Below are 117,879 nucleotides of genomic sequence, written 5' to 3' on the forward strand. Positions count from 1 at the left end.
GTTAGTGTGTGATGCTGCATGCCGCCTCCCCCCCCCCACAACCGCACGTTGGGGGAACAGACCCAACGGGTCTGCACTTGGTCTAGTTAAATATATAATCCAGGTGCGGCAGAGGTTCACCTGCACCTCCTCTAACCTCATCTATTGCATCCGCTGCTCTAGGTGTCAGCTGCTCTACATCGGTGAGACCAAGCGTAGGCTCAGCAATCGCTTCGCCCAACACCTCCGCTCGGTTCGCATTAACCAACCTGATCTCCCGGTGGCTCAGCACTTCAACTCCCCCACCCATTCGAATCCGACCTTTCTGTCCTGGGCCACCTCCATGGCCAGAGCGAGGCCCACCGCAAATTGAAGGAGCAGCACCTCATATTTTGCTTGGGTAGTTTACACCCCAGCGGTATGAACATTGACTTCTCCAATTTCAGGTAGGCCCTGCTTTCCCCCTCTTCCCCTCCCCTTCCCAGTTCTCCCACGGCCGACTGTCTCCGCCTCTTCCTTTCTTCTTCCCGCACCCCCCCCCCCCCACATCAGTCTGAAGAAGGGCCTCGACCCGAAACATCGCCTATTTCCTTCGCTCCATAGATGCTGCCTCACCCACTGAGTTTCTCCAGCACATTTGTCTACCTTCGAATAAAAATTCAGTATGTCGACGAATAATTCCTTGAACGTCTACAGGTGTAGAGAGCATATTAACCGGTTGCATCACGGCCTGGTTCGGCAACTCGAACGCCCAGGAATGAAGTAGATATCAAAAAGTGGTGAACACTGCCCGGTCCATCACAGGTTCTGACCTCCCCACCATCAAAGGGATCTACAGAAGTCGCTGCCTCAAAAAGGCAGCCAGTATCATCAGAGACCCACACACTCGCTCCTGCCATTGGGAGGAAGGCACAGGAGCCTGAAAACTGTAATGTCCAGGAACCCAAAAAGCCAAGGATTACTGGTCTTAATGACTACAGGCCTGTCGCACTGACCTCTGTAATCATGAAAACCCTTGAGAGACTTGGGTTTGCCCCTCCTGAAAAATATCACACGCCCCCTCTGCAGTTTGCATACCGGGCCATTAGATCTGTGGATGACGCAGTCAACTTGGGCCTGCACTTCATCCTCCAGCATCTAGACCGCCAGGGGACCTATGCGAGGATTTTGTTTGTTGATTTTAACACTACATTCAGCACCAATGTGTCAGAGCTACTACACTCCAAACTTTCCGAGTTGACTGTGCCTGAACCCCTCTGTCGGTGGCTCACCAACTTCCTGACAGACAGGAAGCAGCATGTGCGGCTGGGAAAGCACATCTCGGACCCGCAGACCCGCAGAATAGGAGCACCGCAAGGATGCGTACTCTCCCCTCTTCTCTACTCTCTCTACACCAATGACTGCACCTCCACAGACACCTCTGTCAGGCTTCTCAAGTTTGCGGACGACACAACCCTGATTGGACAGATCCAGGATGGGGAGGAATCTGCCTACAGACAGGAAGTGTCACAGCTGGCGTCCTGGTGCTGTTGCAACAACCTGGAGCTCAATGCTCTTAAGACAGTGGAATTGATTGTGGACTTTAGGAGAGCTCCCCCTCCCCACCCCACTCACCATCAACAACACCACAGTCACGTCTGTGGAGTCTTTTAAGTTCCTAGGAACCATCATCTCCAAGGACCTTAAGTGGGGGGGGGCCACCATCGACTCCACAATCAAAAAGGCACAACAGAGGATGTACTTCCTGCGGCAACTGAGGAAGCACAATCTGCCACAGGCAATGATGGTCCAATTCTACACGGCCATCGTAGAGCCTGTCCTCACCTTCTCCATCATGGTCTGGTTTGGCTCAGCCACCGAGCACGACACCTGGAGGCTGCAGCGAATCGTCCGATCAGCTGAGAAGGTTGTTGGCTGCAACCTTCCCTCCATTGATGAACTGTACACTGCAAGGGCCAGGAAGCAAGCGGGCAGGATCATCTCTGACCCCTCTCACCCTGGCCACAAACTCTTTGGATCACTTCCCTCTGGAAGGCGACTCCGGACTGTCAAAGCTGCCAACAGCCCGACATAAAAACAGCTTTTATCCACGAGTAGTAGGAGCTCTATTGAATAACCAAAAATCTGTAGCCTCCTTTTGCTCTGGTATTTTATTTCATTCGTCACATGTTTAAATTATAATGTTTCATTCTTAATTGTTTATTGTGTTGTTATCCTTGCGAGCAAAGCACCAAAGGCAAATTCCTTGTATGTATCGGCTAATAAAATGTATTCAATTCAAGGAACAGCTTCTTCCTTACCACCATCAAATTGAACCAATCTATCAACAACTAGAGGGCGATCTTGAGCTATTATCTGCCTTCGGACTATCTTTAACCAGACTTTATCTTGCACTAAACGTTATTCCCTTTATCGTGTATCTGTACAGTGTGGATGGTCCTATTGTAATCATGTACGGCATGGCCGTCCGAAGGGGGGGTGTGCGATGGGTGCGGTCGCACCCCCCCCCCCCCCTTTTTTTCCCAGAGTAAAAAAAAATATTTAAAAATTGGGGCGCGATATTTTTTTATTTGGTACCCCCAACAAGTAACTACTAGTTATCCGAGATGTGTAAGCAGGTGGAGGTAAGTGTCGAGAAAATATCTCTTAACACAACTATCTCAGAACGCCTAATGTGGACGGGGAATGTGTATAAACTTCCAGTAAACTATCCGTGGAGAGGGAGTTAATCTAGGAGCATGGTGTACCCGTTGATCTAGTGTAAAACCGGATTGGTCGGAGGGATGGCATATCTTATAGATTTGGCTATTGTTCTTGGGGGGGGGGGGGGGGGGGGGGGGGAGGAGGGAAGTTATTGTGCAGTATGTATTTTGCATTTTAATGAATAAATATATCAGCCCATGAAATGGAAGGTGATGATCATGGAATCGGTTTTGTACAGCTTGCAAGGCGCTAAAGGAACCCTAATGGATTTGCGGTCTGGTTTGTTGGGCTCTTTGTTCCCCGATTCACCGCCACTCCACCTCCCCACTTAGCTGTTTATTTTCAAGTGTAAGAGTGTAAGTGGTGCTGTCTGAAGAAGGGTCTCCACCCGAAATGTCACCTATTCCTTCTCTCCGGAGATGCTGTCTGACCCGCCGAGTTACTCCAGCACTTTGTGTCTATCCTCTGCAGAATACCGTCCTCTCCATACGCCGATACAATTCTGACCTCAAAGGTTATCCCAGAGCTTCTGTGGCCCGAGGACGAGATCAAATTATATTAAACTCAGTGTGTAGAAAGGAACCGCAGATGCTAGTTTACATACCGAAGATAGACGCAGAGTAACTCGGCGGGTCAGGCAGCATCTTTGGAGAAAAAGGACGGATGACGTTTCGGGTCTGGTCTGAAGAAGGGTCCCGACCAGAAACAACGCCTATTCTTTATCTCCAGCGATGCTGCCTGACCCGCCGAGTTACTCCAGCACTTTGTGCCAATCTTTTACATCAAACTAATGACTTACCCCCCCACCCCCACCACGCAATTATATTGAAACATAACTTTGCTGTGCTTCCCTGAACGACTCGGGCTGTAGTGTTCTCTTGAGTTTAGACTCTCTGTTACCTGCTGCGAGAGGCAAGAAGAGTGTTTCATTGTATATGCACCTAAAAACGCTACAATTAAATAATTACTTGCAGCAGCATAACAAGTCTGCAAGCAGAGTACTCATAGATAACACAATATCTATTCATATAACCATTATCTATTCATAGATAACACAATAAACAAAAAAAAACAGTAATACGTTAATAAACATTATTTGGAGCGGCACAGTGGCGCAGTGGTAGAGTTGCTGCCTCACAGCCCGGGTTCGATCCTGAATGCGGGTGCTGTCTGTGTGGAGTTTGTACGTTGTCCCTGGGACTGCGTGGATTTTCTCCTGGTGCTCCGGTTTCCTCCCACACTCCAAAGACTTGTATGTTAATTGTCTTCGGTAAGTTGTAAAATTGTCCCCAGTAAGTAGGATAGTGCTAGTGCACGGGGTGATCTCTGGTCGGCGCGGACACGGTGGGCCGAAGGGCCTGTTTCCGCGCTGTATCTCGAAAGTATAAAAAGCCCCAAAGTCCTTAATGCAACCAAGAGGGTTCGTAGTTCTTAGTTTAGTTAGTGTTTGTAGTGTTCAAGAGGTTGATGGCTGTTGGGTAGGAGCTGAAGAAGGGTCTCGACCCGAAACGTCATCCATTCCTTCTCTCCAATACAATACAATACAATACGGTTTATTTGTCACATTGCACATAAGTGCAAGTGAAATGAATATGTCAGCAGCGGTACAATTATAAAGAACACACACAAAAACACAATAAAAATTTAACACAAACATCCACCACAGCATTCATCACTGTGGTGGAAGGCACACAATTTGGCCAGTCCTCCTCCATTTTCCCCCGTGGTCGGGACCTCAACCCTCCGCAGCCGTTGCTGCGGGCGTCCAGATGGTAAAAGGACAAGGTACAAGTCCAGGTAAGTCCAGAGTCGGCTCTTCCCCACCGGAGACCGCGGCTTTAAGTTGGTGTAGGCCTCAGGCCGGCGGTCGAAGATTTAAAGTTTAAAGTTCCCGCCGCGCCGCAGCCAGAAGCACCGCAGACCGCAGGGCCGGCGGTCGAAGCTCCCCTCCAGGGGTGATGGTAAGTCGCCACCGCGCCCGCGGTAGAAGTTGGCCGTGGGCTGGCAGTGATGGCTTCTTCTTCCCCCGGGTCCCCCATGAGGGATCCCGGGCTGTAGACGCCGCGCCAGCTGGAGCTCTGCAGACCGCGGCTTCAGGCAGCCGGCTGGCCCGGGCCAGCGAAACGGAGCGCTCCCCTCCAGCGAGGGATCGCCCGCTCCACGCCGAGAGTCCACGCTGCGCCCGCCGCTGAAGCCCCAGGCGCGTCTCCGGGAAAGGCCGCGCCGATCCTTGCTGTTAGGCCACGGGGGAGGCAACCTGGAGAAAGTCGCCTCTCCATGGAGGAGGCGGCCGAAACGGTTTCCCCCTCACCCCCCCACAAAACACACAAAGAAACATTAAAAACATACTTTAAAACATACTAAAAAAAAAAAAATTTGAAAAAACTAACGCGCTGCTGACAGGGCTGCCGCCATTGCAGCGCCCCCACCGGTGCTGCCTGTCCCGCTGAGTTACTCCAGTAATTTGTGTCTCCCTTAGAGTTAAAAAACCCCCCAGCATCTGTAGTTCTTTCCAACAGAGCTTATTTAGTTCAGTTTAAAGATACAACGAGGAATCAGGCCCTTCGGCCCACCAAGTCCGCGCCGACCAGCGACCCCTGCACACGACACTATCCCACACACTCCAGGGATAATTTACAATTATACCAAGCCAATTAACCTATGCCTTTGGAGTGTGCGAGGAGACTGGAGCACCCGGAGAAAACCCTCACGGGTCACGGGGGGGCATACAAACTCCGTACAGACAGCACCCGTAGCCAGGTTGACGGGGTCTGAAGGTGAATGGGACAGCGGGTAGTAGTTGGGGGTGGTTAAGATGACTCGTTAATTTTCGTGCAAATCACAGTGGTGTCGATATAAAGTCATTATTTTGTGATTGCAGAAATATATACATGTCAGGAGGGATTGGTGTAAGCAAGCACAGCGGTACAGCGTTAACACAGGAATGCTTTGAGCTGGTGAATGGGTTAACCGTGGTTGATGGTTGGGACTGCATTAATATCATTGGCATTGCATATCGTAAGTGTGTAAAAGCTTATGGTTGATGAAAGAATTTGTATGCGAGAGCTGACAGCATACAACGCACCGAACAAAGTCTTCATCGCTAACTGTGACAAAATGCAATCTGCTGATAAATGGCAATATACATTGAGGAGCACCTGAATGATTTTGCAGCATATTGCCAACATGCTGAGTGCTGAGTGACAGTGAACTAAGAACTCATTCCAGTCATGCCAGTCAGCAATAGTAACACTGAGTGATCTTTTTAAATTGTACTTCCCATGCTACTCACCTTTATGTGACATTTACCGGGAGCACCTGAATGATTATGCAGCATCATGCCAGCATGTTTGATTGTTTGGTAAACTATATGATGAATTGTGAATTTTATATGTTATGATGTTATATATTTTCATGTTATCGGCTTGTACTCGCTAGAATTTAGAAGATTGAGGGGGGATCTTATAGAAACTTACAAAATTCTTAAGGGGTTGGACAGGCTAGATGCAGGAAGATTGTTCTGGGGATGTTGGGGAAGTCCAGAACAAGGGGGTCACAGTTTAAGGATAAAGGGGAAATCTTTTAGGACTGAGATGAGAAAAACATTTTTTACACAGAGAGTGGTGAATCTCTGGAATTCTCTGCCACAGAATGTAGTTGTGGCTATATTTAAGAGGGAGTTAGATGTGGCCCTTGTGGCTAAAGGGATATGGAGAGAAAGCAGGTACAGGATACTGAGTTGGATGATCAGCCATGATCATATTGAATGGCGGTGCAGGCTCGAAGGGCCGAATGGCCTACTCCTGCACCTTTTTTCTATGTTTAGAAACATAGAAACATAGAAATTAGGTGCAGGAGTAGGCCATTCGGCCCTTCGAGCCTGCACCGCCATTCAATATGATCATGGCTGATCATCCAACTCAGTATCCCGTACCTGCCTTCTCTCCATACCCTCTGATCCCCTTAGCCACAAGGGCCACATCTAACTCCCTCTTAAATATAGCCAATGAACTGGCCTCGACTACCCTCTGTGGCAGGGAGTTCCAGAGATTCACCACTCTCTGTGTGAAAAAAGTTCTTCTCATCTCGGTTTTAAAGGATTTCCCCCTTATCCGTTTCTATGTTATTGAATCAAAATCAAGAATTATAAATTCACATTTCAAAAATGTTTTCACAATTCAGTAGCACTGATTTTCAGTATTCCATACTGATATTTGAGAATACATGAGGTTGCATGGAAAATACTGATTTTCAAAAATCCAGTTTCTGTGTAGTACGTTCTATTGCATTTATGTGAGAAATACCGGTAACGGTATAGTCTTTTCGCTGACTGGATAGCACGCAACAAAAGCTTCTCATTGTACCTCGGTACACGTGACAATAAATGAAACTCAACACAACGCTGAGCTCAAATATCCCCTTCCCCTCTTCCTCAGCTCAATAGTGCTAAGAATTCAAGGGCGTTCCTGTAGGAAGGATACGAGGAGGAATTTCTTTAGTCAGAGGGTGGTGAATCTGTGGAATTCATTACCACAGAAAGCTGTGGAGGCCAAGTCAATGGATATTTTTAAGGCGGAGATTGACAGATTCTTAATTAGTACGGGTGTCGGGGGTTATGGGGCGAAGGCAGAAAATGGGATTAGGAGGCAGAGATCAGCTGTGATTGAATGGCGGAGTAGACTTGTTGGGCTGAACGGCCTAATTCTGCTCCTATCACTTATGAACTTATACTAAGGTGGGGTCTCTCTGGACCTGTCACAAGTTCTCAAGTTACAGGAGTAGGTAGTTGACGCCGGTACTATCGCAACGTTTAAAAAACATTTAGACAGGTACATGGATAGGAAAGGTTTAGAGGAATATGGACCAAGCGCAGGCAGGTAGGACTAGTGTAGATGGGACATCATAAGATCATAAGCAATAGGAGCAGAATTAGGCCATTCGGCCCATCAAGTCTACTCCGCCATTCAATCATGGCTGATCTATCTCTCCCTCCTAACCCCATTCTCCTGCCACTTCTCCATAACCTCTGATACCCGTGCTAATCAAGAATTTATCTATCAGATGGCACAATGGGTTAAGTGTTCGGCTGGCAACCGGAAGGTAGCTGGTTCGAATCCCGCTTGGAGTGCATACTGTCGTTGTGTCCTTGGGCAAGACACTTCACCCGCCTTTGCCTGTGTGTGTTCTTGGGCAAGACACTTCACCCACCTTTGCCTGTGGATGTAATTATGTGAAGCACTTTGGGGTCAATGCAAGTTGACTAAAAATGTGCTATATAAATAAAGAAATTTAATTTAATTTTTTTAATTTAAAAATATCCACTGACTTTTGTGACAAAGAATTCCACAGATTCATAGAAAATAGGTGCAGGAGGAGGCCATTCTGCCCTTCGAACCATTCATCACCCTCTGATTAAAGAAATACCTAATCTCCTTCCTAAAAGAACGTCCTTTAACACTGAGGCTATGGCCTCTAGACCTAGACTCTCCCACTAGTGAAAATATCCTCCCCACATCCACTCTATCCAAACCTTTCATTATTCTGTACATTTCAATGAGGTCCTCCCTCATTCTTCTAAACTCCAGCGAGTACAGGCCCAGTGCCGTCAAACGGTCATCATATGTTAACCTAATCACTCCTGGGATCATTCTTGTAAACATCCTCTGGACCCTCTCCAGAGCCAGCACATCCTTCCTTCGATATGGTGCCCAAAATTGCTCACAACATTCCAAATACGGCCTGACCAGCGCCTTATAGAGCCTCAGCATTACCTCCCTGTTTTTCTATACAAGCCCTCTCAAAGTTTGCTTTCATTACTACTGATTCGAGTTGCAGATTACCTTTTTGGGAAATCTGCACCATCACGGGCCACATGTTGGTCGGTGTGGGAAAATTGGGCCGAAAGGCCTGTTTCCACGCTGTAGAACTCTATGGACAGAGAAGTTCATGAAAAACTGGACAACTGTGTTAAAAATTACACTACAAAATTACAAGCAGTGAAAAGCATACAAAACAGGGACTTGGTGTGGTACAGTGTACACAGGAACTGCAGTTGCTGGTACCTTCACCGGTCTGAAGAAGGGTCTTTATCCGAAACGTCACTCATTCCTTCACTCCAGAGATGCTGCCTGTCCCACTGAGTTACTCCAACTTTTTGTGTCTGTCTTTGGTGTGGTTTATATTCACATACATATACCTTAATTGCAGTGGGATACAAAGAATTGCAGATATTGGAGCCTTGAGCAAATCACAAAGTGCTGGAGATGGAGCAACTCAGCGGGTCAGGCAGCATTTGTGGAGGGAATGGATGCAGACAACTTTTCAGCTTGGAACCTTTTTCAAGACTGATTAGGATGGGGGAAAAAGAGAGGAGAGTGTGGGATAAAGTCTGGCAAATGATAGGTGGATACAGGTGAAGGAAGACTGGTTGAGTTGGTAGATGGGTGGAGTAAGTGACAAAAGCTAGAGATGAAAAGAGGAGAGGAACATAAAGCGAGAGGGAGAGATATGGGTGACAGAAAGGAGAGGAAAAAGGCGGGATGAAAGGATTATGAGGGACTTGGGGATGGGAGACGAGGAGAGGCAAGGAGCAGGGTGGGCAGAAGTGGTTTATGAGAATAATCCAGGGGATGATTGGATTAATGTACAATGAGCGTTTGACGGCACTGGGCCTGTACTCGCTGGAGTTTAGAAGAATGAGGGGGAACCCTCATGTGGATGTGGAGAGGATGTTTCCATTGGTGGGAGAGCCCAGGACCAGAGGTCATCGCCTCAGGATTAAAGGATGTTTCTTTAGGAAGGGAGATGAGGAGGAATTTCTTTAGTCTGAGGGTCTGAGTCTGTGGACTCTGACTATCTTTACTTGGACATTACTGGACTTTATCTTGCGCCAAACGTTATTCCCTTTATCATGTATCTGTACATCGTGGACGGCTCAATTGTAATCATGTATTGTCTTTCTGCTGACTGGTTAGCGGGCCATAATAGCTTTCCACTGTACCTCAGTACACGTGACAATAAACTAAACTAAACTTTAAATTAAGGATAGACACAAAAATGCTGGAGTAACTCAGCGTGTCAGGCAACGTCTCTGGAGAACATGCTTCCCCTCCTCCTTCACACTATCCCGTGACGTCACGCACCGCCCCGAGCCCGCCCACGGCTTTCGATGACGCAGCCGCTCCACTTCCAACCCTCCGCCAATGAACGACCTTGCTGGTCCCGTCGTCCCCACGACGCCACTCCCTAACGACCGCCCGCCAATGAGCGGGCGAGCTCCGGCCCGTCTGGCCCGCCCGTCTGATGACGCCATCCTTCCTCTCCGCCAATGGGAGGCCCGTCGTCCCTCTGACGCCACTCCCTGACAACCCTCCGCCAATGAGCGGCCGAGTTTGATGACTTGATGACGCCGCAGTCCCCAGCTCCGCCAATGGGAGGCCCGTCGTCCCTCTGACGCCCCTCCCTGACAACCCTCCGCCCCTCGGGGCAGCCGAGCATATGGCCGTCCAACCGCCCCATCTGGTGATGCATCTCCCCTTCCACAAACCATCTCCGCCAAAGAACGTTCCGAGCTCCGGCCCGTCCTCCCATTGACAGCACTCCCTAACGACCCTCCAGCATTGAACGGCCAAGCTAGCGCCCGTCCTCCCGCCCACCCTCTCGTTCACATCACCGCCTAACAACCCCCCCTCCCCCACCCGCCATGCTGACATCACCCCCTCCCTCCACCAATAGGCGGTCGCACTGTGGCTCGTTCCCCCATATGACGTCACTCCCTGACAACCCTCCGCCAATGAGCGGCCGAGCATGTGACCGTCCACCCGCCCACATGATGACGCCGCAGTCTCTTCTCCGCCAATGGAAGCCTCGTCTGCCCCATGACGACACTCCACAGCAACCCTCCGCCTCGTTCCGCTCCGCCCCCTTCCCCGCCAATGGGGGGCCCGTCGTCCCTATGACGACACTGCCTAACGACCCTCCGCCAATAGGCAGCCGAGCCGCCGCCACGCCGCCCCCTCCCCTCCCCTCCCTCCCCACAGCCACTGACGTCAGGGACGCGGCGACGTCATCGCGCAGGGCTGGAGCCCGTCAAACACAAAGATCAACAGACGGCGGGCGACAACACGGAGAAGATGGCGAGTGCGGTGATGCTGGGCGCCGGTGGCGGAGATGGAGAAGAGGGCGCGGACCGGGACAGGGACCCCCAGGGAGGGGAGGCCGTGCTCCCGGACCATGACGGTGTAGCGGAGCCCCCTCAGGCCCGGCCGTCCTTGTGGCGGCCGCTCCTCAGCTGCATGGAGACGGCCTGGAGCTGGCGGCGACCCGGCCTCAGCGCCGCCCTCTTCCTCGGCTCCAACGCCGTGTTCTGGTAAGGCCAGGCCCGCAGCGCCGACAACACCACTCCCCTCCAGCAATAACAAACCTACACATTGCCTTGGCCACAGCGGCGTTGCCAGGGCTGCTGGACAGAGAGGTTGACAGGGGATATCATTGATTATTACGGGTGTCAGAGGTTATGGGGAGAAGGCAGGAGAATAGGGTTAGGAGGGAGAGATAGATCGGGCATGGTAGAATAGACTTGATGGGCCGAATGGCCCAATTCTGCTCCTAGACCTTATAAACTATCTTCACTCAAAGGGTGGCGAGTGATCACAACGTTTAAGATTCATTTGGACTGGTACATGGATCGGAAATGTTTCGATGCAGGTCGGTGGGAATCTTGGTCGGTGGGGGAAAGTTGTGTCAAAAAGGCTGGTTTATTATACCAAAGATAAACACAAAGATGGAGTAACAGCGGGTCAGGCAGCATCTCTGGAGAACATGGATAGGTGATGTTTCACAGAGTGCTGGAGTAACTCAGTGGATCAGGCAGCATCTTTGGAGAAAAAGTATGGTGGGGTTTCTGGTCCAGTCCTGAAATGTCACCCATGCTTTTTCTCCAGAGATGCTACCTGCCCAGCTGTGTTCCATCGGTTTTGTGTCTATCTTTGGCTAAAGGTAGGACATTGTTAAGCTGTGCAGAGAAGTTATCTTTGGCTAAAGGTAGGACATTGTTAAGCTGTGCAGAGAAGATTTATGAGATGTTGCCAGGACCTGTGGATTGTACTATAGCGAGAGGTTGGGGAGGCTAGGACATTATTCCTTGGAGTGCAGGAGGATGAGGGGTGATCTTACAGAGACGTATAATAAGATCGTGAGAGGATTAAATCGGGTGGACGCACAGGCTCTTGCCCTGAACCGGGGAATCAAGAACCAGAGAATGATTTAAGGTAAGAGGCGAATGATTTAATAGGAACCTGATGGACAACTATTTCACAGAGGGTGGTGGATATATGGAACAAGCTGCCAGAAGGGGTAATTAAGTCATGGTACAAATAACATTTAAAATACACTTGCACAGGTACACAGATAGGAAATGTTTATAAGGATTTCATAGCAAAAGGATTTGAGTATAAGAGCAGGGAGGTTCTACTGCAGTTGTACAGGGTCTTGGTGAGACCACACCTGGAGCATTGCGTACAGTTTTGGTCTCCTAATCTGAGGAAAGACATTCTTGCCATAGAGGGAGTACAGAGAAGGTTCACCAGACTGATTCCTGGGATGGCAGGACTTTCATATGAAGAAAGACTGGATAGACTTGGCTTGTACACGCTGGAATTCAGAAGATTGAGGGGGGATCTTATAGAAGCTTACAAAATTCTTAAGGGATTGGACAGGCTAGATGCAGGAGGATTATTCCCGATGTTGGGGAAGTCACAGTCTAAGGATAAGAGGGAAGTCTTTTAGCACTGAGATGAGAAAATCATTTTTTACACAGAGAGTGGTGAATCTGTGGAATTCTCTGCCACAGAAGGTAGTTGAGGCCAGTTCATTGGCTATATTTAAGAGGGAGTTAGATGTGGCCCTTGTAGCTAAAGGGATCAGGGGGTATAGAGAGAAGGCAGGGATAGGATACTGAGTTGGATGATCAGCCATGATCATATCGAATGGCGGTGCAGGCTTGAAGGGCTGAATGGCCTACTCCTGCACCTATTTTCTATGTTTCTATGATATTGGCGAGTGCAAGCACAGCAGGCAGTAAAGAATGTGAATGGCATGTTGGCCTTTATAACAAGAGGAGTTGAGTATATGAGCAAAGAGGTCCTTCTGCAGTTGTACAGGGCCCTAGTGAGACCACAACTGGAGTATTGTTTTGGTCCCCTAATTTGAGGAAGGACCTTTTTGCTATTGAGGGAGTGCAGCATAGGTTTACAAGGTTAATTCCCGGGATGGCAGAACTGTCATAAGTTGAGAGAATGAAGCGGCTGGGCTTGTATACTCTGGAATTTAGAAGGATGAGAGGGCATCTTATTGAAACATTTAAGATTATTAAGGGTTTGGACACACTAGAGGCAGGAAACATGTTCCCAATGGTGGGGGTAGTCCAGAACCAGGGGCCACAGTTTAAGAATAAGGGGTAAGCCATTTAGAACGGAGATGAGGAAACACTTTTTCACACACAATAGTGAGTCTGTGGAATTCTCTGCCTCAGAGGGCGGTGGAGGCCAGTTCTCTGGATACTTTCAAGAGAGAGCTAGATCGGGCTCTGAAAGATAGCGGAGTCTGAGGATATGGGGAGAAGGCAGGAATGAGGTACTGATTGTGGATGATCAGCCATGATCACATTGAATGGTGGTGCTGGGCCGAATGGCCTACTCCTGTACCTATTGTCTATTGTCTATATGTGGAATTGAGCTACATGGAAAGTTAGGGGAGGCAGGACTTAATTCCTTGGAGGGCAGGAGACTAGGAATGATCTCATAGAGTTCATAGTGATTTAATAGGAAGCTGAGAGGAAATGTTTTCACACAGAGGGTGGTGGGCACGTAGAATGAGTTGCTATAGGAGGTACTGAAGTCTGAAGAAGGGTTTCGGCCCGAAACGTTGCCTATTTCCTTCGCTCCATAGATGCTGCTGCACCCGCTGAGTTTCTCCAGATTTTTTGTGTACCTTCGATTTTCCATCATCTGCAGTTCCTTCTTGAATGCTAGAGGAGGTAGTTGAGGCAGGTATTTTAAAGTCATGGATAAGAATGGTTTTGAGGGATTTGCGGCGAAGCAGGCAAGATTAGCTTAGATGAGGCATCTTAGTTGACATGGGCGTGTTTGGCCGTAGGACTTGTTTCCACAGCTCTTTATAAAAATAAAAAAAATAAACAAAAACCGTGCAAAATTCAGTCTTACACTTAACGTATACTTTGTACATTCAACAATAGTCATATGCATTGGTGTCAGCACCTCTCTGATTTTGTTACATGGAGCACCATTGTCACTCGGATGCCTTCCCTGGCGTATGATCCCTTCCCTAATTTGAAAGTTTCCCCCACTGGATTCATCCCCTCCCCGAACGATGGCTGTTCTGAGCTTCTGACCTCTGCCACCTTTAACCACTGTTGACAAGCTCCTGTGGACCTGTACCGTGTTCCTGGTGCTCGTGTCAGCCACCCCTTATTGTGGTGGTGTGCAAATGATTTTAAACATTTCCACTCCCTTTGTAGAAAGAGGTGGCAGAGTGGCGCAGCGGTAGAGTTGCTGCCTCACAGCGCCAGAGACTCGGGTTCGATCCTGACTATGGGTGCTGTCTGTATGGATTTTGTACGTTCTCCCCATGATCGTGTAGGTTTTCTCAGGTTTCCTCCCACATCCCAAAGATGTGCAGGTTTGTAGGTAAATTGGGTTTTGTAAATTGTCTGTAGCGTGTAGGATAGAACTAGTGTACGGCGTGATAGCTGGTTGGCACGGACTCTGGGTCGAAGGGCCTGTTTCTAGGCTGTATCTCTAACCTAAATTAAACTAATCCATGCTAATAACAACCATTCACGTTAGGTGATGTATCACGCATGAGATTGTTGACTCAGCTATTAGGTACAGAAGAGAGAAGCTGTTATGAGTTGCCAAAACTTCCATAATCGGGTGTAGGTCTGGAATCATTTATGGATGGTGAATGTAGCCCATTTATGTGCTGTGTATATCTGCATTTGCAGTGGCCATACTAGACATCGCAGGATGATTATATATACACTAGGTGGGGTGGCCTAGTAGCGCAGCAGTAGAGTTGTGACTAAGTTTTTTAGATTTCTCCCATATCTAAAAAAATTACAGGTTAGTGGGTAAAATTGTTCCATGATCTGGTCGGTGTGGACTTGGTGGGCTAAAAGGTCTGTTTCCGTGCTGCATTTCAAAACTAAACTTGATATTGAAACACTAAAGCTCTCTTGACTATTGTCCTCTTAAATACAAATAAACAGCTGATTTGAAGCGATGATGGCTGAGTTTTTAAACCTCCCGGTTTCTCTGTGTTTTCCCAGGTTCCTTGCTTTAACACCGTGGAGGCTGTATTCCCTCGTAGCTTTGTCCTTCCTCTTGCTGGTGACGATTGAAAATATAAAGGCTTTAACTCTGTACCTCATAAAAGGTAAGGATGTCGGGATAACAAGTGTCAGCAACAGCCGTGTTTAATTGCAGTGCCTGGAGTTAGGAATACAGGGAGCTTTCACCTGCACCTCCTCCAACCTTATCTATTGCATCCACTGCTCTAGGTGTCAGCTGCTCTACATCGGTGCGACCAAGCGCAGGCTTGACGATCGCTTCGCCCAACACCTCTGCTTGGTCTGCAATAACCAACCTGATCTCCCGGTGGCTCAGTACTTCAACTCCCCCTCCCATTCCCAATCTGACCTCTCTGTCCTGGGCCTCCATGGCCAGAGTGAGGCCGACCGTAAATTGGAGGAGCAGCACCTCATATTTCACTTGGGTAGTTTACACCCCAGTAGTATGAACATTGACTTTTCCAATTTCAGGTAGTACCTGCTTTCTCCCTCTTTCCCCTCCCCTTCCCAGCTCTCCCACAGCCCACTGTGTCCGCCTCTTCCTTTCTTCTTCCCGCCCCCCCCCCCGCCCCCTCACATCAGTCTGAAGAAGGGTCTCGACCCGAAACATCACCTATTTCCTTTGCTCCATCGATGCTGCCTAACCCGCTGAGTTTCTCCAGCATTTTTGTCTATCTGGGAGTTTTTCAATATCAACAACCCATGGGCCTGAGTTTAAAAGCCATAACCAGAAGCCGAATATTAATATTAGGCCCAGTAATAACATCACCACATTCAACATATATCACTAAAAGATCATGAAGGGAACTGGTAGGGTAAATGCAGAGTGTCTTTTACCCAGAGCGGGGGATTCAAGAATCAGCGGGCATAGGTTTAAGGTGAGAGGGGAAAGATTTAATAGGAACCTAAGGGGCACCTTTCTCACTCAGAGGGTGGTGGTATACGAATCAAGCTGCCAAGGGAGGTAGTTGAGGCAGGTACTATCATAACATTTAAAGCACATTTCGACAGGTACAAGTATAGGTCGGGTTTAGAGGTTTATGGGACATTGATGCTTTTTCTTTGTAGTCATAAAAGTACCAATACGAATGCAATAGTTTGTACATCAATCTAGATTTTAACATTTTAGTGGTTTGCCACAGTGACACAGTGGTAGACTATTTAAAAGACATTTGGACAGGTACATGGATAGGAAAGGGGTGGGAAAGGTATTTGATTATACTTTCGCAAGGCAACTTGAAGTGTAGATGGAGTTCTGGTCTTTGTGATGGACTGGGCTACATCTACAATTCTCTGCAATTTCTTGCGGTTTTGGGCAGAGCTGTCTGACTTGTTGGATTTAGTTTAGAGATACAGCGTGCAAACAGGCCCTCGGCCCACCAAGTCCACACCGACCAGCAATCCCTGCACATTAACACTATCCTACACACACTAGGGAGAACTTATAATTATACCAAGCCAATCAACCTACAAACTTGTACATCTTTGGCGAGTGGGAGGAAATCGGAGATCCCGGGGGAAACCCACGCAGGTCACGGGGAGAACGTGCAAACTCCATACAAACAGCACCCGTAGTCAGGATCGAACCCGGGTCTCTGACGCTGTGAGGCAGCAGCTCTGTGACTTTGTGTTTTACTTGGAAAAACATCGACATGATATGAATCTATTCCGCTAAAGTTACACTCAAAATTGCTTCACCTTTGAGGTTTTGCACATGACTGGTTAAGAATATGTGGTGATACTCCAGCCTGATCTTATATTTGTATCAAATATTTCAGCTGAACTGGAAGTGTTTTTTTGAAGATAGAATCAAAATGCTGGAGTAACTCTGAAGGTCTCGATACGAAACATCACCCATTCCTTCTCTCCAGAGATGCTGCCTGTTCCGCTGAGTTACTCCAGCATTTTGTGTCTATCTTCGGTGGAAACCAGCATCTGCAGTTCCTTCCTACACTGGAAGTGTTTTTTGTCTGCCTGAAACTTGATCACACAATGACATATTGTAAGCAGAACAAAAACAAACAGAAAGATGAATCATTTTAATGGTTGCAACAGCCACCAATAGAATTACATTTGTTTACATTTAGTTCCTCGTTGGTGCAAGAATCATATGTGTTCGATGTATTTCCTTATTGCCAGTTTTCTGTAAACTAGTCTGATTATACGGTCTGTACAGCTGGGCTTGTACACTCTGGAGTTTAGAAGGATGAGAGGGTATCTCATTGGAACATATAAGATTGTTTAGGGCTTGGACACACAAGAGGCAGGAAACATGTTCCCGATGTTGGGGGAGTCCAGAACCAGGGGCAACAGTTTAAGAATAAGGAGTAAGCCATTTAGAACGGAGACGAGGAAACACTTTTTCTCACAGAGAGTGGAGAGTCTGTGGAATTCTCTGCCTCAGAGGGCGGTGGAGGCAGGTTCTCTGGATGCTTTCAAGAGAGAGCTAGATAGAGCTCTTAAAGATAGCGGAGTCAGGGGATATGGGGAGAAGGCAGCAACGGGGTACTGATTGGGGATGAACCATTCGGCCCTTCGAGCCAGCACCGCCATTCAATTTGATCATGGCTGATCATCCCCAATCAGTACCCCGTTCCTGCCTTCTCCCCATATCCCCTGACTGCTATTTTTAAGAGCCCTATCTAGCTCTCTATTGAAAGCATCCAGAGAACCCGCCTCCACCGCCCCCCGAGGCAGAGAATTCCACACTCCCAACTCTCTGTGAGAAAAAGTGTTTCTTCGTCTCCGTTCTAAATGGCTTATTCTTAAACTTTGGCCCCTGGTTCTAGACTCCCCTAACATCGGGAACATGTTTCTATTCTTCTCATGATTTTGTATACTTCTATAAGATCATCCCTCATCCTCCTGCGCTCCGACGAATAGAGTCCTACCTTGCTCAACCGCTCCCTAGAGCTCAGGCACTCGAGTCGTGGTAACATCCGCGTAAATCTTCTCTGCACCCTTTCCAGCTTGACAACATTGTTCATGTGACATGGTGACCAAAACTGAACACAATATGTAGCCTCAGCAACGTCTTGTATAACTGCAACATGACACCCCAACCTCCATACTAGATAGTGACCTTAAATACACCAAGCAGCTTATCCTAGGACCATTATTTAATAATATCTGAGTATGCATTTCGAGCAAGGACCTGTGTAGGAAGGAACTGTAGATGCTGTTTTACACTGAGGATAGACACAAAATGCTGGAGTAACTCAGCGAGACGGGGAACATCTCTAGAGAGAAGAAATGGGTGACGTTTCAGGTCAAGACCCTACTTCAGACTCTATTCTTCAATCTGAAGAAGGGTCTCAACCCCAAACGTCATCCATTCCTTCTCTCCGGAGATGCTGCCTGTCCCGCTGAGTTACTCCAGCATTTTGTGTCTATTCTACACTCAGTATGCTGACTGATGAAGGCCAAAATGGTGAACGCCTTGTTGACCACTCTATCTGCGTGTGACGGACGCCACTTTCAAGATCCCACTGCCCTACAACACTCCACAGAGCCCTGCCAAGATGTGGGAGATGTGGGAGCGCAATAACCTGGCCCTCAACACCAGCAAAACCAAGAAACTGATTGTGGACTTTGGAAGGAGTAGGAGGGGGACCCACAGCCCCATTTATATCAACGGGTCGATGGTTGAAAGGGTCAAGAACTTCAAATTCTTGGGCGTGCACATCTCTGAAGATCTTTCCTGGTCCGAGAACACTAACGCAATTATCAAAAAAGCTCATCAGCGCCTCTACTTCCTGAGAAGAATACGGAGAGTCGGTTTGTCAAGGAAGACTCTCTCTAACTTCTACAGGTGCACAGTAGAGAGCATGCTGACTGCTTGCATCGTGGCTTGGTTCGGCAATTTGAGCGCCTTGGAGAGGAAAAGACTACAAAAAGTAGTAAACACTGCCCAGTCCATCATCGGCTCTGACCTTCCTTCCATCGAGGGGATTTATCGCAGTCGCTGCCTCAAAAAGGCTGGCAGTATCATCAAAGACCCACACCATCCTGGCCACACACTCATCTCCCTGCTACCTTCAGGTAGAAGGTACAGGAGCCTGAAGACTGCAACAACCAGGTTCAGGAATAGCTACTTCCCCACAGCCATCAGGCTATTAAACCTGGCTCGGACAAAACTCTGATTATTAATAACCACTTTCTGCTATTTGCACTTTATCAGTTTATTTATTCATGTGTGTATATATTTATATCATGGTATATGGACACATTTATCTGTTTTGTAGTAAATGCCTACTATTTTCTGTGTGCTTAAGCAAAGCAAGAATTTCATTGTCCTATACAGGGACACATGACAATAAACTCACTTGAACTTGAGATTGGGACTGAAAGCTGGCATAGCCTGATGGACCAAATGGCACCCCCCCCCCCCCCCCCCCCCGTTTAAAAATTCACCCCCGAAAAATACCAGTTAATTGGAATACAAAAGAGTACCATCCCATTTGTGAAGGACAATGTTATTTGGTTATTCATGTTGACATTGTGTGTTAGCACTATGACTCAAAGTCTCCAGCGACTGGCCTGCTGCCCAGAATCGTTAGTCACATGCCCATTAAAGTTAATCCTACCTTATAGAAACCAGGAACTGCTGATGCTGGTTTACATTGGTGTTATTCTTGCCTTCAGGTCCAGTTCCTCGATGAAGTCAGGTCCAACTTGTTTCACAAGGCTTCATACTTAGAAGCTTTGACGGCATGAATACATGTCCTAAGGCTAAATCAACCTGTCTGTCTAGTTTAGTTTAGTTTAGAGATATAGCGTCGAAACAGGCCCTTCGGCTCACCGAGTCCGCACCAACCCGGCGATCACCCATTCACTAGCACGATCCAACACACTAGGGGCAACTTACAGAAGCGAATGAACCTACAAACCTGCACATCTTTGGAATGTGGGAGGAAACCGGAGCACCTGGAGAAGTCCCACGTGGTCACAGGGAGAACGTGTAAACTCCGAAAGGACAGCACCCGTAGCCAGGATCGAAGCCGGATCTCTGGCGCTGTAAACCGAACATTTTGCTCGCCTAATTATAGGAAGGATGTCAACAAAATAGAGAGAGTACAGAGGAGATTTACTAGAATGTTGCCTGGGTTTCAGCAACTAAGTTACAGAGAAAGGTTGAACAAGTTAGGTCTTTATTCTTTGGAGCGCAGAAGGTTAAGGGGGGACTTGCTAGAGGTCTATAAAATGATGGGAGGGATAGACAGAGTTGACGTGGATAAGCTTTTCCCACTGAGAGTAGGGAAGATTCAAACAAGGGGACATGACTTGAGAATTAAGGGACTGAAGTTTAGGGGTAACATGAGGGGGAACTTTTTTACTCAGAGTGGTAGCTGTGTGGAATGAGCTTCCAGTGGAAGTGGTGGAGGCAGGTTCGATTTTATCATTTAAAAATAAATTGGATAGTTATATGGACGGGAAAGGAATGGAGGGTTATGGTCTGAGCGCAGGTATATGGGACTAGGGGAGAATACGTGTTCGGCACGGACTAGAAGGGCCGAGATGGCCTGTTTCCGTGCTGTAATTGTTATATGGTTATAAAGCAGCAACTCTACCACTGCAACACTGCTCTGCCCGCTGTCAAAGATGAAGAAGTCTGAAGAATGGTCCCGACCCAAAATGTCACCTATCCTTTTTCTCCAGAGATGTTGCCTGACCTGCTATGTTACCCCAGCACTTTGGTATAAACCGACATCTACAGTTCTTTGTTTCCATATGTCAACGGATTTGAATGTTTTTGTTTGAGTTTGATAACTAGTTTGGCTCAGAGATACAGCATGGAAACAGGCCCTTCGGCCCTTCGGCCCACCAAATCCACACTGACCATCAATCGCCCGTTCATACCAGTTCTTTAGTCTAGAGATAGAGCATGGAAACAGGTTCTTCGGCCCACCAAGTCTACGCTGACCATCGGTCACTGAGCACACTAGTTCTATGTCATTCCTACTTTCTCATCCATTCCCACAACATTAAGGGCAGTTTACAGAGGGCCAATTAACCCACAAACCCGCACGTCTTTGGGATGTTGGAGGAAAACAGACCACACTCAGGAAACCCACATGGTCACAGGGCGAACATACAAACTCCACAAAGACAGCACCCGAGCTCAGGATCAAACCTGGGTCTCTGGTGCTGTGAGGCTCAGCCAGCTGCACCACTGTGCCCATTTAAAATCATTTAAAAAACGAAAATTTGAAAGAAAAGTTGAATTGATGTAAAGATACAGCATGGAAACAGGCCCTTTGTCCCACCAAATCCGCGGCAACTATCAATGACCTGTTCACACTACAGGTGCTCCCCGATATACGATGCTTCGACCTGCTATATTTCTTAAGATCGGCAAACGCCGGGCAACGGCAACGAACCAACATCACTTCCAGTCACGTGATCGCAATGTATTAAATTCAGCTTGTGATATTTTCGGTTTACGATGGCTTTATCGGGACGTAACCCCATCGTAGGCCGAGGTGCCCCTGTAGTTCTATGTGTAGGAAAGAACTGCAGATGCTGGTTTAAATCGAAGGTAGACACATTTTTTGTCTACCCACTCTGGTTCTATGTTACCTACCCCATTTTAACTGCACGTTAAGGGCAGTTCACCGAGGGCCAATTAACCTACAAACCAGCGGGTCTTTAGGATGTGGGAGGAAACCGGAGCACCTGGAGGAAATCCACACAGCACAGGGAGAATGTATAAACTGCACACAGATAGCACCCGAGGTCAGGATCAAACCCGGGTCTCTGATGCTGTGAGGCAGCGGGTCTACCAGCTGCATCACTGTGCTGCCTATCATTTATATATATATTTAGTTGTCCATTTTGAAGTCCCGTCATATTTCCAGATATTTGTGCGTGCTTAATTATGGCCAGAACTGAAATGATTGCGTAATTTTATAGTTTCCTCAAACCTTGTTTAAATATTTAACAACTCTATTCCAGTTTATGCTGGTGATAAGTGCATTTAGATAACTTGATTAGAACAAGTAAATCCACATTGCTGGGTTAGTTTAATTTAATGTCGCGTGTACCGAGGTGGAGTGAAAAGCTTTTGTTACGTGCTATCCAGTCAGCGGAAAGACTATACATGATTATGTGTAGGAAATAACTACAGATGCGGGTTTAAATCAAAGGTGGACACAAAATGCTGGAGTAACTCAGCGGGACGGGCAGCATCTCTGGAGAGAAGGAATGTGCGACGTTTCGGGTGGAGACCCTTCTTCAGACTGATGTCGGGGAAGATGTTCCCTGACATCAGTCTACCTTCTGTACATGATTATAATCGGGCCGTCCACAGTGTACAGATACATGATTAGGCAATTATAATTCCTTTGTATTGACTGCTTTCATAACCCAACAGCACAATGCCATCTGAAGAGTGTCCGTTTACACATCTACTAGTCTGCAGAGAATAATCCCAGAAATGATTGGGTTAACATATGATGAGCGTTTGTCGGCACTGGGCCTGTACCCGCTGGAGTTCAGAAGGATGAGGGGACCCCTCATTGAAACTTACCGAATAGTGAAAGGCCTGAATAGAGTGGATGTGGAGAGGATGTTTCCACTAGTGGGAGAGTCTAGGACCTAAAGTCATAGCCTCAGAATAAAAGGACGTACCTTTAGAAAGGAAATGAGGAGGAATTTCTTTAGCCATGGATGATCCATCTCTACCTCCGAACCCCATTCTCCCACCTTCTCCCCATAACCTCTGACACCCATACTAATCAAGAATCTGTCTTCCTGTGCCTTAAAAATATCCACTGACGGCCTCTACAGCCTTCTGTGGCAAAGACTTCCACAGATTCACCACCCTCTGATTAAATAAATTTCTCCTCATCTCCTTCCTAAAAGAACGTCCTTTAATTCTGAGGCTATGACCTCTAGTTCTAGACTCTTTCACTAATGGAAACATCCTCTCCACATCCTCTCTATCCAAGCCTTTCACTATTCTGTATGCTTGAATAAGGTGTGTGTGTCCCCCCCCCCCCCACCATTCTTCTAAACTCCAGTGAGTACAGGACCAGTGCTGACAAACACTCATCATAGGTTGACCCACTCATTCCTAGGATTATTCTTGTAAACCTCCTCTGGACCCTCTCCAGAGCCAGCACATCCTTCCTCAGATATTGTTGCCAAAATCGCTCACAATATTCCAAATGCGGCCTGACCTGCGCCTTAAGAACCTCAGCATTACATCCCTGATTTTGTATACAAGCCCTCTCTAAATAAATGCTAGCATTGAGTTTGCTTTCTTTACTACTGATTTGACTTGCAGATGAACTGTTTGGGAATCCTGCACCAGCACTCCCAAGTCCCTTTGCACCTCCGATTTCTGGATTCTCACCCTATTTAGAAAATAGTCTACGCCTTTATTCCTACCATCAAAATACATGACTCTACACTTTGCTACACTGTATTCCATCTGCCACTTCTCTGCCCACTCTCCCAACCTGTCCAAGTCCTTCTGCAGAGTCCCTGCTTTCTCTACACTACTTGCCCCTCCACCTATTTGCGTATCATCCGCAAACTTGGCCACAAAGCCTTCAATCCCCTCGACCAAATCATTAATGTACATTATTGATGTGCAATAATTTTTAAATCAGTCAACACTTGAAGGCATGTTTAGTTATGCAAGGTCTATTGAGGGAGTGCAACGTAAGTTCACCAGGTTAATTCCTGGGATGGCGGGACTGAAGTATGATGAAAGAATGGGTTGACTGGGCTTGTATTCGCTGGAATTTAGATGGATGAGAGGGGATCTTATAGAAACATATAACATTCTTAGATAAGGATTGGACAAGGTAGATGCAGGAAACATGTTCCCGATGTTGGGGGAGTCCAGAACCAAGGATCACAGTTTAAGAATAATGGGTAGGCCATTTAGGACTGAGATGAGGAAAAACATTTTCACCCAGAGAGTTGTGAATCTGTAGAATTGTCTGCCTCAGAAGGCAGTGGAGGCCAATTCACTGGATCTTTTCAAGAGGGAGTTAGGGAAAGCCAGAACATGGTACTGATTTTGGATGATCAGCACCGCCATTCAATGTGATCATGGCTGATCATCCACTACCCTGTTCCTGCCCCGTATCCCGTTCAAAGAAAAAAGGGTTGATCTTGTCAAAAGCAATTGTATTCAACGGGAAACACATGTTTCGTAAATCAGTGTACTGCTCGTGGTCCCCAGCTAGTTGGAATATTCAATGTCAATTGGGTCCTTGCATTTGGGTGTGAACTAGTTTTGTGGAAACTGTGTTTAAACTAAAGTCATTGCAAAATCCCTCTTTTAGGAACAATTGTACTTTGAAGGAGTTGAGGCTTGCCTCTTGTACTAGTTCGTGACGGGCAATATAGGGTTTCGGTGGCAAAGGTGGCTTGATCTTGAGTCAGTCTCGGGCAGCACGGTGGCGCAGCCTCACAGCGCCAGAGACCCGGGTTTGATCCCGACTACGGGTGCTGTCTGTACGGAGTTAGTACGTTCTCCACATGACCTGCACGGGTTTTCTCCGGGTGCTTCGGTTTCCTCCCACACTCCAAATATGTCCACGTTTGTAGGTTAATTGGCTTGGTAAAAATTGTAAATTGTCCCTAGTGTGTGCAGGATAGTGTTAGTGTCCGGGGATCGCTGGTCGGCGTGGACCCGGTGGGTCGAAGGGCCTGTTTCCATGCTCTAAGCTAAACTAAATAGCGGTGCTGGCTCAAATGTCCTACTCCTGCAGCTATTTTCTATGTTTCTATGTCTACAAAAGTTACAGTGTACACAAATCAGTCATAATATCCTGGTCGCCAGCGTTTTAACAAAGACTGGGTGGTTTTGTAATTATAATCTGAGTGCAGTATGTAAATATAATTTACATAAACCAGCACAGCACAGGAACGGGCCCTTCGTTCCACATTGTTTGTGCTTAATGAACGGATCTCATCTGCCCTCCATTGTTGGACATTTTCACCCTATGGAGAAAGGTTCTGACTGTCTATGTGTACAGCAGGTGCTGGTTTACACTGAAAATAGGAATAACTCAGCAGATCAGGGTACATCTCTGGGAGAAAAGGAATGGGTGACGTTTCGGGTCGGGACCCTTCTTCAGGCTGTCTCTCTCCTATCTATGCCTCGTAATTTTATATATTTCTATCAAGTCTTCCCTCAACCTCTGACGTTCCAGAGAATACAATCCAAGTCTACCCGTCCTCTCCCTATAGTTGAAACCTTCTGTTCCAGGCAGCATTCCAGTAAACCACCTCTGCACCCTTTCCAAAGCTTCCACATCTTTCCTGTAATGGAGGTGACCAGAACTGCACGCAATACTCCAAACGCGACCTAACCAAAGTCCTACAGAGCAGGGGTTTCCCAACCTTTTCCGTCCCGTTCACCCCAGGCAACTTTAATAGCACACAACAATGTTATTGCACTTATTTATGAACAACTAATGGAAAGGAAGGACATTAGTTTGCAGGATGTGGAATCGGTATGGGTAGGGCTGCGAAACACTAAGGGGCAGAAAACGCTAGTGGGTGTTGTGTACAGGCCACCTAACAGTAGTAGTGAAGTTGGAGATGGTATCAAACAGGAAATTAGAAATGCGTGCGACAAAGGCAAAACCGTTATAATGGGTGACTTCAATCTACATATAGATTGGGTGAATCAAATTGGCAGGGGTGCTGAGGAAGAGGATTTTTTGGAATGTATGCGGGATAGTTATCTAAATCAACATGTAGAGGAACCAACGAGAGAGCAGGCTATTTTAGACTGGGTATTGAGTAATGAGGAAGGGTTAGTTAGCAGTCTTGTTGTACGTGCCCCCTTGGGCAAGAGTGACCATAATATGGTTGAGTTCTTCATTAGGATGGAGAGTGACATTGTTAATTCAGAAACAATGGTTCTGAACTTAAAGAAAGGTAACTTTGAGGGTATGAGACGTGAATTGGCCAAGATTGACTGGCAATTAATTCTAAAAGGGTTGACGGTGGATATGCAATGGAAGACATTTAAAGACTGCATGGATGAACTACAAAAATTGTTCATCCCAGTTTGGCAAAAGAATAAATCAGGGAAGGTAGTGCATCCGTGGATAACAAGGGAAATCAGGGATAGTATCAAAGCGAAGGATGATGCGTACAAATTAGCCAGAAAAAGCAGCATACCGGAGGACTGGGAGAAATTCAGAGACCAGTAGAGGAGGACAAAGGGCTTAATTAGGAAAGGAAAAATAGATTATGAAAGAAAACTGGCAGGGAACATAAAAACTGACTGCAAAAGTTTTTATAGATATGTGAAAAGAAAGAGATTAGTTAAAACAAATGTAGGTCCCTTGCAGTCAGAAACGGGTGAGTTGATCATGGGGAACAAGGATATGGCGGACCAATTGAATAACTACTTTGGTTCCGTCTTCACTAAGGAAGACATAAATAATCTGCCGGAGATAGCAGGGGACCGCGGGTCAAAGGAGTTGGAGGAATTGAGTGAAATCCAGGTTAGCCGGGAAGTGGTGTTGGGTAAATTAAATGGATTAAAGGCCGATAAATCCCCAGGGCCAGATAGGCTGCATCCCAGAGTACTTAAGGAAGTAGCTCCAGAAATAGTGGATGCATTAGTAATAATCTTTCAAAACTCTTTAGATTCTGGAGTAGTTCCTGAGGATTGGCGGGTAGCAAACGTAACCCACTTTTTAAGAAGGGAGGGAGAGAGAAAACGGGGAATTACAGACCAGTTAGTCTAACATCGGTAGTGGGGAAACTGCTAGAGTCAGTTATTAAAGATGGGATAGCAGCACATTTGGAAAGTGGTGAAATCATTGGACAAAGTCAGCATGGATTTACAAAAGGTAAATCATGTCTGACGAATCTTATAGAATTTTTCGAGGATGTAACTAGTAGCGTGGATAGGGGAGAACCAGTGGATGTGGTGTATCTGGACTTCCAGAAGGCTTTCGACAAGGTCCCACATAAGAGATTAGTTTAGAAACTTAAAGCACACGGCATTGGGGGTTCAGTATTGATGTGGATAGAGAACTGGCTGGCAAACAGGAAGCAAAGAGTAGGAGTAAACGGGTCCTTTTCACAATGGCAGGCAGTGACTAGTGGGGTACCGCAAGGCTCAGTGCTGGGACCCCAGCTATTTACAATATATATTAATGATCTGGATGAGGGAATTGAAGGCAATATCTCCAAGTTTGCGGATGACACGAAGCTGGGGGGCAGTGTTAGCTGTGAGGAGGATGCTAGGAGACTGCAAGGTGACTTGGATAGGCTGGGTGAGTGGGCAAATGTTTGGCAGATGCAGTATAATGTGGATAAATGTGAGGTTATCCATTTTGGTGGCAAAAACAGGAAAGCAGACTATTATCTAAATGGTGGCCGACTAGGAAAAGGGGAGATGCAGCGAGACCTGGGTGTCATGGTACACCAGTCATTGAAAGTGGGCATGCAGGTGCAGCAGGCAGTGAAGAAAGCGAATGGTATGTTAGCTTTCATAGCAAAAGGATTTGAGTATAGGAGCAGGGAGGTTCTACTGCAGTTGTACAGGGTCTTGGTGAGACCACACCTGGAGTATTGCGTACAGTTTTGGTCTCCAAATCTGAGGAAGGACATTATTGCCATAGAGGGAGTGCAGAGAAGGTTCACCAGACTGATTCCTGGGATGTCAGGACTGTCTTATGAAGAAAGACTGGATAGACTTGGTTTATACTCTCTAGAATTTAGGAGATTGAGAGGGGATCTTATAGAAACTTACAAAATTCTTAAGGGGTTGGACAGGCTAGATGCAGGAAGATTGCTCCCGATGTTGGGGAAGTCCAGGACAAGGGGTCACAGCTTAAGGATAAGGGGGAAATCCTTTAAAACCGAGATGAGAAGAACTTTTTTCACACAGAGAGTGGTGAATCTCTGGAACTCCCTGCCACAGAGGGTAGTCGAGGCCAGTTCATTGGCTATATTTAAGAGGGAGTTAGATGTGGCCCTTGTGGCTAAGGGGATCAGAGGGTATGGAGAGAAGGCAGGTACGGGATACTGAGTTGGATGATCAGCCATGATCATATTGAATGGCGGTGCAGGCTCGAAGGGCCGAATGGCCTACTCCTGCACCTAATTTCTATGTTTCTATGAACAGATACCGGTATACCAGAACCAAACACACTCAGTCAGTCAATGAGAAAAAAAATGTACAAATCCAGAATGAACATATTTACCCCCTGGGTAGCTAAATTTACCCCAGGTTGGGAACACTTGCTATAGAGCTTCATCAACATTTCTTGACTCTTGTATTCAATGCCCCTTGACAAGAAGTCAAGCATATGTATGCCTTCTTTACCACCCTATCGACTTTTAGTCGGCTATGAACTTGGACATCAATACCATTAAGGGTCTTGCCATTAACTGTAAGCACTCTCTTTACATTCAACCTCCAAAACATAGAAAATAGGTGCAGGAGTACGCCATTCGGCCCTTCGAGCCTGCACCGCCATTCGATATGATCATGGCTGATCATCCAACTCAGTATCCCATCCCTGCCTTCTCTCCATACCCCCTGATCCCTTTAGCCACAAGGGCCACATCTAACTCCCTCTTAAATATAGCCAATGAACTGGCCTCAACTACCTTCTGTGTCAGAAAAATTCCACAGATTCACCACTCTCTGTGTAAAAAATGATTTTCTCATCTCGGTCCTAAAAGACTTCCCTCTTATCCTTAAACTGTGACCCCTAGTTCTGGACTTCCCCAACATCGGGAATATTCTTCCTGCATCTAGCCTGTCCAACCCCTTAAGAAAGTGCAACACCTTACACTTACTCCGTCTGCCATTTCTGCAGCTGATCCCCCCCCCCCCCCCCCCGCTCTATCTTCTGGCAGCGTTACTCACTGTCTGCAATTCCTCCAATTCTACTCACTAGCCGAGCTACGTTTACATTTTAGTAAATTATATATATCGGAAACAGCAGAGGTCCAGCACGGAACCCGACGGAATTCCACTGGTCACAGATTTCCAGCCAGAATTTAGAAGGATGATCATGAGAGGGGATCTTATAGAAACATATAAAATTATTAAGGGATTGGACACACAAGTTGCAGGAAACATGTTCCCCGATGTTGGGGGAAGTCCAGAATCAGGGGCCACAGTTTAAGAATAAGCGGTAGGACATTTAGAACTGAGATGAGGAAACACTTTTTCACCCAAAGAGTTGTCTTCTTCTTCTTCTTCTTGCGAATGAAACATAAACCAAAGGAATAGTTAGATCTCAAGCCGGGTGTTGAGCAGCTAGGTTGTTGTCAGAGAGTTGTGAATCTGTGGAATTCTCTGCCACAGAAGGCAGTGGAGGCCGACTCACTGGATGCTTTCAAGAGAGAGTTAGATAGAGCTCTTGGGGCTAACGGAACCAAGGGATATGGGGAGAAAGCAGGAATGGGGGTACTGATTGTGTTTGATCAGCCATGATCATATTTACATAGAAACATAGAAAATAGGTGCAGGAGGAGGCTATTCGGCCCTTCAAGCCAGCACAGCCATTCATTGTGATCATGGCTGATCGTCCCCTATCAATAACCCGTGTCTGCCTTCTCCCCATATCCCTTGATTCCATTAGCCTCAAGAGCTCTATCTAATTCTCTCTTAAATCCATCCCGTGACTTGGCCTCCACTGCCCTCTGTGGCAGGGAATTCCATAAATTCACAGCTCTCTGGGTGAAAAAGTTTTTTCTCACCTCAGTCTTAAATGACCTCCCCTTTATTCTAAGACTATTGATTGGCGGTGCTGGCTCGAAGGGCCTAACGGCCTCCTGCACCTATCATCTATGAGATCACGTGGGGCAGGGGACGGTCAGCTGACGTCACGAGGGGGAAGGAGGTCACGTGGTTTTGTGGCAGAGGATAGAGCTCTTGGGGTTGGTGGGGTTATGGGGAGAAAGCAGGAACGGGGTACTGATTGTGGATGATCAGCCATGATCACATTGAATGGCAGTGCTGGCTCGAACTGCCGAATGGCCTACTCCACCTTATTCTATGTAAGAATAACTATCTTCCATCACAACCCTTTGAATAAGCCATTTATGAATCTATACGTCCAGGTCACAGTTTAAGAATGAGGGGTCGGCCGTTTAGGACTGAGATGAGGAAAAATCTTTTCACCCAGAGAGTCGTGAATCTGGGATTCTCTGCTGCAGCAGGCAGTGGAGGCCAATTCACTGGATGTTTTCTCGAGCGAGTTAGATTTAGCTCTGAAGGCTAAAGGAATCTAGGGATATGGGGGGGAAAAAGCAGGAATGGGGTACTGATTTTAGATGATCAGCCATGATCATATTGAATGGCGGTGCTGGCCCGAAGGGCTGAATGACCTACTCCTGCACCTATTTTTCTGTTTCTAAGTCATCATGAATCTGTCACATCGTAATCTTCTGGATCAGCCTACAATGAGGGACCCTATCAAAAGCCTTACTAAAATCTATGTATACAACATCCACTGTCCTACTTTTCATCAATCTCTTTTGTCACTTCCTCAAGAAACTCAAATCAAGTTAGTGAGACGTGATCTGTTGCGTACAAACTGATGCTGGCTATCCCTAAATAGCCTATTCTCTTCCAAATGGGAGTAAATAGTTTCCTTACCACTGACGTGAGGCTTGCTGGCCTATAGTTCCCTGGAATCTCTAAATTAAATTCTCATAAGGGTGTTGAGCCGAAACATCACCCATTTATTTATTTTTCTCTCCAGAGATGCTGCCTGTCCCGCTGAGTTACTCAAGCATTTTTGTGTCTATCTTCTGTGTAAACCAGCATTTGCCGTTCTTTCCTACACTGGAAGTGTTTTTTGTTTGCATGAAACTTGATCACACAATGACATTTTGTAAGCAGATCTAAAACAAACGGAAAGATGAATCACTGACACTCTCTACTTTGTTTAAGAAGGAACTGCAGATGCTGGGAAATGGAAGGTGGATAAAAATGCTGGAGAAACTCAGCGGGTGAGGCAGCATCTATGGAGCGAAGGAAATAGGCGATGTTTCGGGTCGAGACCCTCAGGGTCGCGACCCGAAACGTCGCCTATTTCCTTCGCTCCATAGATGCTGCCTCACCCGCTGAGTTTCTCCAGCATTTTTGTCTACTCTCCTTTACTTTTGTCCCCGGCAAGGCCAGCAGCATAATCAAGGACCAGTCTCGCCCCGTTCACTCAATCTTCTCCACTCGCCCAACAGGCAAGAGATACTGAAGTGTGAAAATGCACACCTCCAGATTCAGAGACAGTATCACCGACACTAGAGAGCGGTCCTGATGACCCCACCCCATTTACCTCATTGGAGATCTTTAATGGACTTTATTGGACTTCACCTTGCACTAAACATTGTTCCCTTTATTCTGTATCTGTACACTGTGGTAAGCACCATAGTAATCATGTCTAGTCTTCCCGTTGACTGGATAGCATGCAACAAGAACACTCCACTGTACATGTGACAATAGGTGCAGGAGTAGGCCATTCGGCCCTTCGAGCCAGCACCGCCAATCAATGTGATCAAATGCTGATTAAAACAATATATACAAATGAGGATATATTGATCTAGTACATAGGCAAATAAATATAGACAGATAAAAGACACGATGTGTTCGCACGACTGTACCGAGTGAAAAGTACTGAAACTAGTAACCAGAATACTACTAAATTGCGAAAACTGTAGAGACGCAGAGCCTCGCGTTGTGCTCACGACGCCACCTTGATCCTTATATGTTTCAATAAGATTCCCTCTCATCCTTCTAAACTCTGTGACAATAATGAACTAAACAAAACCTTGTGTCTTTACATACCTAATGTAAGGTAACATTGATGCAACATTAATGAAATATGATTTATTTATGGCTTTGCTTCTACTGTTATTTTTCAACAGGTTGGAAGAAAAGCAAGAACCTCAATGAAAGGTAAGTGCAGTGAGAAAATCTTTGTGCTCTTTGCAATGGATATTTTTTGAATTTCCATCATTTCTCAAGCTAGGAATCTTTGGGTGGCCTTGTTCATGGTGATGTTATCACACAATGGCTTCACGGAAGGAAGCAGAGAGTGATGGTGGAAGGTTGCTTTTCAGACTGGAGACCTGTGACTAGTGGTGTGCCTCGTGTTGGGCCCATCGCTGTTTGCCGTCTATATCTATGAGCTGGATGAGCATCTACATGGCGTGACTAGCAAGTTTGCAGATGACACTATAGTGGGTGGTGTTGTCAATAGTGAAGATGATTGTCAAAAATTGCAGCGGGATCTTGATCGGTCGGGCAGGTGGGCTAAGGAATGGTTGATTGGTGTTGTATGTTGGAAGGACTAACCAGAATAGGTCCACTGGGCTTGTATTCACTGCAATTTAGAAGGATGAGAGGGATTCTTATAGAAACAAATAAAATTCTTCAAGGATTGGACTGGCTAGATGCAGGAGAAATGTTCCTGATGTTGGGGGACGTCCAGAACCAGGGTTCACAGTTTAAGAATAAGGGGGTAGGCCATTTAGGACTGAGATGAGGAAAAACGTTTTCACCCAGGGAGTTGTGAATCCGTGGAATTCTCTGTCACAGAAGGCAGTGGAGGCCAATTCACTGGATGTTTTCAGGAGAGAGTTAGATTTAGTTCTTAGGGCTAAAGGAATCTAGGGATATGTGGAAAAAGCAGGAGCGGGGTACTGATTTTGGATGATCAGCCATGATCATATTGAATGGCGGTGCTGGCTCGAATGGCCTATTCCTGCACCTATTTTTCTATGACATGGTAGGACTACACAGTGAATGGTACGGCTCTGGGGAGCGTTGTAGAGCAGAGGGATATAGGAGTACAGGTGCACAGGTAGATAAGGTGGCCAAAAAGGCTTTTGGCACATTGGCCTTCATCAGTCGAGTATTGAGTATAGAGGTTGGGAGGTCATCGTGCAGTTGTATAAAAGATGTTGGCGAGGCCGTATTTAGAGTATTGTGTTCAGTTTTGGTCACCGTGTTATAGGAAAGATGTTGTCAAGCTGGAAAGGGAGACATAGATCGGGTAAATGCACAGAGCCTTTTGTCCATAGTTGGGAAGTCGAGGACATAGGTTTAAGGTGAGGGGGGAAATATTTAATAGGATCCTGAGGGGTAACCTTTTTTACACAAAGTGTGGTAGGAGTATGGAACGAACTGTCGCAGGAGGTAGTTGAGGCAGGGACTATCACAATGCTCAAGAAGCATTTAGACAGTTGTTATCTTTCCTGAACTCCCCAGCCTCAACACCGAGACTGGCGTTTATGTATTTTGTTTAAAATGTCTTGAAAAACAAAGTGCATCTGAAATGGTGAAATATGACATAATAAAGATTTAGAGATACAGCATGGAAACAGGCCCTTCGGCCCACCGAGTCCTGTGCTGTACTGTTGTACGTTCTCCGATTAGAGGAGCGGGGGTGGGGGGAGGGGTTTAAGCTGTGTAGGTGCTCTGCTTATTGTGGCAGGTTGAGTAGATGAGGCACAGTGTGTAGGCACTCGTGGACTAGTGGGGCAGAATGAACATAGAACAGTTGCAGCAGAGGAACAGACACTGTGTGTCGACCATGATGCAGACTAACTCTTGTCTACCTGCACATGATCCACATTCCTCTATTTCCTCTGTGTTTAGTTTAGAGATAGCGCGGAAACAGGCCCTTTGGCCCACCGGGTCCGTGCCGACCAGCGATCCCCACATATTAATACTATCCCACACCCACTAGGGACAATTTTTACATTTACACCAAACCAATTAACCTACAAACCTGTGCGTCGTTGGAGTATGGAAGGAAACCGAAGATCTCAGAGAAAACCCACGCAGGTCACGGGGAGAACGGGCAAACTCCGTACAAACAGCACCAATAGTCGTGATTGAACCCGGGTCTCCGGCGCTGCATTTAGACGTGAGAAACTTTAGCAGGCCCATCGGCCCGCCGAGTCTGTGCTGAACACCTCACACACTAACACTATCCTGCACACTTGCGACAATTTTACATCTTACCGCACCGACCAACGGACATCGTACACTAGCACGATCCTACACTCTTGGAACAATTTTACAATCAACTATAAACCTGTACGTCTTTGGAGTGTGGGAGGAAACCGGAGCACCCGGAGAAAACCCACACGGTCACAGGGAGAATGTACGAACTCCGTACAGACAGCACCCGTAGTCACGATGGAACCCGGGTCTCTGTTTAGTTTAGTTTTAGTTGAATTTAGTTCCTTGTCACATGTACTGTGGTACAGTGAAAAGCTTTTGTTGTCTGCTAACCAGCGTAAAGACGACAGATGATTACAATCGAGCCATTTAAAGTGTCCAGATACATGATGCGGGAATAACATTTAGTGCAAGGTAAAGCCAGTAAAGTCTGATCAAAGATAGTGTGAGGATCCCTGATGAGGAAGATAGTAGTTCAACGCTGCTCTCTGGTTGTGGTAGGATGGTTCGGTTGCCTGATAACAGCTGGGTAGAAACTGTCCTTGAATCTGGAGGTGTGCCTTTTCACACTTCTGTACCTTTTGCCCGATGCAAGAGGGGAGAAGAGAGAGTGGCCAGGATGCAACTCGTCCTTGATTATGCTGCTTGCCTTGTCGAGGCAGCGTGAGGTATAAATGGAGTCATACAATGGAAGGGAAGTTGGTTTATGTGATAGTCTGGGCTGTGTCCACAATTCGCTGCGATTTCTTGCGGTCATGGATGGAGCTGTTCCCAAACCAAGTTGTGATGCATCCCGATGAAATTATTTCCACGGCGCATCTGTGGATGTTGGTGAGAGTTGTAGGGGACATGCTGAACTTCCTGAGCCTTCTAAGGACGTAGAGCCGTTGGTGTGCTTTCTTGGTCGTTGTTTCAATATGGGTGGTCCAGGAAAAGTCGTTGGTGATATTGACTCCTTGGAATTTGAAGTTTTCAACCATCTCTATTTTGATGCTGTCAATGCATCCTCAAGTCGATCGCTACCTCCTTTAGTCGATCGCTACCTCCTTTAGTCGATCGCTATCTCCTTGATAGGACAGGTTTGATTTAGAGGGATATGGACCAAATGCAGGCAGGTGGGACTAGTGTAGCTGGGTCATGTTGGCCAGTGTGGACAAGTTGGGCTGAAGGGCCTATTTCCACGCTGTATGACATATGATCCGCTGAGTCCATCCAGCTCTTCGTGTTTTGGAGCGAGGGAAGTAAGGCTCTCAAAGCAGAAATGTTGCAATGATCAGCCAATCTGTTTCAGTATTGCAAACTAAAGACTAAATATTTTCCCATGTTCATAAGTGATAGAAGCAGAATTAGGCTATTCGGCCCATCGAGTAGACGTTTGGCCAAATGGCCTAATTTTGTTCCTATCACATATAACCTATGACCTTAAGTCTACTCCGCCATTCAATCACGGCTGATCTATCTCTTCCTCTCAACCTCATTCTCCTGCCTTCTCCCCATAACCTCTGACACCCGTCCTAATCAAGAATCTATCCATCTCTGCCTTAAAAATATCCATTGACTTGGCCTCCGCAGCCGTCTGTGGCAATGAATTCCAGCGAAGCACTGCTACGGTACTGCACTGGAGTATCAGCCCCGGAGACCGTGTTCGATTTGTAAGGAGGTTATGACACAGTTAGAGCGCTGTGAAAAGTTTCAGATTGTTTGATTTGTATTTCGGTCCACCACCGATATTCCGGCACCCTTGGCTCCAGAGCCTTTCTGGATTATCCGTTTTGCCGGACCGACAGAGGTCACGGCCTCCAAGAGGAATCCAACGATAGTTTAGTTTTGCTGGTCAGTGCGGACTCGGTGGGACGAAGGGCCTGTTTCCACGCTGTATCTCTAAACTAACCTACGAACGTGAGGAAGGGTTTCGGCCCGAAACGTTACCTAGTTCCTTCGCTCCATAGATGTTGCCGCTCCCTACCAACATCTACCAAACTTTGCATAGCACTCCAACTGTGCCATAAATTCCTTACAAATCGAACACTGACTCCATTGTGCGCAAACTAACACTATCCTACACACACTAGGGACAATTTACATTGATACCAAGCCAATTAACCTGCAAACCTACACGTCTTTGGAACGCGAGAGGTAACCGACGATCTCAAAGAAAAACTACGCAGGTCGCGGAGAGAACGTACAAACTCCACATAGACAGCACCCGTAGTCTGGATCAAACACGGGTCTCTGGTGCTGTGAAGCAGCAACTCTACCGTTGCGCCACCGTGCCTCCCAGGAAGGATACGGGAATGGTCCGCCTAGATAGACTTGATGGGCTGAATGGCCTAATTCTGCTGCTATAACTTATGAATTTCTGAAGTTTAAAGGAGACGAGGGGAATAATTATTTTGTTCCAGCCCTTGCAGCTTGAAATGATTGATGCTCCCAAAATTCCAAGCAAAAGCTCTAAGGGCCTGTCCCACTTACGCAATTCTTTTCAGCGACCCGTCATCGCCGCAGCAGGTTGCTGAAAATGTTGAAAATCGAGCGGCGACGAGAAAGACTCTTTGGGCGACTGCTCACGACCATAAAGGGCGTCACCCCGCGACACATCAACACGTGACGCCTGCATGGACGTGAGTAGTCGCCCAAAGAGTCGCACCTTTTTCTGGTCGCCGCTGGATTTTTAACACGTTGATAAATTTCTGGCAACCTGCTGTGACGATGACGGGTGCCGGCAAGTCACCGAAAAAATCGCGTAAGTGCGACAGACCCTTAGAATAGAAATGCTTTCTCAGAAAGTGATTATTTACATAGAACCAAACTGTAAAGCACAGGAACAGGCCCTGCGGCCCTTATTATCTGCGCTGAACATCATGCCTAATTCAACTGGAGGTAGATAAAAATGCTGGAGAAACTCAGCGGGTGAGGCAGCATCTATGGAGCGAAGTCTGAAGAAGGGTCCCGAGCTGTTCGTCACCTATTCTTTCACTCCATATCAATCTTTGAACGCCTGGTGAAACCTCACATTACTGCCAGCCTCCCCTCATCGTTAGACCCCCTCCAGTTTGCCTATCGCCCCAACCGTTCTACAGAAGATGCCATCCCTACCACGCTGCACACAATACTCACTCATCTGGAAAACAAAAACACCTACGCCAGAATCCTGTACATTGACTTCAGCTCAGCTTTTAACACCATCATCCCACAGAGACTTGTGGAGAAACTAACCCTGCTGGGCCTCAACACCACCCTGTGTCACTGGATCTTGGACTTTCTGACAGAGAGACCGCAGTCAGTCCGTGTTGGCAAGAACACCTCAGGCTCGATCACGCTAAGCACTGGCTCCCCTCAAGGCTGCGTGCTCAGCCCGCTGTAGTTCACACTGCTCACACATGACTGTGCTGCCAGATTCAGGGACAATAAGATCATAAAATTTGCAGATGACACAACAGTGGTGGGACTCATCAGCGGAGATGACGAATCAATGTACAGGGAGGAAGTAAAACAACTAGTGGACTGGTGCGGCAACAACAATTTAGCATTAAATGTCGACAAAACAAAGGAGATGATTGTCGACTTCAGGAGGTCGCAGCCAAAACACACACCCCTCAACATCAGTGGCACCACGGTGGAGAGAGTGGAGAGCATAAAGTTCCTCGGAGTGCAGATTACAGACAGTCTCACCTGGTCCAGGAACAACACTGGGATTGTCAAACGGGCCGATCAGCGACTGCACTTCCTGAGGAAACTCAAACAGGCCTCACTCCCCACCAACATCCTCAGGACTTTCTACAGGGGTACGGTGGAGTCTGTACTCACGTACTGCATGAACACGTGGTACTCCAACTGTAACTGCTCAGACAGGAAGGCTCTGCAGAGGGTAGTGAGGAGAGCAGAGAGGATCATTGGCTTCTCCCTACCCTCGGTACAAGAACTGTTCCAGAGCCGCTGTCTGAAAAAAGCTCCGAGAATAGCTAAGGACAAACTGCACCCCCTCCACACACACCTGGATCTCCTGCAATCAGGCAAGAGATACCGTAGCATCAAAGCCCGGACTACCAGACTGTTAAACAGCTTCCTGCCACAGGCTGTGAGGCTGCAAAACAGTCACTCTGTACTCACAGTCACCTGATTCTGTGGCTTTGCACTGACATTTTAATAACTCTGGCACTGGCCACTCAAATCAGCTGCCCTGGACATTTTAATGATTGTTTCTACTGTATTTTAATGTTGCTGTTTTACCTGCTTTTAACTATTTATACTGTTTCATCAGGGACTGGATTGTTTTTACTGTTATGTGTGAAATGTTTTAAGTTTCATGTGCGATGCTCCGGTATTCCCTGGGAAACGTCTTCTCATTTTGCACTGTACAACTGTTGCTTTGCAAGATGACAATAAAGGTTGATTGATTGATCGATCAATCAATCAGTTTTATTCATCACACACACATATAATTGCAGTGAAATGAAATTGACATCAGTGGTGCAAACAAAAAAGAACACACAATACACAATAAGATTTAACACAAACATCCACCACAGCATTCTTCACTGTGGTGGAAGCCAGTCCTCCTCCTCCTAGTTCACCCGTGTTCGGGGCCATAAACCTCCGCAGTCGCCGCTACGGACGGCCGGATGTGCAGGCCCTCTCGTCGGGATGGTCGAACACACTCCGTGGCTTGAGGTCCCGAATCGGCACTTTCCTACCAGAGACCGCAGCTTCAGGATGTTGTAGGCCGCAGGCCGGCGGTCGGAGCTCTTCATGGCTGATCTATCTCTCCCTCCTAACCCCATTCTCCTGCCTTCTCCACTTAACCCTTGACACCCGTACTAATCAAGAACCTGCCAATCCCTGCCTTGAAAGTACCGATTGACTTGACCTCCACAGCCTTCTATGGCAATGAATTCCACAGATTCACCACCCTCTAACTAAAGAAATTCCTCCTCATCTCCTTTCTAAATGTAGTTTAATTCTGAGGCTGTGCCCTCTGGGCCTAAACTCTCCCACTGGTGGAAACATCCTCTCCACATCCACTCTATCCAGGCCTTTCACGATTCGGTTTCAAGGAGGTCCCCCAACTCATTCGTCTAAACTCCAGTGACTACAGCCCCAGTGCTGTCAAACGCTCATCATACGTTAACCCAATCATTCCCGGGATCATTCTCGTAAATCTCCTCCGGACGCTCTCCAGCGAGTTCCAGATTCAAGAGTGTTTTATTGTCATATGTCCCGTACGGGACAATGAAATTCTTACTTGCTGCAGCACAACACAATATGTGAATATGTAAACATTGTATATAACGGGGAAAAAAAGAAAAAGTTCAATAAATAACAAATATAGTACAAATAACAAATAATAATATAGTCTTTTGCAGTACAGAGCTCAGAGCTTATTCAATGTTGTGTTTAATAACCTGATGGCTGTGGGGAAGTAGCTGTTCCTGAAACTGGACGTTACAGTCTTCAGGCTCCTGTACCTTCTTCCTGATGGCAATGGTGAGATAAGTGTGTGGCCAGGATGGTGTGGGTCCTTGATGATTTTGGCTGCCTTTTTGAGGCAGCGACTGCGATAGATCCCTTCGACGGTGGGGAGGTCAGAGCCGGTGATGGACCGGGCAGTGGTCACAACTTTTTGTAGTCTTTTCCGCTCCTGGATGTTCAAGTTGCCGAACCAGGCCACGATGCAACCAGTCAGAATGCTCTCTACCGTGCACCTGTAGAAGTTTAGGAGAATCCTCTTCAACTTGCCGAATCTCCGTAATCGTCTCAGGAAGTAGAGTCGTCTTCTTTACAATTGCATCAGTGTGCTGGCTCCAGGAAAGATCTTCTGATATATGCACGCCCAGGAATTTGAAGTTCTTGACCCTCTCCACCAGGGTCCCGTCGATATGAACAGGATTGTGGGTCCGCATCCTTCCCCTACTAAAGTCCACAATCAGTTCCTTGGTCTTACTGATGTTGAGAGCCAGGTTGTTTTGCTGGCACCATTTGGTCAGTCGGTCGATCTCACTTCTATACTCTGACTCGTCCCCCATCAGTGATTCGTCCCACAACAGTGGTGTCGTCGGCAAACTTGATGCAGCAAGTTCGCACTATGACCGGCTACGCCGTCATGGGTATAGAGCGAGTAAAGCAGGGGGCTGAGCACGCAGCCTTGAGGTGCTCCCGTACTAATTGTTACTGAAGATGAAGTGGTTCCTCCAATTCGAACAGACGGTGGTCTGTGGATGAGGAAGTCGTGGATCCAATTGCAGAGATGAGCTTGGTAACCAGCTTGGAAGGGATGATGGTATTAAATGCCGAGCTGTAGTCAATAAACAACAGCCTGACATAGGTGTTTTTATTGTCCAAGTGGAGAGCCAGTGAAATTTCATCTACCATTGACCTGTTGTGGCGGTATGCGAACTGTAGTCGGTCGAGGTTCTTGTCGAGATAGGAGTTGATGTGCACCATAACAAACCTCTCAAAGCACTTCATCACCACAGACGTTAGTACCACTGGTCGATAGTCATTGAGGCACGTCACCTTGCTCATCTTGGGTACCTGTATTATTGATGCCCGCTTAAAGCAGGTGGGAACCTCGGACCTCAGAAGTGAGAGATTGAAAATGTCCATAAAAACTCCAGCCAGTTAGTCTGCACAGGTTTTTAGAACACGGCCGGTATACCATCAGGTCAAGGCACTTTCCGAGGGTTCACCCCTCTGAAGGATCTTCTGACATTGGCCTCTGTGACTATGACTAACACCGTCAGGGTGAATAGGGGCTTGGGAAGGTAAATCAGTGTTCTCCCTATCGAACTGTGTGTAGAATGAATTGGCTCGTCATGGAGTGATGCTTCGCTGTCGTTTGAGCCGCCTCCTGATTTCGCCTTGTAGGAGGTGATGGCATTCAAGCACTGCCACAGTTGCCGAACATCCGTCTCATCCTCCAGCTTGGAGCAGAAGTCCCTTTTGGCCTTTTTGATGGCCTTACCAAGGTCGTATCTGGACTTCATATAGATCTCTGCATCGCCAGACCTGAATGCCTGGGATCTTGCCTTCAGAAGAATGCGGATCTCTTGGTTCATCCTGGTTAGGAAACACTCGGAAGGTTTTTGTTGGAAAGCATTCCTCCACACATTTCCTTATGAAGTGGCGTGATTACAATGCACACAAACATTGCTCAGTGCTTCTCGTGCTCCCACGCACAGGCAGTTAGCACAATTATATATTTTTCCTATTAGTAACACTCCTACCAAGTCTGAATATGGCATGACTGAAGGATTCTGTAGCCTTTCAGAATATAAGAAAGCTGGGTTCAAATCGAGCTCATCCAATAAGTTATTACTTATACTTATTTTTTTTTAAATCTTGGCTTCTTTATGGCCTTGAAGAAGCACATGTTATTACTGCAGGATTCCATCTGAATTTATTTACTAAAAAGACAACCTGTCCTCTATACTGTGTTCAATATAATTTACAAAAGTCATTCAGACTTGGCACCGAGCCATTCTTTTGTTCTACTAGTCTATGCTTTTGTAGAAGAATGACTCCATTTTAGATTTGAGCCTCTGCGCCCCCCTCATGTTGGCTTTGTTGAAATCCCCGGCTATGGTGGTAAATGCCTCTGGGTAAGACGTCTGGTGTTTGTTGCAGCTCCTCCAGTGCCAGACGGACGTCTGCCAGGGGTGGGATGTAGACCGCGGTCAGGATGATGGAGGTGAATTCCCTCGGTCGGTAGAAGGGACGGCACTTCACCGCCAGACGTTCGAGGTGTGGAGAGCAGGAGTTGGATAGGACTGCCACGTCTGAGCACCACGCAGAGTTGACCATGAGGCAGACGACCCCTCCTCTCCCTTTCCCAGATGCCTGCGTACGTCCATGCGGTGGATGGAGAACCCTTCAGGCTGGACCGCTGAGTCTGGGGAGCTGGGGGTGAGCCATGTCTCTGTGAAACAGAACACAAAGCATTCCCTCAGCTTCCTTTGGTAAAGCAGCCTTGACCTTAAGTCTTCCACTTTGTTATCTAGTGATTGTAGGTTGGCGAGTAGGATAGTAGGGAGAGGGGGCCGAAGTCCCCTATGCTTCAGTCTTACTTGTAGTCCTGCCCGACGGCCTTGATTCCGGACTCCATGAAGGCCTCCCCGGTGTTTACTGTACCTGCGTGCCTCCGCGAGGTCGGGGATTCCCCTCCGATCGGGGATTCCCCTCCGATCGGGGATTCCCTTGCCGTCGCTATCTTCGGGAGTTCGCAGTAGCGCTAATGCATTTAAATGCGTTACCAGCTCGCTACTTACATCGTTGATTTCTCCAGATTCTTTGATACTGGTGAGCTCAGAAATACTATACGTGAAGATTTTCTGTAGTGCCGCAGGCAAAAATGTCGCCGCTGGTAGGCGCCTTCTTAGATTCAGATTCACATGCTTCCTCAGATATGGGGCCCAAAACTGCTCACAATGCCCCAAATGCAGTCTGACCAGTGACTTACAAAGCCTCCACATTACATCCCTGCTTTTATACTCCAGACCACTGGAAATAAATGCAACGTGGCATTCCTGCTGATTGTAACAGCTGAAAGTCAGTGGTGCGGAGGGAAATACCTCCCTGCCACACTCTATTTTCATTTGGCCTGAAGCAAACCCAGTAAACCAAGTACCATGTCTATTTTAACGCCTTCCATGATGAATGAGGAGCCCCACTCGACACTTTGGACATCGTGTGGTGTGTGCACACAAGCCTGATTATAATTTTCCACAGTGCTTTATCAGGATACACCATCCGGGCAAACCATCCAAGATGGCGCCCAAGCCCGGTCAACCCTCCTTGCTGGTCCCAGAAGTGGATCTGCTATCACGCATTACAATCGCTCCACTTTTTTCAACCTCAACTCCCAACAGCGGCATTTCTTACTTTCGCTATGCTACATTGGGGGCGGCTCGATTGTAGTCATAGACATAGACATAGACAATAGGTGCAGGAGGAGGCCATTCGGCCCTTCGAGCCAGCACCGCCATTCATGGCTGATCGTCCCCAATCAATAACCCATGCCTGCCTTCTCCCCATATCCCTTTGATTCCACCAGCCCCTAGAGCTCTATCTAACTCTCTCTTAAATCCATCCAGTGACTTGGCCTCCACTGCCCTCTGTGGCAGGGAATTCCACAAATTCACAACTCTCTGGGTGACAAAGGTTTTTCTCATCTCAGTCTTAAATGGCCTCCCCTTTATTCTTTGACTGTGGCCCCTGGTTCTGGACTCGCCCAATATTGGGAACATTTTTCCTGCATCTAGCTTGTCCAGTCCTTTTATAATTTTATATGTTTCTATAAGATCACCCCCTCATCCTTCTAAACTCCAGTGAGTACAAGCCTAGTCTTTTCAATCTTTCCTCATATGACAGTCCCGCCATCCCAGGGATCAATCTCGTGAACCTACTGCCCAGAAGCTGCACTGCCTCAATCACAAGGATATCCTTCCACAAATTAGGAGACCAAAACTGTACGCAATACTCCAGATGTGGTCTTACCAGAGCCCTATACAACCGCAGAAGAACCTCTCTACTCCTATACTGAAATCCTCTTGTTAAGTCTAGTCTTTCGGCTGACTGGTTAGCACACAACAAAAAAGCTTTTCACTGCACCTCGAGACAATAAACTAAACTAACAAACTAATTAACATGTGGGTTTCCTGTGCAAGCTGCTCTTTAAAGAATTCCTCGGCTTTCATATCCTTCGTGAAAGTACCTGGAATGTGGAAGGAAGCTGGAACTCCCAGAGAAAACCCACACAGGTCACGGGGAAAACATACAAACTTCGTACAGACGGCGCATGTAGTCAGGATCTAAGCCGGGTCTCTGGCGCTGTGAGGCAGCAACTCTACCGCTGCGCCATCATGCCGCCACTGTGTATGAGGAAATATTGATATGAGGAAAGATTGAAAAGACTAGGCTTGTATTCACTGGAGTTTAGAAGGATGAGGGGGGATCTTATGGAAACATATAAAATTATAAAAGGGCTGGACAAGCTAGATGCAGGATAAATGTTCCCAATGTTGGGGCAAGTCCGAACCAGGGGCCACAGTCTTAGAATAAAGGGAAGGTCATTTAAGACTGAGGTGAGGAAAAACGTTTTCACCCAGAGAGTTGTGAATTTATGGAATTCCCTGCCACAGAGGGCAGTGGAGACCAAGTCACTGGATGGATTTAAGAGAGTTAGATAGAGCTCTAGGGGCTCGTGGAGTCGAGGGATATGGGGAGAAGGCAGGCACGGGTTATTGATAGGGGACCACAGTGCATGCACAGATCAACCCATCCTGTTGCCTGGGATGTTGATGAGCAGGTACCAACGTGTAGTCCTGGGCCTGCATCCTGGCCACTTGCCTTGAAATAAAGGACCAGTCTCACGCTGGCCACTCCCTCTTCTCCCCCCCTCCCATCAGGCGAAAAGGTACAGAAGTATGAAAACGCCCACATCCTGATTCAGTGTTTAAGAAAGAACTGCAGATGCTGGAAAATTCGAAGGTAGACAAAAATGATGGAGGAACTCAGCGTGGTGAGGTAGCATCTGTGGAGAGAAGGAATAGGCAACGTTTCAGGTCAAGACCCGATACGTCGCCTATTCCTTCTCTCCATAGATGCTGCCTCACCCGCTGAGTTCCTCCAGCATTTTTGTCTACCTCCAGATTCAGGGACAGCTTCTTCCCAGCTGTTATCAGGCAACTGAACCATCCCACCAACAACTAGAGAGCGGTCCTGACCTCCCATCTACCTCATTGGTGACCCTTGGACTATATTTATCCGGACTTTATCTTGCGCGAAACGTTATTCCTTTTATCATTAATATCTTTAATTAATAGACACGAGACAATGGATGCAGGAGTAGGCCATTTGACCCTTCAAGCCAGCATTCAATGTGATCATGGCTGATCATCCCCAATCAGTACCCCGTTCCTGCCTTCTCCCCATATCCCCTGACTCCGCTATCTTTAAGTGCCCTATCTAGCTCTCTCTTGAATGTATCCAGAGAACCGGCCTCCACCGCCCTCTGAGGCGGAGAATTCCACACTCACAACTCTCTGTGAGGAAAAAGTGTTTCCTCGTCTCCATTCTAAATGGCTTACTCCTTATTCTTAAACTGTGTGACCCCTGGTTCTGGACTTCCCCCAACATTGGGAACATGTTTCCTGCCTCGAATGTGTCCAAACCCTTAATCTTATATGTTTCTTAATCAGACTTTATCTTGCACTAAATGTTATTCCCTTTATCTTGGATCTGTTCACTGCGGATCGATTGTAATCGTGTATTGTCTTGCCACTGACTGGTCAGCACGCAACAAAAGCCTTTCACTGTACCTCGGCACACGTGCCAGTGAACTGAACTCAACTGAACCATGTTGGGATGGAAATCGGACTTCGTTCTATCTGTTTTACAGGTGTAAAACAAGCACAATGAAGGCCAATTTCTGGAACCAACAGCCATGGTGATCTAAAGTCATCTGAACCTAGTTTGGGTCAGACTGTTCTTCAAGCGCTCCTAGCTGCCATCAAAGGAAGGCTGTGGACTCTTAACCAACTGCCCTTGTATAAACAACAGTGGCCATCAGAAGGTCAGTTTAATTTTTTTTCTTGAAAATAAATATGGAGTCAAACTCTCTTCTTCTCGCAGGCAGTGAAGAAAGTGAATGGCATGTTGGCCTTTAAAACAAGAGGAATCGAATATAGGAGCAAAGAGGTCCTTCTGCAGTTGTACAGGGCCCTAGTGAGACCACACCTGGAATATTGTGTGCAGTTTTGGTCCCCTAATTTGAGGAAGGACATTCTTGCTATTGAGGGAGTGCAGCGTAGGTTTACAAGGTTAATTCCCGGGATGGCGGGACTGTCATATGCTGAGAGAATGGAGCAGCTGGGCTTGTTTAGAAGGATGAGTGGGGATCTCATTGAAACATATAAGACTGTTAAGGGCTTGGACACACTAGAGGCAGGAAACATGTTCCCGATGTTGGGGGAGTCCAGAACCAGGGGCCACAGTTTACGAATAAGGGGTAAGCCATTTAGAACGGAGACGAGGAAACATTTTTTCTCCCAGAGAGTGGTGAGTCTGGGGAATTCTGTGCCTCAGAGGGCGGTGGAGGCAGGTTCTCTGGATGCTTTCAAGAGAGACCTAGATAGGGCTCTTAAAAATAGCGAAGTCAGGAGATATGGGGAGAAGGTAGGAACGGGGTACTGGTTGGGGATGATCAGCCATGATCATATTGAATGGTGGTGCTGTCTCGAAGGGCCGAATGGCCTACTCCTGCACCTATTGTCTATTGTCTATTGTCTCCTCTCCGCATTTGGTCTGCTGCCTTTGAGGGAACATACGCTATTTTAACCAATCTAATGAAAAATTACCTTCAACCATTGTCCTTACAATCTACCAAATGTTTCTCTTGCTGGTGGCACAGCGAGAGAGTTGCTGCCTCACAGTGCCATGAGACCCTGGTTTGATCCTGACTACAGGTGCCGTCTATACGAAGTATGTTTGTTCTCCCCATGTCCGTGTGGGTTTTTCCCCCCCAGGTGCTCCGGTTTCATCCCACAATCCAAAGACTTCCGGGTTAATTGGCTTTGGTAAAATAAAATTATAAATTATCATGTGGTGGGAGGAGAATTAGGCCATTTGGCCCATCAAGTCTAATCCACCATTCAATCATGGCTGATCTATCTCTCCCTCCTAACCCCTTTTTGCCTTCTCCCCATAACCCCTGACACCCGTACTAATCAAGAATTTATCTATCTCTGCCTTCAAAATATCCATTGACTTGGCCTCCACAGCTTTCTGTGGCAAAGAATTCCACATTCTCCACCATCTGACTAAAGAAATTCCACCTCATCTCCTTCCTAAAAGAACATCCCTTAATGTTAAGGCTACGACCTCTAGTCCTAGACTCTCCCACTAGTGGAAGCATACTCTTCACATCCACTCTATCCAAGCCTTTCACTATTCTCCCACACTATTGTCCCTAATGTGGAGAATAATGCTGATTTATGGGGTAATTGCAGGCGTGTAAAGGGCTATCACAGGAGTGTCGAATCTGAAGAACGGTCGTGACCCACAACGTCACCTATCCATGCCCCTCAAAAGTGGTGGCACCATCGAGTGTAGCTGCCTAGCCTGCAGCTGTCTGTCTTTTCATTCTTTTTGTTAATTTTTTAGTCTCTTTTAAAGTTTGTTTTGGAGATCTTTTATTCTTTTTTATGTGGGGGGGGGGGGGGGGGGGGAATCTGTTTTCTTGGTCACTACCTGGTCGAGGATGCCTCTATTCTCCGAGCCGCATCTTCGCCCCTCCCTCCTCGCGGCCAACCACCTGGATTGGCGCGGCCTTCCTGCCGGAAACTGGCCAGAGCCTCAGCTTCCGTGTTTTGTCTGGTGGGAAGAGAAGCATGAGCAGAACCACAGGACACAGTGGAGATCCAGAGATGCTGCCTGACCCGCTGAGTTACTCCAGCACTCTGTGAAACGTCACCTATCCATGTTCTCCACAGATGCTGCCTGACCCGCTGAGTTACTCCAACATTCTGTGAAACGTCACCTATCCATGTTCTCCAGAGATGCTGCCTGACCCGCTGAGTTACTCCAGCACTCTGTGAAACGTCACCTATCCATGTTCTCCACAGATGCTGCCTGACCCGCTGAGTTACTCCAACATTTTGTGTCCCATTTTGAAAGGTTAGTCTCCCTGAATCTGAACAAAACACGAAAGAGTCTGAATAAGGGTCCTGACTCAAAAAACATTGCCCATCCCCTCCTAACCCATTGAGTCACTCCGTTGAGCATTTTGTGTTTTGCTCAACAGAAATTGGTTTAACTTGGTATCGCTGGTATCCATTGGAATTTAGAAGGATGAGAGAGGATCTTATAGAAAGATATAAAACTCTTGAAGGATTGGACAGGGTAAAATGTTCCTGATGTGGGGGGGAGTCCAGAACCAGGGGTCACAGTTTAAGAATAAGGGGTAAGCCATTTAGGACTGAGATGAGGAAAAGCTTTTTCACCCAGAGAGTTGTGAATCTGCAGAATTCCCAGCCACAGTGGGCAGTGGAGGCTGATTCACTGGATGTTTTCAAGAGAGAGTTAGATATAGCTCTTGGGGCTAATGGAATCAAGGGATATGGGGAGAAAGCAGGAACGAGGTACTGATTTTGGATGATGAGCCATGATCATATTGAATGGCGGTGCGGGCTGGAAGAGCTGAATGGCCGACTCCTGTACCTATTTTCTATGTTACTATTTAGCTGCAGGTCCTTGTGACACCCTTGTGTTTCGCAGCCTCTCCCCCACTGGCTTTCAGGCAGGATGCACAAGGCACCAAGCACCTCCACGTGCGTGCTCACTTGCCCTGGTCTATAGTGGTGATGTGAGTGGTGCGGAATGGGAGCTGGTGCAAGACTTCACCCGGGTGGGGGCTGGAAACATGAGCTGTGTTTTCCCCCCCGTGCTGTCTGCTGTCCAGTCCCGTCTGGTGACTGCTCATGCACATTCCATCCGTGAGATGCGGGAGTCACGTGGAGGAATGTAGTGGCGTCATCTTCCTCGTAATGTGGCGGCTGCACTGCCAGAGCCAAGCTTAGGAGCCATGGTCATTTAAAATGACTAAGCTTGTTTGTGAATGATCCACGGCAACATGCATGGTGAAACATTAGTCTTTATTCCATAAGTAATACAGAGCATTCAAACTGCCAGCCATGCACACCCATCTCGACGTGGCTTCTGAGAGCCGGCTGTCCTTGATGGTGTAGTTCGGTAATAGTTAAAGCCCTGTCCCACTGTACAAGCTCATTCAAGAGCTCTCCCGAGTTTAAAAAAAAATCAAACTCGTGGAAGCACGTAGAATGTACGTAGCGGGTACGTTGGAGCTCAGGACGTCTCTTGGAGGCTCGTAACGCTGACGGCAGGCACTCGGGAAACGCGCGGTAAGCTCATGAAGACTCATGAAGATTTTTCAACAAAATCTCCACGAGAGCCCCGAGTACCTACGAGCGGCCATTACCGTAAATCTCCGAGTTAAAATCGGGAAACTAGGGAGAACTCTTGAATGAACTCGTACAGTGGGACAGGGCTTTCAGTGTAGTGCAGGGCTTTCAGGGTGGCATGCATATTTGTGTAATGGAGATTATAAATGACATGGGTTAATAAAGGTTAATCTGCAAAGATCCTCATAGCTCTGCAAAGCTCCATCATCATCATCATCTAGGCTGGCTCCGTCCTGGGGGGCGGAGTTGGAGTTGGATTCACTGGACATGGTCTCGTAGGGGAGGATGCTCCTCAAACTGCGGAGCATCCTGGGCAATACTAGCTAATCCCCTCTGTGACACACTGGTCAACCTGAGGAGCACCTTCAGCAACAGACTGGTCTTGATTGGGGATGATCAGCCATGATCACATTGAATGGCTCGAAGGGCGGAATGGCCTCCTCCTGCACCTATTGTCCCACCAAGATGCAGCACAGAACGCCACAGGAGATCCTTCTTCCCTGTGGCTATCAAACTGTACACCTCCAACTCCTTTTGTCGTGGGGTAAGCTGGCTCCCAACCCACCCCCCCCTCCGCCCCAAAATCTTTGCACATCCACAATCCAGGACTTTCCACTCGTCACTTTAATTTCATGTTTCATGTATCTTGTGTTTTATGACTGTTGGCTGAGATACCCTGGGATAAATACATTTCTATCGTATAGTATTATGTTTATGATGAGGGGAGGGGGTTTAACGGTACTCGTTTTCACCCAGCCCACAGCTAACTTCCTAGGCCCCCTTCGGTCGTGGCTGACCATGGGTGTCTCCAAGGTTGGAGGACGCCTGTGCGTGACTTTGTTTAACGTGGGCAGACTGGTGCACAGACAGCCACCCCACGGTCCTTGACAGATCTGGGTCAGGATCCAGTAGCATGGAGTCCAAGACGACCGGACACCCTTTTCTGCTGCAGCCTTCATCCGCCTTCCCAGCCGTTGTGACGCTCCACTAAGGTCAGCCATCGTCCTCCGCCTGTTCCACCGTTGAGGTCTTGGTTGGATTGGCTCTTTGTCAGAGACCTCCCCCTCGACCTTACCACCATGGGTGGCCCTACCAGGAGCATAGCTCCAGACAGCATCGCTCTCAGGATCTCAGGTCCACACAAGCTTCTCCACCACGACAATGTTACAATCCACAGCTAACAATGGCCTGTTTTCTTTATAATAATTACTTTATCTCTCTGCATCACTGTCTATATCTCTCAATTCCATTTCCCCAGACTTTCAGTCTGGAGAAGAGTCCTGACCCAAAATGTCATTCCTTCCCTCCAGATATGCTGCCTGACCCACTGAGTTACTCGAGCTCTTTGTGTCTATCATTAGGTAGTTGAAGCATTTGGTTGTGATAACCATATAACAATTACAGCACAGAAACAGGCCATCTCGGCCCTTCTAGTCCGTGCTGAACACTTATTCTCCCCTAGCCCCATCTACTGTACCTGCACTCAGACCATAACCCCCCATTCCTTTCCCATCCATATACCTATCCAATTTATTTTTTAAATGATAAAAACAAACCTGCCTTCACCACTTCCACTGGAAGCTCATTCCACACAGCTACCACTGTCTGAGTAAAGAAGTTCCCCCTCATGTCACCCCTAAACTTTTGTCCCTTAATTCTCAAATCATGTCCTCTTGTTTGAAACTTCCCTACTCTCAATGGAAAAAGCTTATCCACGTCAACTCTGTCTATCCCTCTCATAATTTTAAAGACCTCTATCAAGTCCCCCCCCTTAACCTTCTGCTAAGGTTGAACGCTTAGTTTATTGTCACATGTATAGTTTAGTTTAGAGATACAGGGTGGTACAGGCCCTTCGGCCGACCGAGTTTGCGCTGACCAGCGATTCCCGCAGATGAACACTAGGGACAATTCACTATTTTACCAAGCCAATTAACCAACAAACCCTGTACGTCTTTGGAGTGTGGGAGCAAACTGGAGATCCCGGAGAAAACCCACGCAGTCCTCGGGGAGAACACGTACAAATTCCGTACAGACAACACCCGTAATCAGGATCGAACCCGGTCTCAGTACCGTGGGACACGGGTAGAGCTGCTACTGTAACGCAGCAACTCTACCTGTATCCCAAGGTAATAATAATAATAATAAATTTTATTTTTATAGCGCTTTTCTAAGACTCAAAGTCGCTTTACAATAGTAACAGAAAATAGCAAACGGAGAAGCGGCGAACAAACAGCGCCAGCGTCCTCTCCGTGCAGCACATAAAGAAAGAATACAGACATAACAATAATAGACATTTAATCGGAATAACATATAATCGGAATATAACAAATAATAAAGACATCACAGAGACACAAATTAAAAACAGAATTCAATCCAAAAACAGAAAATCAAAAACACAGTGTGAAGAGAGAGCAGCGGCAACCAATTTGTGCCAGCGTCCACTCTCCCTTCACGGCAGCCATCTTGGACACAGACCTACAAGACTACAGTTAGACAAAAAAAAAAGGTACAGTGAGAAGCTCTTTTTGTTGCGGGCTATCTAGTCAGCGGCAAGACTATACATGATTATAATCGAGCCATTCACAGAGTACAGACACAGGATAACAGGAATTATGTTTAGTGCAAGATAAAATCCAGTAAAGTCCGAGTAAAGACAGTCCTTCTTGAAACACTAGAACTGTGCCTGTTTTGCTGTTTGTATTGTGGAATTCTCTGCCTCAGAGGGCGGTAGAGGCCGGTTCTCTGTATACTTTCAAGAGAGAGCTAGATAGAGCTGCACTGATCCCAATCTGCACAGTGCTTTGGATGTTTCCACTAGTGGGAGAGCCCAGGACCAGAGGACAGACACAGCCTCACAACAAAAGGACGTACCATTAGCAAGTAGGCAGAGGGTGGTGAATCTGTGGAATTCATTGTCGCAGAAGGCTGCGGAGTTTAGTTTATTGTCACGTGTACCGAGGTACAGTGAATAGTCAATAGTCAATTTTATTTGTCACTTACACCCGAAGGTGCAGTGAAATGAATTTGCCAGCAGCGGTACAATTAAAAAAGAACACAATAAGATTTAACACAAACATCCACCACAGCATTCTTCACTGTGGTGGAAGGCACAAAGTACAGCCAGACCTCCTCAATGTTCACCCATGGTCGGGGCCATAAACCTCCGCAGTCGCCGCTACGGACGGCCGGATGTGCAGGCCCTCTCGTCGGGACGGTCGAAAACACTCCACGGCTTGGAGGTCTCGAATCGGCGCTTTCCTACCGGAGACCGCAGCGGCTTCAGGATGTTGCAGGCCGGCGGTCGGAGCTCTTCTCTGGCTGTCCCCGGCGAGGGATCCTGCTCCATGCTGCGCCGGCGGCTAGAAGCTCCGGATGTTATAGGCCGCAGGCCGGCGGTCGGCTATCCAATCAGCGGAAAGACAACACGTGATTACAATCGAGCCGTTCAATGGATATTTTTAAGAGTGAGTTAGATTTCAAGAGAGAGTTAGATTTAGCTGTTTTAGGGCTGTGGGAATCAAGGTTTATGGGGAAAAAGCTGGAACAGGATACTGACCGACAGGGAGTGGAGCTCATAATGGTCCATTGTTGGCTGGGGAAGAGATGATAAAGAAGGGATGGGAACAGTGAAACTAGTAGGACGACTAGAGGGGGGGAGGGGGGGAGAGGAAATGCAGCTGTTACTTGAAGTTGGAGAGATCATATTGTGTAGGAAGGAACTGCAGATGCTGGTTTAAATCCAAGATAGACACAAAATGCTGGAGTAACTCAGCGGGACAGGCGGCACCTCTGCAGAGAAGGAATGTGGGACTTTTCGGGTCGAGACCCTTCATCACCCATTCCTTCTCTCCAGAGAAGCTGCCTGTCCCACTGAGTTACTCCAGCGTTTTGTGTCTATCTTCAATGTTCACACTGCTGGGTTGTAAGCTGTCCCAAGCGAAATATGAGGTGCTGTTCCTCCAATTTGCACTAGAAGTCTCTGGGACAAGCAGCCATAGTCTCAAAATAAGGGGTCACCCACTGAGGAGACGGCATGGCAGTGCAGCGGTAGAGTTGCTGCGTTACGGTGCTAGAGACCTGGGTTTGATTCTGACACAGGCTGCTGTCTGTACGGAGTTTGCCGTTCTCCCTGTGACCGCGTGGGTTTTCTTCAGGTGCTCCAAAGCAGGTGCCCCACACTCCAAAGACGACGTGCAGATTTGTAGGTTAATTGGCTTCTGTAAATTGTAAATTGTCCCCTAGTGTGCAGGACAGTGTTAGTGCACAGGGTGATCGCTGTTCAGCACAGACTCGGTGGGCCGAAGGGCCTGTCTCCACGCTGTACGTCTAACATCGAAAGAATGAGTGGCTCGATGGTGCACGCAAGGCTGACCACACCACTGTGTAGGTTAAGAATGGACGGCATGCGTGTTCGTCATGAGCGGGTGGGTGGGGAGAGGAAGAGGGGGGAGAGAGAATCCAGAAAATAAATGTCATCCTGTCTTGTATTCCATGTCGAGCTGGAGCCAGTCACCTGGTGAAACTCGACATGGAATGGAATACTTTATCATCGCACGTGACGGGGCACGGCGCAAATAGACGCCACATACGGCGCTGACAGTTACAGTACCTCCACCAGCTCCTCCTTTGTTCTCTCCCTCCCCCCCCCCCCCCTCCCCTCTCCCGGCAACCCCCCCACGCCGAGTCCTCCATTGGTCTTCCCATGTAAACAGCACCATCACTCACTGGGTCCGTAAAACAAACGTTTCAATGAAAAGGAACTGCAGATACCGATTTGTATCAAAGATAGACAAAGTGTGTGCTGGAGGAACTGGAGAAAATGGAGAAAATGGATTCAGACTGAACCTGAAACAGAAGGAGTGTGAAGAAGGGCCCCGACCCAAAACGTCACCTAAAAACAAAAAGGTGTGTGTGTGTGGTGTGGGTGTGTGGGTGTGGGTGGGTGTGGGTGTGGGTGTGGGGGTGTGTGTGTGTGTGTGTGTGTGTGTGTGTGTGTGTGTGTGTGTGTGTGTGTTTGTGTGTGTGTGTGTGTGTGTGTGTGTGTGTGTGTGTGTGTGTGTGTGTGTGGGTGTGGGTGTGGGTGTGGGTGTGTGTGTGTGTGTGTGTGTGTGTGTCTCTGTCTCTGTCTCTGTCTCTGTCTCTGTCTCTGTCTCTGTCTCTGTCTCTGTCTCTGTCTCTGTCTCTGTCTCTGTCTCTGTCTCTGTCTCTGTCTCTGTCTCTGTCTCTGTCTCTGTCTCTGTCTCTGTCTCTGTCTCTGTCTCTGTCTCTCAATTGCGCTATAGCACACACAGTTAAATGATAACTTCTGCCCACCAAATACACAGATTGAAGAAGATGCCATTTTAGTTTGTGTCTGGGGAGAGAATTTATGGATGCCTAGAAAGTCCGGAAAATATTTATTTGTAAATATTTATCAATATGCTGCCAATCGAAGAGTATGGATCAAGTGCAGGCAGATGAGATCAAAACCGCTGAGCTTTTTTGAAAGTGGAGGGGGCTCACTGATCACCGGCCTTGGCGGTACCCGGTGGGAGGGGGGGCACAGTAGGGACATTTGGAAATTTGATGTATTAAAATCATGTTTTAGTGCATTGTAGAAGTATGATTTCAATGTTTTTTTGTTTTAAGTATTGTTTCAGATAATGCAGGGCCTACATGAGAGATAGGAGCAGGTGATTATTATTTGTGTTATTGCTCAACCTCCAAAAACTGGGGGATAATAATACAGGCCATCCCCTACCTCAAAAAGTGGGGGGATATATCCCCCCCCCCCCCAAAAGTGGGGGATGGCCTGTAGTGGGGGGTCAACCGGGTATCAGGGGGACCGGTTACCGGGGGATCCGGGCGACAGGTCACTGAGGTGCTGGTAACTGGGCACCCGAGCCCGCTTCGTTTATCGCTGTGTTTCCGGGCATGTAGATGGATGGGGTGACGGCGGGACTTCCCCAGGAGCGGGGCGCATGGTCAGCGAGACGGGGGTGGCACATTTAGTACCTCATGATCCGAGGGAGGGCAGGGTGGGGTACGCCGTGGTGGAGGGGGGGGGGGGGGAGAGAGGGGTGTTGGGGCGGGAGGGTGGTGTGGGGCAAGAGGGGTTGTGTTGCGCTGCAGATGTTGGCATGCAGGGAGGTGCGATTGGCACCAATATTGCAGCTGGAGTCGATGGGTGCAGTGGGCGGCGGCCATTTGGCCCATCGAGCCTAGCCCGTCTCTTGAACCCTCCTCGGTCCCCTTTTACCTTGTGTCGGAAGGAACTGCAGACGCTGGTTTACATGGAAGATGAACACAAAATGCTGGAGTAACTCAGTGGATCAGGCAGCATCTCTGAAGAAGGGTCCCAACCCGAAACGATACGTCACCCATTCATTTTCTCCAGAGATGCTGCCTGACTGAGTTACTCCAGCATTTTGTGTCTATCTCCCCTATTGCCTTGCCCTTCCTCCCAGACTTTTACAAGGTTTCCCCTTCAGTGCTGGGCCCTCTTTGTGAAGGATCTCCTGAAGTGCTGTCTCAACACTCTCTGCCAATTGCCTCTGGTGTGATCACCCGAAGTCCATGTTGTACGTCTCTTGGAACAACTTCTCCTTGTTTGTTCCACCACAGGATTGTGAACATCCTCTCATCCCCTATCCCTCTCCCCTACAACGTAAATAGCCCGAGAATCTGCACATGGCTGAGACCTTTCATTCATGCTCACCCATTCTGGCTTCCCTACGAACTCTCGACATCCTTCCTGGTTTGAGACCAGAGCTAACCCTGGAATCTGTCCGGGGTTAGCCAGTGTTTGACATGGCAGCTTTCTGTGTGATTTTTGTCCCTGATTCCTCTATAAATAGGAGCAGGAAGGTTGGGTTGTTCAGCAGCGTTCTTCGTTAGTCCGAGCCCTTGACCTCGTGCCCTCAGACCCCGGCCCCCACCTCCCGTCGCTCGCTTCCACACGACTCCGTGTGTGAGTGTGGGAAGCCTCCACTCTCCACTCTCCCTCCACCCCCACCCCCCTTCACGTTCACCAGCCCCCCCCCTCCCTGGTGTGTTAAGGGTGAGGTTGGTGCTTCCTGCAGACACTGAACCGTCCATGTCGGTCACTAAAGTACTTCCACAGACTCACAGAGAGTGGTGAGTCTGGAATTATCTGTCTCGGAGGGCGGTGGAGGCCGGTTCTCTGGATCCTTTCAAGAGAGAGCTAGATAGGGCTCTTAAAAATAGCGGGGTCAGGGGATATGGGGAGAAGGCAGGAACGGGGTACTGATTGGGGATGATCAGCCATGATCACATTGAATGGCGGTGCTGGCTCGAAGGGCCGAACGGCCTACTCCTGCACCTATTGAATTGTCTATTGAAACATCGCTAAAAAAGTGTGTGTGGGGGGGGGGGGGGGCTGCAGTCACCCCCCCCTCCAGGTTCCGAGGCCCATGGAGATCATGTTCATGATATTATGGTATCATGTTCGGCACAGACATTGTGGGCCGAAGGGCCTCTGCTGCCCTTTTATGGGTTCTATAAAGTTGGCGCAACTGAAAAAGATGTAATGGCAATGCTCTATTACACATGCTCAAAAGAATGTCTGTGTCCTTTAATATGTTAGATCTTCCGATTCTTGGAATGTGGTATGACCTATGCATTATTTTTAGCAGCAGTCAACATAAGATCACCGGGCACTGATGTTTTGATTCATATTCATATTGCATTCGCCAGGGCTGGAGTGACTTAGAACATACTCTGACACTTTGTTTTGCTGTGGGGATCATATTAGACATCTAATATTTTCGGAAGAATCAACTATATTGCAATACATCAGTTGCTGTGGTTGACATAGAAAATCTGAACTTTTAATAAGTGCTTGGTATGGCTGAAAGGAGCATATTTGGACCAGCAGTAAGGTACTTATTTAATCTTTCTTCTGATATTAGTCTGAATACTGATAATATTGTTAAGTCTTGTTATACAATGGAATCCGATTCTTCAGTGAAGAGCAGTTTTTAATTGAGTGCGCCACAGTGGCGTAGCGGTAGAGTTGCTGCCTCACAGCGCCAGAGACCCTGACTATGGGTGCTGTCTGTATGGAGTTTGTACGTTCTCTCCGTGACCGTGTGGGTGGGTGCTCCGGTTTCCCTCCACACTCCATAGACGTACAGGTTTGTAAGTCGAGGGCCTGTCCCATTAAGAGTTCATTCTCCCGAGTTTCCCCTGATTCGAACTCGGAGAATTACGGTAATAACCGTTCGTAGGTACTCGGGGCTCTCGTGGACTTTTTTCACAGTGCTGAAACAACTTCACGAGTTACCGCGTTTCCCGAGTACCTGCCGTTAGCGTTCCGAGCCGCTACGAGACGTCTACGAGCTCCGACGTAACCGCTACGTACATTCTACCTTCTTACCACGAGTTTGAATTTTTTTAAACTAGGGAGAGCTCTTGAATTACCTCGTACAGTGGGACAGGCCTTTTAATTGGCTTTGGTTAAAATAAATTGGAAATTGTCTGTGTAAGTGTAGGGTAGTGCTAGTGTATGGTTGATCGCTGGCCGGTGCGGACTCGGTGGGCCGAAGGGCCTGTTTCCGCGCTGTATCTCTAAAGTCTAAAGTATGTAAAGAGAAATGTTTGTGCATTAGATTTGCCATTTTAGATCCTATTGAAAATCTGCAATGTTTCTACACAATGAAGGAAAATAACAAAGATAGACACAAAATGCTGGGGTAACTATGTGGGACAGGCAGCATCTCCGGATAGAAGGAATGGGTGACGTTTTGGGTCGAGACCCTTCTTCAGACAAAATAACATTTTTCTTCAAATCTTCAAACAAAGCTTTGTCTCAAAATTAACTCAAGGTGCTTTTTTTACTTTCCTAAGCAGTGTTCCGATACTCATAAGATACAGGGAAAACCTTTTAATGCGTACAAAATTTCAAAAGATGCAAGGTAAACTTTGTAAAATTGAATGGACATTTTCTCATGAGTTGGAAATTTGTGTTCTGTGGTAAGGTGTCCCCATTTTCTTTTTAGATATTGATATACATTTTCAAAAAGTCTTGCAGAAGCAGTTTTTGTAGTTAACTCTGAGAATTTAATTATTCTGTGAATGCCACAAGACAGTTTTTTTTTAAACAATACGTTTAATTTTATTGTGTAGGAAAGAATTGCAGATGCTGGTTTAAATCGAAGGTAGACACAAAGCGCTGGAGTAATACTCAGCGGGTCAGGCAGCATCTCTGGAGAGAAGGAATGGGTGACGCTTCGGGTCTGAAGAAGGGTCTCGACCCGAAACGTCACCCATTCCTTCTCTCCAGCGATGCTGCCTGACCCGCTGAGTTACTCCAGCATTTGGACTGGCTAGGACTTTATTCTTTGGAGCTCAGGGGGCTGAAGGGTGATCTTTTAGAGGCGTATAAAAGCATGAGGGGGAATAGATAGGGTGAAAGCACAGAGTATTTTACGCAGAGTAGGTGAATCAAGAACCAGAGGTGAGTGGGGAAAGATTTGATAAGAACCTGAGTGGCAACTTTTTTTATAGCGAGATTGATGGATGTATGGAACGAGCTGCCTGAGGAGGCAGTTAAGGCAGGTATTATAACAACACTGGAAAGACATGTGGACAGGTACATTGGTAGGAAAGGTTTGCATTTTTGGGCCAAACGTGGGCAAGTGGGAGCAGCGCTGGCGGGAGCATCTTGGTCAGCATGGGCAAGTTGGGCCGAAGGGCCTGTTTCCGTACCAGCTGACTGTGAGTCTATGACTAATATTGGCAGGTTTTAGCAGCTAGCAAACGAACCTCTGTTTGTTGTCACTGAACTTTATGGCAGTTGCTATGTTTATGTTTGAGTTGAGCATAGACATTGAGCAGGGCCTTGACGTTTGTATGCTGGAAGTCTACAGTTGGCACACCTGACATGGGTGGGCACACAGTCAGCCAATGTTTGTTAGTCTCTTCACTGAGAGCTGTTGTCCCGTAAATCTGAGTGCCAACATTAATCCTTCTTTCTTAAAATCTGAAAACACATCTTTGGTGGTTTGTTTTTATTCATATCTTTGCACATTTTTGCACGTAAGCACGGTGGCGCAGCAGTAGAGTTACTGCCTCACAGCACCGGAGACCCGTGTTCAATCCTGTCTGTACGGAGTTTGTACGTTCTCCCTGTGACCGCGTGGGTTTTCTCCAGGTGCTCTGGTTTCATCCCACACTCCAAAGTCGTACAGGTTTGTAGGTTAATTTGGCTAGTAAAAATTGTAAATTGTCCCCAGTGTGTGTAGGATAGTGCTAGTGTACGGGGCGATTTGCTGGTCGGCGCGGACTCCATGGGCCGAAGGACCTGTTTCCAGACTGTTTCTCCAAAACTAAATAAGGGAGTAAGGAAGAAGGGTGTTGACCCGAAACGTCTCCTATCCATGTTCGGCAGAGATACTGCCTGACACGCTGAGTTACTCCAGCACTTTGTGAAACGTCACCTATCCATGTTCGCCAGAGATGCTGCCTGACCCGCTGAGTTACTCCAACATTTTATGTCTTTCTAAGGAAGTTTAAAGTTGGAACTGGGCTGTTGATGATTCCTGTCAAAATCAAACGAGGGTGGGAAGGCAACCTTTTGTTACACATTATAGAAACATAGAAAATAGGTGCCGGAGTAGGCCATTCGGCCCTTCGAGCCTGCACCGCCATTCAATATGCTCATGGCTGATCATCCAACTCAGTATCCCATCCCTGCCTTCTCTCCATACCCCCTGATCCCTTTAGCCACAAGGGCCACATCTAACTCCCTCTTAAATATAGCCAATGAACTGGCCTCAACTACCTTCTGTGGCAGAGAATTCCACTGATTCACCACTCTCTGTGTAAAAAATGATTTTCTCATCTCGGTCCTAAAAGACTTCCCTCTTATCCTTAAACTGTGACCCCTGGCTCTGGACTTCCCCAACATCGGGAATAATAAAAAGGGCAGCACCTGAATGTGGATTTAAAATGCATTTAGAATTGTGCCCAGACTGCAGTTGAATTATAAATCGAACGTTGCAGGCTTCTGCCCATACAGCCTATTAAAAAAAGAATCATTAAAAATAAAACAATCATTCTCTCCATAGTTGGTCAATGAACCTGATATTTATTCGCTTGCCTTGTTTCCCTTTGCTTTAAATATCATCCTTTACTGACCGCTGTCATGTGAATAGGAGAAGGTTAGAATTTTCCATTTGGCTTGGTTGCTAAATATATGCATCGAACAGCCGACTAGTTCCTCAATGAGAGATGGAATCTTTAGCATGGGTTAAACAAATAAAGTCTTGCAGCACGAAAACAGGCCCTTCAGCCCAACTCATCTGTGCCGACCAAGTTGCCCCATCTAAGCTAGTCCCGTTTAGTTTAGAGATACTGCGAGGAAACAGGCCCTTCGGCCCACTGAGTCCGCACTGACCAGCAGTCCCCGCACATTAACACTACCCTACACACACCAGGGGCAATTTACGACTTCTACCAAACAAATTAACCTACAAACCGGTATGTCTGGAGTGTGGGTGGAAATCAAAGATCTCGGAGAAAACCCACGCAGGTCACGGGGAGAACGTACAAACTCCGTACGGACAGCACCCATAGTCAGGATTGAACCTGGATCTCCGGCGCTGTGAGGCAGCAACTCTCCGGCTGCGCCACCATGCCGCCCACGATTGGCGCATGTCCCTCTAAACCTATCCATGTACCTGTGCAAGTGTCTTTTAAATGTTGTTTTAGTCCCTGCCTCAACTACAGTGATACCCTAGAATACCATGGTCTTAGACACAAAATGCTGCAGTAACTCAGCGGGACAGGTGACGTTCCGGGTCGAGATGCTTTGGGTTGCGTCAGTCTGAAGAAGGCTCTCGACCCAAAATGTCATCCATTCCTTCTCTCCAGAGATGCTGCCTGTCTCGCTGAGTTACTCCAGCATTTTGTGTCTACCTGCTATAAATAACGGCTGATGCTAGATCAGATGTTAATTTTAAACCAGGGACGAATAGGCTGGTTTATCCAAGGGCATTAAGGGATGTGGGGAAAAAACAAATAGTGTTAGGTCAAATATGTTCCTAATCTCCCCATGATGGAGAGTTCATACAGCCATCTGTTACTCATCTTGCGTAGCTTACAACCCAATGGTGTGAACATTGAAGATAGACACAAAACGCTGGAGTAACTCAGCAGGACATGCGGGGTGGGAGATTGCAACCTTCATGTGGTCCGCCCCAGGTACAGCAGGCAGTGAAGGAAACGAATGGCATGTTGGCGTTTATAACAAGAGGAATCGAATATAGGAGCAAAGAGATCCTTCTGCAATTGTACAGAGTCCTAGTGAGACCACACCTGGAGTATTGTGTGCAGTTTTGGTCCCCTAATTTGAGGAAGGACATTCTTGCTATTGAGGGAGTGCAACGTAGGTTTACAAGGTTAATTCCCGGGATGGCGGGACTGTCATACGCTGAGAGAATGGAGCGGCTGGGCTTGTACACTCTGGAGTTTAGAAGGATGAGAGGGTATCTCATGGAAACATATAAGATTGTTAAGGGTTTGGACACGCTAGAGGCAGGAAACATGTTCCCGATGTTGGGGGAGTCCAGAACCAGGGGCCACAGTTTAAGAATAATGAGTAAGCCATTTAGAACGGAGACGAGGAAACACTTTTTCTCACAGAGAGTGGTGAGTCTGTGGAATTCTCTGCCTCAGAGGGCGGTGGAGGCGGGTTCTCTGGATGTTTTCAAGAGAGAGCTTGATAGAGCTCTTAAAAATAGCGGTCAGGGGATATGGGGAGAAGGCAGGAACGGGTATTGATTGGGGATGATCAGCCATGATCACATTGAATGGTGGTGCTGGCTCGAAGGGCCAAATGGCCTACTCCTGCACCTATTGTCTATTGTCTATTGTTTAATTTGGATGGTCAGTCAGTCTGAAGAAGGGTCTCGACCCGAAACGTCACCTGTACCTTTTCACCAGAGATGCTAAGTTACTGCAGCTTTTTGTGTCTATCTAGGCCGGGATTAGCAGATACATCTCCAGTTGTTCCTTCCCACTGATGACACGAAAGTGGGTGGAATTGTGGATTGTGACCATGGTTGTGAACGATTGCAGCAGGACCTTGTGTTTAAGAAGGAACTGCAGATGCTGGAAAATCGAAGGTAGACAAAAGTGCTGGAGAAACTCAGCGGGTGCAGCAGCATCTATGGAGCGAAGGAAATAGGCAACGTTGCCTATTTCCTTCGCTCCATAGATGCTGCTGCACCCGCTGAGTTTCTCCAGCACTTTTGTCTACCTGCAGCAGGACCTTGATCGGTTGGCCAGGCAGGCTGAGGTATGGTTGATGGAATTTAACACAGAGAAGTGTGTGAAGTGTTGCATTTTGGGAGCATTGACATGGGCAGGACCTACACAGTGGTTCTGGGGAGTGTTGTAGAGCTGTTCTGACAGGTTTAGAGGGATATGGCCAAACGCTGGTAGGTGGGACTATTGTAGATGGGACATGGGCAAGTTGGGCCAAAGGGCCCGTTTCCACGCTATAATGAATGAATGAATAAGTTTATTGGCCAAGTATTCACATACAAGGAATTTGCCTTGGTGCTCTGCCCGCAAGTGACAACACGACATACAGTGACAGTGACAGTCAGGAATAACACATAAAACATTAAACATTAATAATAAAACATTATTGATTAAACATGTGAATTAAATGTGTGTATATATTTATATAATGGTATATGGTCACACTGACCTGTTCTGTGCTCATGCCTACTATATTCTGTTGTGCTGAAGCAAAGCAAGAATTTCATTGTCCTATCTGGGAAACATGACAATAAACTCTCTTGAATCTTAAATAAAACACCAGAGCAAAAGGAGGCTACAGATTTTTGGTTATTGAGTAGAGCTACTACTCATGGAAAAAAGCTGTTTTTATGTCTGGCTCTGGCAGCTTGGACAGTCCGGAGTCGCCTTCCAGAGGGAAGTGATTCAAAGAGTTTGTGGCCAGGGTGAGAGGGGTCAGAGATGATCTTGCCCGCTCGCTTCCTGGCCCTTGCAGTGTACAGTTCATCAATGGGAGGGAAGGTTGCAGCCAACAACCTTCTCAGCTGATCGGACGATTCTCTGCAGCCTCCGGATGTCGTGCTTGGTGGCTGAGCCAAACCAGACCATGATGGAGAAGGTGAGGACAGACTCTACGATGGCCGTGTAGAATTGGACCATCATTGCCTGTGGCAGATTGTGCTTCCTCAGCTGCCGTAGGAAGTACATCCTCTGTTGTGCCTTTTTGACTGTTGACTCCTTGCGTCTGGTTATCTTGGTCCTTCTCGGAATTCCAATGTATCATTGGACTAACATTCGGCGCAGCAGCAGAGTTGCTGCCTTACAGCGAATGCAGCGCCGGAGACCCGCCTTCGATCCTGACTATGGTTGACTGTATGGAGTTTGTACGTTCACCCCGTGATCTGTGTGGGTTTTTTCTGAGATCTGCAGTTTCCTCCCACACTCCAAAGATGTGCAGGTTTGTTGGTTAATTGGTAAATGTAAAAATTGTCCCTAGTGTTTATGTGCTTGGATCACTGGTCGGCACGGACCTAGTGGGCCGAAGGGCCTGTTACCGCACTGTATCTCTAAACTAAACAGCAGCTCGTCTGAGGAAACAAATCGGCAGCTTACAACCCAGTGATATGAATGTTGATTTCTCTCATTTCAAGTAATCCCTGCATGTCTGTCCCCCCCCCCCCCCCCCCCCCCCGCACCATCCCCCAGCCTAGACGTCCTATTAGTTCCACTGTTCGCATCCTTCTCTCTCTTCGTTATCACCTCTTCCCCAGCCAACAATGGGCCATTGTGGGCTCCACCCGTCCTTGGTCATCCGTTGCCGGCCCTGCTTGTCCTGGCTTTTTCTTATCTCCAGTTCCCCTTCCTCCCCCCCTCTACTTTCAGTCTTAAGAACGGTCCCAACCCGAAACGTCAACCAACCATTTTCTCCAGAGATGCTGCCTGGCCTGCTGAGTATCTCCAGCACTCTGTGTTTATCTTCGAAACAAACCAAAGCTCAAATATGTAGTAACCCAGACCTCTAGCCTGAAAAAGGGTCCCTACCTGAAACATCACCTACCCATGTTCCCCAGAGATGCTGCCTGACCCTTTAAACATTACACTTTAGAGATACTGCGTGGAAACAAGCCCCTTGGCCCACCAAGTCTGCGCCGACCAGTGATCACACGTGCACGCTTACACTCCTACACACGAGGGACAATTAAAATGTTTTACCAAAACCAATTAACCTACAAACCTACACGTCTTTGGAGTGTGGGAGGAAACCGGAGAAAACCCACGCGGTCACAGGGAGAACATACAAACTCCTTACATCCGGGTCTCTGGTGCTGTAAGGCTTAATAGTACAGCCTTACCTTGACCTGAGAGGTGTTGTCCTGGCTGCGGTACTGGGTCGGTGTTGCAGCGGCTGTTCTGGCCTGGCGATGCTGTATTCAGTGAAATATATTCAGTGGAAATGATGGAAAATCGACCCAAGGCCACTGATGATGATGCAAGACCACTTGTGTACAGGATAACAGGAATAGCGTTCAGTGCAAGATGAAGAATTCAAGGCAGATCTTCAGAATGTAAAGGGCCTGTCCCACGAGCATGCTACCTGCGTGCGGCAAGCGCGTCCAAACCGGAAGCGGGGGCCGCGCGGAGGTCGAGTGAGTGACGTGAAGTTCGAGCGAAGTCCGCAGGAAGTTCGCGCGTGACGTACAGTTCGAGCGAAGTCCGCAGGAAGTTTGCACGTGACGTACGCCGTCAAGACGCTGCGCACGCCCATCGAGGCGGCTGCGGGCCGTCAGGCCGTTGCCGCGCGGAATTTTTGAACCCAGTCAGTTTTTCGGAGCCCCGCGCGATGTCGGGACTAGCTCCGCACAACTCCATACGGCTCCGGCGATCGAAGTGGGACCGGCCCCGCGAGGCCGTACGGCTCAAGCAACCACGTTAGGTCGCGCTTGCCGCATGGAGTCGCATGCTCGTGGGACAGGCCCTTAAGGATTACTTTGCAAGTGTCAGACGGCAAGGAAACAGGCCCTTCGGCCCAACTCGTCCATGCCAACCAAGATGCCCATCAATACTAGTCCCATTTGCCTGCGTTTGGCCCATATCCCTCTAAACAACTATTGGATAGTTACTTGGGCTGGAAAGGTGAACTGAAGCCCTGGGGCAATTGTGATGGAAGGCAACAAAGATTCCAATGAAAACACACCTTGTTCACTAAGAAACGAAGACATACAGGATATTGGAGTGTAGATGGCAAAGGACATGGGTTTAAGGTGAGGGGAGAATGATTAAATAAGAATCTGAGGGGCAACTTTTTTTTACACAAAGGGTCAAAGGCTTGTGGAAAGGGCTGCCAGAGGAGGTGGTTAACGCAGGTACTATCACAATGTTTAAGAAAGATCTGAACAGGCACATGGCTAGGACAGGTTTAGAGGGATATGAGCCAAACGCAGGCAGGTGGGACTAGTTTAGGTGGGGCAAGTTGGTTGCTGTGGGCAGATTGAGCTGAAGGGCCTGTTTCCACTCTGTATCTCTCTGTGACTGCATGACTCTAAGGAGTCTCTGGCTTCCCACGTCTGTAATCAGGAGGAAATTCCAGCTGATGTGAGGAATGTTTGCAGAAGGGACAAGTCTGACGATGGTAACTATTGTAGAATCTCTGTCCTCAATGCTGGCAAACACCTTCTTCAACTTCTCTCTGCAGATATCGTTCCCCTTCCTGCAGGCCAGCAATAGACACTGCTGGTTTGAATGCAAGAGAAAGGATTAGAGCAACACCAGGATCTATTTGTAGTTTTCACGGATCTCTGGTGTTGCCGGGACTCAAGGGCCTGAGTTATTGGGGAAAGATTAGGCAGGCTGGGACTGTCTGTGGAATTCTCTGCCTCAGAAGGCGGTGGAGGCAGGTTCTCTGGATTCTTTCAAGAGAGAGCTAGATAGGGCTCTTAAAAATAGCGGAGTCGGGATATGGGGAGAAGGCGGGAACGGGGTACTGATTGGGGATGATCAGCCATGATCACATTGAATGGCGGTGCTGGCTCGAAGGGCCAAATGGCCTACTCCTGCATCTATTGTCTATTGTCTATTTATTGCTGTGAGGCTGAGGGGTAGAAACATAGAAAATAGGTGCAGGAGGAGGCCATTCGGCCCTTCGCACCATCACCGTCATTCATTGTGATCATGGCTGATCGTCCCCAATCAATACCCCGTGCCTGCCTTCTCCCCATATCCCTTGATTCCTAGCCCCTAGAGCTATATCTAACCCTCTCTTAAATCCATCCAGTGATTTGGCCTCCACTGCCCTCTGTGGCAGGGAATTCCACAGATTCACAGTTTTTCTCACCTCAGTCTTAAAATGGCCTCCCCTTTATTCTAAGGCTGTGGGCGCTGGTTCTGGACTCGCCCAACATTGGGAACATTTTTCCAGCATCTAGCTTGTCCAGTCCTTTTATAATTTTATAATTTTCTATAAGATATCCCCTCATCCTTCTAAACTCCAGTGATCTTATCGAGGTGCATAAATCATGAGGGGAATAGATAGGGTGAATGCACAGTCCTTTTCCATAAAGTAGGGGAATCATGAATCAGAGGATAGGCACAGTGCTGGAGTAACTCAACGGGTCAGGCAGCATCTTTGGAGAAAAAGGGTGGGTGATGTTTCGGGTCGGACCCTTCTTCAAACGTCAAGAAGCACAGCGTTAGAGTTACTGCCTTACAGCGCCAGAGACCTGTGTCCGATCCTGACGACGGGTACTTGTCTGTACGGTGTTTACATGATCACCCCGTGACCTGTGTGGATTTTCTCCAGATGCTCCGATTCCCCCCACACCCCAACACGTTTGTAGATGAATTGGCTTGGTATAAATGTAAATTGTCCCTAGTGTGTGTAGGATGTGCGGGGATTGCTGGTCGGTGCAAACTCGGTGGGCCGAAGGGCCTGTTTCCGCGCTGTATCTCTAAACTAAACTAATTAGAGGACATAGGTTTAAGGTGAGAGGGGAAAGGGGAGAGCGTCGAGCCAGGGTCATGGGCCTGTCCCACTTTGGCCGTCAGTTACGCGACAGGCCGGTGGCGCTCGAAGATTTCGTTCGCTATAAAATTTCGGAGTGCCGCGCGATACTGCGCACAACTCCATACCCCTTCTCAGTGGGACCGGCCCCGCGTGGCCACACAATGTCCGTGCGCCTCAACGCGACCTCCTGGTCGCGTAATTTGCGTGCCAAGGACACGTAAGTGGGACAGGGCCTTTAGCGTCAAGCAGGGCTATGGCTTTTAGACAATAGACAAAAGGTGCAGGAGTAGACCATATGGTTCTTCGAGCCAGCACCGTCATTCAATGTGATCAATGGCTTTTATCCAAATCTCGTCCAGACACCTTGGCATTCATCAGTGACGACCACCAAATAGTCTCTAAACATACAAGGCCACCATCATGTGCTGGACAGTCCACCAGGTATTAACCAACCCTGTAGCCTCCATTTACTCTGGTATTTTATTTCATTCTTTACACGTTTAAATTAGAATGTTTTATTTTTAATTGTCTACTGTATATCGTGTGGTTACTTGCGAGCAAAGCACCAAGGCAAATTCCTTTTATGTATACATACTCGCTAATAAATTCAGATTCAGATTCAATTTTAATTGTCATTGTCAGTGTACAGTACAGAGACAACGAAATGCATTTAGCATCTCCCTGGAAGAGTGACATAGCAAATGATTTGAATAAATAATAATAAGTGTGGGGGGGGGGGGTGATTGGCAGTCACGTTGTTGAGTAGAGTGACAGCCTCCGGGAAGAAGCTGTTCCTGGACCTGCTGGTTCGGCAACGGAGAGACCTGTAGCGCCTCCGGATGGTAGGAGGGTAAACAGTCCGTGGTTGGGGTGAGAGCAATCCTTGGCGATGCTGAGCGCCCTCCGCAGACAACGCTTGCTTTGGACAGACTCAATGGAGGGGAGCGAGGAACCGGTGATGCGTTGGGCAATTTTCACCACCCTCTGCAATGCCTTCCGGTCGGAGACAGAGCAGTTGCCATACCATACTGTGATGCAGTTGGTAAGGATGGTGCAGCGGTAGAAGTTCACCAGGATCTGAGGAGACAGATGGACCTTCTTCAGTCTCCTCAGGAAGAAGAGACGCTGGTGAGCCTTCTTGATCAGAGTTGAGGTATTGTGGGTCCAAGAGAGGTCATCGGAGATGTTGACTCCCAGGAACCTGAAGCTAGAAACACGTTCCACCTCCGTCCCGTTAATGTGGATGGGGGTGTGCGTGCCGCCCCTAGACTTCCTGAAGTCTACAATGAGCTCCTTGGTCTTCTTGGAGTTAAGGGCCAGGTTGTTGTCAGCGCACCATGCTGCTAAGTGCTGGACCTCCTCCCTGTAGGCCGACTCATCGTTGTTGCTGATGAGGCCAATCACCGTTGTATCATCTGCATACTTGATGATGGTGTTAGTACCATGTACAGGTGTGCAGTCATAGGTGAAGAGGGAGTACAGGAGGGGGCTCAGCACACAGCCCTGTGGAACGCCGGTGTTCAGGGTGAGGGTTGAAGAGGTGTGCTTGTCTAACCTAACAGACTGGGGTCTGGTGGTTAGAAAGTCCAGTATCCAGTTGCAGAGGGAGGGGTCGATGCCCAGGTTACCGAGTTTGGTGATCAGTTTTGATGGTATAATGGTGTTGAATGCTGAGCTGTAATCGATGAACAGCATTCTTACGTAAGTGTCTCTGTTGTCGAGGTGGGAGAGGGCGGAGTGAAGTGCCGTTGAGATGGCATCCTCCGTACTCCTGTTCTTGCGGTAGGCAAACTGATAGGGACCCAGTGTGGGGGGTAGGCAGCTTTTGAGGTGTGCCAGGACCAGCCTCTCGAAGCACTTGGTGATGATGGGAGTAAGTGCAACTGGGAGGAAGTCGTTGAGGCTTGCCGCAGTGGAGTGTTTTGGCACTGGCACGATGGAGGTGGTTTTAAGGCACGTGGGGACAACTGCTTGGGCAAGTGACAGGTTGAAGATGTCAGTCCAGACGTCTGTCAGCTGCGCAGCACAGGCCCTGAGCACGCGCCCGGGGATGCCGTCAGGGCCAGCAGCTTTACGTGCATTAGTCCTACTCAGTGCCACGTATACGTCGTAGGGGGTGAGTGTGAGGGGTTGGTGATCGGCAGGTAGCACAGCCTTGATGGCTGTCTCTAGATTGTCCCTGTCGAAGCGGCCATAGAAGTGATTAAGCTCCTCAAGGAAGGAGGCGTCGCTGGATGTGGGGGTGGTGTTGGAGGGTCTGTAGTCCGTGATGGCCTGGATGCCTTGCCACATGCGTCGGGGGTCGGAGTTGTTGAAGTGCTCCTCAATCCTGAGCTTATGGCAGTGCTTGGCCTTCTTGATGCCCCTCTTCAGGTTAGCCCTGGCTGAACTGTAGGCTCGAGCATCGCCTGACCTGAAAGCGGTGTCCCGTGCTTTCAGCAGTAGCCTGACTTCGCTGTTCATCCATGGCTTCTGATTCGGGAATATGGTCACCTGTTTGAGGGAGGTGACACTATTGATGGTGGAGTTTATAAAGTCCAGAATAGAGGATGTGTAGGAATCAATGTCCGTGTGGGAGTCAAGGGTGGCCTGGGCTGCAAATGCCTTCCAGTCAGTGTTTCCAAAACACTGCTGAAGTGTGAAGTCCGCTTCCTCTGACCAGACTTTAACTGTCCTCACAGTTGGTTTAACCCGTCTGATGAGTGGGGAGTACTTAGGGAGCAGGAACAATAAGACGTGATCAGACTGACCAAGGTGGGGGAGGGGGATGGCTTTGTAAGCTTCAGCCATGTTGGTGTAGACTTTGTCCAGTGTCTTGTCTACTCTAGTGGGGAAGGAGACATGTTGGTGGAATTTGGGGCGTACAGTCTTCAGGTTAGACTGATTGAAGTCACCCGCAACAATGAAGGCTGCCTCGGGGTTGTGCGTCTGTTGATTGCTAATGGCAGTATGCAGCTCTTTCATTGCAAGCTTGGCATTAGCATCAGGAGGGATATAGGCTGCAGTCACAACAGTGGAGGTGAACTCTCTGGGCAGATAGAACGGTCTGCATCTAACCAAGAGGAACTCAAGGTTAGCTGATCAGTGACTCTCGATGATGGTGGAGTCCGTGCACCATGCTTTATTTACATAAATGCACAGACCCCCACCTCTGGTCTTACCGGAGTCTGATGTCCTGTCCGCTCGGAGTAAATGACGCCCCGATAGCTGGATGGTGCTGTCAGGAACGTCAGTGTTGAGCCAAGTTTCCGTGAAGATCAGGATGTTGCAGTCCTTGATCCAGTTGTGGGAGGTGATCCTTAGCCGGAGTTCGTCCATTTTGTTTGCCAGTGAGCGCACGTTGGCGACGAAAAGGCTAGGAATCGCTACCCTGTGTGGAAATGTATTCAATTCAATTCAATTCAGTCGTACCATCCACTTCAACAACATGGGCCACAGGATTAGAATCAGCTGAGCAAGATCTACCCACGGGATGTTAACGTGGCACATTTCCAACATAATTGTGCTTATGTATAAGTAGTGTTTATGGTACGAATTTACCGGATTGTATGCAAAACAAAGACTGTCACTGTACCTCGGATCATGTGTCTATAAAGTATCATTGCGTCGTACAGTTATCGAGTGATACAGGGTGGAAACAAGTCCTTTATCACAACCTGCCCACACCGACCAACATGTCCCATCTACACTCAAACCCGCTCAGTCATAGAGTGATACAGTGTGGAAACAGGCCCAACTCGCCCACACCGGCCAACAATGTCCCAGCCTCACTCGCCCCACCTGCCTGCGTTTGGCCCATCTCCCTCCAAACCTGTCCTATCCATGTACCTGTCTGACTGTTTCTTAAACGTTGCGATAGTCCCTATCTCAACTACCTCCTCCAGCAGCTTATTCCATACACCCACTGCCCTTTGTGTGAAAGATCGTTGAATATTTTTTACTAAGGAGGGTGCGTATCCTGGGGTTAAACATACATTTTCATTGTGGGTAGACACAAAATGCTGGAGTAACTCAGCGGGACAGGCAGCATCTCCGGAGAGAAGGAATGGGTGACGTTTCGGGTCGAAACCCTTCCAGAGACATTTTCTCGACCCGAAAAGTCACCTATTCTTTCTCTCCAGAGACGCTGCCTGTCCCGCTGAGTTACACCAGCATTTTGTGTCTTAAACCAGCATCTGCAGTTCCTTTAGACACATTTTGTTGTGGGTTGTAAGTTGTGTCATGTGTTCATCTCTCATTCTGCTCATGTACTTTTACATTCGTCAGCCTTGCATGTGACCTGTTTTGGCAATTGTAACGTGGCACGGAGTGGCATTTCTTGGGAGAAAATATAAAAGCAGAGCAGCCACATGGCTCTGGAAAGTGCCCAGCGACATGGTTTTATCTCTTTCTCTGCCTCAGAGGGCGGTGGAAGCGGGTTCTCTGGATGCTTTCAAGAGAGAGCTAGATAGGGCTCTTAAAAATAGCAGAGTCAGGGGATATGGGGCGAAAGCAGGAACGGGGTACTGAATTGGGATGATCAGCCATGATCACATGGAATGGCGGTGCTGGCTCGAAGGGCCGAATGGCCTACTCCTGACCTATTGTTTATTGTCTATGTTGACTGGACGAGATTTGGATAAAAGCCATGATCACATTGAATGGCGGTGCTGGCTCGAAGGACCGAATGGCCTACTCCTGCACCTATTGTCTAAAAGCCTTATCCCTGCTTGACGCTAATGCTACTAAAAGGAGTTCACCTATCCATGTGTAGGAACACAGAGTTCTGATGGTTTACTAACTACACACAGGGCACGAGGTATCGAGTCATGTCCGGCTCAAAATAGCTCCTTCCGTTACTGGGCTCTAAGGCCAGGACATATTTGCCGAAAATATAATGACCACCTGTTAGTAGCAACTGTTCTGCCGATAAGTTGTTGACGTTACAGTGTCCAGGGTTTCCGACTAATTTGTGTACTGAAAGTAGGGCCAAAGGATTGTGGAAAGGGGCTGGGCCGGTCACATGCCTCCGCACAAGATCACGTACTGGCTTTCTCGTGACTATCATTCACAACAAGTAGAAATAAGAGAGGCTGGTATCGTGAACATAGAGTCATTGATTCATACAGCGTGGAAACAGGCCCTCCAGCCCAACCTGCTGACCAACAGTCTGTGGAATTCATTACCCCAGGCGGCAGTGTAGGGCCAGGGCATTGGATATTTTTAAAACAGTGGTTGATAGATTCGTGATTCGTTGAGAGGGAAAGATAGATCAGCCATGATTGAATGGCATAGTAGACTGAATGGGCCGAATGGCCTAATTCTGCTCCTATGACATGAGTACCTCGTATTCCTCTTGACTAATGAACAACCCAACGGTGTGAACGTTGAATTCTCCAATTTTAAGATACACCCCTCCTTCCCCCTCTCTCTTTCCTGCGACATCCTAACCTCCCCTCCATCCCGGTCATCACCAATTTCTCCCACTAACCCCCCCCCCCCCCCCCCCCCAACCACTGTCCTCTACCATCTGATTTATTTTGGTATAATGTTATCTGGTCTGATTGAATATCATGCAGGGCAAGGCTTTTCACTGTACCTCGGTACTCATGACAATAATAATAAACCTAAACCCTAAACTGGTGGGCTTTCGTTGAAGGTTTGTGTTCTTCCCCAGACATCCTGATAGTACACACTGGAGCCACGAGACCTGTAGATCCCTGGAACACAGAACAGTACAGCACAGCGCAGGAACAGGTCCATCGGCCCACCGCGTCCAAGGACCATTCGCACCACGGTCACTCCCTCTTCTCCCCTCTCCCATCGGGCAAGAGGTACAGAAGTGTGAAAATGCACACCTCCACATTCAAGGGACAGTTTCTTCACTGCTCCTTTCAGGCAACTGAATCATCCTACCACAACCAGAAAGCAGTGCTGAACTATCCACCTCATCGGAGACCCTCGGTCTATCCTTGATCAATCTTTACTGGCTTTACCTTGCACTAAACGTTATTCCCTTATCATGTATCTGTACACTGTGAACGGCTCGATTGTAATCAGGTATTGTCTTTCCGCTGACTGGCCAGCACGCAACAGAAGCTTTTCACTGTACCTCGGTACACGTGACAATAAACTAAACTGAACTATGCCAAGTATGACGTCAAGTTAAACTAATTTCCTCTGCCTGCACATAATCCTATTCCCTCCATTCCCTGCATATTCAGAAAATATTGGATATTTGCCTTTAATACGCTTATTTTTTTCCAAAGTACAATGATATCCCATAAATGGGTAGACAAAAATGCTGGAGAAACTCAGTGGGTGAGGCAGCATCTATGGAGCCAAGGAATGGAAGACGTTTCGGATCGGGACCCTTTTTCATACATGGCCTTCTGTTTTTATAATCAATGATAATGGCAAGAAAAAACATTTGTGATCTTAAGTGAGACTCATCCGGTCCTTTTCTGCAAGAAATTGCAGCGAATTGTGGGCGTAGCCCACACCATCACACAACCCAACCTGTGTCAGAAGGAACTGCAGATGCTGGTTTAAACCGAAGATAGGCACAAAAACTGGAATAACTCAGTGGGGACAGAACGCATCTTTGGATAGAAGGAATGGGTGACGTTTCGGGTCGAGACTCTTCTTTAGACTAGAAGGTGGGAGGCCATGTTGCAGTTGTATTAGACGTTGGTGAGACCACATTTAGAATATTGTGTTCAGTTCTGGGCACCATGCTATAGGAAAGATATTGTCAAGCTTCAGACGGTTCAGAGAAGATTTGCGAGGATGTTGCCAGGACTAGAGGGTGTGAGTTATAGGGAGAGGTTGAGTAAGCTGGGTCTCTATTCCATGGAGCACAGGAGGATGAGTTGTACACCTCTATTATAGAGGTGTACAAAATCTTGAGAGGAATAGATCGGTTAGATGCACAGAGTCTCGTGCCCAGAGTAGGGGAATCGAGGACCAGAGGACATCGGTTCAGGGTGAAGGGGAAAAGATTTAACAGGAACTCAAGGGGTAACCTTTTCACACAAAGGGTGGTGGGTGTATGGAACAAGCTGCCAGAGGAGCTAATTGAGGTTGGGACTATCCCATCGTTTAAGAAACAGTTAGACAGGTAGATGGATAGGACAGATTTGGAGGGATATGGACCAAGCGCAGGCAGGTGGGACTAGTGTAGCTGGGACATTGTTGGCTGATGTAGGCAAGTTGGGCCGAAGGGCCTGTTTCCACACTGTATCACTATGACTCTAAGAAGGGTCTCGATCCGTAACGTCGCCCATTGCTCTCTCCAGAGATGCTGCCTAGCTTTTTGTGTCTATCTTTGACACACACCAACCTCCCTTCCATTGACGCCATCTACACATTACGCTGCCTCGGCAAGGCCAGCAGCACAATCAATGACCAGTCTCACCCTCTTCTCCTCTCTCCCATCGGCTAAAAGGTACAAAGGTGTGAAAATGCATACCTCCCGATTCAGGGACAGTTTCTTCCCAGCTGCTATCAGGCAACTGAACCATCCTATCACCAATAAACAATAGACAATAGGTGCAGGATTAGGACATTCGGCCCTTTGAGCCAGCACAGTCATTCAATGTGATCATGGCTGATCATCCCCAATTAGTACCCCGTTCATGCATTCTCTCCATATCTCCTGACTCCGCTATCTTTAATAGCCCTATCTAGCTCTCTCTTGAAAGTATCCAGGGAAACGGCCTCCACCGCCCTCTGAGGCAGAGAATTCCAACTAGAGAGGTTGGTGATAGGATGGTAACATCCGATCTACCTCATTGGAGACCCTCAAACCATCTTTAATTGGACTTCACCAGACAATATCTTGCATTAGGGGTTGTTCCCTTTATCATGTACCAGCAACCTGTGGCTGACTCAATTGTATTTCTGGATAGTCTTTCTGCTGAAACTAAACACTTTATTTTCGCATATGAACAGTCTCACAATGCTGGGAGGGCTGAGCTGATGCAGTACTATGAATATGAGAATCAGGTTGCTGTGTGACAGGAAGGACAATCTGGGCTAGGAGCCCCTGACTAGGAGTCAGGATATATAACCATATAACAATTACAGCACGGAAACAGGCCATCGCGACCCTTCTAGTCCAAGATTCTTTAGACTTTACACTTTTGGACTTTAAAGATACAAGGACGAAACAGGCCCTTTGGCCGGCGCTGCAATCCGCGTAAAACAGCACTACCCTACACATGGGGGACAATTTACAATTTTACAAAAAATTCCTCTCACCTGTATCCACCTATTATTTGCCAGGCTTTGTCATTCCACACCTCTCCTCCCACCCTACCACAGTCCCAACCCGAAATGTCCCCTGTCCATCTGTGGGGTCATGGTCTAGTGGTGAGGAGTCCGACAGCTCGTGAAGAAAGGTTTCGACTCAAAACGTCACCTATCCATGGTCACCAGAGATGCTGCCTGACCCGCTGAGTTACTCCAGCACTTTATGAAACGTCACATATCCATGTTCTCCAGAGATGCTGAGTTACCCCAGCACTCTGTGAAACGTCACCTATCCATGTTCTTCACAGATGCTGCCTGACCTGCTGAGTTACTCCAGCACTTTGTGAAACGTCACCTATCCATGTTCTCCAGAGATGCTGCCTGACCCACTGAGTTACTCCAGCACTCTGTGAAACGTCACCCATCCATGTTCTCCAGAGATACTGCCTGACCCGCTGAGTTACTCCAGCACTTTGTGAAACGTCACCTATCCATGTTCTCCAGAGATGCTGCCTGACCCGCTGAGTTACTCCAGCACTCTGAAATGTCCATCTGACCTAGTCCAATTTGTCTGTAATTTTGCCCACAATCTTTTAAACCATTCCTATCCACATATCTGTCTAAATGTATTTTAGTCAAGTCAAGTCATGTTTATTTGTCACATACACATACGAGATGTGCAGTGAAATGAAAGTGGCAATGCTCGCGGACATTTGTGCAAAAAGACAAACAACCAAACAAACTATAAACACAATCATAACACACATATACCTTTACATAATAAATAATGGAAGGAAAAACGTTCAGTAGAGTTAGTCCCTGGTGAGATAGGCGTTTACAGTCCGAATGGCCTCTGGGAAGAAACTCCTTCTCAACCTCTCTGTTCTCACCGCATGGCAACGGAGGCGTTTGCCTGACCGTAGCAGCTGGAACAGTCCGTTGCAGGGGTGGAAGGGGTCTCTCATGATATTGTTGGCTCTGGAGTTGCACCTTCTGATGTATAGTTCCTGCTGGGGGGCAAGTGAAGTTCCCGTAGTGTGTTCGGCCGAACGCACTACTCTCTGCAGAGCCTTCTTGTCCTTGGCAGAGCAATTCCCAAACCAGATGGTAATGTTCCCGGACAAGATGCTTTCCACCGCCGCTGCGTAGAAGCACTGGAGGATCCTCGGAGACACTCTGAATTTCCTCAATTGCCTGAGGTGGTAAAGGCGCTGCCTTGCCTTACTCACGAGTGCTGAGGCGTGTGATGCCCATGTCATATCCTCGGAGATGTGGACTCCCAGATATTTAAAACAGTTCACCCTATCCACAGGATCCCCATTTATCCTCAATGGAGTGTACGTCCTCGGATGATGCGCCCTCCTAAAGTTCATGATCAGCTCCTTCGTTTTTTTGATGTTCAAGAGGAGGCTGTTATCCTGGCACCAGAGTGCTAGACCAGCCACCTCCTCCCGGTAGGCCTTCTCATCGTTGTCTGAGATCAGGTCCACCACCACAGTGTCATCAGCAAACTTAATTAATGAGTTGGAGCTGAACCTAGCCACACAGTCATGTGTGTACAGGGAGTACAATAGGGGGCTGAGGACGCAACCCTGGGGCGATCCTGTGCTCAGGGTGAGGGACTTCGATGCATTCCCTCCCATCTTGACTACCTGGGGCCTGGCGGTGAGAAAGTCCAGGACCCAGGCACACAGGGAGGTGTTGAGCCCCAATTCCATTAGCTTCCCGGCCAGTCTGGTGGGGACTATCGTGTTGAAGGCTGAACTGTAGTCTATGAACAGCATCCTCACGTAGCCCCCCTTCTGGCTGTCCAGATGGGAGAGAGCGGTGTGCAAGACCTGGGAGACCGCATCGTCCGTGGATCTGTTCGGACGGTATGCGAACTGCAACGGGTCCATGTTCCGAGGGAGGAAGGCGCAGATGTGTTTCTTCACCAGCCTCTCAAAGCATTTCATGACTACCGAGGTAAGGGCCACCGGACGGTAGTCATTCAGACAGGCTGGGGAGGCATTTTTTGGTACCGGTACAATGATGGATTTTTTGAAGCAGGCAGGGACCACGGACTTGTCCAGGGAGAGGTTGAATAATGTAGTGAGCACTGGAGCTAGCTGCGTAGCACAGGACTTGAGTACTCGCCCCGAGATGCCATCGGGGCCTGCAGCTTTTCTCGTGTTCACCCGTGTCAGAGCCCTCCTCACGTCGTGCTCGGACAGCGAGAATGTGTGCACATTCCTCCCTTCAGCTTCGGTAGCCAGCCCGCTGGCGGTATTGTCGATAGTCGGCAGACCTGAGGTGGTGTTGCCCCTCTCGAAACAAGCATAAAATGAGTTCAGGTCATCAGCTAGGGAGGTGCCGGCACTTGCGGATGAAGGAGGGGTGCTCCGGTAGTTGGTTACAATCCGTAATCCCTGCCACAGGCTTCTGGTGTCCTGCTGCTCCATCTGTGACTCCATCTTGTCTCTGTACCTCCTCTTTGCGTCCTTCACCGCCCTTCGCAGTCGGTAGGACTCTGCCTTGTAGACGTCCATGTTTCCTGATGCCAGGCCCGAGTTGTAGGCAGCGGTGCGAGCATTCAGGGCCACACGAACAGACTTGTCTACCCAGGGTTTTTGGTTCGGAAAGGTGCTTACCCTTACCGTGGGGACGATGTTGTCGGTTACTGTTGCGATGAAGTCCGTGACTGCTTCCGCGAACTCACTGACGTCACTGGAACTTGCTTGGAACATTTTCCAGTCGACATCACTCAGTGCATCTTGCAGCATGGCCTCTGACTGGTCGGACCATCGCTTTACGTCCCTCGCCTCTACCGCTTCCCGAACTATCCTCTGTTTATACTCCGGCAACAGGAAAATGGCAGCGTGGTCAGATTTTCCTAGGGGAGGGAGTGAAACGGCCTTGTAGCCTTTCCTGAACGGTGTGTAGCAGTGGTCCAATGTTCTCTCCCCCCTGGTGGCACACGTGATGTGTTGGTAGAAGTTCGTCATGACCTTCTTGAGATTTGATTTATTAAAATCTCCAGCCACCACCATAGCCGCATCCGGGTACTTGTTTTGATGTCGACATAGCACATCGTGTAGGGCCGATAGTGCCACGTCGGTGTCCGCCTGCGGGGGAATGTAGACGGCTGTGACGGTCACTGACCCGAACTCCCGGGGAAGGTAGAATGGGCGGCATGAGATCGTCAGGTGCTCCAGGTCCGGCGAGCAGGAACGGGAAAGCATCTTGATATTTCCAGGGTTGCACCAGTTGTTATTGGTCATGAAGCAGACTCCTCCACCCTTGGATTTCCCAGATGCTTCTGTTCTGTCAGCACGGTGGACAGTGAAGGACTCGGTTGGGCAGATTACCTGATCCGGAATCAGTGAGGTCAGCCATGTTACAAGTCATCATTGTACCCACGTGTGCACTTTCTCTAGCAGCTTGCTCCTAAATTCCACCATCTATGTGAAAAGTTGTCCATTGGGAACTTACAGCTTTGCTATGCCTTGAATTTGGAGGAAATCGGCGATGTTTCCATTCTTTAGGGAATGGGGGTTCCCCTCTTTGACTATAGATGAGGCTCTCACCAGGGTCTCTTCTATAACCCGTAACTCTGCTCTCACTCCCCATCCCCCTACTTGTAACAAGGGCAGAGTCCCCCTTGTCCTCACCTTCCACCGTACTAGCCTCCATGTACAACACCCTCCAACATTTTCACCACCTCCAATGGGACCCCACCACTTGCCACATCTTCCCATCTCCTCCCCTGACTGCTTTCCGCAGAGACCGCTTCCTCCGTAACTCCCTGGTCAATTCGTCCCTTCTCACCCAAACCACCGCCTCTCCTGGCACTTTCCCTTGCAGGAAGAAATGCAGGAAATGCTACACTTGTCACTTTACCTCCCCTCTTGACTCCATCCAAGGACCCAAGCAGTCTTTCCAGGTGCGGCAGAGGCTCACCTGCACCTCCTCCAACCTCATCTATTGCATCCGCTGCTCTAGGTGTCAGCTGCTCTACATCGGTGAGACCAAGCGCAGGCTTGGCGATCGCTTCGCCCAACACCTCCGCTCGGTTCGCAATAACCAACCTGATCTCCCAGTGGCTCAGCACTTCAACTCCCCCTCCCATTCCCAATCGACCGTTCCGTCCTGGGCCTCCTCCATGGCCAGAGTGAGTCCCACCGTAAATTGGAGGAGCAGCACCTCATATTTCACTTGGGCAGTTTACACCCCAGCGGTATGAACATTGACTTCTCCAATTTCAGGTAGTCCTTGCTTTCTCCCTCTTTCCCCTCCCCTTCCCAGCTCTCCCACAGCCCACTGTCTCTGCCTCTTCCTTTCTTCTTCCCGCCCCCCCCCCCCCCCCCACATCAGTCTGAAGCAAGGATCATAGAGCGGAGCTCTATAATCTTTGATCTGAAGATGGGTCTCGACCCGAAACGTCGCCTATTTCCTTCGCTCCATAGATGCTGCCTCACCCGCTGAGTTTCTCCAGCATTCTTGCCTACCCTCGATTTTCCAGCATCTGCAGTCCCTTCTTAAACATCTCTGTATCTCTGCATGATTAAGTGTTAATTATATCGAATTGAGTCACGTTTGTTTTAAATTGGCAAGGCATTCAGGAAAGCAAAACGTTTAATTAAAAAAATATCTGGTGGTGAGCTGAATCACGGTTTTATGAAAAGTAAAAGTAAATTAATTTTTTATATCAAACCCGTGGAATAGGAGATAAAGGTCATTCATTAAGGCCCCTACGTCCCAGCTGTAAATGGATTATATGGAACTAAATCTAAATTAGATTCCGTCTCAGCATATGCCTCAAAATATAACGTGGGCTTGGATATTAAATTTGACTCTCCGTTTTAGTTTTCGAGTTACAGCGTGGAAACAGTCCCTTCGGCCCACTAAGTCCGCGCCGACTAGCAATCGCCTGTAACGCTAGTTCCACCCTACACACTAGGGGCAATTTGCAGAAGCCAATTAACCTACAAACCTGCACGTCTTTGAAGTGTGGTAGGAAACCGGAGCACCCGGAGAAAACCTACGGGGGAGGACGTACAGACAGCACCCGTGGTCAGGATCGTACCCGGGTCTCTGGCGCTGTGAGACAGCAACTCTACCGCCGCGCCACCGTGCAGCCCTTCATCCATCTTGTTCATACATATGTTGCCCGTCCATTACATAGTTGGAAGTGAGTTCTGCTTTCTGCTTGCGTGCTGCTAACATTCGGTTCTACCTCAGCATCATCTTGCTTGGCCTGTCCATTGTCTATAACTCAGTGGTTCAATGGAGCCTTATTTGTCACGTGTGCAACTCCTCTTTGCATACTTTCCAAATGTCAAAGTCCGGTCCGCTCGGTCTACTGGAGCGCTTCACGATCCAGGCGAGCTCCAGGCTCCTGCAGGGCCTTTCTCCGTCGCCCACGACCGGATCGGCCTGCAAACCAACATCCCACTCATCTCCTCTCCTCGCCCGGCCATCTTTGTGTCCCGGGGGGGGGGGCGCCTCCTGCAGCCGACCTTAAAGGTGCTGGAGGCATCACCCCGGTTCACCCTCCCACCGGCCCTTGCTCCTCACGTCCTACATTTCCAGCGGCTTCTTTGGTCGACTGAGTCTTTGGGCCTTTGGGGGCGGGTTCCCCGTACCGTGGCCAGGGCTCTGCCTTCATGCCCACTGTGTCCTTTGCAAAGCCAATCGTCAACACATCACTCGAATGTTGTCTGAGGCCAAACACATTATTATTATAAACAACAATTGAGGCAAATCAGAAGCACAGTGAGCTTCAGAGCAAATATTCCCAGCGATGCCAACATCCTTTTCCTCTCGTGTGACACAAACTGGTTTTTAGTTTAGTTTATTAGTTTTAGTTTTTAGTTGAGAGACACAACGCGGAAACAAGCCCTTCAGCCCACTGAGTCCGCGCCGACCTGCGATTCACGTATACTAACAGGATGAGGGGGCATCTTATAGAAACATATAAAATTATAAAAACACTGGACAAGCTGGATGCAGGAAATAAATTCCCAATGTTGGGCGAGTCCTGAACCAGGGGCCACAGTCTTAGAATAAAGGGGAGGTCATTTAAGACTGAGGTGGGAAAAAACGTTTTCACCCAGAGAGTTGTGAGTCTGTGGAATTCCCTGCCACAGAGGGCAGTGGAAGCCAAGTCACTGGATGGATTTAAGAGAGAGTTAGATAGAGCTCTAGGGGCTAGTGGAATCAAGGGATATGGGGAGAAGGCAGGCACGGGTTATTGATAGGGCAGGCACGGGTTATTGATAAGCCATGATCACAATGAATGGCGCTGCGGGCTCGAAGGGCCGAATGGCCTCCTCCTGCACCTATTTTCTATGTTTCTATGTTCCTATCCTTCACACTAGGGACAATTTACAATTTTTACTGAAGCCAATTGACCTTCTTCTTCTTCTTGCACAGCCTAAAGTTGTAAGATAACGTGTTCTGTTTGATCTTCTGTTTGTGCACGCCGGGTTGATTGCATTAATCAAAACAAGGTGGGTCACGTGAAGGTTGCAATCTCCCACCCAGCCAATTGACCTACAAACCTGTAGGTCGTAAAGAGTGTGGGAGAAAACCGAAGCACCCGGAGAATACCCACTCCGGTCACGGGGAGAACGTACAAACTCCGCAATAGACAGCACCCGTAGTTAGGATGGAATCCGGGTCTCTGACGCTGTGAGGCAGCAACTCTACCGCTGAGCCACCGTGCCGCCCTTTTAGTTTAGTTTATTAATGTCACATGTACACAAGTCCAGTGAAAAGCCTTTTGTTGTATGCTCTCTAATAAGCAAAAAGCCTATACATGATTACAATTGAGCCGTCCATGATGTACAGATAAAGGGTGAAGTGTACAATGTTTAGTGCCAGATATATTTCAGTAAAGTCCAATGAAAGGGTCTCCAATGAGGTAGATGGGGGGGGGGTCAGGGCCGCTCTCTAGTTGGTGAGAGGACGGACGGTTCAGTGGCCTGCTAGCTGTGTTGGTCCCTGCCTCAGCTGCTCTGCCCCTGAAACGCTAAGCCATACCTTAGTTGTCCCTTATCTCTACCCTCTGCAAACTGGAGGTCATCCAAAACTCTGTCCTGAACCAACACGCCCACGCTTACCCTCCACTGCCCCCCTGCTGAGCAACGCCTCCGTTTAAAAATTCCCATCCGTCTGAGCAATTCTCTCTTTCACCTCTTTTTCTATGCCCCTTGACGTCTGGACCCTCCAGTTCAGGCATGTTGTACACTGGATTATATTGCTCCAATATTGTCCTTGCCCTCAGCCAGCAATGTCCTAGGCTCCGACATTCTCTCTCTCTCTCTCTCTCTCTCTCTCTCTCTCTCTCTCTCTCTCCATCTCTCCCCCTCTCTCCCCTTCTCTCCCTCTCCCCCCCCTCTCTCCCCCCCTCTCTCTCTCTCTCTCTCTCCCCCTCTCTCTCTCTCTCTCCCCCCCCACCCTCTCTCTCTCTCCCTCCCCCCTCCCTCTCTCCCCTCTCCCCCTCTCTCTCTCTCTCTCCCTCTCTCTCGCTCTCTCTCCCTCTCTCTCCCTCTCCCCCCCTGCCCCTCCCTCCCTCTCTCCCTCCCCATACCCCTTGATTCAATTAGCCCTAAGAATTATATTTAGCGCTTGAAAATATCCAGTGAATTGTACTTCACAGCCTTCTGTGGCAGAGAATGACACACATTCACAACTCTCTGGGTGAAAAGGTCTTTCTTCATCTCAGTCCTAAATGGCCGACCCCTTATTCTTGAACTATGACCCCTGCTTCTGGACTCCCCCAGCATCGGGGCCATTTTTCCTGCATCTAGCCTGTCCAATCATTTAAGAGTTTTATATCTTTCTATGAGGCCCCCTCTCCTCCTTCTAAATTGCAATGAATACAAGCCCAGTCGACCCATTCTTTCACCGTGGTGTTTTATTATTAATGTTTAGTGTTTTATGTATCATTCTTAACTGTCACTATGTCATGTTGTCACTTGTGGGCGGAGCACAAAGGCAAATTCCTTGTATGTGAATACTTGGTCAATAAACTTATTCATTCATTCATCATATATCATTCCCGCCATCCCGGGAATTAACCTGGAACCTACGCTGCACTCCGTCAGGCAGCATCTGTGGAGAACATGGATAGGTGACGTTTCACAGAGTGCTGGAGTAACTTAGCGGGTCAGGCAGCATCTCTGGTGAACATGGATAGGTTTGGATCAGGACATTTCTTCAGACTTAGTTTAATTTAGCTTATTGTCATGTGTACCGAGGAACAGTGCAATGCATTTTGTCAATAGGCAATAGGTGCAGGAGTAGGCCATTCGGCCCTTCGAGCCAGCACCGCCATTCAATGTGATCATGGCTGATCATCCCCAATCAGTACCCCGTTCCTGCCTTCTCCCCATATCCCCTGACTGCGCTATCTTTAAGAGCCCTATCTAGAACTCTCTTGAAAGTATCCAGAGAACCGGCCTCTGAGGCAGAGAATTACACAGACTCACAACTCTCTGTTAGAAAAAGTGTTTCCTCGTCTCCGTTCTAAATGGCTTACCCCTTATCCCTAAACTGTGGCCCCTGGTTCTGGACACCCCCAACATCTGGAACATGTTTCCTGCCTCGAGCATGACCAAACCATTAATAATCTTATATGTTTCAATAAGATACCCTCTCATCCTTCTAAACTCCAGAGTGTACAAGCCCAGCCGTTCCATTCTCTCAGCATAGGACAGACCCACCACCCCGGGAATTAACCTTGTAAACCTACGCTGCACTCTCTCAATAGCAAGAATGTCCTTCCTTAAATGAGGGGACCAAAACTGCACACAAGACTCCAGGTGTGGTCTCACCAGGGCCCTGTACAACTGCAGAAGGACTTCTTTGCTCCTATACTCAACTCCTCTTGTTATAAAGGTCAACATGCCATTCGCTTTCTTCACTGCCTGCTGTACCTGCATGCTTACTTTAATTGACTGATGAACAAGGACACCCAGATCCTGTTGTACTTCCACTTTTCCTAACTTGACACCATTTAGATAGTAATCTGCATTCCTGTATTTTATACCAAAGTGGATAACCTCACATTTATCCACATTAAACTGCATCTGCCATGCATCTGCCCACTCACCCAACCTGTCCAAGTTACCCTGCATTCTCATAGCATCCTCCTCACAGTTCACACTGCCACCCAGCTTTGTGTCATCTGCAAATTTGCTAATGTTACTTTTAATCCCGTCATCTAAATCATTGATGTATATTGTAAATAGCTGCGGTCCCAGCACCGAGCCTTGCGGTACCCCACTAGTCACTGCCTGCCATTCTGAAAGGGACCCGTTAATCCCTACTCTTTGTTTCCTCTGTGCCAACCACTTCTCTATCCATGTCAGCACTCTACCCCCAATACCATGTGCCCTAATTTTGCCCACTAATCTCCTATATGGGACCTTATCAAATGCTTTCTGAAAGCCCAAGTACACTACATCCACTGGCTCTCCCTTACCCATTTTCCTAGTTACATCCTCAAAAAATTCCAGAAGATTAGTCAAGCATGATTTCCCCTTCGTAAGCCATGCTGACTCGATCCGATCATGTTACTGCTATCCAAATATGCCCCTATATCATCTTTTATAATTGACTCCAGCAGCTTCCCCACCACCTTGTTCCCCTTAATAAATTCACTTTTTTCAGTCTTCAAGGGTCCAACTTTGGTCTTAACTATTATTTTTCCTCTTCACAAATGTAAAGAAGCTTTTACTATCCTCCTTTATAATCTTGGCTATCTTATCTTTGTTCCTCATCTTTTCTCTCCGTATTGCCTTTTTAGTTATCTTTTGTTGCTCTTTTAAACATTACCCAATGCTCTTGCTTCCCGCTCATCTTTGCTACGTTGTACTTCTTTTTTATTTTGATACTGTCCCTGACGTCCCTTGTCAGCCACGGTCGCCCCTTACTCCCCTTGGAATCTTTCTTCCTCTTTGGAATAAACTGATCCTGCACCTTCTGTATTATTCCTAGAAACACCTGCCATTGTTGTTCCACTGTCATCCCTGCTAGTGTATCTTTCCAGTCAACCTTAGCCAGCTCCTCCCTCATGGCCCCATAGTCCCCATTATTCAACTGCAACACTGGCACCTTCGATTTACCCTTCTCCCTCTCCAATTGTAGATTAAACATGACCATGTTATGGTCGCTGCCTCCTAATGGCTCCTTAACCTCGAGGTCCTTTATCAAATCCGGTTCATTACATAACACTAAATCCAGAATTGCCTTCTCCCTGGTAGGCTCCAATTAGATTAGATAGATTTGATTCAACTTTATTGTCATTGCACAAATACGAGTACAGGTATAACGAAATGCAGTTTAGCATCTAATCAGAGTGCAAAGTAGTAAAATACTGGTTGAAACAATATGTACAATGTGAATATATTGATCTAGTATATTGGCAAATAAATATATACAGATAAAAGGGTATAAAAGACAGCTGGCGTCGGTCCTGTGAGTTCAGCAGGGTAATGGTATTTTGGAAGAAGCTGTTCCTTAGCCTGCTGGTGCGAGACCTGAGGCTCCTGTACCGCCTCCCTGATGGGAGGAGGGCAAATAGTCCATGGTTGGGGTGAGAGGGGTCCTTAATGATTTTGCCAGCCCGTCTCAGACACCGTTTGCGGTGAAGGGCAGCCATGGCAGGGAGCGGGGCACCGATGGTGTGCTGAGCGGTTTTCACCACCCGTTGCAGTGCCTTCCTGTCAGCTGTGGTGCAACTGCTGTACCATACCGTGAAGCAGGTGGTCAGGATGCTATCAATGGTACAGCGGTAGAAGTTGGACAGGATCTGGGGGGACAGGTGGGCTTTCTTAAGTCTCCTCAGAAAGTAGAGGCGCTGCTGCGTCTTTTTAATCAGTTTGGTGGTGTTGAGGGACCAGGACAGATCCTCTGAGATATGTACCCCGAGGAATTTGTAGTTGGAGACGCGCTCCACCTCAGTCCCGTTTATGTGGATGGGGGTATGTCTGCCACCTCTGGTCTTCCTGAAGTCAACAATGATTTCCTTCGTCTTCTTTGAGTTGAGGACGAGGTTGTTATTGGTACACCAGGCTGCCAGGTGCTGGACCTCCTCCCTGTAGGCTGACTCGTCGTTGTCCCTGATCAGTCCTACCACCGTGGTGTCATCGGCGAATTTTATGATGGCGTTGGAGCCATACATAGGGACGCAGTCATGGGTGAAGAGGGAGTAGAGGAGAGAGCTGAGCACACAGCCCTGTGGCACGCGGTGTTCAGTGTTAGAGTGGAGGAGGTGAGGTTGTTGATCCTAACAGACTGGGGTCTGTTGGTGAGGAAATCCAGTGTCCAGTTGCAGTGGGAGGTGGTGATGCCAAGTCCGCTGAGTTTGGTGATCAGACTGGCGGGGATGACAGTATTGAATGCGGAGCTGAAGTCGATGAACAACAACCTGATGTAGGAGTTGTTATTGTCCAGGTGGGTCAGGGCAGAGTGTAGGGCCGCAGATATGGCATCCTCTGTAGACCTGTTGGGCCGATAGGCAAACTGATGGGGGTCCAGTGTGGGAGGGAGGCTGGATTTGAGGTGAGCCAGGATCAGCCTCTCGAAGCACTTTGCGATGACGGGGGTGAGTGCCACTGGGCGAAAGTCATTGAGACTCCCTGAAGCTGACTGTTTGGGCACTGGCACGATGGTTGAGGTCTTGAGGCAAGTAGGGACGACACCCTGGGCCAGTGACAGATTGAAAATGTCAGTGAAGACCAGGGATAGTTGTCCAGCACATACCCTGAGCACACGCCCGGGGATGCCATCGGGGCCGGCAGCTTTGTGCTCATTCACTTTGCTCAGTGCGCCTTGTACAGCAGAGGTGGGGAGACTGAGGGGTTGTTCATTCGGGGGTGGGGCAGCTTTGATGGCTGGTGTTTTATTGTCCCGATCAAAACGAGCATAGAAGTAGTTTAGCTCGTCAGGAAGGGAGGCGTTGTCTGGGGGAGGGGGTGTTAACTTTGTTGTAGTCGGCAATGGACTTGATGCCTTGCCACATGCGTCTGGGGTCGGAGTTGTTTTGAAAATGCTCCTCGATCTGCCGTTTGTATTTGAGTTTAGCGTTCCTGATTCCCTTTTTCAGGCTGGCCCTGGATGAGCTGTACTCCTCAGCGTCGCCAGATCTGAAAGCGGCATCGCGAGCCTTCAGCAAGAGTCTGACCTCTCTGCTCATTCACGGCTTCTGATTAGGGATGGTCTTTATTTGTTTGTGGGTTGTGACGTTGTCGGTGCAGGATTTTATGTAGTCTAAAACAGATGAGGTGTATGTATTAATGTCCACTTGAGAGTCAAAGGTGGCCTGAGTGGCAAACAAACTCCATTACAAGCTGCTCTGTGAATCCATCACGGAGGCACTCCACAAACTCCCTTTTTTGGGGTCCAGTACCAACCTGATTTTCCAAGTCTACCTGCATGTTGAAATCTCAAAAGCTATTCACTGTACCTCGGTACACATGACGATAAACAAAACTAAACATAATAAAGGGGATGTTTAAGAAAGAACTGCAGATGCTGGAAAAAATCGAAGGTTGACACAAAATGCTGGAGAAACTCCGCGGGTGAGGCAGCATCTATGGAGAGAAGGAATAGGCGACGTTTCGGGTCGAGACCCTTCTTCAGACTGATGAAAGGTCTCGACCCGGAACGTCACCTCTTCCTTCTTCTTGTTCTTGGTTCTTGGTCCTCCAAAACCTACGGCTGAAAGTGAAGAGGTATTATTGTGTGGCGTTTATTAGACGTCTGACGTTGTGTGAGGTATCACCCATTCCTTCTCTCCACAGATGCTGCCTGACCCGCTGAGTTACTCCAGCACTCTGTGAAACGTCACCTATCCATGTTCTCCACAGATGCTGCCTGAGCCGCTGAGTTACTCCAGCACTCTGTGAAACGTCACCTATCCATGTTCTCCACAGATGCTGCCTGACCCGCTGAGTTACCCCAGCACTTAATCTATCTTAATCTCTTTAACCTGAACCCAAAACTATCTCAATGTGAGCATTGCTTCCTGACACCATGATCGTTAGACTTTAGAGATACAGCGTGGAACAGGCCCACCGAGTCCACGCCGACCAGTAATCACCCCGTACACTAGCACCATCTAACACGTCAGGGACAATTTACAATTTACAGAGGTCAATTAACCTACAAACCTGAAACCGAAGCACCCGGAGAAAACCAACACGGTCGCAGGGAGAATGTACAAACTATATACAGACAGCACCCATAGTCCGGATCGAACCTGGGTCACTGGCACTGTGAGGCAGCAGCTTTACTGCTGCACCACTGTACCCCCTGCCACCCCTCGACCCATTAAATACCCGATACCACCAGTAATTGGTGTACTTACTCCCCACCCCCACCCCCCCCTTCAGGCACAGCACAAAACGCACATTGGCTTTCCATGCATCAGCATGTTAATTTGCCGTTCCATTAGGATTTCTAAGCCAAGCTGTTGTTCATGTTGTAAAACAGAGAACGTGTGACATCTGTGCTATTTATGTTTTATGACCTAATATTGCACCAAAGATTGCAGCTCTATAGAACTTTGGTTAGGCGGCTGCTTTTGGAGTGTGTCACGCAGTGCTGGCCGCCCCATTAGAGGGGGGGAGGTGGAAGCTCTGGGGAAGGGTGCAGGATAGATGTACCAGCATGAGAAGGTGTCGTGAGGCAGCGACTCTATCGCTGCACCACTGTGCCGCTGATAATGTGGAGGCAGAAGAGATTAATTTCACTTGGTTCCACTTAAGGGTCTGTCCCACTTCGGCTATTTTTTGGGCAACGACATGCGACTAGGCTGTCGCCAAATGGTCGCCATGGTGTCGCCTGTACGGTCGTGAGTGGTCTCCTTGGTCACCCAAAGAGTCGTAGCGTCTTTCTGGTCAACGCTGAATTTTCAACATGTTCAAAAATGTTTGCCGGCAGTGGGCTTGACGCCATGAGCGTAGCTTGACTTCTCCTGACGTCGGTGCTGTCATAGGTTGTCGCCAGGTGACGTAGCTTGTCGCCGGTGTTGTCTTTCGTAAATTCCATTGGCGACTACCTCCGTCAACCAGCGACAGGTACCGGCGACTGAATTGTCTTCATTTGTCGCCGACAGGGTCGTAGCTTGGTGTAGCTTGTCGCGGGTGGACATATGTTGACCGATTGTCATAGGTTGTCGCCTGTGTGGACGTGGGTTGTCGTAGCTGTGGTCATAGGTGGACGTCAATAGACAATAGGTGCAGAAGTAGGCCATTTGGCCCTTCGACACAGCACCGCCATTCAATGTGATCATGGCTGATCATCCCCAATCAATACCCCGTTCCTGCCTTCTCCCCATATCCCCTGACTCCGCTATCTTTAAGAGCCCTATCTCGCTCTCTCTTTAAAGTATCCAGAGAATCGGCCTCCACCGCCCTCTGAGGCAGAGAATTCCACAGACTCACAACTCTCTGTGTGAAAAAGTGTTTCCTCGTCTCCGTCCTAAATGGCTTACCCCCTATTCTTAAACTGTGGCCCCTGGTTCTGGACTTCCCCAACATCGGGAACATGTTTCCTGCCTCTAGCGTGTCCAAACCCTTAACAATCTTATATGTTTCAATAAGACCTCCTCTCATCCTTCTAAACTCCAGAGTGTACAAGCCCAGCCGCTCCATTCTCTCAGCATATGACAGTCCCGCCATCCCGGGAATTAACCTTGTAAACCTACGCTGCACTCCCTCAATAGCAAGAATGTCCTTCTTCAAATTAGGGGACCTAAACTGCACACAATACTCCAGGTGTGGTCTCATTAGGGCTCTGTACAATTGCAGAACGACCTCTTTGCTCCTATATTCGATTCCTCTCGTTATAAAGGCCAGCATGCCATTCGCTTTCTTCACTGCCTGCTGTACCATATAATAACCATATAACAATTACAGCATGGAAACAGGCCATCACGGCCCTACAAGTCCGTGCCGTGCTGTACCTGCCTGCTGTACCTGCTTGCTTACTTTCATAGATTGATGAACAGATCCTGTTGTAGTTCCCTTTTCCCTAACTTAATGCCATTTAGATAGCAATCTGCCTTCCTGTTTTTGCTACCAAAGTGGATAACCTCGCATTTATCCACATTAAACTTCATCTGCCATGCATCTGCCCACTTCCCAAACCTGTCCAATTCAGCCTACAATTCTCATAGCATCCTCCTCACAGCTCACACTGCCACCCAGCTTTGTGTCATCTGCAAATTAGATAATGGGTCGCCGGTTATCGGTTGCTTGCCACAGCCTGACGTCGACTAGGTGGTCTGGTGTTGTAGCTTGTTGCAGACATTGTCATAGAGGGTCCAGTCGCCGTTTATTCGGCGACCTGCTACGTCTATGACAGTCGCCTAAAATATCGCGTGGGACAGGCCTATTAGACACTGTTGGCCGAAGAACATATTCCTGTTCTGTACTTTTCTATGTTCTAAATTCACCGAACGGAGAAAGTTTACGGGGTGATAACTTAATTGAAAGTTAACTCTTGCAAATTAAGGACTTGGATAAAAAAACGAATCACTGATGCAGCACCTGAACGAAAGCAGTCAAAAATTTTAAAAAAAAGAGATGGGAGCCCAGTTCAGTCTGTATGCAGTCAAGAGTGTTTTATTGTCATATGTCCCAGATAGAACAATGACATTCTTACGTTCAGCAGCACAACACAATATGTAAACATATAAACAATATAATAAACGAGAACAAAAAAGTTCAGTGTGTGTACATATACATATACTCTTGCGCACACACACGCGGGCCGCATGCACACACACTTACACACACACGCATGCTCACACACGTATATACACACGCACGCTCACACGCTCACACATATATACAATATATATGTATTCCTGCTCTCCAGAGATTCTGTTTGTCCCACTGAGTTACTCCAGCATTTTGAGTCTTATCTTCGTTTTAATCCAGCACCTGGAGTTCCTTCCTACACACATTTATACACAGGGGCACTCACACACACACACTCACACACACACACACACACACACACACATACACATATATATACACACGCGCGCTCACACACACACATATATACACCCGCGCATTCTCACACACACACACACACATATATATATATAAACTAGACCAAGTGCTGACCCGTTGGGTCTGCTCACCCAACGCAAGATTCCACCACTCACCCGTTCCCCCAACGCAAGCCGTTTCCCCAACGCAATATTCCACCACTCACGCATAGCCCCCAACTGCGCAGGTGCGGCTCATTTCTCCAGATCCTCCAGTACTCCCTCCCCCTCCTCTTCAACCTCCCTCCTCAATCCCTAGAGATGGAGGGGGGTAGAGAGGGAGGAGGGCAGAGGGTGGGAGGGAGGGAGGGTAGAGACGGAGGGGGGGGGTAGACGGAGGGGGGTAGAGAGGGTGGGCGGGTTGAGAGGGAGGGTGGGTTGAGAGGAAGGAGGGTAGAGAGGGAAGGGGGGCAGAGGGAGGGGTAGAGAGGGAGGGGTAGGGAGGGGGTAGAGAGGGAGGGGGGTAGGGAGGGGGAGAGGGGTAGAGAGGGAGAGGGTTAGAGGGAGGGGGAGAGGGGAGAGGGGTAGAAGGGAAAATGGACGGTAGACACAAAATGCTGGGGTAAGTCCCGTGGCCGTTAAGTCGCGTGGGGTGATGTTAGGGCCCGCTCCAAGTAATTTAACCCCAGCGATTCCGGCGAGTGGCGAGTCCGCAGGTTCCGGCCGGTGGCAGCCGCCGGCTCCACGATGTTAGGCCCAACGACACCGGAGACCGTACAGGGAAGAGATTAAACAGTTTCCCCACATATACCCAGCAAAAAATAAAATAAAAACTGGAATAAAAACATACATTTAACAAGACAAAAATGTTTTTAAAAATGCAGACGGACTGCAGTCGAGCCGCTGCCGTTAGGCGCCGCCAAACCAGACCTCCAGCAGTTACTCCAGCATTTTGTGTCTTCTTTCGATTTTACCAGCATCTGCAGTTCTTTCTTACACACTTAAGGATGGATAATACGTCCTTGCATCGTCGACGAGGTCTGTTTTAACGTGACTTTATAATCACAGAGAAATGGGCAGTACTTCCAGGTTGGAACTAAAGTATCGCTTGTTTGCTTCATTCATTTTAAAATAATGTTGGACCTCTCGTTTCTTTAGCTGGAAAGTGACTGAAGCCAAACAGGAGAGCACAGCGAGGTCCAGCCAGTGCATCGCAGAGTCGTGGATGAGTTGTACAGTGCTGTTTGAAGAAATGGCCCACTTCAAGAAGCAAAACCCAGGAAAGGTAAGGACATTCGAATTCCCTGCGATATCTGACGTTTTTGGTTTCGTTTACAATACAATACAATACAATCAGTTTTATTCGTCACATTGCACATAAAGTGCAAGTGAAATGAATTTGCCAGCAGCGGTACAATGAGAAAGAACACACAAAAACACAATAAAATTTAACACAAACATCCACCACAGCATTCATCACTGTGGTGGAAGGCACAAAGTTTGGCCAGTCCTCCTCCATTTTCCCCCGTGGTCGGGACCTCAACCCTCTGCAGTCGCCGCTGCGGGCATCCAGATGATAAAAGTCAAGGTAAGTCCTGAATCTGTGCCTCCCCCACTGGAGACCGCGGCTTCAGATTGGTGTAGGCCGCAGGCCAGCGGTCGGTGATTTAGAGTTCGCGCCGCAACCAGAAGCACCGCAGACTGCAGGGCCGGCAGTTGAAGACGAAGCTCCCCACCAGGGATCCCCAGCGAGGAACCCCGCTCCCGATGGTAAGTCCATGCCGCGCCCGCGGTAAAAGTAGGCCGCGGGCCGGCAGTCGGAGTGGAAGTGGAAGCTTCTTCTTCCCCCGGGTCCCCAACGTGAGATCCCGGGCTGTAGACGCCACGCCAGCTGGAGCTGTGCAGACCGCGGCTTCAGGCTGCCGGCTGCCGCGGGCCAGCGAAAAGGGAGCGCTCCCCTCCGGCGAGCCCCAGCGAGGGCTCGCCCGCTCCACGCCGAGAGTCCGCGCTGCGCCCGCCGCTGAAGCCCCGGGCGCGTCTCCAGGAAAGGCCGCACCGATCCTCGTTGTTAGGCCACGGGGGAGGCGACCTGGAAAAAGTCGCCTCTCCATGGAGGAGGCGACCGAAGCGGTTTCCCCCTCACCCCCCCCACACCACCCCCCAACACAAAACGCACAAAGAAACATTAAAAACATACATTTAAACATACTAAAAAAAATTAAAAAAGGTGAAAAAAACTGACACGCTGCTGGCCGGGCACCGGCTTGCAGCGCCCCCAGCAACCGACTTGGGTGATACAGCGCGGAAAACGGGCCATTCGGCCCGCCGAGTCCCGCACCGCCAAGCCATCCCCACCCACTAATGAGTTCACCCAAGAGCTCTCCCGAGTTAAAAAAAAAATCAGACTCGTGGTAAGCACGTAGAATGTACGTAGCAGGTACGTCGGAGCTCGGGACGTCTCTTAGCGGCTCGTAACGCTAACGGCAGGTACTCGGGAAACGTGGTAAGCTCGTGAAGACTCGTGAAGATTTTTCAACATGTTGAAAAATGTCCACGAGAGCCCCGAGTACCTACGAGCGGCCATTACCCGTAATTCTCCGAGTTCGAATCAGGGGAAACTCGGGAGAACTCTTGAATGAACTCGTACAGTGGGACAGGCCCGTAACACTACCCCACACACACACTCTCCAGGGACAATTTACATTTATACCGAGCCAATTAACCAACAGACCTGTACCTCTTTGGAGTGTGGGAGCAAACCAAAGTTCTCGGAGAAAACCCATATACATTAGAAAATAGACAATAGGTGCAGGAGTAGGCCATTCGGCCCTTCGAGCCTGCACCACCATTCACTGTAATCATGGCTGATCATCCACAATCAGTACCCCGTTCCTGCTTTCTCCCCATATCCCTTTTCTCCGCTATCTTTAAAAGCTCTATCTAACTCTCTCTTGAAAGCATCCAGAGAATTGCACTCCACTGCCTTCTGAGGCAGAGAATTCCACAGATTCACAACTCTCTGAGTGAAAAAGTTTTTCCTCATATCCGTTCTAAATGGCTTACCCCATATTCTTAAGGGGAGAACGTACAAACGGGGAGAGCGTACATACTCCGTACAGGCAGCACCCGGATTTGAACCCGGGTCTCTAGCGCTGTAAGGCAGCAACTCGACTGCTGTGCCGCCCATAAGCGGAGACCTTGCAGGAGTAGTTTCTAATGAAGGACTGTGTACGTTCTCCCGGTCAACGCGTGGGTTTGCTCCGGGGGCTCCGGTTTCCTCCCACACTCCAAAGACGTACATGTTTGTCAGTGAATTGGCTTTGGTAAAAATTGTTCATTGCCCCTAGTGTGTGTAGAGATGAACTAGTGTAAGTACATAGCTGTCTTTGCAGCTGCTAATATGCAAAGGAGCGGCAGGGTGGCGCAGCGGTAGTGTTGTTGCCTGACAGTGATAGAGACGGGACTTTGAAACTTTTGCTGATACCCCTGGTGGGAGACCGCTTATCGGAGCTCCCGCAACAGCAACATCTCCCGCTGGAATCGCGGGGTTTAATGACTCGGAGCGGGGCCTAACATCGCCCGGCGCATCTTAAACGGCCACGGGACTTGCCATCGCCCGCCGGGGGCTTTAACATCGGGAGCCGCAGTCGCCTTAACGCTGCAGTTGGAGAAGAACAAAGGGAAGAGATAAGACTTTTGCCATCCATCACAGTGAGGAGGTGTTGGAGATTCACTGTGATGGATGTTTGTGTAAACTGTGTTAAGTGTTGAGTCTTGGTTTTTTGTGTAATGTCATGTCTGCAGGAATGAAATTTTGTTCAAACCTTGTCTGTTTGAATGACAATAAAAGGCATTCTATTCTATTCTATTCTACATCCAGCTCAAAGCTAAACTTAAATCATAACAGTCTAGGTTATGTTCAGAACTGAAAGGAGCAGATTTAGGCCATCCAGCCATCAAATAATTTGAGGCAGGACATTCTTGCTATTGAGGGAGTGCAGCGTAGGTTTACAAGGTTAATTCCCAGGATGGCGGGACTGTCATATGCTGAGAGAATGGAGCGGCTGGGCTTGTACACTCTGGAATTTAGGATGAGAGGGGATCTTATTGAAACATATAAGACTATTAAGGGTTTGGACACGCTTGAGGCAGGAAACATGTTCCCGATGTTGGGGGAGTCCAGAACCAGGGGCCACAGTTTAAGAATAAGGAGTAAGCCATTTAGAACGGAGACGAAGGGAAACACTTGAAGATAGCGGTTAGGGGGATATGGGGAGAAGACAGGAACGGGTACTGATTGTGGATGATCACATTAAATGGCGGTGCTGGCTTGAAGGGCCGAATGGCCTACTCCTGCATGGTTGATCTATCTTTTCCTCTCAGTCCTACACTCCTGCCTTCTCCCCATAGCCCCTGACACCTGTACTAATTAACCGCCACTGATTATGATCCAGGTTAGATCTCATGGGATCCAGGGAGAGCTAGCCGACTGGATAGAGAATTGGCTTCATGGAAGGAAGCAGAGGTTGGTGGTGGAAGGTTGTTTTACATACTGGGGACCTGTGGCTTTTAAGGTGATGGGAGGAAGATTTAATCGGAACCTGAGGGGTAACTTTTTCCACACAAAAGGTGGTGGGTGTATGGAACGAGCTGCCGGAGGAGGTATTTGAGGCCGGGACTAAAACAACATTTTAAAGGCATTTGAACAGGTGCATGGATAGGACAGGTTTAGAGGGATGTGGGGGCCAAACGCAGGCAGGTGGGACTAACGTAGATATTGCTCGACATTGGCAAATTGGGCTGAAGGGCCTGTTTCCATGCAGTATGTAGGTATGTTGCAAAGCCTACCTGAAGCGTCCTTGAAAATCTTCCGTTGTGGGTGTGCGCGATTTTGGCGCCGTTTAGAGGGGGCGGGTTTAAAACGCGATTTTCTCTAAGCTGTTCCAATCGAAAATGTTCAGCCTAGTTAATTATTAACGAAAAATCGCTGGAAGACCCCGTCGCAAAAGCTATTATTAGGTTTAAAGGCCTTGAATAATAGTTATAGTAGTTTAAAAATCAATCTTTAAACCCGCGACCGTCAGCAACCGCAGGGTCTCATAAAGCAAATAGCAGAAGTTAGGTTGTATATTTTTACATTAAAAAGGGCTTCTAAAGATCCCTTTATACAAAGTTTACTATTGCGAGTAGCTCAATTTGGCCCCATTATATCGCGCAGTATTTTTCTCGGCATTTGGGGCACAAATCTACCGCAATGTGAACGTTCTAAACCAGCGCGTTCCACAGGGACCCACTGGAAAGCTGATTTAAATGGGCATTTATTTACAGCAATTAAACACTAAATTCCTTCCATTTGGCCTATAAATTAATGTAAATGAGATTTAAAAATCATGTTTTATTGTGAATTATTTGTGAATATTATTTGGACATTTAGGCTATTTAAAAATGTTAATCATTTATTAAGAAATGGATAGATGTTTAGATCTAGTAATTGAAGTCTGAAATTAGCTACAATTAGGTAACTAACTAATTATATGCTTTAATTTCAGGTCATCCAAGTAAGATTATTTTATATTTGTTTCAGAATGCTTCAATCTATGATAACTGAAAATTTCATTCAGTTCTCTTAATTTTTAAGAAAGTTATGGGCTTTTGACTGTTCACGATCACAGCTTTTTTGTTATGTCCATAGAAAATCAATAGGGAACAAGATGCTCATTTCCCAGTATGAAAATGGCCATAACTTTTTAAATACTTGAGATATGAAAGTGAATTAGGTGTCAAATTAAACTTATTTTTATGCTTTATCTGATGGGATAAATTACAGACTTGATTTTTAAAATCTCAAAATTTTGTAACATTGCTACAGTATGACACAATGACAAGGAACTGCAGGTGCTGGTCTTCCATAAAAGAGACAAAGTGCTGGAATAACTCAGGAAGGCAGGCAGCATCGATGGGTGACATTTTGGGACCCTTCTTCAGAAGAGTCCAAATAAGTCTGAAGAATGGTCCCGAGCCGAAACATCAGCTGTGCATGCTCTCCACAGATGCTGCCTGACCCGCTGAGATACTCCAGCACTCTGTGAAACGTCACCTATCCATGTTCTCCATAGATGCTGCCTGACCAAAGTAACATTAGCAAATTTGCAGATGACACAAAGCTGAGTGGCAGTGTGAACTGTGAGGAGGATGCTATGAGCATGCAGGGTGACTTGGACAGGTTGAGGGCGTGGGCAGATGCACGGCAGATGCAGTTTAATGCGGTTAAATGTGAGGTTATCTACTTTGGTAGCAAAAACGGGAAGGCAGATTACTATTTAAATGGTGTCAAGTTGGGAAAAGGGGAAGTACAACAGGATCTGGGGGTCCTTGTACATCAGTCTATGAAAGTAAGCATGCAGGTACAGCAGGCAGTGAAGAAAGCGAATGGCATGTTGGCCTTTATAACAAGAGGAATCGAATATAGGAGCAAAGAGGTCCTTCTGCAGTTGTACTGAGCCATAGTGAGACCACACCTGGAGTATTGTGTGCAGTTTTGGTCCCTTAATTTGAGGAAGGACATTCTTGCTATTGAGGGAGTGCAGCGTAGGTTTACAAGGTTAATTCCCGGGATGGCGGGACTGTCATATGCTGAGAGAATGGAGCGGCTGGGCTTGTACCCTCTGGAGTTTAGAAGGATGAGAGGAGATCTCATTGAAACATATAAGATTGTTTCAGGGTTTGGGCACACGAGAGGCAGGAAACATGTTCCCGATGTTGGGGGAGTCCAGAACCAGGGGCCACAGTTTAAGAATAAGGAGTAAGCCATTTAGAACGGAGACGAAGGGAAACACTTTTTCTCACAGAGAGTGGTGAGTCTGTGGAATTCTCTGCCTCAGAGGGCGGTGGAGGCAGGTTCTCTGGATGCTTTCAAGAGAGAGCTAGATAGGGCTCTTAAAAATAGCGGAGTCAGGGGATATGGGGAGAAGGCAGGAACGGGGTACTGATTGAGGATGATCAGCCATGATCACATTGAATGGCGGTGCTGGCTCGAAGGGCCGAATGGCGTACTCCTGCACCTATTGTCTATTGTCTACTGTCTATTGACCCGCTGAGTTACTCCAGCACTCTGTGAAACATCACCTATCCATGTTCTCTAGAGATGCTGCCTGACCCGCTGAGTTACTCCAGCACATTGTTTTGTTTGTTTTAGACTTGAACCATGTTGGAAGGCTGAAGGCACACCTTTGATATTCTTGCAACGGGGTAACACTTCTGCTGCAGTGTCAAAGCCAGGCTTTACTTGAGTAAAGATAGACACAGGAGTGCTGGAGTAACTCAGCGGGCAGTGGAGGCCAAGTCACTGGATGGATTTAGGAGAGAGTTAGATAGAGCTCTAGGGGCTAGTGGAGTCAAGGGATTTGGGGAGAAGGCAGGCACGGGTTATTGATAGGGGACGATCAGCCATGATCACAATGAATGGCGGTGCTGGCTCGAAGGGCCAAATGGCCTCCTCCTGCACCTATTTTCTATGTTGCTATGTTTCTATGTAACTCAGCGGTCAGGCAGCATCTCTGGAGAACATGGCGAGGTGACGTTACGGGTCGCACCCTTCAGACTGAAAGTGGGTGGTGGGGGAGAACTGGAGGCGAAACCTTTGGACGTGCCATTTTTTTCCCACTGGGATCGACCTGTGTTTGCAGTGACGTCTTCCTCCCAGCATCAGCTGCAGTTGCACCTGCGATGCTCGTGTGAACTCCTTGTCACACGGACAGGGCTATTACACACCAGCCTTCCACTGTCAGGCTGGAAATCAGACCCACGTGCCAGTGCAAGTATTATATCCGGCACGTTTAGTGGTCTATGGTGACTGGGGACATCGGGTCCTGAGGGAGAGCCAACAGTTTATGCTCCTATCATTTCAATCTGATTTCATTTATTTGATTTTTATTTTGTTTTAGTTTAGTTTATTGTCACGTGTACCGAGGTACAGTAAAAAGCTTTTGTTACGTGCTAACCAGTCAGCGGAAAGGAAATATATGATTACAATCGAGGCGTCCTCAGTGTGCAGATACAAGATAAAGGGTATCCCGTTTAGTGCAAGGTAAAGTGCGGGTGGATGTTTCTTAAAATAGGAAAGTTTAACGTTCACACTGCTGGGTTCTCTCCTGCGGCTTCTATTATTCATTAGTTTCTATAGATCCCAGAGGAGTCCAGCACAGGAAGGAGGACTTTGGCCTGCAATGTTTGTACTGAACGTGATGCCACGTTAGACTGATCACATCTGCCTGCTACATGATCCATATCCCACCATTTCCTGCACTTCTACCAGCCTATCTGAGAGCAACTTAAACGCCACTATCATTGCCCCCGCCAACCCACCCTGGCAGCGCATGCCAGGCTCCAGACCACTCTACGTGTAAAAAAAAAACTCGCCCCGCACAACTCGATTAAATGTTCGACCTCTTCACCTTATAGCTACAGTATGCCCACTAGTGCTGCATATTCCCACCCTGAGGAGAAGATTCTGACTGCGAGTTGGGGGCTATGCGTGAGTGGATAGGGCGGGGATGGGGTAAAAGGAACAAATTAATTAAATTGATATAATATCAAGGGGATGGTTAGTGTGTGTGTGTGAGGTGGTTGGTATGTGTGGGGGGTGGTTTGTGCGTGTGACGCCCCCCACCGCAACCGCTCGTTGAAGGGACGGGACCCAATGGCATCCCCTTGGTCTAGTACCATCTATATCTCTGATAATTTTATATACTTCTATCTCGTCTCCCCTCAACCTCTGATGTTCCAGAGAAATGGTTTAATAAAGTCTAACGGTTCAATAATGAATGAATGAATGAATGAATGAATGGATGAATTAATGAATGAATAAGTTTATTGGCCAAGTATTCACATACACGGAATTTGCCTTGGTGCTCCGCCTGCAAATGACAACATGACATACAGTAACAGTTAAGAATGATGCATAAAACATTAAACCCATGTGTAATAAAACCCAGAGAAGTTTAATAACCTTTCTTTCTATTTTCCTTCCGTCTCTCACCCTACAGTTTTGCCTCCTTGTTTGCAGTCTCTGTACATTTTGTGCGGTTATTGGACGCTATATACCCGGTGCCCTGGTGTCATACTTCTTGTGTAAGTACTCCTACTGCTGTTTAATGACTATTTTATGTTGTCAAAATGTTTGCTTATACCTGTTCTCATGTAGTTCAACATTAGACAACACCACTGTTGCTTGGTGGGATGTGGGGTTATCTCATGGCCGATCTATCGCTCCCTCTTAACCCCATTCTCCTGCCTTCTCCCCATAACCCCCTGACACCCGCACTAATCATGAGTCCTATCTATCTCTGCCTTTAAAATATCCATTGACCTCCGCAGCCTTCCGTGGCAAAGAATTCCACAGATTCACCACCCTCTGGCTAAAGAAATTCCTCCCCATCTCAGCCTGTTGAATATTTCTAACATTACGGATGGTGCGTAATCACATGTTCATAATTCATGATCAAAATTCAATCCAATGGTATGATCATTGAATTCTCCAGTTTTAGCGACTCGTCTCTCCTCCCAACTCCCAGCCTTTACTGTGTCCCTTGGACCCTGCTAACACCTATTTCATACCCCCACCTCTCCCCCTTCCCCTGCATTCCTTCCTCGAGCTTCACAATAGACAATAGACAATAGGTGCAGGAGTAGGCCATTAGGCCCTTCGAGCCAGCACCGCCATTCAATGTGATCATGGCTGATCATCCCCAATCAGTACCCCGTTCCTGCCTTCTCCCCATATCCCATGACTCCGCTATTTTTAAGAGCTCTATCTAACTCTCTCTTGAAAGTATCCAGAGAACCGGCCTCCACCGCCCTCTGAGGCAGAGAATCCACAGACTCACCACTCTCTGTGAGAAAAAGTATTTCCTCGTCTCTGTTCTAAATGGCTTACTCCTTATTCTTAAAGCTGTGGCCCCTGGTTCTGGACTTCCCCCAACATCGGGAACATGTTTCCTGCCTCTCGCGTGTCCAAGCCCTAAACAATCTTTACGATTCACGACTCTGCAATTGTCTTTCATAGTCCTCTTTGTCGCAAACATGGAGGGCACGGTATAAGCGTAGTGAAGCGCAATAGTCATTGAGTCGTACAGCATGGAAACAGGCCCTTCGGTCCAACTCGCCCATGCCCACTAAGGTGCCCCATCTAAACTAGCCCCATTTGCCCATGTTTGGCCCAGCTCCCTCCGAACCATTTCTATCCATGTGTCTCTACCTGTCCAAATGTTTAGTTTAGTCTGGAGATACAGTGTGGAGACTTTCCCTTCGGCCCATCTAGCCCGTGCCGATCAGTGATCCCCGTACACCAGCACTATCCTACACACTGGGGACAATGTACGATTTACAATTGCTGTACGGCGCGGACTCAGTACCTGTCACCGTGCTGTGTCTCTAAAGTCTAAAGTCTAAAGCCGAGTCAAGTCTAAAGATCACCCCTCGGCCTCCTGCGCTCCAAGGAACAAAAGCCCTCGTCTGCCCAACCTCTTCCTATATGGAAACAGGCCCTTCAGCCCCACTGTGTCCGAGCCGACCAGCAATCATCCCGCACACTAACATTATCCGACAATATTTTTTTACCAAAGCCAACTTAACTTACAAAAACCTGTACGTCTTTGGAGTGTGGGAGGAAACCGGAGCACCCGGAGAAAACCCACTCAGGTCATGGGGAGAACGTACAAACTCCGTACAGACGGCACCCGTAGTGAGGATGGAACCCGGGTCTCTGGCGCTGCGAGGCAGCAACTCTACCCGCTGTACCACCGTGCCACCCACTGGGCTTTCCACTGTACTGTGTATCTTATTTCGGTTGCAGCATTTTAAACATTCTTCAGTTTCAGTTTAGTTTATTGTCACGTGTACCGAGGTACAGTGAAAAGCTTTTGTTGCGTGCTAACCAGTCAGCGGAAAGACAATACACGATTACAATCGAACATCACAATCGAATTAAAATGTACTCACAGTGCACAGATACATGATCAGGGAATAACGTTTAGTGCAAGGTAAAGCCAATAAAGTCCGATCAAAGATAGTCCGAGGGTCACCAACGAGGTCGATAGTAAGTCTTGTGGAAATAAATGCCAGTTGTGTACCTTTTGCTGCCATAGAAAAGTGACTTTCCAATACTAATGTAAATAAGATTGTCAAATGTACACAAATTCACCGTTTCAGTCTGTGACTCCGACCCACAGTTAATGCCGATGGAAAACATTCTGATTTTATTTTCCTACCCCGCTCTATTTCTGTTTGTTCAATGCCACCAACATCAGCAGGAGATTTCTATAAGTCCATTACCTGTTACAAGATGTATAAGAAGGAACTGCAGATGCTGGAAATTCGAAGGTAGACAAAAATGCAGGAGAAACTCAGCGGGTGAGGCAGCATCTATGGAGCTAAGGACGTTTCGGGTTGAGACCCTTCTTCAGACTGATGTGGGGGTGGGGGGGTGGGAAGAAGAAAGGAAGAGGCGGAGACAGTGGGCTGTGGGAGAGCTGGGAAGGGGAGGGGAAGGAGGGAGAAAGCAGGGACTACCTGAAATTGGAGAAGTCTATGTTCATACCGCTGGGGTGTAAACTACCCAAGCGAAATATTATGTGCTGCTCCTCCAATTTACAGTGGGCCTCGCTCTGGCCATAGAGGAGGGCCAGGACAGAAAGGTCAGATTCAGAATGGGAGGGGAGTTGAAGTGCTGAGCCACCGGGAGATCAGGTTGGTTATTGCAAACCGAGTGGAGGTACAAGATGGCATTTTCATCCTGCAGGCGTTCACATAATTGACATGCTTTTCTTCTTTGTCACAGTGACAACCATTCGATCGCTCCGCGAAACAGGCGGCTAATGTGTAGCACGTGTAGCATGGGACTGCAGATGCTGGGTTTACACTGAATATAGGCGCAAAACGCCGGAGTCACTCAGCGGAACCGGCAGCATGCAATACGATACAATACAATAGAACTTTATTTATGCCAGGAGGGAAATTGGTCTGCCCAAAGTCATAACATACATAGATACATAGAAAATAGGTGCAGGAGTAGGCCATTCAGCCCTTCGAGCCTGCACCGCCATTCAATATGATCATGGCTGATCATCCAACTCAGTATCCCGTACCTGCCTTCTCTCCATACCCCCTGATCCCTTTAGCCACAAGGGCCACATCTAACTCCCTCTTAAATATATCCAATGGACTGGCCTCAACTACCCTCTGTGGCAGAGAGTTCCAGAGATTCACCACTCTCTGTGTGAAAAATGTTTTTCTCATCTCGGTCTTAAAGGATTTCCCCCTTATCCTTAAGCTGTGACCCTTGTCCTGGACTTCCCCAACATCGGGAACAATCTTCCTGCATCTAGCCTGTCCAACCCCTTAAGAATTTTGTAAGTTTCTATAAGATCCCCCCTCAATCTCCTAAATTCTAGCGAGTACAAGCCGAGTCTATCCAGTCTTTCTTCATATGAAAGTCCTGACATCCCAGGAATCAGTCTGGTGAACCTTCTCTGTACTCCCTCTATGGCAATAATGTCCTTCCTCAGATTTGGAGACCAAAACTGTACGCAATACTCCAGGTGTAGTCTCACCAAGACCCTGTACAACTGCAGTAGAACCTCCCTGCTCCTATACTCAAATCCTTTTGCTATGAATGCTAACATACCATTCGCTTTCTTCACTGCCTGCTGCATCTGCATGCCTACTTTCAATGACTGGTGTACCATGACACCCAGGTCTCGCTGCATCTCCCCTTTTCCTAATCGGCCACCATTTAGATAATAGTCTGCTTTCCTGTTTTTGCCACCAAAGTGGATAACCTCACATTTATCCACATTATACTGCATCTGCCATGCATTTGCCCACTCACCCAGCCTATCCAAGTCACCTTGCAGTCTCCTAGCATCCTCCTCACAGCTAACACTGTGTCAGCTTTGTGTCAGCTTTGTGTCATCCGCAAACTTGGAGATGTTGCCTTCAATTCCCTCATCCAGATCATTAATATATATTGTAAATAGCTGGGGTCCCAGCACTGAGCCTTGCGGTACCCCACTAGTCACTGCCTGCCATTGTGAAAAGGACCCATGAAACATGAAATTAAAGTGACGGGTGGAAAGGCCAGGATTGGGGATGTGCAAAGATTGGAGGAGCGGCGGTGGGGGGGGGGAGTCAGTCTACCCCACGGCAGAAAGGGGAGGAGTTGTTTAGTTTGGTGGCCACATGGATCTGTTGTGGCGTTCTGTACAGCATCTCTGGAGAGAAGGAATGGGCGACATTTTGGGTCGAGACCCTTCTTCAGACTGAAAGTCGGGAGAGAGAGAGACAGAGATATGGGAGGGTAAGGTGTGAAAGGGACAGATCAAAGCAGATAGTGATCAAGGAAATGTAGAATGGTACATTGTTAGCTGAGGGGATGATGGCAAAGAGCCTTACAAACAAAATTGATCAGGTTTAATAAATTCCAAGTGTATTGTCCTCCCGTTCTCCAACACAATTTTAAACATTCTAACAGACGGTGGCGCAGCGTAGAGTGGCTGCCTCGCAGCGCCAGAGAACCGGGTTCCATCCTGACTACGGGTGATGTCTGTACAGAGTTTGTACGTTCTCCCTGTGACTACGGGTTTCCTCCGGGTGCTTCGGTTTCCACCCACATCCCAAAGATGTGCAGGTTTGTAGGATAATTGGCGTCGGTAAAAAATGGTAAAAGTGTGTGTAGGATAGTGCTAGTGTACGGGGTGATCGCTGGTTGGCGCGGACGAGGTAGGCCGAAGGACCTGTTCCCGCACTCAATCTCTAAAGACTAATTCAAAAATACCCCAAAAATATATTTTACTTTAAAAAATGTATTTCTCAAACCTGGCCTGAGAAAATGGTGGGCTAATTTAGTTTGGTGGATTTGCACATAACTAATGCATGTTAGTAGAAACAGCAGAGATGCTGCCTGACCCGCTGAGTTACTACAGCACTCTGTGAAACGTCACCTATCCATGTTCTCCACAGATGCTGCCTGACCCGCTGAGTTTCCCCAGCACTTTGTGTCTTTCCTATTTCAAATTAGTGATGAGAGCAACATTGAAACTCCTCTTAAACTGCCACCTTGTGGCGTAACCAAGCATTGCCAGATGTAAGTGAGACAAATTAGTTGCCTGGCACGGCCGTTAGAAATATAACATAGCAGTCCACATCATGCGTGTTGGCACATATAAGGAGATCAAATTTATACTTGCACTCTGCATTGAAATATATTTACCATTCCATTGTTATGAGAGATGTCATACCTTGATCCCAATCTTAAACCCTGACCTTAGTTTTTAGATCTGTTGCCCGATTAATTAGATCTGCTGCATCCCAATTTTTTTCCCCAAAATGTAAGTGATTAAAATATGTGCAAAAATAAATATGCTGTTCATGTTCATAAGTAATAGGAGCAGCGTTTGGCCATTCGGCCCATCAAGTCTACTCCGCCATTTAATCATGGCTCTCCCTCCTAACCCCGTTCTCCTGCCTTCTCCCCGTAACCCCTGACAGCCGTACTAATCGAGAATCTGTCCATCTCCGCCTTAAAAGTACCCATTGATGAGGCCTCCACAGCTCCTATCAACACTGCAGTCAAATCTATTCTCAGTCACGTCTAGAATTGACAGTAAAGGTAGAACATTGACGTTCCACAGGCTACGATAATAAAAATAACCGATTTATTTATTTATGTATTTAATTCTTTATTTCGAACAGAATAAAAGAATAAAAAGCAAGTGTGAAACAGCATACAAAAAACAAAAAAAAACAAAACTAGAATATTTATAGTCATAAACAATATTTATAAATAAATGAAATCATATGCGTCCAAAAAGAAGCAGGAAGAAGCCAAAGCTTATTAATTCCCACCCCTTATTCAACTACATAATTATCTTATACAAATTTAGCAGCTATAAACACCTATTTCCATATTTCTGAAGAAGGGTCTCGACCCGAAACGTCGCCTATTTCCTTCGCTCCATAGATGCTACCGCACCCGCTGAGTTTCTCCAGCATTTTTGTCGACCTTCCATTTTCCAGCATTTGCAGTTCCTTCTTGAACCTATTTCCATATGTACAACAAATTATTTACATTTATACGCTAATCAAATATTTGCAAAGCCATACAAAAAAAGAGAGGAAAAAAAATAAAAGAAAAAGCCCTCAGATACTATACAGTATCTCTTAGTCATATATACAACCCATCACCCTATAATCACCCTTCCCAATAGATAGATAGATATAATTTATTGCCACACAACCAGGGTCGGTGGAAATTTGGGTTGTCAGCAGCAGTACAATAATAAAGAACACACAATAAAACTGTAACACAAACATCCACCACAGCATTCATCACTGTGGTGGAAGGCACAAAAATTTGGCCAGCCCTCCTCCATTTCCCCCCCGTGTACAGGACCAGAGTCCAGAGTCAGTCCAGAATCGGCTCTTCCTCGCCGGAGACCGTGGCTTTAAGATGGTGTAGGCCGCAGGCCGGCGGTCGAGATTTAAAGTCCCCGCCGCAGCCAATACAATCAGTATGACGAATATCCCACTCACAATCACCTATCCTCATCCCAATATCCTTTTAAAAAAGTGTTTTTTGTTCATCTTTTTAAACTGAATTATGTTTGTGCTAAGTTTTATCTCCTGTTCCAATTGTCGCTTGAAATTATTCTAATTGTTTAAAGAGTCAGCTGCACACTACAGACACAGGACCTCCAAACCACCATGTATTGTGTGCGGTTTTGGTCTCCAGATTTGAGGAAGGACATTATTGCTATTGAGGGAGTGCAACCAAGATTCGCAAGGTTAATTCCCAGGATGGCAGGACTGTCATATGTTGATGGAATGGAGCAGCTGGGTTTGTACACTCTGGAGTTTAGAAGGATGAGAGGCCATCTCATTGAAACATATAAGATTGTTAAGGGTTTGGACAGGCTAGAGGCAGGAAACATGTTCCCGATGTTGGGGGAGTCCAGAACCAGGGGCCACAGTTTAAGAATAAGGGTTAAGCCATTTAGAACGGAGATGAGGAAACACTTTTTCACCCAGAGAGTTGTGAGTCTGTGGAATTCTCTGCCTCAGAAGGCAGTGGAGGCCGGTTCTCTGGATGCTTTCAAGATAGTTAGATAGGGCTCTTAAAGATAGCAGAGTCAGGGGATATGGGGAGAAGGCAGGAACGGGGTACTTTGTGGATCATCAGCCATGATGATAATGAATGGAGGTGCTTGCTCGAAGGGCCGAATGGCCTACTCCTGCACCTGTTGTCCATTGTGTTTTGTCCATGCCGACCAAATTTAGATTAGTTTAGTTTATCATCACATGTACTGAGGGACAGTGAAAAGCTTTTGTTACTTGCTATCCAGTCAGTGGAAACACTATACATGATTACAGTCGAGCCATCCACAGTGTACAGCACAGTTGGCATACTGGGCTCGTCCAATTTCTTTGCATTTGGTCCATATCCCTCTAAACCCTTCCTATCCATATATCTGTCCATAGACACAGAGTGCTGGAGTAACTCAGCGGGTCAGGCAACATCTGTGGAGAACATGGATAGGTGACGTTTCACAGAGTGCTGGAGTAACTCAGCGGGTCAGGCAACATCTGTGGAGAACGTGGATAGGTGACGTTTCACAGAGTGCTGGAGTAACTCAGCGGTTCTGGAATGATGCTCAGGACTACCAATGTTTCTACCACCGCTGACCCTCATCACCTCCTGGGAGTACCGACCAGAGATGCTGCCTGACCCGCTGAGTTACTCCAGCACTTTTTCTATCTATCGGTATAAACCACCATCTGCAGTTCCTTCCTACGTATATATCTGGCCAAATGTTTTGTAAAGTCTTAATTGTACCCACTTCTCTAATTTCCTCTGGCAGCCCATTCCAGGCACGGACATTTTCTATCTTCACCCCCTCCATTCTGCCATGCTGCCCTTTTTTACTCCTCTAGTTGCTAAACGGCAGCGAAGCTTGATCCTCAGTAACGTTATTGTCCTGCTTGATTTTGCAGTGCTGTGTGTCCTGCTGTGGCCTTTAGTAACCTCGTACGACCTGTGGCATCGTTTTTGTACCAAGGCTGAACCAGTTCTGCAGCGACTGGATTTTGGCCTGAGGGACCTTGTACAACATGTGCAAAGAAGGATTAAAAGTAAGAACATTTAGGCGATTTCAAGACAAACATGAGTGTGAGAAATGATCCAAATCAGACCATGATGACCAATTATGCTGTGGAGTCTTATTAAATTAATGATACTTATTGTCTCGCCAATGCATACTAGACTTTAGTTTTCATTAGTCATAGGAACAAAATTAGGCCATTCGGCCCATCAAGTCTACTCCGCCATTCAATTGTGGCTGATCTATCTCTCCCTCTCAACCCCATTCTCCTGCCTACTCCTCATAACCCCTGACACCCGTACTAATCAAGAATCAATCAATCTCTGCCTTAAAAATATCCATTGACTTGGCCTCCACAGGCGTCTGTGGCAATGCATGACTTATTTGGCAATCTAGAAGTCCACCACCGATTTTCTGGCAACTGATGAGAGCCTTTAATCTAACATTATTAAAACACGAGATCGCGTTTGAAATCCCCTTCCCGGAAGTCCCCCCCAAAAATGTGACGCCCTGGCCATGCAAGGCGGCCGATCTCGACCTCACCGGGATTCCGTGGCCGATCGGGAATGGGGGGTGTAATTTGCCCCCGGCGGCCGGGGCTCTGGAACTCGGGCCCGGCCGGAGCCGGCAGATCTGTTCCCATGAGTGGCGGCACGGTGGCACAGCGGTAGAGTTGCTACCTTACAGCGCCAGTTTAGTTTTATTGTCACGTGTGCCGAGGCACAGTGAAAAGCTTTTGATAGTGGATAGGTGGTCGGCGCGGAATCAGCGGGCCGAAGGGCCTGTTTCCGCGCTGTACCTCCAAACTAAAACTAAATAAACTGAACAGAGCGGACTTTGTGGGCCGGTATCTCGGCCCCTAGGCGGAACATTCCGGTACCGGAGGCCGTGACCTCTGTTGCTCCGGCAACACGGATATTCCGGCAAGGCTCTGGAACCGAGGGTGCCGGAAAACCGCTGGTGGACCCATATCTAAATCGATTCTTTCATAATCTCAGAACGTGGCAAAATACAACACAGCTAACGCGTGCTTTTGAGTTGTCGCTGCCATAATGTAGAAAATTCAATTCATATGTGGCAGCTTACACTGATAGGCCAATACGTCACAGGAACAGGCCCTTCGGCCCACAATGTCTGTACTGAACCTGAAACCAAGTTAACCGCATCTCCCCTGCCCATAAATGATCATTTTCAACCCATTCCTTGTATATCCATGTGCCTATCCAAAAGTATCTGTGAGAGTAAACCATTTATTCTACAAAGTGCACTTTACAGCTTTTGTTATATTCGTCTTGGTTATGAAAACAAAAGAAGGTAATTTCTCTAACCGACCCGTCGTCATCTATCTGTGTGTCGTTTTGCGTTTCAGTGAAGCAGGAGAGATTGGCTGAGAGGAAATCAGAAGACGAGAGTGAAGCAGACACGTCAGCTCTCTGTCCCAAGGTTAGGCCGGGTCCTCCACACCTCCGGTCACAGTGCTGCAACACTGCCGGCAAGCCCAGCCGCCCAGCGGTAGAGCCGCCCCAAAGCGGTAGATCATAAGGGATAGGAGCAGAATTAGGCCATTCAGCCCATCCAGTCTACTCCACCATCCAATCACGGCTGATCTATCTCTCTCTCCGAACCCCATTCACCTGCTTTCTCCCCAGAACCCCTGACACCCGTACTAATCCAGAATCTATCTATCTCTGCCTTAAATATATCCGCTGACTTGTGGCCTCCACAGCCATCTGTGGCAAAGAATTCCACAGATTCACCGCCCTCTGACTAAAGAAATTCCTCCTCATCAGTTTCATAAAATCTAGGTAAACAACATCTACTGACTCGCCTTTGTCTGTCCATAGACCCGGGTTTGATCCTAACCACGGGTGCTGTCTGTACGGAGTTTGTATGTTCTCCCCGTGACCGCGTGGGTTTTCTCTGGGTGTTCCGGTTTCCTCCCACACACTCCAAAAAGGTGTGGGTTTGCAGGTTAATGGCAGATGGGTGGACCAAGGCCAGAGGTGAACAGGAGACAAACGGGTGTGAGAGGAGAAGAGAAGACGCGTAAAGAGTGAGGAATGGGGTTGGGAGGGAGAGATAGATCAGCCGTGATTGGAATGGTGGAGTAGACGTGATGGGCACCGCAAACTTATGAACATGAGGCCAAACCAATCTCATCTGCCAGCACGTGATCCGTATCCCTCCATTCCCTGCATATCCATGTGCCGATCCAAAAGCCTCTTAAACACCACTACCGTAACGGCCTCCACCACCACCCCTGGCAACGGGTTCTAGGCCCTCACCACTCTTGCCCCACACATCTCCATTATAAACAATAGGTGCAGGAGTAGGCCATTCAGCCCTTCGAGCCAGCACCGCATTCAATGTGATCATGGCTGATCATCCACAATCAGTACCCCGTTCCTGCCTTCTCCCCATATCCCCTGACTCCGCTATTTTTAAGAGCCCTATCTAGCTCTCTCTTGAAAGCATCCAGAGAAACGGCCTCCACCGCCAACTGAGGCAGAGAATTCCACAGACTCACCACTCTCTGTGAGAAAAAGTGTTTCCTCGTCTCCGTTCTAAATGGCTTACTCCTTATACTTAAACTGTGGCCCCTGGTTCTGGACTCCCCCAACATCGGGAACATGTTTCCTGCCTCTAGCGTGTCCAAACCCTTAATAATCTTACATGTTTCAATAAGATCCCCTCTCATTCCTTCTAAACTCCAGAGTGTACAAGCCCAGCCGCTCCATTCTCTCAGCATATGACAGTCCCGCCATCCCGGGAATTAACCTGGTGATCTTTTCTCCTCTCACATTGTAGCAATGCCCTACAGAGTTAAACACGATACAACTTACACCCCACAATAAAATGTATGTTTAACCCGAGATACGTTAGACTTTAACGACACAGCGCTGAAACATGTCCCCTCGGGCCACCGAGTCCGTGCCGACCATCGACCAACCCCGTACGCTGCCACTGTCCTACACGCAATTTAAATTTTTGACGGAAGCCAATCAATGAACCTAAAAACCTGCACGTCCGCGGAGTGTGGGAGGTAACTGGAGATCCAGGAGAAAACCCACGCAGGGCACGGGGACAACGTACAAACAGAACCCGTAGTCAGGATCGAACCCGGGTCACCCGCCCTGTAAAGCAGCAACTCTACTGCCTCTGTGCCATACCACTTCCACCCTGGGGACAAAAGTTTCTGCCTGTCTACACCTTTCTGTGCCTCTCATAAGTTAATATACTTCCATCTAGCATCTGCCTGTGGACCACTGTTGGTATTCTGTTTCATAGTTTCCGTTCTATAACCTTGATTAACGTTTCTTAGCTGCATGCTTGTTCATTCTTCATTGTTTTGTTTTTTTGGATGCTTGAGGGCCTTTCTGTTTGTTTCTTGCAGATAAGTAGCTCGGGAGCTGGTAAAGAGCTATCCATTTCAGACACGGAGCTATCGGAAACGTCCTGGACAGAGAATGGAACCTTTAACTTATCCGGAGGCCACACTCCCCTGACAGATGCTTCCGATGGTATGGTTCATTTGTGCTACCGTTGAAGATAACGGGCAGAATGTTGCACATAAAGTTATTTACAATAAATTAACGCTACTATTAGAGTCATAGAGTGATGCAACGTGGAAACAGGCCCTTCTGCCAAACTTGCACGCACCGGCCAACAATGTCCCAGCTACACTAGTCCCACTTGCCTGCGCTTGATCCATAACCCTCCAAACCTGCCCTATCCATGTACTTGTCCAACTGTTTCTTAAACGATGGGATAGTCCCAGCCTCAACTACCTCCTCTGGCAGCTTGTTCCATACACCCACTGTGTGAAAAAGTTACCCCTCAGATTCACCTTGAACCTATGTCCTCTGGTCCTCGATTCCCCTACTCCGGGTAAAAGATTCTGTGCATCTACCCGATCTATTCCTCTCATGATTTTGTACACCTCTATAAGATTACCCTTTCATCCTCCTGCACTCCATGAAATAGAGACCCAGCCTGCTCAACCTCTCTCTATAGCTGAATGAACCATAAGACATAGGTGTGTTAGAAGGAACTGCAGATGCTGGTTTCCACCGACGACAGACACAAAATTAATTGAAACATAGAAAATAGGTGCAGGAGGAGGCAATTCGGCCCTTTGAGCCAGCGCCACCATTCATTGTGCTCATGGCTGATCGTCCCCAATCAATAACTCATGCCTGCCTTCTCCCCATATCCCTTGATTCCACCAGCCCCTAGAGCTCTATCTAACTCTCTTAAATCCATCCAGTGATTTGGCCTCCACTGCCCTCTGGTAGAAAATTCCACAAATTCACAACTATCTGGGTGAAAACGTTTTTTCTCACCTCAGTCTTAAATGGCCTCACCTTTATTCTAAGACTGTGGCCCCTGGTTCTGGACTCGCCCAACATTGGGAACATTTTTCCTGCATCTAGCTTGTCCAGTCCTTTTATAATTTTATATGTTTCTATAAGATCTTCCCTCATCCTTCTAAACTCCAGTGAATACAAACCTAGTATTTTCTGGAGTAACTCAGCCAGTCAGGACCCTTCTTCAGACTGAAAGTAGAGATGGGGGAGAGAGTGGGGGGGGGGATGAACTGGAGGTGAGAAAATGCCGGAATAAATCAGGGCCGGCCACAGATGACCTCAGGAAGGGTGGAGTCCACAATGGTCCATTGTTGGCTGGGGAAGATTTGATAACGGCAGGGATGCAAGGATGCGACCAGTGGAACTGGTGGACTGACTAGGGTGGGGGAGAGAGAGGAGGGGAGGAAAAATGCAGGAGTTACTTGAAATTCGAGAAATCAACGCACAAATCAGCTGCCCACGTGAAATATGCGATGCTGTTTCTCCAATTTGCATTTGGCCTCACTCAGACACTGGAGGAGGCCCAGGACAGAAAGGTCAGTGTAGGATTGGGAGGGGGTGTTTAAAGTGTTTGGCAACCGGGAGATTGCGTAGGCCAAGGTGGACTGAGCGTAGGTTTCCAGCGAAACGATCGCTTGGGCTCCCCGGTATATAGGAGTCCACACCGGTAGCACCAGATACAGTAGATGAGGTTGGAGTAGGTGCAAGTGAATTAGGCCATTCGGCCCATCGTGTCGGCTGCACCATCCGATCACGACTGATCTATCTTTCCCTCTCAACCCCATTCTCCTGCCTTCTCCCCATAATCTTTGACGGCCTTCCTTAATCATTAATGATTGCGGAGAACAACTTGTACCATATAATCATAACGTAAATTGCCTTCGGAGATTTATATTGGGCGGCACGGTGACCCAGCAGATAAAGCTCACAGCGCCAGGGACCCTGGTTCGATTCTGACCTCGGGTGCTGTCTGTGTGTGGAATTGAGACATTCTCCTTGTGACTCCGGTGGGTCTGCCGTGCTCTAGTATTCTCCCACACAAGGCATTGGAGCAAAATTGGATCGTTCGGCCCATCAAGTCTACTCTGTCATTCATTCATGGCTGATCTAATTTTCCCTCTCAACCCCATTCTCCTGCCTTCTCCCCATAACCCCCGACACCCGCACTAATCAGGAATACTGTACATTCCAAAGAGGTGTGGGTTTGTAGGTGAATTGGCCTCTATAAATCGCCCCTCATGTGTACTGAGTGGATGAGAAAGTGGAAAAACATAGAACTAGTCTGAACGGGTGATCGCTGGTCAGTGTGGACTCGGTGGGCTGAAGAGCTTGTTTCTGTACTTTTTTTTATCTCTGAAACTAAAACAATATTTTTGTTCTAGGAAGCATCAGCTGAAATTTGATTTTGTTGAAATTTTATATTTTTCATGCAGAAAGCATTTCATGTTTAGAATGCAGAACGCTCTTTAAAATATACTAGACCAAGTGCAGACCCGTTGGGTCTGTTCCCCCAACGTGCGGTTGTGGGGAGGGGGGTCAGCATGCGGCGTCACACACACTAACTACCCCCCCCCCCCCCCCGCACACAAGCTAACTACCCCCTTGATATTATATTAATATTATTAATTTGCTCCTTTTACCCCATAACGCCCTATCTACTGACGCATAGCCCCCAACTCGCAGGCGCTTCTAGAAGGTTGGGGGGGTAGAGAGTGAGGGCAGAAAGAGAAGGGGCAGAGACAGAGAGAGAGAGAGAGGGGCAAGCGACAGAGGGAGAGGGGGTAGAGGGAGGAGAGAGGGAGGGTGGGAAGGGAGGGGGAGAGGGGGGAGTGAGAGGGGGTGTGGGGAGAGGGGGGGGGGGTTCGGGGTGAGGGGCCTTGGTTGGGAAGAGAGGTGGAGGGTCGGGGAGGAGGGGAAAGGGCGAACCTGAACTCGGTGAGCGGGCGGCTCGGACGGGGCTTACTGCGAACGGGCAGCGAGCCTCAGCAGCTCTTGAGCTCGGGCTGCATGGAGAGCCTCGGCAGCACGCGTGACGGGAGACGTGAAGGGGTGAGAGCGGGGAGGGGTGAGAGGGGGGTATGGATATATCCCAGGGTACTTAAGGAAGTGGCTTTAGAAATTGTGGATGCATTGGTGATAATTTTCCAATGTTCTATAGATCCAGGATCAGTTCCTGTGGATTGGAGGGTAGCTAATGTTATCCCACCTTTTAAGAAAGGCAGAAGAGAGAAAACAGGGAATTATAGACCAGTTAGCCTGACATCGGTGGTGGGGAAGATGCTGGAGTTAATCATAAAATATGAAATAGCGGCACATTTGGATAGCAGTAACAGGATCGGTCCGAGTCAACATGGATTTACGAAGGGGAAATCATGCTTGACTAATCTTCTGGAATTTTTTGAAGATGTAACTAGGAAAATGGACAAGGGAAGGCCAGTGGATGTAGTGTACCTGGACTTTCAGAAAGCATTTGATAAGGTCCCACATAGGAGATGGTAAAGTGGGCAAAATTAGGGCACATGGTATTGGGGGTAGAGTGCTGACATGGATAGAGAATTGGTTGGCAGACAGGAAACAAAGAGTAGGGATTAACGGGACCCTTTCAGAATGGCAGGCAGTGACTAGTGGGGTACCGCAAGGCTCGGTGCTGGGGCCGCAGCTATTTACAATATACATCAATAGAAACATAGGAAATAGGTGTCGGAGTAGGCCATTTGGCCCTTCGAGCCTGCACCACCATTCAATATGATCATGGCTGATCATCCAACTCAGTATCCTGTACCAATGATTTAGATGAAGGGATTCAAAGTAACATTAGCAAATTTGCAGATGACACAAAGCTGGGTGGCAGTGTGAACTGAGAAGGATGCTATGAGAGTGCAGGGTGACTTGGACAGGTTGGGGGAGTGGGCAAATGCATGGCAGGTGCAGTTTAATGTGGATAAATGTGAGGTTATCTACTTTGGTAGCAAAAACAGAAAGGAAGATTATTATCTAAATGGCGACAAGTTGGGAAAAGGGGAAGTACAACGGGATCTGGTGTTCCTTGTTCATCAGTCAATGAAAGTAAGCATGCAGGTACAGCAGGCAGTGAAGAAAGCGAATGGCATGTTGACCTTCATAACAAGGGGAGTTAAGTAAAGGAGCAAAGAGGTCCTTCTGCAGTTGTACAGAGCCCTAGTGAGACCATACCTGTAGTATTGTGTGCAGTTTTGGCCTCTGAATTTGAGGAAGGACATTCTTGCTATTGAGGGAGTGCAGCGTCGGTTTACAAGTTTAATTCCCGGGGTGGCGGGACTGTCATATGCTGAGAATGGAGCTCTCATCATAGATGCTGCCTCACCCGCTGAGTTTCACCAACATTTTTGTCCACCTTCGATTTTTCCAGCATCTGCAGTTCCTTCTTAAACACTTTATTTCAAGGTCGTTTTATTCCTCTTCAGACAAGTTTGTGTAATGGCATGATAAGAGTGCTGCATTAATTGTAATTCTCTCGTTTTAATCGTTTGATTCAGACTTGGACCGTCCGAGCGACCACGAAGAGGCGTTTGCCAGAGATCTTCCGGAGTTCCCTTCGATAGATAACAAGGGGACGATGGACGATGACGACGACTCCAGCATCGGCATCCCCACCCCCCCGTTCCCCACCCTGGAGATGGGTTTGTGTCAGGAAGACCTGGGGTCGGTGGTGGCCGGCCTGGCCCTCAACCTGTCGAGCGGCAAAAGCCTGGCCCTGATCAGCACCATGGCGAGCGGAGCCATCGCTGCGGCCGTCACCTCCGCCATGACCGGCCCGCCGCGGGCCGCCCACGCCGGTCCCTCTTGCTCCTCCTCGCCGCCGCCGCCGCCAACCACCCCCAGCGAAGACACCGACACCGAAGACGCCGACGACTTTGAGCTGTTGGACGAGTCCGAGCTGGAGCAGATCGAGAGCGAGCTGGGGCTGGAGCAGGGCCAGGCGGACAGGCACCAAGCCGGCAACGACGGCAAGCCGGGATTTCTCTCGAACCTACTGGGAGGAGGCCACTGAGCCCCACCCCCGCTGCTGCTGGGCTGGATAACAAATATGCAGACCATATCTCAAACAATCGCAAGCTCACAAGCTTATTCACTGCAGTTGTTCCCCCACTCTCTGCCCCCTTCCCCCTTCCCTCCCTCTCTCCCTCCCTCCATCTCTCCCTCCCTCCTTCCCTCCCTCCCCCCTCCCCCTCTCTCTCCTTCCCTCTCTCTCTCTCCCTCCCCCCTCCCCCTCCCTCCCTTCTTCTCTCTCCCTCCATCCCTCCCTCTCTCTATCTCTTACTCTCCCTCTTCCTCTCCTTATCTCTTCCTCTCCCTCTCCCCCCCCCCCCCCCCTCCAAACACAAAAAGCCAAACCTCACAAATAAGATCTTGTGAATATGGAACTAAACGCAGCAAAAAAAAGACAAGAGGAGAGAAGGTGAAACGATACTGCACATTTAATAATCTACTTATTGAAGGAACTGATTTGAGTTGTGTTCGTTGGTATAATGGGCCACCTACTTTTTTTTGTGTGTGCGTGTGTGTGTGTGTGTGTGTGTGTGTGTTGTCTGACTATAATCTTTACGCCTTGAATTAACAGCATGGAAATTAATCCTGTGGCGTCAGTCCGAGTTTCACGACTAGCTTTAAATGTTTTAACTGGACTCGTCCGGCGAATGTAACAGTCGGATATTCAACAAGACACGGTTTTTCTCCTCTGGATTGTGCACAGAATCAGACAATCGACGGCCAGCTACCCCCTCCCCCCCGGCGCCGCACCGAGACTTGCCGCTGACGGTAACAAGTACCCACTTTTTTTTTTCTCTTTGCAAACATTTGCTGCGTTTTAAAAAAATATTTCAACTATTGAAGTCCCGTCCCTGTTTCAAGTCTTTAACTGGTATGTTTGTGGTCGCTTTGCCATTTTTGTTTGCACTAGACGTGGAATGTTCACGGAGAGCTTTGTCCGAGGCATGTTTTCCAATCTGAGACTGGTCGTCCGTTTTCCATGCTTGTTCACTTCTCCAACCAATCTGTACTGCACTTTCTGCCTTAGTGAACTGAAGATTCAAAGATGAAAAATATTAAAAAGTTTAGTTTAAGTTGAGTACTGCAAATTAATCTTTCATTATTTGAATGATCGTACCTTAAAACGTTATCCTTTT

General features: G+C 47.9%; 1 protein-coding gene across 1 annotated transcript; it reads left to right on the forward strand.

Moving 5' to 3' along the window:
* The first annotated feature begins 10,474 nt into the window (after window positions 1–10,474).
* retreg1 (reticulophagy regulator 1) lies at window positions 10,475–116,933 on the forward strand. The gene is made up of 10 exons (XM_033040074.1): window positions 10,475–10,627; window positions 10,671–11,050; window positions 15,029–15,135; window positions 31,925–31,955; window positions 92,353–92,479; window positions 100,239–100,323; window positions 108,241–108,378; window positions 109,717–109,790; window positions 111,742–111,868; window positions 116,230–116,933. The coding sequence occupies exons 1-10, from the start codon at window positions 10,475–10,477 to the stop codon at window positions 116,742–116,744; spliced, it is 1,737 nt and encodes a 578-aa protein (XP_032895965.1). The 3' UTR covers window positions 116,745–116,933.
* Window positions 116,934–117,879: the final 946 nt, after the last annotated feature.

Source organism: Amblyraja radiata, chromosome 2 (assembly GCF_010909765.2).
Source record: "Amblyraja radiata isolate CabotCenter1 chromosome 2, sAmbRad1.1.pri, whole genome shotgun sequence".
NCBI classification, from domain to species: Eukaryota; Metazoa; Chordata; class Chondrichthyes; order Rajiformes; family Rajidae; genus Amblyraja; species Amblyraja radiata.

Bases quoted from the DNA above. Each gene is read 5' to 3' on its own strand.
- retreg1 (XM_033040074.1), top strand. From the start codon at position 10,475: ATGAGCGGCCGAGCATGTGACCGTCCACCCGCCCACATGATGACGCCG. The intron at 11,051-15,028 runs GTAAGGCCAGGC...GTGTTTTCCCAG, and splicing joins GGCTCCAACGCCGTGTTCTG to GTTCCTTGCTTTAACACCGT. The intron at 31,956-92,352 runs GTAAGTGCAGTG...TCGTTTCTTTAG, and splicing joins AGCAAGAACCTCAATGAAAG to CTGGAAAGTGACTGAAGCCA.